Source organism: Pseudorasbora parva, chromosome 18, assembly GCF_024679245.1.
Source record: "Pseudorasbora parva isolate DD20220531a chromosome 18, ASM2467924v1, whole genome shotgun sequence".
Taxonomy (NCBI): Eukaryota; Metazoa; Chordata; class Actinopteri; order Cypriniformes; family Gobionidae; genus Pseudorasbora; species Pseudorasbora parva.
In genome coordinates this window covers 4,210,270-4,350,247 of record NC_090189.1, presented here as the reverse complement: position 1 = coordinate 4,350,247, position 139,978 = coordinate 4,210,270, and the positions used below count along the sequence as shown (strand labels likewise).

General features: G+C 41.5%; 3 protein-coding genes and 2 long non-coding RNA genes across 6 annotated transcripts; 3 read left to right on the top strand and 2 right to left on the bottom strand.

The window, feature by feature from the left end:
* Positions 1 to 11,508: 11,508 nt before the first annotated feature.
* Positions 11,509 to 12,559, bottom strand: LOC137046519 (uncharacterized). The gene is made up of 3 exons (XR_010898982.1): positions 12,386 to 12,559; positions 12,138 to 12,231; positions 11,509 to 12,005 (listed from the first exon to the last, which is right to left on the bottom strand). It is a non-coding gene; the product is annotated as an uncharacterized lncRNA (long non-coding RNA).
* Positions 12,560 to 20,609: 8,050 nt separating this feature from the next.
* Positions 20,610 to 21,663, bottom strand: LOC137046518 (uncharacterized). Its single transcript, XR_010898981.1, has 3 exons — positions 21,487 to 21,663; positions 21,239 to 21,332; positions 20,610 to 21,106 (listed from the first exon to the last, which is right to left on the bottom strand). It is a non-coding gene; the product is annotated as an uncharacterized lncRNA (long non-coding RNA).
* An 18,778-nt stretch (positions 21,664 to 40,441) lies between these two features.
* LOC137046468 (zinc finger protein 135-like) lies at positions 40,442 to 86,760 on the top strand. Of its 2 annotated transcripts, XM_067423696.1 has the most exons (8): positions 40,442 to 40,608; positions 40,733 to 40,807; positions 46,254 to 46,375; positions 46,554 to 47,253; positions 50,497 to 51,003; positions 60,398 to 60,978; positions 82,151 to 82,495; positions 82,580 to 86,760. In XM_067423696.1, exons 3-8 carry the CDS (start codon positions 46,357 to 46,359, stop codon positions 83,419 to 83,421), a joined length of 2,994 nt encoding a protein of 997 aa, XP_067279797.1. In that variant the 5' UTR covers positions 40,442 to 40,608; positions 40,733 to 40,807; positions 46,254 to 46,356; the 3' UTR covers positions 83,422 to 86,760. The 2 variants fall into 2 exon arrangements, with proteins under 2 accessions (XP_067279797.1, XP_067279798.1); XM_067423697.1 differs by lacking the exons at positions 40,442 to 40,608; positions 40,733 to 40,807; positions 46,254 to 46,375; ... (1 more) ...; positions 50,497 to 51,003; positions 60,398 to 60,978 and adding an exon at positions 68,552 to 68,691 and having other exon boundaries at positions 81,959 to 86,760.
* On the top strand, positions 68,560 to 109,898 carry LOC137046471 (zinc finger protein 850-like). The gene is made up of 4 exons (XM_067423712.1): positions 68,560 to 68,691; positions 87,324 to 87,443; positions 88,679 to 89,585; positions 108,367 to 109,898. Exons 2-4 carry the CDS (start codon positions 87,386 to 87,388, stop codon positions 109,784 to 109,786), a joined length of 2,385 nt encoding a protein of 794 aa, XP_067279813.1. The 5' UTR covers positions 68,560 to 68,691; positions 87,324 to 87,385; the 3' UTR covers positions 109,787 to 109,898.
* A 1,919-nt stretch (positions 109,899 to 111,817) lies between these two features.
* Positions 111,818 to 131,662, top strand: LOC137047045 (zinc finger protein 502-like). Its single transcript, XM_067424578.1, has 3 exons — positions 111,818 to 112,010; positions 130,133 to 130,200; positions 130,358 to 131,662. Exon 3 carries the CDS (start codon positions 130,358 to 130,360, stop codon positions 131,660 to 131,662), a length of 1,305 nt encoding a protein of 434 aa, XP_067280679.1. The 5' UTR covers positions 111,818 to 112,010; positions 130,133 to 130,200.
* The last annotated feature ends 8,316 nt before the right edge of the window (positions 131,663 to 139,978 follow it).

Sequence of the window (139,978 nt, the reverse complement as noted above, 5' to 3'; positions counted from 1 at the left end):
GTTCTGTGGACTACTGTATGGTAACCAAAGAAAGAAAAAAGACACCACAAAACAAAGACACAACAATTGTATTTATTGTTTTATTAAGAATATGGCTTATTAAGTCAAAAGAAACCACGACTGTATTCAGCATTTTAAAAGGAAAAGTATTTAATCAAATGATAAAGAAACATGTATTGTCAAGGTATTTTGAATAAATAATAAGTACAAGAACGTGACCTCCGATGAGAAGTTGACAGCGAAGACGACAGCAAAGGAGAAGAAAGGCAAAGAGGAGAAGATTTATATTGAGAAGTTTTGAGGGGGTTTCCACAGTGGATGATGTCTTTAGAATGTGAAAGGAAGAGAAGATGTCTATAGAAGACTGAGATGCAGTGAGAACCGCTGATTCCGTGGTACAGCCTCTCCGGTGTTAGATGCCTTTACAAATGCTTGTAACCAGTTTATTTTTATATGTATTTATACATTTTTGTTTTATTATTGGTATTATATGAAGTAATTAACTTGTAATAAATAAACTCAAAGATATATATAACCTAGCAACACGCCTACCAGACAGCCTATGATTTAGCTGCATAAACCATGAGGACTTTTCTGCTGCCTACACTCAAAAATGATTTGTTGACACAACTTGACTTGCTCAAGTTTAACCAACATTAGTAGATAAGTTAACTCACCGTATATGTACTTGTAGAAATAACTTGCAGTAAATTGGGAAAACGTACTGTATCGATTAATAAGCATTTCGTTTTTTTGTTAAGTCAACTTCAAAGCATATTGATTGATAAAAAAACTTTATTTTTCATGTTTTCACAACTATTAACCAAGTTTAATTGACATAAAATATGCATTTTTCCTCAACTTCTCTATGAACAGACCCATTTTAGAGCCAAATTAGTGCGAATAACTCTCCATGTCATCATCAAATATTGTACATGAAGAATTCACAATAAGTTGTGTTTAACAACTTCAAATAAAACTGTCTTCAATTCAATCAAACGTTAAATATGACAAAGAAATAGCAGCAGGACAATGTAACAAGAAATAGTCTGTTTGAAAATAATTAAAGAATACCGATATTACACGTTAAACAATGAGATCTAAAATAACAATGGTCTTAAACTTTAAATCAGTGTAACAGTGCAAGTGCTGTTAGTAGCAAGAAGGAGAAAATTGTTTCTTCCCTCAGCAACTTGCTCTTTGAAGAGTAAACTCTTGCGGTAAACTCCAATGAACAGAAGCTGTATCACTTCAAAAGTGAATTTTAATTCCTTTGGGCAGTCAGGGTTTAATGCATACATCAGGCCCATCAGGTTCAGAAAAGCATTCGGTATGTCACTCAGGTGATGCATCACCACTTCTTCCTCAATCACCAGGGCAACGTCATTGTAGAATTCTGGAAGAGGTTCCACCACATTTTCACCACATCACCACATCCTTATCACATCTTCATTGTCACTGGGCTTTGTAGAATGAAAACAAAATTGAGGTACTATTACTTAAAACCAGTTTCCCCAGACCTCTGCAAATTAAGAGATCTAATGTTCAATTTTCCCTTGTTTTGCCTTAAAGTTTCAGCTTACCTCGCATATCTTCATGAATTTAGAAGGAGTCTCTCGCATCTACCAATAATTAGATTTGTTCTTATTATTATGTGTTTATTATTTTTGTTTATCTATTGTGTTTATTTTGATCACATTTTGGTTTCTATAAATATTTGTGTTAATATATGTTTATATATATGTTTATATATATATATATATATATATATATATATATATATGTGAGAGAGTTTTGTGGTGGGGTGTAAATTTATATACTTACCTGTATACTTACCTTTATAAATAAAAAGGGGCGGGGCTTGGCCTATATGAAGGGATGAAGGGGCCCCAGAGAAAGATCTGGGTAAATTTACCTGGCTAGCAAGCGTGCAAGTGTGGTGCCGTGAGCCTTTTTCCTTTTTGTCTGTCTTCAAAGTAGTTGGAGTGTATGTTTTTATATCTATATATATATATTTTTTTTTTTTTGTTTCGTTGTATATAGCGTTGGGTCTGTTTTCACCTTTCAAGCACTGTAAAAAACTTTACATTTTTTACATCTTTGCGAGTATTGCCATTATTTTGTTTGGAGTTATATTTCTTGGGGAAACCCAGTTTAGCCTGACAACGGGCCTGCGAAGACCCGTTGTCTCACATTTGGTGTCAGAAGTGGGATGGCTACTCGCAAGTCTGCACTGAGAGGTAGAAAGCCTAGAACGGGGCTTTGCTCACAGAGCAAGGCTAGGGCCGAGTCTGATGTGGCCTGGGATACGGCTGAGTCTACGGAGGAGGAGAGAGAGCTTCCATCAGTGCGTCCCAAGTCCGAGTCACCCTGACGAATCGAGTCCCCTGCGGCGACATCTAGAGGTGAAATGTATGCTGTGATGCGTGACTTTCTGAACACACAGGAGCAGTGGGAGAACCGCTATGTGAAGGAGGTACAGAGTCTACGAGAGGCGATTCTGCAAGCAGTCCGGCCGGCAGAGGAGTTGAGTGAGGGCGGCAGTCCACGGATGGAGTTCCCTAAACCAGCCCAGCGGAGGAGTATGGCTTGTCAGAGAGACCAAGACTCATCGACTGACACCAGGTACTGCCAGCCAACACCACGAACGGAGCCAAGGCTCCCAGTCTTCCAACAAGGAGAGGACATGGAGAGCTTCCTTCACCGCTTTGAGCGGCTTGCTAGAACCTGGAGATGGCCACAAGCGCTGGAAGCCTACCTGGCTATGGATGAGGAACAAGTGGAGGTTTATACCAAGCTTAAGGAGGCACTGTTGAAAAAAGACTTACCGCCAGCGGTTCCGAGCCACGTCGACTCCAGCCGGAGAATCGCCAACGGAGACCTACAACAGACTGGAGCAATTGCTGCGGGTCCTACCCTACGAGATTCGGGTATGGGTCAAGGAACATGAGCCAGCAACTGGACTGGATGCTGTTAAACTGGCACAGCAGTAATTCAACGCTCACCAGGGTAGTCAACGTTCTCAACCCGTAAAAGGTAACTTTAAAAACACTTCTAATAGGTCTGGGGAATCAAACACCGACTTTAATGCTACTCAGGCACAAACGACTTGTGTGTTTTTACTGCCAACAACTGGGTCACAAGGCAACAGTGTGTCCAGTTCGTAAGGCAAAATTTACTGGGTTTTGTTATGTCCCAAGGGAGGAGGACAATGTGAACAATGTGCGCCAAACCCAAAATGTGCAAGTGACTGAACGGACAATATATGAATGCTTTGTTGGACACTGGCAGCTCTTTGTCATTGCTAAAAAAAATGTCATGTGTCACTTGTTCCTTTTGATCAGTTGATCAGTGTACAGTGTGTTCACGGGGATGTTAAGTAGTATCCCCAAACTGAGGTGAATGTATGTGTGCAGGACCAAACTTACATGTTAAATGTGGCAATTGTAAATGGCTTACCTGCTGACATGTTTTCAGGGAGAGACTTACCCAGTGCTCACTGAACTACTGCATTCTGTTGAACCGTGCCTACCTACCTCTAATGCTGTCAGTGTTGCTTGTCCGGTAATGACACGGGCTCAGGTTACAGCCAGTCTGCAGCCCTTGCCAGACTTACACCATAGTCTGTTGCAGGGCGGGACTAAAGGACCCAGAAAATCACATCGCCAACGACGACTGGAAAAGGGTTTAGATACAGCAGCTTCCCTCGATCCAAACTGAAGATCTGGGGAATAATGACTGGCGGGTCCCAAAGAACATTGCAGAGTTGCAAAAAGCTGATAAGACCTTGAAACCCCTGTTCACCAGGGTGTTGGAGGGGAAACAAGCTGACTTGTGTGGGGGAAAGTATGTTGTTATAAATGATATATTGTATATGCAAAACCATGAATCTACCCGTATGGTTGTCCCTACATGTTGTCGTCCCCTTGTTTTACATCTAGGTCACAGTGTTCTATCGGCAGGTCATATGGCACTCCAGAACACTATGCACGCATAAGCTCACGATTTGTCTGGCCTTCCATGTATACTGATGTACAAACTTACTGCCCCACATGCCACAAATGACAACAGACCCGTGCGGTATGCCAACGGAATAGGGCACCCTTACACCCTTTGCCTGTCATATCTGTCCCATTCTGCGCATCGCCATGGACATTGTGGAGCCACTGGAAAGGAGCAGTGCAGGTTATCAGTACATTCTGGTCATCAGTGACTACGCGACAAGGTATCCTGAGGCTTTCCCTCTTTGGTCCATCACAATGCAGAAGATCATCAATGCCCTCGTCCAGTTGTTCTCCAGGGTGGAGATACCTGAGGAGATCCTTACAGACCAAGGGACTAACTTCACATCAAGGCTGATGAAGTTGCTGCACCGGCAGTTAGGCATCACCGGCTTCAAGACAAGCCTATACCACCCACAGACTGAAGGACTGGTGGAGCGTTTTAACCAAACACTCAAAAACATGCTTGGCAAGTTCATATCGGACACTGGAAAGGACTGGGACAAATGGCTAATGTTCTTGTTGTTCGCCTACCGGGAAGTACCTCAGGCATCGACAGGCTTCTCTCCATTTGAGCACTTACATGGCTGGTGGGTACAAGGACCTCTGGATCTCCTACGGAAAGGGTGGGAGGCCGCTTCACCTGGAGACGGGGCGAAGTCTGAGAAAGGCATAGTCCAGTACGTCCTTGAAATGAGAGACCGCCTGGAGAGCTACAGGGAGAAGGCCCAAGAGAACCTCAGACAGGCACAAAAAGCACAGAAGACCTGGTACGACCAACATGCCAGGTCCCGAGAGCTGCAATCTGGACAGAAGGTACTGTTATTGATTCCCACATCGGCAAACAAGCTGTTAATGAAGTGGCAAGGCCCATACAGTGTCATCCGTAGAGTGGGACCAGTAACGTATGAAGTTCATCATCCAGACAAGGGTAAGATGATGCAGACCTACCACATCAACCTACTGAAGGAGTGGAAAGAGGCACCCAGCAAACCAGAGACTGCATTGCTGATTCGGATGGTGGAGGATAATCTGGAGGTTGAACAACCAGAGCCGAAGGTGAGAGAGCCAGCAAAAGTTGACCTCCGTCATCTGTTAGTGGACCAGCTTGGTACAACACCAGATACACCTGTTTAACCAGACACCTTCACTTCAGCGACCATACCGCGTTCCTGAGAGGCTGTTGGCACCGCTGCAAGCAGAGATTGGGACAATGCTAGATTTGGGAGTTATTGAACCCTCGAAGAGTGAGTGGAGCAGCCCCATTGTGATTGTCCTAAAGAAGGATGGTACGTTACGTATCTGCATTGACTTTCAAAAACTGAATGCCCAGGTAAAGTTTGCCTACCCCATGCCACGCATCGATGACCTGCTGGAACAGATTGGTCAAACCAGGTAGATAACATCTCTGGACCTATGTAAAGGCTACAAGGCGGCAAGTCCCTCTGGAGGAGGCATCCAGACCCTACACTGCGTTTCGGACCCCACTATACCACCATCGTGGGCGAAGGCGGAGTCCAACTACCTGGGGTACCACCTGGGAAACGGTGCGCACGGTAGAAGCCGTTTGATGTAGCCCAAGACCACAGACAAAGAAGGAGGTCCGATCCTTCTTGGGACTGGTGGGATGGTATTTGAATGGGATTTATTATAATGGTGTTTAATTTAATTAATTCATTACATTTATGTAGCGCTTTTCTAGGCACTCAAAGCGCTTTACATAGAAGGGGGAATCTCCTCAACCACCACCAATTTGCAGCATCCACTTGGATGATGCGACGGCAGCATATTGCGCCAGAACGCTCACCACACACCAGCTGATTGGTGGAGAGGAGACCGAGTGATTAAGCCAATCAGGATAGGGGGAAGATTAGGAGGCCATGATGGACAGAGGCCAGTGGGCAAATTTGGCCAGGATGCCGGGGTTACACCCCTGCTCTTTATCGAAGAACATCCTGGGATTTTTAACGACCACAGAGAGTCAGGACCTCGGTTTAACGTCTCATCCGAAGGACGGTGCTCTTTGTCAGTATAGTGTCCCCATCACTATACTGGGGCGTTAGGACCCACACAGACCACAGGGAGAGCGCCCCCTGCTGGCCTCACTAACACCTCTACCAGCAGCTACCTGGTTTTCCCAGTTGGTCTCCCATCCAGGTACTGACCAGGCTTGGCCCTGCTTAGCTTCAGTGGGAAACCAGTCTTGGGCTACAGGGTGATATGGCTGCTGGTTAAAAAGGAACATAACTTAGCTACTAAAAGACTCATTTAATGAATTATTGCCCACAGAAGTGCTTTGAAACACGTCACATTATTCAATGTAATTTCCCCTCAAACGGCTCCAGCTGTTAGCAGCTCCTCCCCTTTTTTGAAACAACCAATAGCATTTTGTTAATAATACACAGTTTGACTAGAGCCTTTCTGTTTGGTAAAGCCACTTTTCTCTAACTGTTTTATCATCATAATCTCCTCCATATTGCTTTAAAATGCAGCATTTTGTTGGTGTGTGTGTGCGCTGTTGCACTGCGTGAAACTAACGTTAAAACACACTTCATTTGCCTCAACTGAAAGCATATTTGCACTGAATCGTTTCCTATCGTATATATAGTGTGCTATGTGCCTTTCACCATGTAGAAATTAGTAAATGTGTGACCAACTGATCGATTTCAGCTGCAGCTTCAGCAGTGTAGGGGGCGGGGCTTTAGATTCTAGACTAGAGAGTATTTGATTGGACAGAAGATTTGATGAGAAGGTAAAGTCTGCGATGATGTCATCAAAAACTAATTTGTTTTAACGGAAGTGAGACTTTAGATTTTGAATGCTTATCTCCTAAATGCTAATTTTGTCATTGTTTTGGAACACACCAGTGTATTCATAACTTTAAGGCTAACATAGTAATACTAAAAGCTAAAAAAAAATTTGATTTCAGTGGGCCTTTAAAAAATAGTCCTTCAGTAACATATTTTTTCTTATAACAAAAAGAACAATATACAAAAATGTAAAAAGTAAATAAATGTTTCAAACAGATTAAAGTGCAAAAGAATTATAAAGAACAATATAATCACATTATTTAACTACTTAATGCATTAACATTAATTAATAATAAACAATAGCTACATTCGTTACAAAAGTTATTATTCTCTCTTAATGTTTGTGAATAAAAATACAACTGATCGTTGTTAGTTAGTTCAGGTACATAAAATATTATCAGATGTTAACTGTTTATTTTAATAGTGTATGATACTGTACTGTATGTTTATTTTAATACTGAAGTTCAACTAATGTGTGGTGATGAACAATAATTGTGAATGCAAAAATCTGAATGGATGTTTGAAACGTTTAAGTACTGTTCAGAAACAGAGCGTAACGCAGATGGGCACTTTCGAGTCACAGATTTGTGAAGCTTCAAAACCTTGTGAATAATTTATTTATAGTTAATAGTCACATATTGTTAAGAAACATATTATCCAGATACTTTATATTTATTAGTGTTGGATGATTTGTTAATTGCATTTAATAGATTACATTTGGTTTGTAAAATGAACATTTATACATTTCTTTTTGCTTCTCGTTTGTGTTGATTTTAGATCTGATGGAAGTGAATGAAGACAAACATTGTCAGTTTAAAAAACCTCATTGTTTTCCCAAATAAAGATGGAAACACCATTTCAGAGACTGAGAAGAGTTCCACACAGAAAAGTGCTCGACAACCTGCAGAAACAGCATCTTTCACCTGCACTCGGTGTGGAAAGAGTTTCAGATATAAATCACATCTTAACACACACATGAGGATTCACACTGGAGAAAAAACGTTTACATGCTCTCAGTGCAGTAAGAGTTTCGCTCATCAAAGCTCTCTCAAAGAGCATATGCGGAGTCACTCTGGAGTGAGATCCTTCAGCTGTGATCAGTGTGAGAAAACATTTGTTTTTGAATCAGGCTTAAGAAGACACCTTAAAGTTCATGCTGGTGTGAAGCCTCACTTTTGCTCTGTTTGTGGAAAGAATTTTTCACAATTGAATTCTTTAAAAGAGCATAAGAGTATTCATACTGGTATTAGACCTTATCTGTGCTTTGACTGTGGAAAGTCCTTCAGGTCATCCAGCCACTTAAATAAACACCAGAGAGTTTACACTGGAGAGAAACCGTACATGTGCTCACACTGTGGAAAGAGTTTCAGCTGCTCCTCTAATCTCCTGAAACATAAGAAAAAGCATCACCTGAAGTTGTCAAACTGAGAAATGTTTCATATTTACATCCATCATTTACAAGTAATTAATATAATATTCGGAAACAGCAAAAGCTGTAATTCTAACAGTGATTTCATAAATTCTTAGTGAATTTTGACAAGGGGAAACTTTCAGGAAGTTCAAAGTAATGTTTTAGAAAACTTGTGTTGCTGTGAACTGCATCAATTAATAAAGAAATGTGTTGAGTTATTCTAAGGAGTCTGTTACATTCATTGTGTATATGAGCATTTGTAAAACGATGGAAACATTCATCCGTTAAATCATCGTCATATCACTACAACTGGTGTTTTTTAGTCCAGCTGTTTAAAGCTGATGTATTGAAAATATTCCGAAAAGACTTGATTGCAATGAAATCTCTCAGAGACTTTTTTTGCAGGGAATGGGTTTATTAATGAGGATGTCATTTATTGTGCATCTTAAATGTTATGTGTAATGTACTGATTGCACATTCTGATGAATAAATGCATTTTAATTAACTTGTAATAATTGTTTTGGCTTTGTATTCAACATTGTTTTAGCTTTTTATCAGCTATTTATCAAGCTTCTCAATGTGCCATTTTAGTCCTAAGTGCTGAGAATGCATGAACTCCTACTTTCAAACGCGTGATTTCAGCAGTTTGGCACAATCTGAACTGCTGAAATCACGTGAACTTGGCGACCCGAATCATTGATCGATTCACTGATTCATTAACCGTTTGAATCTTTTTGGAGAAACATGGAAGAGAAGAGAATGCTGAATAAAGTCATAGTTTTTGATATTTTTGGACCAAAATGTTTTTTCGATGCTTCAAGAGATTCTAATCAACCAACTGATGTCACATATGGACTGCTTTGATTATGTTTTTATTAGCTTTCTGGACATGGACAGTAAAGTGGGCATAGACTGCATATGCTCTGGGACTAAAATATAAAATACCTTAAACTGTGTTCATTAATGACATAAATTTCATTTTGGGGTGAACTAACCCTTTAACTCGGCCGTCATTATGCTAAGCCCCGCCCACTAACTCTATACACGATGTGATTGGCCCGACCAGAGTTTGGTTTTTACAGCTCAGACGTGTATTGAGAGTTGCTAGACGACACTCATGGCAGATTTGCTGCCGTGATTTGCTGCCGCTAGGGTGCGTCTAGATTTCTAGGCTACTGATTTGCTGCTCAAGAAACATTTGTGTACAATTTATTTCAGGACTCTTTGTAAATAGAAAGTTTAAAACAACAGCATTTGTCTGAAATAGAAATCTATTGAAATGAATCATTTTATTCACAAAGATGCCTTATATTGATCAAAAAACACATTAAAGACATTTATAATGTTACAAAATCTTTTTATTTCAGATTAATGTTATTCTGTTGAACTTTCCGTTAATCAAAGATTGATCCCTTTGGGTTATATCTTTGATTTATCAAATAATCCTACAAAAATTCACAACTTTTTCAACATTCATAATAATAAGAAATGTTTATTGAACATACACTCACCTTTACATTTACATTTAATCATTTAGCAGACGCTTTTATCCAAAACGACTTACAAAAAAGGGGAGAGCAATAGAAGCAACGAAACAAACAAGGCCAACAACCTGTAAGAGCTGTAAGAAATCTCAATTAGTAAGCATATGACACAAGTTTTTTTTTTTTTTAAGTTTTTTTTTATAGCCATCTACAATAGCCATCTACAACAAAAACTCACGTACGTAAAATACAGAACACTGGATTTTGATAGCCATGATAACAACCCATTAGGACTAAGGCTGTTGCCCCAACTGTTGTCGTTAATGCAGATTCAGTGGCCCAATGGGTTGGTTTTGTATGGCATTCTAGCTAAACGCGCAGCAATAGCCATCTACAATAAAAACTCACGTACGCAAAATACAGTACATCGGATTATGATACCTATGATAACTATGTAACACACCCGCCTGAAGGCACAAATCCGGATGAGAGATGTAGATATGATCCAGGAGTGTGCGCTTTTTGGTCGTTGCTGTGGTGATCAGTAAGTGCTATTCTGTATTGGTCAGGTGCAATTGGAAAAGATGTGTCTTAAGATGTTTAAAAAAAAAAAAAAAATACTAATACACCTTACCATACTAATACTGTTTTTGAACTTTTGCCTTCAGAACTGGTTTAGGTTCTTGAGTGTAGGAAGAACATCGTAGGTTGCCCTAATGATAAAGCTCAGCATGTTTCCTTACATCTCCCAAATATCCTTCCAGGTGAGCTTACGTTTCTCTAGGTTTTTCCAGTTAGTCAAATGTCCCTGTTTGGACTGTGAGACTGCCTTCTCTCTGCCGGACCTCGGATACTACCAGCTTTCTCTGGGTGGATGTTGCCTTGTACCATAGGTTCCAGCGTGTCCCGAATCCAAAAGCCCCTCTTCCCTGCTGCACCTGTCCTACAATGTCTCCCTGCCTGAGAGCAGATTTTGCTTGCTGTATGGCCTCAGTCGTGGTCCACTTCTTTCCGGTAGCCAGTCTGGGAGCAGCTGCTTGTATTACACCATATTGAGACTTTGTCAAGGTCATGTCCAGTCTCACTTTGGTACATTTGTATTCATCAATGAGGCTTGAAACAGGCAGTTCTAGAGCGCTTTTCCCATACAGGCTGATATTACTGAGGCAACGCGGGAGTCCAAAACACTTCTTCATTAAATAGCTGATTAGCATTGTGTAATAACATTGTGTCACAATGTAGTTTTAAGAGTTATTTAGTCGAGAATGGTTGTTTAAATTTCAAGTATGTGGCTTAGATTTAGTTATTATTTCTCCGTACATCCCCCTACTGCCTGGGCCGTAGCACTTTCTGGGCCGTGTATACGAGTTTCATAGGTAAAAATTGCTCATGAACGCCCTCACATTTTGAAACTTTAATGTAATGATCTTGTAATTACGGCTTCAGAAGTCGGAATTATCAAATTTCCGATAGCACGTAAAGGCAGCATAAGCAGGAGCGCTGGCGCCCACTGAAGGCTCGCACTCATCTCAGGAACACGATGGCCGAGCTCAGTATTTTGACTAAATCGGAAAACCTTATAGTATGCTTCTGAACACTTTCCATACATGGCACTCGTCTCATTGTATCATTGTGTGATACTTTTGTATAAGGTTTTAGACTAGTGTAGCGGGTCTTACTAACTCAATAATGGACCAGGTGATAATGATCAGAAGACTGCTTGGTACGTACAGGGAGGCGGCGGTGATACTGAATAACAGGCAGAGACAGAAGGTAAGTTGAAATATAGGCCTTTACTTTACTGTACTAATTTTAGTGACTTTCCTTGAATATTTAAATTTTCCACATGAATCACATACCCAAAGAATAACAATAAAGAAAACAGAGAAAATACAATAGCTATAAATGTATACCCTGGGTGCACCCTCTAAATTACTATTCAGTCAACAGTAATCACAATCACAATCAATGTAATTTAACACAAATTAAATCACAATCACCGGTGATATCACATGAAACTCACAAAGAAGTCTTTCAAGTTCAACTTTGTGTCAATTGGAAGAATGATCAGCGTTTACTTTCTCCTATTGTGCTCCTGAGATGTTTCAGTCCCATAAACAAAACTATAAAGAACCAGTCTCTGAGAAGTGTTCTCTTACTTGTCTGTAGAAAAGAATAAATGGGAAATTGTCCTTTCCTCTAGATTCGTGATCCTTTCAGGGTCGAAGTGGGAGGCTCGCCATCAATTATGTAAATCCAACTTGGAAAAAAAAATGTTCACACAGAAAAAAAACCTGGCCTGATCACAGGCCAGAATGTGCATTCAATATTGTATATCAATAATGATCTACAATTAAATATAGTACACAGGAACAAATAAAATACATATATGCATAGCATTATCATAGCAAATGACATTATAATCATTTACCTGTCTGTTCACGTGTTTCTCTTTTTTTCCACAGGCACACGCAAACCAAAATGGCGTCAGCGAACGGCAGTGAACACTCATTACACCATGCGGTCTGAACATAACCACACCGTAAATTAACAATCCGAACCATACTACATCACAATACAATACCATTTTGTCTCCAATGTATAAAACAAATAAAACACTATTACATGAAATGTGTTGTCATTCGTTTTTAAGGCTAATTATAACATTAGTAAACTCACCGATTCAAAATGTAAGCTCTGAAGTGCTTGATCGACACAATCACACTGGATCATCCAATATCTCGAATTTAAACACTGATTCGTTCAGTTTAAGTAACTTTAAACAGTTTAAGATTGATATTTTTCAATTCTCATGTCAGATCGGATTTCCCTGTCACTCTGCATCTGTGTTCCAGCCTGCGCAACGAGCGATCTGTGAGCAAGGGGGGCGGAGCCAACAAATCAACGCTCCGATTGGCTGTTTCTCGTTTCTTGACTAATTCCAAATGCAAATATATTTATACATATATATTTTTATGTATTAGTCTTCTATAATTTCACAAGTATGAATAATAATAATAATGTTATGTTCAAGCAATCATATAAATAATTAATATTTATAAAATAATTATTTAACCAGGGTTACACTTTCCCCCCCTGAAATCATGCGAGTCCCTTTGCATGCTCTGAGTGGCTGATTTATCACTACATTTGGTGAAACATCAGGTAGAATGGAAAGGTCACCTGAATCTTCAACACCATTAAGGGAGCTAACAAGGGCAGTGCTTAACCCCTGGAACAAAGACTGAACAACATAAGACAGGGGGTTTCCAAGCTGAAAGTAGGAGAGTCTCTCAGGTCCCTCTCTCTGTCTACCAGAGCGTCTGGGCGGGATGTCTGAATTTTGTACCTCCTCAATTTCTGACTGTTGTTCTCTCCCTTCAACAGGAAAATCTGAGGTTTCAGCAACACTTGTCAATTCAACTGCTTCTTCTCTTTGGACAGGTAGGTTTTTTTCTGATTCAGTTTGGTCTCTGTCTGACATATTACTTGTTTCAGGGACCCCCAGGGCATCAACAGGTGAGTCGTCAACTGGAGTATCAGCAGGTAAGTATGCGTTTGAAGTGTCAACCAATGAATGTGTGATTGAATTATCAACAGGTAGGTGTTCGACTGGATTTCTTTGCACAGTATCAACATCTGGAGGTTTTTGGTTAGTCAAGTCAGCATCATGAGAAACGTCCACAGTTTCCTTTGATCTACAGATATCATGGACTGTAGAAAACCGTACTGTTTCCACAACTGGAGAAGCATCATACCTCTCATTACAATCTTCTTCCTCTGGATCAGAGAATGACTTATCATCATCAATTGGTTGAATCCCAGGGTTCTGACATGTTCTAGGTTTAGAGGTAGGTTTGGTCAAGGTAGGGCTTGAAATTTCTGATGATGGTAAGAACCCACAGGGAAGCAGAAGGTCTCTGTGGAGTGTACGGAGTGGGCCATCCTTGTTTTCTGGACGAACGGTGTAGACAGGTAAGTCGCCTGCTTGCTTTACTACTACATATACCTCGGACTCCCACTTGTCTGCTAACTTGTGCTTACCACGCAACCGAACATTCCTCACCAACACACGATCATTGACTTCCAAGGAGGAATTTGTCACACGTTTGTCAAATCTGGTTTTGTTCCTCTCTGCACTCTTTGATGCACGACGGGAGGCAAGCATATAACTCTCTTCCAGACGGGACTTTAGATGCTTTACATATTCAGAATGTGACTTTTGCGGACTGTCCTGATACGGCAACCCAAAGGCAAGGTCAACAGGCAACCGTGGCTGGCGCCCAAACATCAATTCATAGGGGGTAAACCCTGTAACTTCGTGCTTTGTGCAGTTATATGCATGAACTAATGGCTTGACAAAATCTCTCCAATGAGTTTTGTCTTTCTCTTCCAATGTGCCAAGCATATTCAACAGGGTTCTATTGAAACGTTCCACAGGATTTCCCCTAGGATGGTAAGGCGTTGTTCGAATTTTCTTGATACCTGTAATCTCACAAAGCTCTTTGATTGTGCGCGACTCAAAATCTGGGCCCTGGTCACTATGAAGGCATTCAGGAAACCCATAATGCACAATAAGATTCTCCCAAAGACACTTTGCAACTGTTCTTGCCTTTTGATTTGGGGTAGGGACTGCCACAGCATACTTAGTGAAAAAATCTGTGATCACTAAGATGTCTCTTGTGTTGCTTCGGTCCGGTTCCAATGAGAGGAAATCCATACAAACTAATTGTAAGGGTCTCGTGGCCTGAATGTTGACCAAGGGTGCAGCTTTTTGAGGTAATGACTTCCTGCGCACACATCGGCCACATGTCCTGACCTTCTGTTCCACGTCAGCAGCCATTTTTGGCCAGTAAAAACGGGCTCTAACCAGATCCAAGGTTCTCTCCATCCCCATATGTCCCATACTGTCATGTAAACTGCTCATCACAGCGGATTTTAGCTCTTCAGGGAGCACTAACTGGTAAGTAATGGAATCCTGATCTTTCCGTCTCCTGTAAAGTGTCCCATCCTTAAGCTCAAGGCGGTTCCACTCTTTTAAAAAGTAGGAAAAACCTGGAAGTTCCTTCCTTACTGTTGGTGAAGGTTTCTCTCCCAACTCCAAGTGTGAAATCACCTCTCGAATAATTGGATCGGCTCTTTGTTTGTCACCAAGGTCTTTTGAAAGGTGATGCATAACAGGGAACCAATCAGAATTGTCTTGTTCATAACAGTCAGGTACAGCGTCAGGATGTAGTGCAAGGGAACTTACAAGAGCAATGTCCGATTCAACATCAGCTGACTGCCTAACGAGGTGCTTTTCACAGATTGCCTGTACTACATCATCCGTTGTGCTGACAGAATCCTCCGCATCTGCAAGCTGATGCTGTATGAATTGTTGTATCCTTTCATGCTCTTTTTGGGACAAAGGGTTTTCTGGAAATGGCTCTTGAGGTCGCCTTGAAAGGCTATCTGCATCGACGTTCAGCTTGCCTGCTCTGTACTCCAACTTGAATGAAAAAGTGGAAAGAGCTGCAAGCCACCTATAGCTAGTAGCATCTAATCTTGCGGTGGTAAGAACATGAGTGAGAGGGTTGCTATCAGTAATGACAGTGAATGAGCTGCCATAAAGGTAATCACTAAACTTTTCAGTTACCGCCCATTTTAGGGCAAGAAATTCAAGTTTGTGAGCAGGATACCTTGATTCACTGTGTGACAGCCCTCTGCTCGCAAATGCAATTGCCCGCATCTGTCCACCCTGGTCTTGATACAGTGCTGCTCCCAGCCCTTTAGTGCTAGCATCTGTATGGAGAAAGTAGGGGAGTTTGGTGTCAGCAAAACCCAAGACAGGCGCACTAGTTAGCTTCTCGATAATGGAATGGAAAGCTTCCTCACAAAGAGGCGTCCAACGACCCCCGAAGGGCTCCTTAGGATTGTAGTACTGACCCTTGTCATCACTCTTTTTACTACTTTTCCTTAGTGGTGGATACCCTGAGGTAAGGTCATTGAGCGGTTTCACTATCCTTGAATAATCCTTAATGAACCGGCGATAGTAGCCGGAGAAGCCCAAAAATGACCTTAATTCTTTTAGATTGTTGGGACTCGGCCAGGTTTTTAAAGCTTGTATCTTTTCAGGGTCTGTCTCTACTCCATGCTCTGACACAATGGCCCTCATTTATCAAAAGTGCGTACACCAAATTTCCAGCGTACACCTTGCGTACACCCAAACCCACGGTGACTTTGAGATTTATCAATATGGACGTTGGCGTACGGCACGCTCAAATCCTACGCCAGCTCAGGAGGTGGTGTACGCACGTTTGAGTTAGTGGGAAAATGCGCAGAAAAGCAATTCCTAACGCCACAAAACGCACTGACAAGATATGCTATATGACCCACTGTTAAAAACCACAACAACATTCAGTGTTTATTTTTGTGCAAAATGAACGTCAATGTTTAATTTGTGTGACTTTACCAAAGCGTTTGATTTGTAGGCATATATTCCTCCAGTCGCGAGCCTGTGCGCTTCATCTGACGTTTCAGGCCCGGCAGCTGCGCACGGACTGGGACTAAAATAATTCAGACTGACAAAATAATAAAAATTACATTCTTCTTTTAAATAATAATAGTAATAAAATCAATAAAAACGACACTCTTCTTCTAAATAACAAGCGTCATTAAGAATAATAATCATAATAATAAGAATAAGAATCTTACAAATTGTCATGTAATTATTAATGTGAATGAATCTTACTCCACATCATATCATCATCAGTATTGTACACCCCAATAGCCTACATGTGCCGTGATACGAAATTAAATGCTAATTGTTTCAAAACGTGCTGTAAAATAATGCATTGTGATGGTAATTTATCATCCAAACAGCTTTAAACTGCTTTAAACTCCCAAATAAAACAATTTCGTTTTTTTTTTTTCACTTCCCTGGTGATGGTCTCGATGGGCGCGTCTCAATCATCTCACTAGTTCAGTAGTCAGGGCACTGATCAGGGAGTCAGCCCATTGACTTATTTCCTAATCAGTGCCCTGACTAGTGGACTAGTGAGATGATTGAGCGCGCCCGATCTCCACGTCGGAGAAGTTTCGCTTCTTTGCCGTCTTCTGTTTGTCCATGACGTAAAATGAGGGCGTGGGAGAGGCGGAGACTTGAATATATAGGGGCGTGTTATTCTAATGACGATCGTTTTCAGCCGCCGAATTTATCAAGGGCAAGTATTGCGTACACCTGGATTGCAGAGGTGCGCACAGTTTCATAAATCAGGCGGTGAGAGGAGTGTAAGCATAATCTTACGCCAACATATACACCGGTTTCTACGCAAGATTGATAAATGAGGGCCAATATGTCCTAGGTAGCGAACGGAGGTCTGAAAAAATTTACATTTCTCCAGAGAAAGTTTCAGCCCATACTCTTTAAGGCGAAATAGAACATTTAGCAGCCGTCTCTCATGCTCCTCCGGGGTGTCAGAGAATATTATCAAGTCATCCAAAAAGACCAGTACCTCTTTCAGATTAATGTCCCCCATACACTTCTCCATCAATCTTTGGAAGGTACTTGGTGCATTGGTGACACCTTGGGGCATCCGATTGAATTCCCAAAATCCCAATGGACAGACAAAGGCGGTTTTGGGTTTGTCGGACTCCTCAACTTCTATCTGGTAGTATCCTGATTTTAAATCAAGTACAGAAAACCATCTGGACCCTGTCAGAGCTGAAAATGTTTCTTCGAGATTGGGTAGTGCATACGCATCCTTAACCGTCTGGAGATTCAATTTCCTATAATCGATGCACAGCCGTATATCTCCGTTTTTCTTTTTCACCACCACTATAGGCGAGGAAAAGGGTGATTCAGATTCTCTAATGACTCCACTTGTGAGAAGGTCACGCAGATGCTTGCGGACAGCCTCAACATCTTGTGGGTGGATTGGCCGTGCTCTGTGTTTGAAAGGAGTCTCATTGTTCAGATTTATGCGATGCTTCACCTTTTGGGTGTGCCCAAAGTCTAAGTCGTGCTGACTGAAAACTTCTGGCAGTTCTCTGAATCTTTTAGTGATACGGTCCTTCCATTCTTGTGGTAAAGGGGAGTCCCCAAAATTTAAGGTGAAATCAAGCTGCTGAACAGGTGAGTACTCTTCTGAATGGGTGATTTGAGGAGGAATTACAGAGTCCACCACATGAAGCTCAGCTATGGTACACCTTGGCGGAATTACCACATCATGTTCAGTTTCATTTATAAGCACCACTGGTACATGGTAAGGTTGAGAAAGGGTAAGTAAGCAGCGTTTCACATATACCCCACCAGGCAGGGATGAGTTGGATGGATGCTCCACCACCACACACTTATCAACCCCACAGGGCACTGCTACAGAACCTTCTACAACTACAGTCTGACCTGCAGCCATAACCTCAGGTACTTTACTCTTCAGCCGCACTTGACCAAGAATACCACTTGTGTTTTGTTTCCATCTTGCTTCAAGGGTCCTCAGAACCACTCTGTAACCAAACGAAGAGGGTCGATACGTTGGGGAATCTGTATTCAAATGTTGCTTATAAAGAGTATCCAGGGTGTTTGTGCCAACTAAAATCAAAGACTGATTGTGAGGGTTTAGATCAGGGACTACTAGGGCGACAGTAGACACCTCAATGCTCACACCCATGAACTCCTCTGGAAAAGTAATGTCTACATCTATATAGCCTTCATATGGAACAGAAAGACCATTGGCTCCTTCAACTTCCAAGATGTCATTGATGGAGTTAATGGGGTACTCTGAGAGATGCTGTTCATAAAAGGACTTGGGGACTGTTGTGACTTGAGACCCAGTGTCCAATAAACAGTGACACCTTTCACCAGCTATGCTGATCTCTGCAATGCACCTAGCACCGACTAAACCCTTTGGCAGGCTAGCGGTTTGCCTCCTAGAATGTTGACATTTGTCCAAGACTCGTTTAGCAGTGGGACGGTTTGATTTCCATTCAGCCCCCATCTGTCCCACAACAAGGGCTGAGTCTAGTTTAAATCAGGCGTGGGTTTGGGGTTCTGAGAGTCCCACAGAAGCTGCTTTTCTCTTAGGAGTTTACGTTTGGTAGTAACAAGTGTGGGGTTGGGTTCGGAAGTACAAGAAGATGCAACATGGCCATCTTCGCCACAAGAAAAACAGTACCATGGCCTTGGCCTGCCTGTTGATTTCCTACCAACTGGAGTCACACTCCCAGTACCAGCATTTCCTGCCTTCTTCTTGTCTTGCTTATCTGCAGCTTCTTGGAGTGGGTGTTTATTCTGGGTCTTAGGCTTCGTCACAAGATTGGCTAACTGACTTTGGAGCTTAGCTATCTGCTTCTTGAGCTCTTGTGTTTCAGTTGCAAGTGAAGCCATTCCTGCGGTTTCTCTTTGCTCCAATTCAGCAGAAACCCACGTTCTCTGGGAATGCATCAGAGCTTTTTGCTTAGAGGACCCAAGATGCTGCTTCATTCGGTTGATTTTGGCTGTATGTTTGTCTTCTTCAGTGCGTAACATGAGCAGAAGCTGCGCAAAAGAAGGAGGACGGTTGCGCTTTTGCTCTAGCTGCAGATCAGTAATCAAATCATTATCCCAGCAGCCTCTACAAAATTGCTTGAGAAGATGCCGGTCTGCCTCTTCAGAAGTAATGCCACCTCTTTTGATAGTCATTCTCAATGCTGTCTGCAATCTATACAGGTAAGTAGATGGTTTTTCACCAGCATCCTGTAAGGTATTCATGAATCTGGCAAGGAGTTCATCCCCGTCCTCGACAATTCCAAAAGCAGAATCTAGCAACTGCAGATAAGCTGGGGATGGAGCTTCAGGGCTTAGATGTTTTATAACATCTGCTGCAGGTGGCAAAAGACTGTCCACTATTTTCCTGGACACATGCAGATCAGATAAGCCAGGGTCTTTCAGAACAAGCTCAACACTGGAGCGCCAAGTATCATAATCGACCTCATTTCCAGGTCTAGGACATTTACCAGAAAACACCCTGAGCCTTGACTGTACGGGCCCTTGGGCAGCAACTTCTCCACTCCTTACAACGTGTTCAACAATGAGTTTCTGGACTTCAGGTGGGTTGATTATCTGCTGAGAGGTAAAGAGGGGTGGCCCATTTGATTTAGTAGGCATACACTGTGGCTGTGATTCATCTACCTGACTTGGCTTAACAGGTGCTGCGCTAAAGCTCCTGTCAGGGAGTGCTTGAGATGGTAGCTCACTTGGATTTTCATCTCCAGCTGCAAGGTCAGTGGACTCTGGTGTAAGTTCTGCACTCATCTGAGACAACATCTGGCTTAACACTGCTTCAAAATTGGTTCCACTCAATTTTGCTATTTCTTTCAATCCTTCCAGGTAGGATTTTGTGACACTACTGCCCAATTGTTGCGTTAAGATGCTAGACAGTGCCCTCACATGGTAAATGATGCCTGGATCACTGGACAGCTGGTGAGTATAAGGCAGCTGGGATTCAAGAGCTTTCAAGGCTTCACCATTGTTATATTCAATTATTGTGTTCTGATAAAACTCTGAATCTTTGTCACTGATTAGAAGCGTTCTTGCAAAAGAACCATATCTTTTCAGGAGATCAATTAATTCTTCATCATGCTCGGCGTTAGTCAAGCCACTAACAATCAGAGAGTTTGGAACTTTTACGCCCTCTGCCTCAACTATATCCATTGCCCTGTTTTTTTTTTCTGAGAAGATGCAAATTTAATCGTTTACCTCACAACTGTACTCAGCAACAGCGCCACCTCCTGGCTGGCTCGCCACAACTGTAGCGGGTCTTACTAACTCAATAATGGACCAGGTGATAATGATCAGAAGACTGCTTGGTACGTACAGGGAGGCGGCGGTGATACTGAATAACAGGCAGAGACAGAAGGTAAGTTGAAATATAGGCCTTTACTTTACTGTACTAATTTTAGTGACTTTCCTTGAATATTTAAATTTTCCACATGAATCACATACCCAAAGAATAACAATAAAGAAAACAGAGAAAATACAATAGCTATAAATGTATACCCTGGGTGCACCCTCTAAATTACTATTCAGTCAACAGTAATCACAATCACAATCAATGTAATTTAACACAAATTAAATCACAATCACCGGTGATATCACATGAAACTCACAAAGAAGTCTTTCAAGTTCAACTTTGTGTCAATTGGAAGAATGATCAGCGTTTACTTTCTCCTATTGTGCTCCTGAGATGTTTCAGTCCCATAAACAAAACTATAAAGAACCAGTCTCTGAGAAGTGTTCTCTTACTTGTCTGTAGAAAAGAATAAATGGGAAATTGTCCTTTCCTCTAGATTCGTGATCCTTTCAGGGTCGAAGTGGGAGGCTCGCCATCAATTATGTAAATCCAACTTGGAAAAAAAAATGTTCACACAGAAAAAAAACCTGGCCTGATCACAGGCCAGAATGTGCATTCAATATTGTATATCAATAATGATCTACAATTAAATATAGTACACAGGAACAAATAAAATACATATATGCATAGCATTATCATAGCAAATGACATTATAATCATTTACCTGTCTGTTCACGTGTTTCTCTTTTTTTCCACAGGCACACGCAAACCAAAATGGCGTCAGCGAACGGCAGTGAACACTCATTACACCATGCGGTCTGAACATAACCACACCGTAAATTAACAATCCGAACCATACTACATCACAATACAATACCATTTTGTCTCCAATGTATAAAACAAATAAAACACTATTACATGAAATGTGTTGTCATTCGTTTTTAAGGCTAATTATAACATTAGTAAACTCACCGATTCAAAATGTAAGCTCTGAAGTGCTTGATCGACACAATCACACTGGATCATCCAATATCTCGAATTTAAACACTGATTCGTTCAGTTTAAGTAACTTTAAACAGTTTAAGATTGATATTTTTCAATTCTCATGTCAGATCGGATTTCCCTGTCACTCTGCATCTGTGTTCCAGCCTGCGCAACGAGCGATCTGTGAGCAAGGGGGGCGGAGCCAACAAATCAACGCTCCGATTGGCTGTTTCTCGTTTCTTGACTAATTCCAAATGCAAATATATTTATACATACATATTTTTATGTATTAGTCTTCTATAATTTCACAAGTATGAATAATAATAATAATGTTATGTTCAAGCAATCATATAAATAATTAATATTTATAAAATAATTATTTAACCAGGGTTACACTAGTCGCTATTCACAGCCATTATTGTAACAAGCGTGTGAAGAATTTGTGTTTTTGTGTTCGTTTCATTTTTGAGGTCCGAAAAAGATAGAAGGACATAGGACACTGGATCAACATCAGGGTGAGTAAAGATAGCTTTATTTTATTTCTTTTTTTCCTTTCAGGGAGCTTTTTCTTTTTTCTTTTCTTTGTTAAAGTCTTTACAGATAGTTTACTTGAATTGTTTATTGTATTTATCTGCAACATTATGTTGTATAATTACAGTTTTGCACAATTAATGTTCTCAAAACTACATGCAACCTTTCTTTATATCTTTTTAAAAAATAGCAAAAATAGGCACTTCACAATGAAGGTGGGACTGCATCAAGGATCGGCTCTGAGCCCCTTCTTGCTTACGGTGGTGATGGACAGGCTAACAGATGAGGTCAGACAGGAATCTCCATGGACTATGATGTTTGCGGATGACATTGTGATCTGTAGTGAGAACAGGGAGCATGTGGAGGAAAGTCTAGAGAGGTGGAGGTTTGCTGTGAAGGTTAGTCGGAGCAAGACAGAATACATGTGTGTGAATGAGAGGGAACCAAGTGGAACAGTGAGGTTCCATGGAGAAGAGGTAAAGAAGGTGCAGAATTTTAAGTACTTAGTGTCAACAGTCCAGGGCAATGGGGAGTGTGGAAAAGAGGTGAAGAAGCGTGTGCAGGCAGGTTGGAATGGGTGGAGAAAAGTGTCAGGTCTGTTGTGTGATAAAAGTGTACCAGCAAGAATGAAAGGAAAGGTTTACAGGACAGTAGTGATACCAGCAATGTTGTATAGTTTGGAGACAGTTGCACTGAGGAAAAGACAGGAGGAAGAGCTAGAGGTAGCAGAGCTGAAGATGTCGAGGTTCTCTTTGGGAGTGACGAGGATGGATAAGATCAGGAATTAGTACATAAGAGGGACAGCACATTTGAGATATTTTTGAGGGAGGGAGAGTGAATATATTGGTAAAAGGATGCTGAGGTTAGAGCTGCCAGGCAGGAGGTCAAGAGGAAGACCAAAGATGAGGTTTATGGATGTAGTGAAGGAGAACATGAAGGTTGTCGGTCTGAGAGAACAGGATACAGAGGATAGGACTAGATGGAGGCAGATAATACGCTGTGGCAACCCCTGAAGTAAACAGCCGAAAGATAAAGAAGAAGTAATGTGTGGGAGTTTTCGCCGCATTTTGTGACAGGACACACCAGGCAAGTGCAGAGGAGGGCTTTGGGGACTCGACCCCCTGTCCTTTTAGAAAATGATTCAAAAGTGCCCTTCTTAACAATCATCAATAATATTGTGACCAAAATAACAGAATTTGAATTAAAATTAATATAACAATGTGTACAAAAACTAACAAATTCTGAACATTCCTGTGTATCTGTAGCCTAGAAATCTAGACACACCCTAGCGGCAGCAAATCTAATTTGCCGCGAGTGTCGTCTAGCAACTCTCAATACATTTCTGAGCTGTAAACGCCAAACTCTGGTCGGGCCAATTACATCGTGTATAGAGTCGCATGGGGCTTAACATAATGATGGCCGAGTTGCACTTGCGTGCTTCTAGTAAACACAGAAGCTGGCGAACGGCGGTCTTTCGAATCAGGAACACGGCTCTGGAAGACTTGGAGTTAAGTTTTTCTCTGAGAAAAGAACAAAGAACGGCACTGAAGTAATTCTTAAGAAGGGAAGATGTGTTTTGAGTTTTGCCAACCGGATACGGCGAAAGTTTAATCTGTCAACGAGTTCTGCTTCACCTCCATTGCTCTGGTTGGTGGTAGCGCTATCCTATCGCGTGCAGAGGGAGTTTGAAAGACAACCGTTTATCCGCCCCTTTGGATTGAGCTGTCAATGGTGATTTTCCAGACCAAACATCTTGATGTGGGTCTGGCTTGTCAGGCTACAGGAGCTCAGATTCTATGACAAATTTTCTCTGCTATTACAGCAGTGCTGTTCATTCTGCTCCCACAGGAGCACAGTTTCTCTGGCTAATATTGTCTACTACCACTGCAGTGCTGTTCCTTTTCTCTCCGTCCGGCAAGCTTTTGGCCTCCCAGTGGACAAAGTGAGAAATCTCTTGGTCACACTCATGTTTTTCAGCACTCCATGAGAAGTGGAAAGTTTCCACGCAGAGAGAGTGCAAGTCACCACACAGCGAATCAGCAGGAAGTTCCCATGCAGAGCAAAACTGAAAAATTTCCATGAAGCAAGTAAGTGGAAACCTTCCACACAGTAAGTAAGTGGAAAGTTTCCACAGAGAAAGTAAGTGGAAAGTTTCCAGGCAGCGAGTCAGTGGAAAGTTTTTACAAAGCAAGTAAGTGGAAAGTTTCCACACTAAGTAAGTGGAAAGTTTCCACACAGCGAGTCAGTGGAAAGTTTTCATGAAGCAATTAAGTGGAAAGTTCCCATGCATTAAGAAAGTGTTTATTAAGGAAGTGTTATTTGGAGCGAGTTGTGTTTAATCAACTCTCTGTTTCTTGAACAGAACAACCTCCTGGACAACAACCAATCCAGCTTCAAAAGCAGCCACTCGACTGAAGCTGCCTTGCTCTCGGTAACTGAGGCACTGAGACTGGCAAAAGCAGCTTCCAAATCCTCAGTGCTCATCCTGCTGGAACTGTCTACTGCTTTTGACACCAAAACCACCAGACCACCAGATCCTCCTGTCAACTCTTAAAAGGGTGGGTATCTGAGGAACTGCTCTCCAGTGGTTCAGGTCTTACCTCTTAGGTTGATGGAGAGGTGAATTGTCTAAATCACATCATCTAGCTGGGATCCCCAAGGCTCAGTGCTTGGACCACTTCTCTTCACCATCTACATGCCATCATTAGGCTCTGTCATTCAGAAAGATGGCTTTTCTTATCACTGCTATGCTGATGACACTCAACTCTACTCCTCATTTCAACCAGATGATCTTACAGTCGGTGTTCCTGCCTGACAGACATTTCTGGCTGGATGAAGGCGCATCACCTTCAACTCAATCTTGCAAAGACAGAATTACTTGTTGTCTCAACCAACCCAGCACTTAATCAAAATTTCTCCATTCAGCTCGGTTCATCAACCATAACTCCATCCAAGACATCCAGGAACCTTGGAGTGGTGATTGATGACCAGTTAAACTTCACTGACCACATTACTGCAACAGCCCGGTCCTGCAGATTTGCTTTATACAACATTAGAAAGATTAGACCCTTCCTATCAGAGCAGGCTGCACAACTCCTGGTTCAAGCTCTTGTTCTCTCCAGACTGGACTATTGTAATGCTCTTCTAGCTGGCCTTCCAGCATGCACTATCAAAGCCTTGCAGCTGAGCTTTAACGAGCCGAAGAGAGTGCATGTCACGCCTCTCTTCATCAGACTGCACTGGTTGCCAATGGCCCCTAGCATCAAATTCAAGGCAATGGTGCTCGCCTACAAAGCAACCACTGGTTCTGCATCAATATACCTAGACTTGCTTGTTCAGACTTACAAACCCTCCAGAATCTTGCGTTCTGCGATTGAACAACGCCTCGTGGTTCCATCTCAAAGGGGCATGAAATCTCTCTCACGGACCTTTTCCTGGACCGTTCCCACCGGGTGGAATGACCTGCCAATCTCAATTTGTGCAGCTCAGTCTGTAGCCATTTTCAAAAAACAGCTTAAGACACATCTTTTCCAATTGCACCTGACCAAATAAAGACTAGCACTTAACTATCCAATTAAATTTTCTGTTTGTTTTCTTTAAAAAAAAAAAAATGTTTGTCTACTGTGCTCGATTAACTGGGAATTCTTGCAGCTCTTGCAGGTTGTAGCCCTTGTTTTTTTCATTGCTTCTATTACTCTGTCCCCTTTTTGTAAGTCGCTTTGGATACAAGCATCCGCTAAATTATTTATTGTAAATGTTTATTGTCTCTCTCAGGTTTCTCCTTTTCTTTTTTCTCTTTCAGGCAAACTCCCCAGCACGAGGTACCATAAACCGTTCTCAGGGGCCTTCCTGAACAAAGCCACCAGGCTCCTTCTCGGATGCCAGCCCACCAAGCTTGGCACTCCTTGGGGGGTATTTAGCAGGTGGCTGTCCTATGCTCCTTAGCTTTTTGGGTGGTATTCCGGGTTCGGGCCAAACTCAGAGCTCGAAGCCCTCCCCCTGGACAGCACGCCACATATGCATTTAAACTCACGCTCCATAAATTATATGTAAGAGCAAACTCGTGAAACATATACGCTGGAGTTTAGCGATCTCCACAGTGGATTTGGTCTGTTATATCACTGTCTTATGGCGCTTTTTCATTACACAGTACGAGCTCGCCTCGGCTGTGTGTGACATTGTCCTGTGTGTGTAGCGTGTGCGTCGTGTAGAAGATTATATCAGCAGTTTCCTGCGGCGCAGCTATGAAGACCAGGTACTCTTGTGGAGGTACTATCTGCAATGGAAACGGTGTGAAAAGCAAGCCGAAACGAGTCAAGTTGAGCTGGTGCTGGTAATTGAAAAATGCCATTAAGAAAAAACAAGCCAAACAAACACGATTTTTAAACCTTTTTCATCATTAATCAAAGCTATTATTCGAAATGTAGGCTGTCAAGAAGGAGGCCATGCAGCATATTCAGAAAGCTTGTAAAGCTAGATTTAAAATGACAATATATTATTATCAGCTATTACGGACATTGAACGTGAGATGGCTGAGACGAACGCGCGGAGAGCAAGACAGAGAGCAAGACTGATATTTATTGAACGCAGAACGAACCTCGCAAAAGACTTTTAAAAATGCCTGTTGAACTTAAAAATGCTGCGTGAGCTCAACCAATCAGCATGTTCAGCGCCCAAGTCCCGCCCTCGAAAGTTCCTGAACTTTGAAAAAGTACTACCCCGCGAGCAGGGCTGTTTGGAGGGGGAAATATTTACCTGGAACTTCATTTATACCCTGGTTCCTGCGGTCTAAACACACGAAGTACCACCCAAAGTTCCTAGTTCCTGGGTAAAGTTCCTGTGGTGGAAACGGGGCTTTAATCTTCCCAGGTGTTTGAGACATTAGTCTTTTGTGTTTATGCACTTCCTGACCATTTTGCATGACACACTCAAGGTACAGTTGTGTCTTTGTCTCTATGATAATGTGAAGGTATGGGCAATACTGTCAGAGTGATTGGATTAGCACCTATGCATTTGAATGACACTGTTTATGCTGATTAGATCAGGGCTGGGGGAATGCTGGGAATGAGATGAGTCCTGCACTGCATTTGCATTTAGATTTTCTCCACCTCTACTGTATTTAATCCCTCCCTCTTGAATGAATAAAAACTACAAAGTATTACTGTTTTTAGTCAGACTTGATGGACTGCAGCTACCGACAGCACGTGTTCTTAATCCTGCTGAAGATCCATCCAAGTCTCCTGGTCTTCGCTTCTGAGTTTCCAACAATCCAGAATGGCAGCACAGCGGAAAGGTTTGTTTGAGCTGCGGCCTCTACTGTACATGCGTCAGTTTGCATTTTTACCTCAGCCTGAGACTTATTATTTCAATTAGTAACAAAAGTAACAAAACGCATTACCTTTCTTCAGTACTGGAATCAGTTCCTTTTTAAGGGAGTCACTCAATATTATAATGCATTAGTTTTCAAAGTAACTTTTTCCAACATTGGTTATGAAATAGTATGTCCAAATAAAAATTATTCTTGATGTGCAGCTGCTCGTATGTCGTATGTAATTAAGGTGAATCCATAATTTGCAGAGTTTCATGGAGCTTTTTATTTATTATATTTTTTATTTATGCTGAATTAAGAATGAACTTTATGTCGATTTTAGACCCGATGGAAGTGAATGAAGACAAACAGCAAAAACCTCATCGTTTCACAAATGAAGATGGAAACATAGTTTCACAGACTGAAAATTATTTCACATCGAAAAGTGCTCGACAACCTGCTGAAAAAAGATCTTTAACCTGCTCTGAGTGTGGAAAGAGTTTCACAGATAAATCACACCTTAAGACACACATGAGGATTCACACTGGAGAAAAACCGTTCACCTGCTCTCAGTGCGGAAAGAGTTTCACTCAGAAAGGAAACCTAAATGATCATATGCGGGGTCACTCTGGAGAGAGATCATTCAGCTGTGATCAGTGTGAGAAAACATTTGTTTTTGAATCAGGCTTAAAAAGACACCTTAAAGTTCATACTGGTGTGAAGTCTCACGTTTGTTCTTTTTGTGGAAGAAGTTTTTTACAAATGAACTCGTTAAAAGTGCATGAGAGTATTCATACTGGTGTGAGACCTTATATGTGCTTTGACTGTGGAAAGACCTTCACTACATCAGGCCACTTAAATAAACACCAGAGAATTCACACTGGAGAGAAACCGTACAAGTGCTCACACTGTGGAAAGAGTTTCACTCAGTCTGTACACCTGAAAGATCATAAAAGAGTTCATACTGGAGAGAAACCGTACACGTGCTCACACTGTGGGAAGAGTTTTGCACGGTCAGGAAACCTGAAAGCTCATGAGAGAGTTCATACTGGAGAGAAGCCGTACAAGTGCTCACACTGTGGGAAGAGTTTCGCTCTGTCAGGAAACCTGAAAGCTCATGAGAGAATTCATACTGGAGAGAAACCGTACAAGTGCTCACACTGTGGGAAGAGTTTTGCTCTGTCAAGAAACCTGAAAGATCATGAGAGAGTTCATACTGGAGAGAAACCGTACAAGTGCTCACACTGTGGGAAGAGTTTTGCTCTGTCAAGAAACCTGAAAGCTCATGAGAGAGTTCATACTAAGTCGCATCCAGTGCTCTTCATGTAGGAAGAGTTTCAGCCAATCATCTAGTCTATGGACTCATAAGAATAAGCATTGCCTGAAGGTGTCAAAATGAGAAATATTTAATATTCGGATCCGTAGATTACAAGCAAATAATATAATATTTAGACACTGCAAAAGCTGTCGGGTAAATGTAACTATTAAGCTCACCAAAGTCTACATTGAGACATTTACACAGGGTACTGGTTTCAGAACAATAAATAAAATAAAATAATCTCTTACAGAACAATATTTTAAGTTAAAATGACAAAAGCGTTTAAATTAAGATCTACAGGTGCTGGTCATATAATTAGAGTATCATCAAAAAGTTGATTTATTTCACTAATTACATTTAAAATGTGAATCTTGTATATTATATTCATTAATTACACACAGACTGATATATTTCAAATGTGTATTTCTTTTCATTTTAATGATTATAACTGACAACTAAGAAAAATCCCAAATTAAATAGCTCAGAAAATTAGAATAAAAAAAAAAATATATATTTTTAGAAATCTTGGACAACTACTGCATTACTACTAAATTACTGCAGCAATGCGGCGTGGCATGGAGTCGATCAATCTGTGGCACTGCTCAGGTGTTATCAGAGCCCATACTGCTTTTTTTGCTGTGATAGTGGTTCTTCAGCTCTTCTGCATTTTTGGATCTGGCATATCTCATCCTTCTCTTCACAATACCCCATTGATTTTCTATAGGGTTAATGCCACCTTCACGTGGTATCAGAAATTTGATAATTCCCACTTCTGAAGTCGTAATTACGAGCTTATCGCATTCAAATTTTGAAATGAGAGGGCGTTCATATGCAATTTTTACCTAGGAAACTCGTATTTACGATAATTCCAAGAGCACGTGAAGGCAGCATAAGGTCAGGCGAGTTTGCTAGCCAATTAAGAACAGGGATACCATGGTCCTTAAACCAAGTATAGGTTGCTTTGGAACTGTGTGCAGGTGTCAAGTCCTGTTGGAAAGTGAAATTTGCATCTCCATAAAGTTGGTAATCAGCAGGAAGCATGAAGTGCTCTAAAACTTCCTGGTATATGGCTGCATTGACCTTGGACCTCAGAAAACACAGTGGACCAACACCAGCAGATGAAACCGCACCCCAAACTATCACTGACTGTGTGCCTCTCCTCTCTTCCTGCAGACTTTGGGACCCTGATTTCCAAAGGAAATGCCAAATTTACTCTCATCAGAGAACATAACTTTAGACCATCAGCAGTCCTTTTTGTCTTTAGCCCAGGCAAGACGCTTCTGACGCTGTCTGTTATTCAAGAGTGGCTTGACTCAAGGAACGCGACAGCTGAAACCCATGTCTTGTATACGTCTGTGCGTAGTGGTTCTTAAAGCACTGACTCCAGCTGCAGTACTCTTTGTGAATCTCCCCCACATTTTTGAATGGGTTTTGTTTCACAATCTTCTCCAGAGTGTGGTTAACCCTATTGCTTGTACACTTTTTTTTACCACATCTTTTCCGTCCCGTTGCCTCTCTATTAATGTGCTTGGACACAAAGCTCCGTGAACAGCCAGGATCTTTTGCAATGACCTTTTGTGTCTTGCTCTTCTTGTGCAAGGTGTCAATGTTCTTCTTTTGGACAACTGTCAAGTCAGCAGTCCTTCCATGATATTGTAGCCTACAGAACAAGACTGAGGCCCTGTCCACACGAACATGGGTATTTTCAAAACCGCAGCTTTTTCTACGCGGTTTGGCTGTTCGTCCACACGCAAACGCTGTATCCGGTTACTAAAACCGGACTTTTTTGAAAACTCCGGCCAGGGTGAAGATTTTTAGAAACTCCGGTTACAGCGTTGTCGTGTAGATGGTGAAACCGGAGATTTCATTTTTTTAAATTGAAGTGCGCGCCGTTCTCTCCTTTGTTTGACGTCAGATTTTCCACATCTCCTTTTGATTTACGTGAGTCGATTCTATGTGGTGGACTCCACTAACAGCGCTTATCACTCGTATATCCTACAGATACATGTTCAGTTATTTCATTGTATTGCAGAACAAAGGCGCCAGAATGCAACAATACAAAATAGTAAAGCAAGTGTGTGAAGCTATTACAGTCCACTTCGGCCCTGCACCTGTGTAAGTTATACAGTTACCTGTCACTGAGTCCAAAGCAAAGGAACTTGTAGGAAGTGTTTCACTTGAGCCCATGGCATCCCTCAGTCAGTGCAATGTGCATCGGTGCAGTGAATGGGACCCATATGGAAATCAGGCAGCCAATCATAGCGTAGTTTTGCGTTCTCATGTGGACAGAATTTTTTTTAAAACCATGCTTGTGTGGACGCGATTGTTTTTTAAAACGGAGGAGGAAAAACTCCGGTAATAAAAATACCTGTGTACGTGTGGACTAGGCCTGAGAGACCATTTAAACGCCTTTGTATGTGTTTTGAGTTAATTAGCTGATTAGAGTTTGGCACCAGGTGTCTTCAATAATGAACCTTTTCACAATATTCTAATTTTCTGAAATACTGGATTTGGGATTTTCTTTAGTTGTCAGTTATAATCATCAAAATTAAAAGAAATAAACATTTGAAATATATTAGTCTGTGTAATGAATGAATATAATATATAAGTTTCACTTTTTGAATGTAATCAGTTAAATAAATAAACTTTTATATGACCCAGCACCTGTACATCATTCAATTCAAAAAGTCTGTCTGTGCTTAATGGGGACATGTTTGTACCCTTTAAACCCCTGTCCCCATTAAGCCCCATTTTTAAATGACTTTGAAGTGACAACCATCAATTCATATTTAAAGTCTGTTTCTGAAGTATTTACAAAGACATTCATGTAGATGAGCTTAAAGGGAGTACATTGAGCTTTATTGAAAAAAATAAAGCACTTTTAATTTCATTCTGTTCCACTTAACCGGCATATAACCAACTTCCTAATATTGTTTTGGTCCTCCTTTTGCTGCCAATACAGCCCTGACCTGTCAAGGCATGAACTCCACTAAACCCCTGAAGATGTGCTGTGGTGTCTGGCACCTAGATGTAAGCATCCTTTATGTCCTGTAAGTTTTGAGTTGGGGCCTCCATGGATTGGATTTGTATGTTCAGGATATTCCACAGATGCTCGATTGGATTGAGATTGGGGGAATTTGGAGGCCAAGTCAACACCTCAAACTCTTTGTTGTGCTCCTTAAACCATTCCTGAACCCTTTTTATCCTTTGTGGCAGGCGCATTATGACAGAGCCACAGCCACCAGGGTATACCTTTTCCATTGTACTACTGGAAAAGACTCAAATGCCGGACCGTCTGAGGAATGATTAGTCCCTGAGAACAGAAATTACACTTTTTGGAAATGAACATCTGAACTGTCTCTTACGAAATTAACATCACCATTCGAGAAGCAAATTGCACTCCAGAATCATCCTAATCTACTATTGACCCCTCTCCCACCACTCAGTATTAAAGATGTTTGGTATCATTTGAAATATCTCAGTGTGACTTATACAAAGGTCTCATTCTCACAGAAGTAAAGCAAAAGGTAACAACAGTTTTAAGAGTTTAGAGTCTTCGGGCCAATTGGTCTTTACCTCCTGTTGTCAATACAGGTCTACTGGACTTGGAAGTAAGACTAGCATTCTACTGGAATGCTAATGTTTATTCATGTTTAGATTTGAAAGAGTTTTGTATCTTGATCTGTGTATTTAAGGAGATGGTACAGGAGGTTCAGGGTGCGATTCTGTAACCAGATTATCCTGTTGTGGCAAACAGAAGTTTGTTAGCCACTTGATTGTTGCACGTGGGACCAATTAGACTCCTACTATTTAAGGAGGAGTTGTCACGTCGGAAAAAAACAAAAAAAAAACACTGGTGACGTGTGAGCGGAAGTTAGGTTGATCCAAAGATGCGCTGTGCGCTGTCTGTGTGGGGAAGATGGGAGAAGTTGCGTGTTGTGCTACGGTGGGAGAAATGAGTCTGTTTGGGAGAGAAGTGAAGTGAAGGAAGCGAGCAGTGCCAGGAGGCGTGGCTTGTGCTTACCTAGAAGGCAGTGTCGGGGTGACCGCGAGTGCTGTGGAGAAGCGGTGACACAAACTCTCTATTCCGGCTGCCGGCAAAGGTGCGTGCCTTTGGTTAGGCTTTGACTGTTTTCCCTGGTTCATACTGCGAACTAAGCTCCTGTTTACTTGCCTGATACTCCAATCGAAGACCAACGGCACCGGGTACAAGCTCGAACACGCCCACTTTTACATATCACACACACCGTCACGCTCACACACTGCCCACATACTCATGCAAATTATTTTTCTTATTTATGTGCTGTAGCATGTGAGAACTGGAATTAAATTGCTCAAATAGATGGGTTTGCATTGACTAAGTATTTTTCCCCATCTATCTGTTGTGTGTGAACTGTGACTGAGACCAAATTCATTAATGAAAGTGAATTCACCAGAGAAATGTATTTTTTCCTAGTTCAAGTGTTTGTTGAATATTTCTTATTTTTCGTTATCAACTGTTGTTTTTTTTGTTTAGTTTTTGTTTTGTATTTTTGTGTTTTCTAGATAGAGGTGGGTTTCAGCGAAAGGTGAACTGTATACAATTGTACTGAATGTTCTCTGTTTTGCTGTGTTGATTTTTGGGGTGACTGAATATCTATTAAAATGTTTGAAAATGTATTTATTGTCAGAAGTCTAGTTCGATTCTCCCTCGCTTCAAGTCCTTCATATGTACTGGTGGGTTTTATTACATTATCCCGAGTGTATTGGTTGACAGGATTAAAGGCCTGTCTGGCGCCGAACTGCAAATAACATTAAAATAAATGTAAAGGGCCACCACCGTTACACTGTTAAGCTATACATTATGTATCCTATTTTCTTGAAGTCAAGTATGGATTTCTTGTTCTTTACTTCAGAGTATTTTGTGTTATGTATCTATCTTTGAATTATGTAATTGGCAAGATACATTTCCTGACTAGTAATAAATTATTACATTGATTTATTCTGACTTGCTCTGAAATTATTAATTTTAGTGCTTTGCGATGTATCATTTGTTAGTGTGGCATTCTATAAAGAGCTTAAAACAATTATGACAACAACTAGACTAGGCCACACCGGAAATTGGCCGATGACCAACAGGCAGTGTTGCCACAGTTACTTTGAAAAAGTAATCTGATTACTGATTACTCCTTTAAAAAGTAACTTAGTTACTTTACAGATTACTTGATTTTAAAAGTAACTAAGTTAGATTACAAGTTACTTTATTAGTTACATTCAGCAGTTGCCAACAACACCGCTGCCGCCTCAAAATAGAAATGACAACCGTTTTTGGCAACACACTTTATTGCATTTATGCCCAAGCCTGACGGCCCCGACTTTTTTACGCCCCTTTTTTAGGCTTCTCCTTCGTTTTATATTTATTTTAATAATTAAAATGAACAATGAGATGTGCTGGTGGAAACAACATGAGACCATGATAGCTTGCGCCACTGTCGAGATTATGGCTCGCGCAGGGTTAAAGAGTCCGTTTCTTCAGTGCAGCTGCTAGAGTTATGGCCTTTTTACAACTGGTTCCTTCATTCGTTTTCTCTGACCAGGTAGGCCTGTCTATCTGATTGCAAAATGACCAGGAGTAGGCCTAAATGCCTTCCGAGAGTCTTTCGAGACGTATTTAATTCCGATCACTCAAACAAACCAATTCAGAAGGTGCATTTCAGACGAAACCGGACAAATGTAAATATATCTGGTTGTTTAAACCACATGTGTAAATTTTACTCCCGGCAAATAATAAAAAAATAAATGTGTGAGAGCGTGTTATGTTGTAGTCAGATAGATATGATGGTGCTACTGCAACATCGCTGCAAATGAGTAAAGCAAGCCAACGCATATGGCCGTAAATGAAACTTTAAAATAAGTTACACAAAACACAATCATCTTCAATATAAATCAATGAGACTAAATGATCTTACCAGTGCTTAGGTCACTCTCTCTCTCATATTGCGATCTTTGAATTTGAAATGGGCTGCTGAATAAAATGCTGGAATCTTTTGCTTTGATGTGAACTCCGTTAAATGAGCATACCGCGGGAATTGAAGATCGGATTTATATTAATTTTGCTGAAGTGTAAGGTAGGCTAAAAGACAACCTGCATGTACTTTTTTTTTTTTGTTTAGATTGTGTCCCAGATAGCAGACAAACAGTGAATCAGCGTTGAATCAATGTTAATGCATCAACTAAAATATCATTGAATCAATGTTGAGATGTCAATGTTGAGAATGTTGATTTTTCATCAGGTTTGCACCCTGAAATAATGTTATTTCAACGATGAAAAATAGATCAAGATGGGCTTAAAATCAATAGTTTTACAACTAAAATTAAACCACTTATTTAAGTGAATCAATGTTGAATCAATGTTAATGCATCAATCAAAATATCATTGAATCAATATTGAAATATAACATTGATTTTTCATCAGGTTTGCACCATGAAATAATGTTATTTCAACAATGAAAAATAGATCAATCTTGCTTTATGTACAGCAGGATTCTATGCCAGTTAATTTTTCTCTTTATTTTATTCATTTTAATCAGAGACCATGTGTGGCTGCAGTCGATATGATTTTGCATTAAAAAGTCACTCAAAGTAAACACCATCCTTCAGTTTAGATGCAAATGTATTTATTGATGCCCCCACAGTTACAACAGGAAATCTCACATTGACTTAAAACTATTACATCTGAATTTATGACACAAAGGAGAAGAGCCTGGAAAAACATGACAACGTGCATCTGCAGAATGGAAGTAAATACAAATGTAAACTTGCCAATAAATACAGAAATGACACAGTACTACTGAAAGAAAGAAGGTAGAAGAAAGAATGAAATACTCCAAACTCAGGGGTTTCCACCATGAGCAATGCCCCAAAGCCTTTCAGGTTGTAATGGAGCCAGTTCTGCACCGTCCCAGCAAAGATAAACTCTGATGCCTTTTTATCAGCATTCACGGCATCTAAAACAACAAGAAGTTAGTAAATATTTGGAAATGTGATTAATTATACATTACAAATATAGCCTACTACAAAATGAAGTAAAACTTGAAATTTGATCAAAATCTTGATATCCCAGTTAAAACGGTAACATTAAATTCAGGACTATTTAATGCATTTTAGTATAGACTTTAAAGGACCTGCAGACGCACAATGAATGAAAAAGCAAAGTGAATATATCCGGTGTTTTATCTAATAATATTATTGTATTTAATAGTAAATAAATAAAGTGTGAAAATGAAATAAGTAAATTAATGACCAAATAGCTAAATTAAGAAAATAAAAGAGGAGCTGTATAGGCTACATGGTGGTTTGGAAGAGATTTTTTTTTCCATTTACAACACAAACTGGAGGCACAACTGTTTACTAAATTTCTGTAGTTTGATATAGCTGCCTACAGAACTTAAAGATCTCACTCTTTTCTTTTTTTCTTGCTGCATTAAAGATTAAACTGTAATGATGTAATTGTGATCTGCTCTCGTGATGATATCGTACAGCTGAAGCAGATCTACGAGCTGATTGTATTTCCCCTCAGCGCTAACAGGTCAATCAGTTCTAGTTCTGCTTCAGCTGTGAGATACTCTCACGAGTGGCGAACACAATTACTGACAAGCCAGAAATTCATCTAAAGCCTAGTTCACACTGCCCGATTTTTGCCCCGATTTTGAGTCGCCGACAGGTTTTGTGAAATCGCCGACAAATGCCCGAGATCACAGGCAAATCGGTGCTCGTGCACGCGAGTGACAATCACGCAGCGTGAATAATCAAAGACGGGATCAGAGAGAATCGCCGACGAGTCGCCGACGCCGGTGAGATATTTGGCATGCTAAATATCTGGACCTGTCGGCGATTCAAACTCCTGCTGTGTGAACAGCGTTCTGACTGGAAATTACATCGGCGATGACCGACAGCCAATGAAAGAGTGAGATACAGGGCAGCAGGAGGTTCAGGGAGGAGTTATAGAGCAGAATATCAGTATTTTAATAGATATATTTACAATTCTATCAAACAGAAACAAACGCCCAAACATTTGCACATCCAGCCACAGCAGCAGCACATTAAATAATTATTTATTTACCTCAAACTGTCTTTGCAGAACAAAATTCTGGCTCCCTCTGTCTCTCCAACAATTTCTTCCGCCATTATCTTTTTTCTTTTTCTCCACAAATTAGCGCACATACAATTTGAAGCAAACTTTGTGCAGTTTATCATTTTTAATAACAATTCCAAGTCTCGCGCGAGAACTCCGGTCTGACGCACGTATGATCTCGCGTTGTTTACTCGTCACATCGCACGTGTGTTTGGGAAACGTAGTTTGAGCACCGGAGAGAGAGAGAGTTGTCGGCGATTCTTCCTCTTGTTCAGTCATGCAGTGTGAACTCCTCTGTCGTCAAACCATCGTGCAGTGTGAACACAGCAGTGACTGAATAACAACCCAGATAGTCATGCAGTGTGAATAGAGCAGTGACCCGACGAGTTTGAAAATCGTGCAGTCTGAACTAGGCTTAACCTTCCGATCGCCTCTCGTTTATACACTGGACAAATATAGGATGATTCCAAATGATTCATCTGTGTGCAACGAGCAAGATACGTTTGTGGATCCGCGCTGCACATTGATGCATTGATTGACTTGTGAGTCGATCCTATATGGTCTCAATATCCAAATGAATCAAATAGGATCGACTCACAAGTCAATGAATGCATGTGCAGCACCGTTTCAAAAAAAAAAAAAAGAGTTGCACAAGTCAGAATTTGGACACAATTCATAGTGTATGCCAATCTTAAGAAAAAAAAAAGATTACAAATATGATATGGTTTGGTGAAAAACAAACTGAAACTCAATGTATTAAGATTATCCTGGCCGTTGGTTGTGTAACTTACGAGGGCGCTCATGTGACTATTATGAACAATGCAGTTCACTCTAACTCGCTCAGGAGAAGCACACAAGTTGTAAAACATAAAGATGAATAAAAACACTAAATTAAAATTGAGATGAATTTTATAATTATATTTTTGTAGGCCACTTACCTCTAAAAAACATGGTCGTTGTCCTGTGTCTTTTTCGCGATTGAAGTCTGTTCAGCTGCGCTTGCTTTGGTTGATTGGTGGATGTCTTGAAGGTGCATTACCGCCACCTGCTGGATTGGATTGTGGCGCATTCGATAGGGACACATATTCTAAACTCTTTATTAACTCTGTATTCTTTAGATAAATAATGAAATGCATGTACATTCTACATGATTTCAATAATAATAATAGGCTACATTTTTATTTATTTCAAACTGATAGACTAAATTTATGGTAGAAGTTCTTTGTTTTTTTTGTTTGTTTGTTTTTTACATTTTTTATTATAATAACATGAAAGACATAATGACAACATTACATGCCAGTAAGCAGGAAAATAATACCTTTTAAAAAGATTCATAGTTTTTACAGCTTTCTTATTGGAAGAGTCAGAAATCAAACACGCATGCAATTTTAACTTTTCCAGAAAAATTTAAAGAAAGGCTTAGAATTACAAAATTTACATTTATGTATTCTTTGTGGATCCACATACTCGTTGGTGTACTCATCGTATCCTTTGAGGATAATACATGTGCTCACATTCACACAAATGTAGCCAATTGATTTGGACTTGCCTTAACATGTTGAATAATGTGACAGATAGATTGACCGTAAGCCTCACCGGTGGAGAATTAAGCTGACCAAACATCAGCATTGATTCAATGTTTTTCTTTTCAACACTGAAAAGCATGGAATTATCAACATTGATCCAATATTATTTAGCAGTGAATTTTCAACATTGGTCCAGTATGGTGTTAGCATTGAATTTTCAACATTGATCCAATATTACTTAGCATTGAAATTTCAACCTCAACCAAAATGATGATTCTGATGGAATTTCAACATTGAATCAATGTCACCATGCTATCTGGGGTAGCCCGTTTCATTTTTTTGAGCGCCGTTGCGAGCAGTAGGAATAGGATAGCCTTTTAGCCTGCCTCAGCTCGTCAAAAATGCCTTTGTGGTGGTATAATAACTATAGCCTACTTTGTTTTTAATTTCAAAGTAGTTATATTTCGTTTCGTTTCTTTATTAAGTTCATTTAGAAAAATTTTTTAGAGCGATTTTTTTTGTTTGTTAAATTAAAGTTTAATTTTTTTATGTGACGACCCAGTGAGTTAACCGCATGTTTAATAGCCTAGTCTCTCAAACCAACTCTTGAATTGTCTTGCCTATATAAACTTTAATTTAACAAACAAAAAATTGCTCTGAACATTTTTCTAAATTAAGTTAATAAAGAAACGAAACGAAAAATAACTACTTTGACATTAAAAACAAAACTGAACTATTTTAATGGCTGCAACAATGTAAATTTTTTTTTTGAATTTTGATAAGCTGTCGGTTTTTACTAAGGAAAATGACTAAAATAGTAACTCACAGTGACTTGGATAAGTAACTTTAATCTGATTACTGGGTTGGAAATAGTAAGGCGTTAGATTACTCGTTACTGGAAAAAGTAGTCAGATTAGAGTAACGCGTTACTATGTAACGCGTTACTGGCATCACTGCCAACAGGTACACAAAGTACCACCCACAAAGTGCGCTCACACACACACACTTTCTATGTTATTATTTGGCCAAAAAAACACTTATCACCTGCTGTCAGAGGGATCAATGTCACAAACCAATGATGATCATCCTGGTGTTCTTTGGCTGTGAGAGCTGTGCAAGCTATAAGGTCTTCAGAAATAAGTTGCTCAGCGTGTCTACCATACTCTTCAGCCACAATGTGAAATACATAGGTGTCAAATTACCCCTTTCAAATATATTTAAGACTGCAACTGCCACCAGTAGCTCTTTCCTCCAGAGCATAAACCATAAATGACATCAGCACCGAGACATCGAATGACGTGTTTTATATAAGACTCATTCCTTTTTATGCCAGTTGAATGTACCATTTCGCCCTCATTAACAAAAAAAGGTTGATTGCATCACCACATTAGCACAAATCTGTGTACGGTTAGTAACGGACTAAAGTCCATATTTTGAACTGAGCGTACGGCACACCATACGGTAAACTGAGTTCAGGCTAACGCTTGGCATTATGCACGGCAAGGTCAGTCATTTATATAGCACATTTCATACACAATAGCAATTCAAAGTGCTTTACATATAAATTAATTAAAATAGTGATAACATATTCACACAGAATAAGAATACTATGTGTAAGAATTAAAGATAAAAACTAAGAGAATTAAAACAATTGTAAAGAGAATAAAAAAATAAAATGGTGATAAATAGATCCTGCATTATTTTCTAAATTCGGGTACCTCTATCTGAGATGGAAGAGATGGAGCAGGTTTGCAATGTCTCCTGGACCTTACAAGTCCTAGACGGGCTCCTGTCGGAAACATTACCGTTACCTTTGCGCTGCAGGGCTTCCTCTTTCTTGAGTCCGCTTCTTTGCACTGTCTGCTAACACAAGCAGAATGAAGCGAAGCACACTGCTCTCCTTTTCCAATCTCTTCCAGTCACACAGCCCTAACCCAAAAAAAGAATCAATAGATGCATAAGAAATAAAAAAATAAACAGTTGTAAGAGAATTAAAAATAATAAAATTATGATATATAAATTAAACAACAATAACCAAAGGTAAGAACAAAGGTAAATGTAAACAGTTTTAAAAAAGATGATTCCTACCTGCCTGTAGAGGGCGCTCTTGCGCATAGGTAGTGCTGTTGCACAACAAAAGAGAGAATATGCGCTCAGAGCTAAAATTAGAAGCATAACGGAGCACACGAGAGTAAAGTGCGGTGGAAAACAACACCATTTTTCTGAAAGAGAGTAGGAAATCCTTATTTTGGTGTTTATGGCTGTTTAGTGGGCAGCTGTTGATCGCACGGATATTGTTATTCTGTTCCTGAGTGTGAGTGCTTGTTCAATGTAACGTTAATTATTACATGTTGGTTGACTGTTCTGTTGTTGTTTACGTTGTCATATCAAGAAATAAGTGAGTAGTAATTATTTCTCTTTTGGATAAATGGCATCAGAGGGGAGAACGTAGAGACGTGAGTGTGCGTGATTTGTCAGCTGAGAAGTTTCTATGCGGTCCAACACGTCAGAAAGTGAGTGACATTTATTTTATTATTTGTTTTAAAATGATTATGTTCACTCAAAGTAAGGTGTTTAAGAGCTGTAAACTGTTTGTGACATTGATATTCATTCAACTGTGTAGAATCATAATATTTTTTCTTAAGAGGAGAATTAATATAGCATCATAAAGAATGTAAAGTGTAATGTGGAGAGTTTTAAATCCAGTTAGTTTTTGTCTAACAAGTATGTGTGGCTTATGGGAATGCATCTTTAATTATGTTTATATATTTTGTTTTTATCCAGAAAACATAGAGCCACTACCTTTGTTTATTTAGGGATATTATACACATTTTAGAAAACTTACTTTGAGTTTTGTGTACTTTTTATTATTTTTTATTTCTTTGGAATGTTACAACACATTTCATAGTTGTATAAGCTTTGTTTATGCACCTTCCCTCAAACGGAAACTGCAGACATTAACGCCGCGTTTTCCTTGTACGCTGTCAGAAATAAAGTATCCCTTTTTTAGATGTCTGGCTGTGTTTGAGTTTTCTTTATAGCCAACATATTAGCACGGCCACACATATATAAGATAAGGTGCAATTAGGGGTGGGCGATATCTCGATATTTAAAATATATCGAGATATTTATTAAACTCGATATGGATTTTGACATATCGTATATATATATCGATATATTGTTTATATTTAATTCTGAATACACCACTTTGCCTTCTCTGCTCGCTCGCCCCCCCCGCCCCCTTGCTTTTATTTCCCCCTCTCCTCGCATGTTGTCTCATTGAACATGGCGGCGTCCGCAACTAGCCCGGAGGAACTCGTCTCAAAAAAAAGGACAACTGGCTCCATTATATGGAGATAATTTGGCTTTAAGGCGTCGGATGAACAGCAGACAGATGTCTACTGCCGTGAATGCCGAAAGTGGTGCCAACCAAAGCTTCTAGCACCACGAACCTTTTCCACCATTTACAGACAAGGTACAAGCTCACTTACGAGGAGTGCACCAGACTTAGGATCCCGGCCACTGAACCCACTAGCTCTGGCAACGCTACAAACACTACACAGATAACACTGCACAAAGCTTTGCCGCGGAGTGTGGAATACGAAAGAAAGAGCGCAAGGTGGTGTAGCATCACCGAGTCCGTGGCATTTTATATAGCAGTGGACATGGCACCCATTTCCGTCGTTGAACAACGTGGCTTTATACGCATGCTAAAAACACTTGATCCTAGATACAGTTTACCTAGTCGGCATTACTTTGCAAGACAAGAACTCCCGCGACTGTACACTACGGAGAGAGAGCGGCTTGCTGGTGAAATGGAGAAGGTTATTTACTATGCCCTGACTACAGACATGTGGAGCAGCAGGACATGCGAGCCTTACATGTGCGCTCACTATATATAATATTTTGGACTGGGAGATTAAAAGCGCATGCCTTCAAACCACTTATTTCCCACAAGATCACACGGGTGAAAATATCGCAGAGGCCCTCAGAGACGTAACAAAAACCTGGATGTTAAATCCAAATGGACACAGACTACATTTGGCGATTGGTGAGTGCAATATACCTGGTCTTACATGGGCGTGTGTGTGAAATGTTTGGTTGGTTGGAAGGGGGTGTGGCAAATAATTTGGTCTTTAAAAAAAAAACATGCATTACAGAATAATTTAAAAGTACATTGTCAAAATAATAACTTTATTACAAATTAAAAAGAAACTATACATATATGGGTCAATGACGTGGCGTGTCAATTCTGACAGAAGAATTGGTCAAGATGCAGAAGCAAGGGCTGAGTATCTTGAAAAAAAGAAAGCAAGGTATTATAGTGATGATAATGGAATGATAATGTGTCAGTAACAAGCATTGTTTATGATGCATTATAATTTTACAGATTTACTGTAATATTTAGAAAATATGATTGTAAGGAAATTTGTGTGATTACAACCTGCATCTAATACTCATTATTATTGTGTGTAGCTACAAATCAAGGCCAGTTCCCAAAAAGCCTGTACAGCAGATGACCCCTTCTGCTGCAAAGAAGAAAAGGGAGCAGTGGAGGGTACACCAGAGGAATTGGAGGCAAAGATTAAAGCAGATTAATGAATTAATGAACGACACTCCAGTCTCAAAAAATGAGTCTAATCTTGAAGAACCCCAACCCAGAGAGCCAGATAACCCTCAAGAGAACGTCCAGCCACTTGCTTCGTCTACCCCAGAAAGAAATGATAACAACGTGCAAACAAAAAAAGCAAACAAAAGTTAATTAAAGAATGAAATAGTCAAACTTAAAAGGCAACTTGCTCTGTCAAACAAAAAAAAATGAGAAACTAAAAAAACGTTTGTACAGGGTTAACAAAACAAGAGTAGTGAACATCAACGAAAGTCACTGGGAGCCAAGAAGCCTGCTGCAGTAAAGAAGTTGCAGGTTACTCACTTCCTGTGTAGGGATGAAAATAGTAGACTTCTACCAGGTAAAAAAGACACAGTGACAAAAAAAAAGAGAAAGTTCAAAGAAGAGTCCTACAAAAAACAATGAAAGAGTTACATTTACAGTACAATAAAGAAACCCAAAAGGAACTCACACTGTCATACAGACAGTTTGTGCGCTTGCGCCCCTTCTACATAACGGAACCTAAAACAAGTGATCGCAACACATGCGCCTGACCACGAAAACATCCAGATGCTTGTGGAGAAACTATTTCAAAGTGGCTTTGTAAAAGTGGCAAGTATTTCAGAGTTGTTGGCATCCATCGTGTGTGATCCTCTAAGAAAGGATTGTATGTATCGTGTCTGTGTTAAGTGCTGTTATAAAGAAGTGGAAATAGCTCCTGAAGAACAGAACACTACCACCACATGGCTACAGTGGGAAAGGGTCAAGACCACCAGTGGCTATAAAGGAATTCACAAACTTTGTGTAAAAAACTGAATGTGGAACATGGCAGGACCAAAGAAATACAAAGAATACTGAATGAAAAACTTGATCTGCTTGCCAAACATCACTACAACTGGATATACCAGGTTGAGCAGTGCAGACAAGTGAAGGAAACCATCAGTGACACCGAGGTAGTGATCCACATGGATTTCTCTGAGAACTATGCTTGCAAGCTCCACACCGAGATTCAAGCTTTCCATTTTGGTGGAAATCGTAAACAGGCCACAATTCACACCAGTGTGGTCTACACATCAGATGGAAGTCAATCATACGCCACAATTTCAGACAGCCTGCGTCATGATGAAAGAGCTGTGTGGGCACACATTGAGCCAATTTTAAAGAAGTTGAAGGAGCAGAAGCCCACTCTTACAACCATCCACTTCATGAGTGACGGGCCTGTTACCCAGTTCAGGAATAATCGCAACTTCTATCTCCTGACCACACTGCCGTTTATTTTGGGGTTCAAGGAGGTGACGTGGAATTTCTCAGAGAAAGCCCATGGTAAGGGTGCACCAGATGGCGTGGGTGGCGCTGTAAAGCGCACGGCTGATCAGAGGGTGAAAATGGGAGCAGATATTCAGACACCAAAAGAGCTCTATGAAGCTTTACAGAGCACAGCCTCTTCAATCAAGTACTTTTGGGTGTCAGAAGAGAACATCCTAAGACATGATGAATCTGTACCTGAGAAGCTGCCTGTTGTGAAGGGCACAATGAAAATTCACCAGATTGTGTCTCTTAACCCAGGACGGTTTTGGCACAGAGAGCTGTCCTGCTTCTGCAGCCGAGGGAAGGGTAAAAACTGTGACTGCTTCAGTCCCAATGAAGTGGACATGAATTGCATAGATGTGTGTGAATTACCCACCAATGCTCCAGCAACAACGCCACATCTTACGATGACACCAGATATTGTTGGAAGGTTTGTGATTGTTAAATATGATGCCCAGCCATTTGTAGGCCAAGTCCTGAATCTGGTGGGGGATGATGAACTTGAAGTGAGCTGCATGCGACAGACAATGGGCAGAAACACCTTTGTGTTTGTGACATGCAAGCCATCCTATCAGAGCCTGAGCCATTAACAAACCGCTCGTCACAACTATGTATCCAAGACTGGGAGAAATTCCAAAACATGTGGTAGTGTTTTAAACACTTGTTGTGCGCGTCACAAAAAGGTCTGAAGTTCATATGGACATGTTCAAAAGTTCCAATCTTCAGTGTCACAGAACAAAAATGTCTGAAGTTCATGGAAATGTTCAAAAGTTCCAATCTTCCCTTCATCAACAGTGCTCTGAATTAATCTGATTACTTAAGTCTGTTACACAAATGGTTACGTACATGCTTACAGTTTCTAATGTTGGTAATGTTATTACCAAATCAAATGTAGGTACAAAATGTATGAAATATGTTAAGTATTAAATGTTTTATTACAAAATGTATGAAATGTTGTTGCATTTAAGTGTTGGCTGAATTAATCAATTTACATAATTTCATTCTCACACAGAGTTTGGTGGGTCTGTTAGGGAAATCTGTTGACTTTAGCACTCTTTGTTGCATAATAATGTGTGTGTGTGTGTGTGTGTGTGTGTGTGTGTGTGTGTGTGTGTGTGTGTGTGTGTTTGTGCAACATCCCTACATGCAAACCGAAGCATTAAGAACGTTGTAAGTGTACAAACAGTTTAATAAGAAGATACTTTATAAAGAGTGCATTACGCGTTCACGGAGAGGCGCCATCTTGGAAAACAGTCTCGACTCGTTGATCCACGAATGCTGTTCTAAGTGAGCTGGTCGATGGGAATTATGTTTGTGAAATGTAACAACATGGACATTTTTATTTATTTATTTTCTCTGTTGCGTTCAGTGTTTTCTTCCGGAAACAACGGACCATATGAGATTCCAAGTCACAGTTCATCACTTAGCAGAGCTCTCGTCGCTCGATGAGTCGAGACTGTTTTCCAAGATGGCGCCTGTCCGTGAACGCGTAATGCACTCTTTATAAAGTATCTTCTTATTAAACTGTTTGTACTCTTACAAAGTTCTCAATTCTTCGGTTTGCATGTAGGGACCCTCATTATGCTACTGTGTTAGTGTGAGGCTATTTTGAGCCTTGTTAGTGGTATTAACTAGCGATTTAATTTCACTACCCTGTGTCTACCCTGTGCCCCATAGACTAGTGTTATAAGCTAATCTGTTTTTAGAGATAAAACTCTTTACATTCGATTTTCATGAAAACGCATCCCAGAGAACGATCTACTCTGCAACCATCTTTTAATTACACCTAGGTTCATTTCTCACCAGAGTTGTCCTTTCATGACTTGAGTCCACATCTCTGGGCAATACTGTCATGTGATTGGATTAGCCCCTATGCATTTGAATGACACTGTTATGCTGATTAGATCAGGGCTGGGGGAATGCTGGGAACGAGCTGATTCCTGCACTGCATTTGCATGCTTTGTTTAGATTTTCTTCACCTCTACTGTATTTAATCCCTCCATCTTGAATGAATAAAAACTACAAAGTATTACTGTTTTTAGTCAGACTTGATGGACCGCAGCTACCGACAGCACGTGTTCTTAATCCTGCTGAAGATACATCCAAGTCTCCTGGTCTTCGCTTCTGAGTTTCCAACAATCCAGAATGGCAGCACAGCAGAAAGGTTTGTTTGAGCTGTGGCCTCTCCCAACACTTATGAAATAGTATGTCCAAATAAAAATAATTGTCAATGTGCAGCTGCTTGTATGTTGTATGTAATTAAGGTGAATGCATCATTTGCAGTTCCATGACAGAACTTTGTATTTGTGCTTAATTAAGAATTAACTTTATGTTGATTTTAGACCCAATGGAAGAGAATGAAGACAAAGAGCAAAAACCTCATCGTTTTAAAAATGAAGAGGGAAACACAATTTCACAGACTGGAAGTAATTTCACATCGAAAAGTGCTCGACAACCTGCAGATAAAAGATATTTAACCTGCTCTGAGTGTGGAAAGAGGTTAAAATATAAATCAGAACTTAAGATACACATGAGATTTCACACTGGAGAAAAACCGTTCACATGCTCTCAGTGCGGAAAGAGCTTCACTCGGAAAATTCATCTAAATAATCATCTGCGCAGTCACTCTGGAGTGAGATCATTCAGCTGTGATCAGTGTGAGAAAACATTTGTTTTTGAATCAAGCTTAAGAAGACATCTTAAAGTTCATACTGGTGTGAAGCCTTACGTTTGCTCTTTTTGTAGAAAGAGTTTTTCACGACAGCAGTCTTTTAAAGAGCATGAGAGTATGCATACTGGTGTTAGTCCTTATCTGTGCTTTGACTGTGGAAAGACCTTCAGTACATCCAGTCACTTAATAACACACAAGAGAGTTCACACTGGAGAGAAGCCGTACATGTGCTCACACTGTGGGAAGTGTTTCGCTCACTCAGGAAACCTGAAAGATCATGAGAGAGTTCATACTGGAGAGAAACCGTACAAGTGCTCTTCATGTGGGAAGAGTTTCTCTCATTTCTCAAATCTACAGAGACATGAGAAAAAGTATTGCCTGAAGTCGTCAAAATGAGTTATTTCATTTTCAGATCTGTAATTTATTTTGTAATTTCATTCTGACGCCTCTGTTCCGCAATGTAATAATATACCTGAGCATGTGTCTGGTGTACATGATAAAAGCAGCCCTGTTAGCACAGTTACTATCAGCAATATGTGGCCTACGTCCACCATTGCACAGAATCGTCAACCATAGGGTCGTCAACAAAGCAGTCAGCGGCGAACAATCTGACGTCAAACACAGCGGATAACGGCGCACACTCTGACATCGCAAGGCAAAAACGCTGGTTTTAAATCAGGGAAAGGGGTTCATTAATGAGGATGTCATTTATTGTGCATCTTAAATGTTATTTGTAATGTAGTGATTTCTAATTCTGATTAATAAAATGTACTTTAGTTGACATGTACTGATTGTTTTGGCTTTGTATCAACATTGCTCACACAATAGCAGTGTTTCCTGACCCTGTTCCTGGAGGCACACTAAAATTACACATTGACGACAATATTCCAATATTAACCTGATTAAGACAATACTCTGATTAAGAAAGGACCATGTAAACTGGGATTTCTACCTTAATCCGGTTAAAGTCGTAATCGAAGTAAACGCAAAGTGAATTAAGTCGTGTGGAGTATGCCTATTTTAGTTACATTATCAGAGAGCATTACAGACCACTCCACACATTTCTTACATACGGTTCCTTTAAGGCATTTCAATGACTCATAAAATGGCCCTGATATGTCACTAGACATTAAGAAATCATGTTAATTTCAAATACTTCTATCACTGACAACAGTAGTCCTGCCAGGATATTGTAATTTAAAAGTTGTTGTTGCAGCCCTCAACTGATCTTGATGTTGACATGTTGTGTTTTGGCCTGAAGCTCCGCCCTCCACCTAATCGATCAATCACAAAGTCAGTAGTGTTTCAACATCCGGGTTGTCAAGTCAACTCTAGTTACCACAGCTGGGGACTTCAGCCCCTGTCCTTTTTGAAAATGAATCAAAGGTGCCAATCTTAACAAAAAAGTAACAAAGAGCTCAAAAGTCAGAAAATTCCCATGTATCTGTTAGTCTGAAATGCTGTTGCCATGACGTGTTGCTATGGGTGCCATGTCTTGCTTGACTGCTCATTCTGACACGGCCTTGTTGTAATTATTCGGCTCATTGTAAAAGTAAAATACAATAAGTTTGTATCTGTAATTCCATATTAATTATTGTGACCAAACAGTCTGCTTATAACGGCAGTCAGGAACCTCTAGGCTCGCAAGCCATAATGGATCATTCAGTGAACGCCCGTGGCTCGACAGCAATAAAAAAACAAGCCAAACTATCACAATTTTTAAACCTTTCACAATTAATCAAAGCTATTTTTCAAAATGTAGGCTGTCAAGAAGGAGGCAAGAGAGGCAGTGTCTCCTCAAAAAAAACTGAAAGCCGGTAATTTACAAAAAATAAATCACCGCAAATATATATACAAAAATAACTTAAAAACATTAAATATCACTCGTTTTTTATAAAGTAACACTGTTCAAACTGTGACACTTGCAGGTAAAGTTACAGTGGGTTTCCTGAGCCCATTGAATTTAAACAAACCCACCAAAGTCATGCTATGATGACCCTAATCTGAATATTGTCTTATTCAGAATAAGGTCAATAATTAGATTACTGTTGTCCATGTAAACACACTCAGTTTGACTGTATTTCTTATCTGACGCTTATATCTCTAGTATTAGAGTCTCTACTAACAAGCTGATGAGTTCATTAAGAAGTGTTTGATTAGGAAGAGTTGGAAAATGTGTATGCTGTATCAGAAATCGAATACTTCCCTCCTATTGTCATAGAATCACAGCCAACACACAGGCATCTTCACCAGATCTCCACACTCCGCCCAGGAAGATCAAGTTAATCAGCCATGGGGCTAGTTGCTTAAACTTAGTCACTATGTTAAGACTGTGTCTTAAGTACTAATTTGTCCATGTAATCAGGCTTACTGTTCTAACTCAAATTGAACTGATCTACCATTTTAAAGCTCCTGTCCGTAACTTTTTTTCAGTTCAAGATATACAAAAATTATTTTATGAGAATGTACAACATGAATCCATTTTCCAAACCGTGTTTTTGTCTTACCCTGAATCATTATGGTACACTTATAATAAGTATTTAATACTGGGACTATTTCAGGCCAGACTTGTAGGTACCGCTGCGTAGGAGCACAGCCCCTGTGTGACTCGCCATAGACATAAACAGAGAGAAGTAGCTCCGGCTGTAATGTTCTTCTGCAAGACGCATGCAGCTCTGTTTATTAACCACTAGAGTGCAAAAAGTTACGGACTGCAGCTTTAATGTTACTGATTTTTAAAAGTTAGGACCAGTTTAAAGAAAAAAATTAGGTGACTTACTTTTAAGACTAGTCTAAGTGGTTTATGCAACCGGCTCCAGGTGTTTGAGACATTAGTCTTTTGTCTTTATTCACTTCCTGACCATTTTGCATGACACACTCAAGGTACAGTTGTGTCTTTGTCTCTATGATAATGTGAAGGTATGGGCAATACTGTCAGAGTGATTGGATTAGCACCTATGCATTTGAATGACACTGTTTATGCTGATTAGATCAGGGCTGGGGGAATGCTGGGAACGAGCTGATTCCTGCACTGCATTTGCATTTAGATTGTCTCCACCTCTACTGTATTTAATCCCTCCCTCTTGAATGAATAAAAACTACAAAGTATTACTGTTTTTAGTCAGACTTGATGGACTGCAGCTACCGACAGCACGTGTTCTTAATCCTGCTGAAGATACATCCAAGTCTCCTGGTCTTCGCTTCTGAGTTTCCAAAAATCCAGAATGGCAGCACAGTGGAAAGGTTTGTTTGAGCTGTGGCCTCTCCCAACACTTATGAAATAGTATGTCCAAATAAAAATAATTGTCAATGTGCAGCTGCTTGTATGTTGTATGTAATTAAGGTGAATGCATCATTTACAGTTCCATGACAGAACTTTGTATTTGTGCTTAATTAAGAATTAACTTTATGTTGATTTTAGACCCGATGGAAGAGAATGAAGACAAAGAGCAAAAACCTCATCGTTTTGAAAATGAAGATGGAAACATAATTTCACAGACTGGAAGTAATTTCACATCGAAAATTGCTCGACAACCTGCAGATAAAAGATCTTTCACCTGCTCTGAGTGTGGAAAGAGTTTCACAGATAAATCAAACCATAAGACACACATGAGGATTCACACTGGAGAGAAACCGTTCACCTGCTCTCAGTGCGGAAAGAGCTTCACTCGGAAAAGTCATCTAAATGATCATCTGCGCAGTCACTCTGGAGTGAGATCATTCAGCTGTGATCAGTGTGAGAAAACATTTGTTTTTGAAGCAGGTTTAACAAGACACCTTAAAGTTCATGCTGGCGTGAAGCCTTACGTTTGCTCTTTTTGTAGAAAGAGTTTTTCACGACTGCAGTCTTTTAAAGAGCATGAGCGTATGCATACTGGTGTTAGACCTTATCTGTGCTTTGACTGTGGAAAGACCTTCAGTACATCCAGTCACTTAATAACACACAAGAGAGTTCACACTGGAGAGAAGCCGTACAAGTGCTCACACTGTGGGAAGTGTTTCGTTCACTCAGGAAACCTGAAAGATCATGAGAGAGTTCATACTGGAGAGAAACCGTACAAGTGCTCTTCATGTGGGAAGAGTTTCACTCAGTCCTCAAATCTACAGAGACATGAGAAAAAGTATTGCCTGAAGTCGTCAAAATGAGTTATTTCATATTCAGATCCGTAATTTACAAGTAAATAATATAATATGCAGGTTTACACACACACAAAATCCCTTTTGTCTATGCTCTCTCTGCCATCACCTGTTAGTCATCACAATCAGCGCTTTGCGATGACACCTGTTCCTACTTTGCCCTGAGTGCTCAGCCTTTATCTAGTGTTTGCTCTTATAATATTTTCCCCGCAACAGTCTCAGGCCTAGTCCACACGGACACAGGTATTTTTATAACTGGTGTTTTTCCTCCTGCGTTTTAGAAAATATCCCGTCCACACATGCTCGGTTTAAAATAAATTTCTGTCTACATGACACCGCAAAAACCTGCTATCAAGCGCTGTCAAGAGCATGCCACACCAGCAGGCGGCGATATCACCCTAATCGTAAAGGCATGTTGGCCAATCAGAAGGCTAGAATTTAATTCTGACGCCTCTGTTCCGCAATGTAACAATATACCTGAGCATGTATCTGGTGTACATGATACAAGCAGTCCTGTTAGCACAGTTACTATCAGGAATATGTGGGCTACGTCCGCCATTCCACAGAATCGTCAACCATAGGGTCGTCAACAAAGCAGTCAGCGGCGAACAATCTGACGTCAAACACAGCGGATAACGGCGCACACTCTGACGTCGCAAGGCAAGAACGCCGGTTTTAAATCAGGGAAAGGGGTTCATTAATGAGGATGTCATTTATTGTGCATCTTAAATGTTATGTGTAATGTAGTGATTGCTAATTCTGATTAATAAAATGTACTTTAGTTGACATGTACTGATTGTTTTGGCTTTGTATCAACATTGCTTACACAATAGCAGTGTTTCCTTACCCTGTTCCTGGAGGCACACTAACATTACACATTGACTACGTTTACATTGACGACAATATTCCAATATTAACCTGATTAAGACAATACTCTGATTAAGAAAGGACCATGTAAACTGGGATTTCTACCTTAATCCGGTTAAAGTCGTAATCGAAGTAAACGCAAAGTGAATTAAGTCGTGTGGAGTATGCCTATTTTAGTTACATTATCAGAGAGCATTACAGACCAGTACACACATTTCTTACATACAGTTCCTTTAAGGCATTTCAATGACTCATAAAATGACCCTGATATGTCACTAGACATTAAGAAATCATGTTAATTTTTAAATACTTCTATCACTGACAACAGTAGTCTGGCCAGGATATTGTCATTTAAAAGTTGTTGTTGCAGCTCTCAACTGATCTTGATGTTGACATGTTGTGTTTTGGCCTGAAGCTCCGCCCTCCACCTAATCGATCAATCCCAAAGTCAGTAGTGTTTCAACATCCGGGTTGTCAAGTCAACTCTAGTTACCACAGCTGGGGACTTCAGCCCTGTCCTTTTTGAAAATTAATCAAAGGTGCCAATCTTAACAAAAAAGTAACAAAGAGCTCAAAAGTCAGAAAATTCCCATGTATCTGTATCTGTTAGTCTGAAATGCCGTTGCCATGGCGTGTTGCTATGGTTGCCATGTCTTGCTTGACTGCTCATTCTGACACAGCGTTTCTGCCCGCATTTTTTTTTTCTTTTCTTCAAATTATGTGATTTTTTGCAGAATCTGTTGAAATCACGATGAAGCCTCTGCGTGTTTGAGATGGCATTAATGGTATATTTAAAAGCGTATATTTTGAGGTTGAAATCGCCTTGTTTTATCTGTGTGTATTTCCATACCGGCTTTTGTTATTGCCCCTCCCTCCAAGGTTGAGTAGCTAATTATTTATGCAGCGCTCTGGCCGGCTGTAGAGATGGTCTAAGCGACAATGAAAGCGGCATAATAAGACTGAATAATACCCTAATCTACAACTGAGCAAAGATGAAGAAGTGGAAGAATGTATCAGACAGGTGTCAGACGAGTTGGACCATAAGAAATCAGAGGCTATATCGATAGTAACATTTGACAGGGATAAAGGCAGAGAAATGGCTCAAATCTGTAACCGTGGCTTCATCTTCTTTTGCGAGAGAGAAAGCGCCTCTCTTGCAACAGAACAAGCATTTCGCAAACAAAGTCGAGCACATTGATTTTCTCAGATTAACCTGTAACGAAAAATTCATCTTTCAATACTTTTAAAGGACCTTGTACGTTGTCCAAAGTTCAGAGCTCTCAGTGCATTTCGGAAGACTTTAGACAAGAAATTCGAACCTTGATCAGTTTGACCAGTTTTTGACAATCCGAATGTGGTAAACACTTTGTCAGAGCTTTAATTACTGATTTAGCAGTTATTTTTCATAACGGAATTGCTTCCGGAAATCGTTTGGCAACACACATAATTGTTAAAAGATATTACGAACCTGATTTAGTTTGTGGAAGTGGACTGACACATTCTACAAGGGCATGTTCAAATGGCTCACCTACTGCCGGAATTGGACGAAGCGAAGCTGGTGGTACAATCTGATTCGGCTTTCCTACGACTTGACACAAATGGCAAGTTTTAAAGTATCGAGACACGTCAGCCTTACAACCCTGGCCAAAAGAAGTGTTGAAGAACCCGGTTCTACATTTTATTAATTGCCAAGATGGCCAGACCAAGGATGATCATGTGCCAAACTCACAATATACTGTCGAAGTTTAAAGGGTACCACAATCTGATGGACCACATTCCAATCACCCGAATTCTCAGTACTTAATCAATCATTCCAACTACACATTAACACAGTGTTGCTCCAATAAAACTGGTGATTACGTGGCGGTGGCATTTTTAAATTCGCATGTGAATGACATTTCTCAAGTGTAGGGTCACTTTTCTGAGCCTCATTAAGGACATCACACGAAATAGGCAAGAATACACCAGGCTTTTTCATCAGCTTAGGAACATCCATGGTCTCAGAAAACGCATTGTTCTTAAAAATATCTGGAAAAACAGAATCGCCTAAATTCATTTCCTCCTCCTTAACGAGACATTTGGCCTGAGCGCATGTCGTAACTGCACTAGCAGCGAACACATTCGGAAAATTCTGTGCGAGCGCATCAGTTTGTTCATCAGCAAGTGGAATATCAGTTACATGCTCAAACAGCATGAATTTACCTCCAGCGAAACCATTCCCCATGATAAAATCAATACCTTGGCCAGGCAGGGAAGAACAGACTGCTACATTAAAACACCCAGAGACTAAATAAGATGACACCCAAAAGTGATAGAGAGGAAAAGGTACAAAACCCATTTCGGTACCCTGTACAATAATTCTGGTGTCACATGCGGACTCCGCGCAAAAAGGCACTGTGTCGGACAGTATAAAGGACTGAGACCCCCCAGTATCATGCAAAATCTTTACAGCCTTCTGATCCTCAACATGACCAGTCAATGATACAAAGCTGTCAAACACGAAAGGATGAAAACACTCGTCATGAACTATAGAAGTTGATGGCTGCGTGAGCACAGCAAATGTCTTTGTTCAATTTCAAATATCTTTGATTATTTTCAATTCTTTCACCTCATTGAAGTTCTGCTCCATTTCAGGCAACATAGGAGTGGAGACATCAGATCAATGTTTCATCAGGTGCGCCTGTTACCCCAGGATAAGCCCCTCCTGCGATTCCTCTGGTGTGACCTGTACTGCAAAGCTGCTCCAAATGTGTATGAATGGCAAGTTCTCCTCTTTGGCACGACCTCAAGCCCTTGCTGTGCCATTTACATCCTACAGAGAATCATCAAAGATGCACAGGTAGATGAGTGCCTTGACCATTCCATACACAATTGTTTCTATGTGGATAACTGCTTGCAAAGTCTTCCCACCCCCCTTCAGACCTCCTTCACAGCCTGTACAATATCCTTTCCTCTGGTGTTTTTGAAATCAGGCTATGGGTCAGTAATGATCCTCAGGTCATCTGTGACCTACCTCCTGAAGCCAGATCAGAGCAAACAGATCTCCGGTTATCACACCATCATTCTCTTGATCCCTCAGAGTCTACCCTAGGCCTCATCTGAAACTGCTTACAGACATCCTCAGATACAGGCACAGATCCATTGAACCTACCACCCCAACAATGCGCCATATTTACAGAGTTCTTACTAGCCAGTACGATCCTCTTGGCTATATCCTCTTTTAGACAACACATGCCAAAATTAGCAAATGTTTATGTTCATATAAATCACTTAGAGGTAAATTATTTGACATTCAGATTGTTTCAATAAAGTGATTTAATCTAAGAGGGTACTTTGCTAAAATTAGTAGTGAAGTGTGATTATGGTGACGATCACCCAGGCGGAGTCTGGTTTCTCGCAAGGTTTTTCCTCTCCATTCTGTCACCGGAGGGAGTTTTGATTCCTTGCCATAGTCGCCCCTGTCGCCTTTGGTTTTTGGCTTGTTTAGTTTAGTTATTCTGCCCCATTGACACTATATGAAAATTGCACTGAGCTGGAGGACAATTCTCAGAGCGGCTGTAGACACAACACTTTTTTTTTGTCTCCTGCATCCTATTCTTCCTTTATCGTGTGGGATTACAAATGTATAAATTGTTAAATCTATGTTTCAATTTAATAGTATATAAACTGAAAACGTTATGAACTTTGTGTTTTACATTTTGAGGTAAAGATTGACAACATTCTAGGAAGATCAAGTTAATCTTCCCAGGTGTTTGAGACATTAGTCTTTTGTGTTTATGCACTTCCTGACCATTTTGCATGACACACTCAAGGTACAGTTGTGTCTTTGTCTCTATGATAATGTGAAGGTATGGTCAATACTGTCAGAGTGATTGGATTAGCACCTATGCATTTGAATGACACTGTTATGCTGATTAGATCAGGGCTGGGGGAATGCTGGGAACGAGCTGATTCCTGCACTGCATTTGCATTCTTTGTTTAGATTGTCTCCACCTCTACTGTATTTAATCCCTCCCTCTTGAATGAATAAAAACTACAAAGTTTAACTGTTTTTAGTCCGACTTGGTGGACTGAAGCTACTGACAGCACGTGTTCTTAATCCTGCTGAAGATCCATCCAAATCTCCTGGTCTTCGCTTCTTATTTTCCAACAATCCAGAATGGCAGCACAGCGGAAAGGTTTGTTTGAGCTGCGGCCTCTACTGTACATGCGTCAGTTTGCATTTTTACCTCAGCCTGAGACATATTTCAATTTTGCTGTGAAAGGGTCTGTACATGTGCACAAAAATATAACTTTTTGTAAAACATCTCAGTCCAGGGGGTCCGTTCTTCGTATGTCACTAACTGGATTAGCGGGGTTTGATTGTTGACGATTTGGCGTGATCTTGAATGGTTTGGTTCTTCAACGCTCATCCTGGAGCCTATTGCACAAAACTAGGATAAGGGATTAAGCCGGAATATCTTGGTGATCCTGGCTCAATTTATCCATGATCCAGCTGCACTAAAGCTGGATGGGGGGCAGTAAACACAAACACATAAACACAGTGATTTAAAAACATTGCTTTTAATGATCATACATACATACCTACCATATAGCAATAATATCAGCATCGTCTGGTGCTTGTGCTGGTGGCTCTAACAGTAACAGTACTGTCAGATACTGCAGGGCAATAGGCAAACCAAAGTCAGACAGTCCAAATGGATCCAATATGAATGTGGTTGTGTCCCAGGTAGAGATGGAAGGACATATCTTGTATGAAGCGTGTGGCATCTTGGGAGGGACCTGTGCTTGTTTCTTTCCCCCCAGGGATCCCCTCCATCACGGGCCTGCCTTTATTTAGCTCCAAGGCTATATCCTCTGCTGGGGTGAGGTCAGCTTTTGGTGGCCCACAAACCGTGCCTTGAGTCCTTTGAAAGGCGCTATATAAATTAAAGTGATTATTATTATAAGCTCATCTATTTATTCAATTCAATTTTATTTTTATTTATATAGCGCTTTTCACAATTGTTTCATTGTTTCAAAGCAGCTTTACATTAATAAAAGCAGGAGAACACACAGAAAAATTGGTGGACAACATAAGAAGTAGAGTACAACGGCTAAGATTAAACCGTACTACTGAGCGTAGTAATGTAAGGCTTTGATAATAATTCATCAAAGCTGTAAACAGTATGCTGGAGTTACATTACAGTTTCACTCATATCTGCAGTCCATTTCAATGAAAATATTCAACTGTTTCATAATCAGAGTACAACTGTGTTTTTGGAGATGTGAATGAACTATTTGGATTGTAATTGTGATGCTTCAGTGGCGGTGAGTGTGTATTTGCCATGGTGAATCAGTGAATCAGTGACTCTGTGATCGGTGGCGGGTCTGTTTGAGTGAGCGCCTATCCAGGATTGGTTTCACCTGGCTTGATGAATCTGTGACTGCTCATCCTGGCTTGGTCTTTGTGCAACCAATTAATCCTGGACGCACTAGTTTTGGCTTCATTGAGCTCAGCTCAGTCATTTATCCTGGATGTCTTAATTCTACTTTTGTGCAACAGGCCCCTGGACTTGCTGTCATAGCAGCAGGTCCATCAGCTTAAACCTGCTCAGGAGAAACTTATTTCATGTAAACAGGATTAGATTGCATCTTGAGGTGATACTTAAAATCTGTCCCAGCCACTGCTACTTTACATTTACATTTATGCATTTAGCAGACACTTTTATCCAAAGCGACTTACAACTCAGGAGTACAGGAAGTGATCTGTCATGAAGAGGCAAAGAAACGCAAAAAGTGCTCTAAATACCAAGATTTGTATATTACTCATGGTATCAAAAACCAGAATAGGGGAAGAATAAAAAGAAAATAGAGGAGAAAGGATTTAGAAGAGATGAGTTTTTACCTGTCTTTTGAATGAAACGAGTGATTCTGTCGTGCATATGGAGGATGGAAGATCGTTCCACCAATCAGGAAAGATGAAGAAAAAATTTCTGGAGAGGGATTTCATGCCTCTCTGTGATGGTACCACAAGCCTTCACTCATTAGCAGAGCGAAGGCTTCTGGTGGGGGTGTAGACTCGTAGGAGTGAGTCGAGGTATGCGGGTGCTGAGCTTGTGGAAGATCCATAAGCAAGAGTCAGAGCTTTGAATTTGATCCGGGCAGCGAGTGGTAGCCAATGCAGAGAGATGAATAGAGGTGTGACATGAGCCATTTTGGGCTCATTGAAGACAAGATGTGCCGCAGTGTTCTGGATCAGTTGCAGCGGTTTGATTGCACAATATGGAAGTCCAGCCAGAAGCGCATTGCAACAGTCAAGTCTAGAAATGACCAGGGCTTGGACAAGAAGCTGTGTTGCATGCTCCGTAAGGAACGGTCTGATTTTCCTGATGTTGTGCAACGCAAACCTGCATGACCGAGATGTCTTTGAGATGTGGTCTTTGAAGGACAGCTGGTCATCAAAGATTACTCCAAGATTTCTGACCGACCCTGAAAGGGTAATCAAAGATGAACCTGGATGGTAAAATCATGTTGTATGGTCGGATTAGCAGGGAAGACAAGCAGCTCAGTCTTTGCTAAATTGAGCTGCAGGTGATGTTTTTTCATCCATGCCGAGATGTCCGCCAGACAGCTTGAGATTCGTGCAGCTACTGTCGGATCATTACAATGAACCCGGTAAAATATTACTACATACCTTCAAATGATGGAATTAATTCTTCATGATTCCATTCCCTTTGTTTGGTTTTCACATATTCGTCCTAAATAAAATAACCGATAAAAAAGATTTAATGACTAAATTATGTACATCCCAATTACAGTGTGGCAAGGCAAAATTGGCGGTCATGAAACTAGGCAACTGTAGTAGTCAGGTTTATAGAACTGAAAACATGTAAAACGTCTCATTGCTCTTTAATAATAATGAAATTAGGGTTGATGTCAAATATGCAAGGCTTTTATATAACAGAGTTGAAATTAGAAGGGGGAAAATGGCGGAACAGTTTGCTGGATTTGACACTTTTTTACATCAAAGCAACATTTGGCAAAATATGTATTTATGAAATAAACAACATAATTTTACTGTTTTGCATGTATTTTTCAATGCCCTTCGACGCACTTTCCAATCATTTCAGAAAGATCACAGTGCTTGCTTCCTTTACATTCTCTGAAACAAAAAATAATGTCAGTCAATAGGCATTTTATTTTCACAGAAAACTTAAGAAAAGCTCTTTTCCAAATGATACCGGGAATGGCACGAACAAAATGGCGGTCAAGCTAATGTAAAAAAAAAATTAAAAATAAAAAAGGTAAAAATTGAAAGTAGGCCAAGTATAGTAAGTAGTATGCTCATTGTAAATTAATAACATCTATTATTATTGTAATGAATGTTACATATAAACAAAAGCAGAGCGGAACATTTGTTAAGTATTAACAGTTATGTTCTGACAGAAGACCAAGCTAACGTTAGCAAAGTAACGTTAAGTTTAACTCCACCGAATCAAATCTGTAAGTTAGCTAATACAGCAAGTCTCATATAATAAAGTAAATTTAACATGTTCAGAATTTTAAAAAATGGCCTTACCTTTTCCCTTCTGAAGGCCAGAGTTGCGATGACTGTGGCACACTTTTTTCCTAGTCCAATGAGCATTGTATGAGGCGCAGCATGGGCCGTCAGCTGTCATTCGACCGTCCCCGTGAGGTAACTGTTCACGTTAATCTGAGCTGAGAGCGTAAAACTGCGTCTAGAGTAAAATCGTTAGATAAATGTTGAATATATGTTGATAACAAACTCTAGTAACAGAATATTTCAAAATAAGACAGAAGAAAACCCATAAAACTGGCAGTTAAGACATAAGGCAAAAAAACTTGAATATTTCCAAATAAGCTCTTTTCTGACTTTTCCACCTCCCACGAAAACTCAAAATACTCTTGAATAAAAACAAAAGGATAACTACTTGAAATTTGTATTTTTATTTACCGTAAACTGCATAAACGTCTTTTATTTCCATCCACCTGAAGGCGCTAAGAAAATGGCGGCTTCTCCGACTGGTGTTGTCTGTGTTGTTGCGTGACATGCATGCTCTCTTTCACGTCCGCGTTCCCAACCCAGCACGCTGGGTAACAGATTAAGAACGATTTTCAACCCAAATTGGGTTACATCAACCCAGCATCCTTACCAACAGTCTCAACCCAGCGTTTGGGTTGAAAAAGCAACCCAGCATTTTTTTTGTGTAGTATGTCCAAATAAAAATTCTTGTTGACATGCAGCTGCATTTGCAGTTTCATGACAGAGCTTTCTATTTGTGCTTAATTAAGAATTAACTTTATGTTGATTTTAGACCCGATGGAAGTGAATGAAGACAAACAGCAAAAACCTCATCGTTTCACAAATGAAGATGGAAACATAGTTTCACAGACTGAAAATTATTTCACATCAAAAAGTGCTCAACAACCTGCAGATAAAAGATCTTTAACCTGCTCTGAGTGTGGAAAGAGGTTAAAATATAAATCAGAACTTAAGATACACATGAGGATTCACACTGGAGAAAAACCGTTCACCTGCTCTCAGTGCGGAAAGAGTTTCACTAAGAAAGGACACCTAAATGTGCACATGAGGATTCACACTGGAGAAAAACCTTTCACATGCTCTCAGTGTGGAAAGAGTTTCAGTCAGAAAGGAAAGCTAAATGTGCACATGAGGATTCACACTGGAGAAAAACCTTTCACATGCTCTCAGTGTGAAAAGAGTTTCACTCAGAAAATTCATCTCAAAGAGCATCTGCGCTTTCACTCTGGAGTGAGATCATTCAGCTGTGATCAGTGTGAGAAAACATTTGTTTTTCAAGCAAACTTAAAAAGACACCTTAAAGTTCATACTGGTGTGAGACCCCACATATGTTCTTTATGTGGAAAGAGTTTTTCACTACTGCAACAATTAAAAGAGCATGAGAGTATTCATACTGGTGTGAAACCTTATCTGTGCTTTGACTGTGAGAAGAGTTTTACTTCATCCAGCAAATTAAAACGTCACCAGAGAATTCACACTGGAGAGAAACCGTACAAGTGCTCTTCATGTGGCAAGAGTTTCGCTTGTTCAGGATACCTGAAAGATCATGAGAGATTTCACACTGGAGAGAAGTATGGAAGTAAAACTGTGCCACTGGATTTTGAATTCTAATTTTTAGCACTGAATTTTTTTACATCGAATTTTTAACACTGAATTTTATTTTGCATCTAAATCAGACTTTGAATTTTAAAAGCCATCGAATTTCTAGCTCTGTTTTTTTTTTACTATGACATTTTTTCAATGTTTTAAAAAAATTCAGTGTAAAAAGAAATTCAACGTCTCAAAAAATTCAGTGTAAAAAAATTCAACGTCTCAAAAGATTCAGTGTAAAATAATTCAACGTCTCAAAAAATTCAGTGTAAAATAATTCAACATCTCAAAAAATTCAGTGTAAAAATATTCAGAGTCAACATCCGGGTAACCAAGGAGAAGCAATCGATCCCTGTATCAAATCATCCAACATCCAGCCAATCATTTACGCTCCATTGGTCATGTGATGCTGTTGCACCCCCCCCCCCTTTTTTTTTTTTTTTTTTTACTTCAACTTATTAAGTAAATATGACTTCCTTATTTCATGGGCATATTGTACATGCATTAATCGAATAATGTAGCTAGGTTTATTATCTCTGAGATCACAGATGTTGGGGGGTTCGGGGGCATGCTCCCCCGAGAAAAATTTGATTTCTATGATCTACATATGTGTATTTTAAGATGTTCTGAAGGCCAAAAAATTAGATAACAATAGCTTGAAAACCATGTCACTCGGCGCCGCTGCGGATTGAAGAACACAGTGAATCAAAGACAAAACGGGACAAAGCAGTAGCCGAAGCCTTGCGCCAGTTTCATGTTTTAAAGGTTAATCACATATTTTTTTAGGGGGGGGCTGATGCATAAGTTCATAAAAAAGGGCCTAGTGACGCCCATGGTTATGACAGTATTAGCCTACTTGATCAATTTACACTAAACAGCTATCTCTGATGTAAAAAAAAAATTATTCAAATTAACTGCTATAATGTTCTGCACCTGAAATGAGCATGGCGTGTGGTCCGTCCAGTACTAATATTCAGTGTAATGTTTTGCTCAACATTATGATAGAGGGACCAGCTTAGTAGAGAACAAGTAACCAATAAGTAGGCTATACCTGTATATTTCGCTTTCTTTTTACGATACTGAGCCCCTGATGGCTTTGACCTTTTCATGATGATGAAACTAAAGCACGCTGTAACGAGTAGAAATATAGTGTGGCCCCTTTAAGAGTTGCGAGCGCTCCCTGCAAACGAAGTCTGCATTTTGTGAATGTGCGCACTGAGTCTTGAGCTCCCATGTGTGGGGATTATTTTCTGTTTTCTGTTGCTAACAGTTATTTTGTTTTATTAAGTAATGCTGTGGATGGAAAGGGAGTTTGTGATGAGAGTTCAGCGGGGAATAAAGTGCGATCTGTTTGATGTTAATCGCCTCCGTGTTTGCATCCACTACAGTTACATTAAGTGAGCTATCCGCATTTTTCACTCGGACACAAGCGTTACAATGCCACGGATGACGACGTTCCCTGCCGCCCTCTACATGATCTCATTTCATTACAGCAGCTCCACTATCACCATGGCGACTTCACTCCAATAATCGTAACTAATCATAATGCCTTGAAATAGAAAAAGTACGAAATATTAATAATAAAATATATATGAAATAACTAAAAAATCTTGCTGGGGCGGGGGCTCATTGACGCCCCCCAGCTGTTGGCGCCCTAGGCGACCGCCTAGTTTGCCTATGACTAGAAACGGCACTGGCGGGGAAGTTCACTTCAGGTGAGCTCCAGAGCTCAGCAGCATGGCTCAGAACACACACGATGGCGCTTCAGTGAGTTTACTCATGACCAATGGAGCGTAAATGATTGGCTGGATGTTGGATGATTTGATACAGGGATCGATTGCTTCTCCTTGGTTACCCGGATGTTGACTCTGAATATTTTTACACTGAATTTTTTGAGACGTTGAATTATTTTACACTGAATTTTTTGAGACGTTGAATTATTTTACACTGAATCTTTTGAGACGTTGAATTTTTTTACACTGAATTTTTTGAGACGTTGAATTTCTTTTTACACTGAATTTTTTTAAAACATTGAAAAAATGTCATAGTCAAAAAAAAACAGAGCTAGAAATTCGATGGCTTTTAAAATTCAAAGTCTGATTTAGATGCAAAATAAAATTCAGTGTTAAAAATTCGATTTAAAAAAAATTCAGTGCTAAAAATTAGAATTCAAAATCCAGTGGCACAGTTTTACTTCCATAGAGAAGCCGTACCAGTGCTCTTCATGTGGTATAGCTGCACTGGTCTAACAAAAACAATGGCCACAATACAGATGTCTTCTCTGTTTATTTTTGTCTCACTCTCTTCTGTAGACACAGTGAAAACTACAAGAAATAAAAACATATTCAAAATATGCATTTCTCTCGTCCAGTGTCTTCCGATATTTAAATGAATGTGTCAACAAATATACAACTATTAAACATCATTAACACATCACATTGCGCACATAAAGCAATACAAAACAACAGCTCTCTTCAGGTCATATGTAATTTTCTCCATTTTAATGCTCGACCTTTCCAAATGACGCAGACCCGCAACAACTCAAACCGGGTCATGTGACACATTACGTCTCATAAATCCCACCCAAAGAACCCACAACTTCAAACATTTCAACGGGCATACATTATAAATATATTTGTTGTTGTTTTAATTAAATTAATAAACTCAAAGTGAAATGAATTTATAACAAAATAAATACCCATCTCAAAATAAATAAATACCCATCTCAACAAAAAACATGTCCTTTGACAGTTACATTCCCACCAAATTACTATAATTCCTGATAAACTTGCAAAAGTTTAAATACATTTTGTAATTTCACAAACCAAATTTCACAACCTAACAGACTGACTCACGACTCTGACTCTTAGAATCAAATCTAATATTTAAACTCAAAATACTTCAAACTCTCAACTTGTGTTGGAGTAAGGAGATTAGTTTCATTGCATCCGATTCAATTGTTTTCTACAAGTACTACTAACTTGTGAATAGGACATTCAAGAATGGATGGATTATTGAGTCGCTGACCCTCTTTCCCTAACTTTCTATTTTCTATTTAAATTGTGGCCTTTTGCACCAGTCCATCTTCATCTTCACAAACATCAAGCACTCGTCTGAGTCTACATTCATTGCGGGGAATTCCTTCTTCCTTGACATTGATGATATCCCCCTCTTGGTTTGGTGGGCGTGTTCCTTTTTCTGGTTAGAGCAGAAAATAGGCTGCACACAAAACCTGTTATTTCTGCCGCGGTCGATTCCTGGGTGATTCAACACCTAAAAGAGTCCTTTTCAGGATGTCTTTCCACCCGTGCGTTTCTGGATGTGGTCGTTCCCTGTCACCCGCTGACGGTCACAAGCGCTGTATCACGTGCCTGGGCTTAGAGCACGCTGAGGCGGCGTTTGTGGATAGCTCATGTTCTCATTGCGGGAACATGACTATCTCGGCGCTTAGGTCGAGACTCGCCTACCTTCGGGAAGGTGGAGTCCCCCTACCCATAGCTCGATTTAGGTCTATTCCTGCCCAGCAGAATAGACCTTCTTTGACGGATGGCTGGGGTGACCTGAGGATCATGGTTAGGGCAAACCCATTGAGTGAGCCTCCGCGGGACCCTAATCCCTCCCGCCGCAACTGGTGGTGCTTCCGGATGACCCTGTCGGCCCCCCAAATGCGCGGCCGACGGTGTCTTTTGAGGCACCCGCGGACGAGCAGATGTCGATCGCTGTATCGGAGGGGGAGTTTCAGTCCTCTGGGGATGAAGATTCGGCTGAACTGCCTCCCTCTAGGAGAGTGGCAACGGTCGAGTCGGACCCGGAGTTGACCGCTATGCTTTCCCGGGCTGCCGAAAAGGTCGGGCTTGAGTGGAACCCTCCACCACGTCCCGAACCTTCTAGGTTGGATGATTGGTGCCTTTCTTCCTGGAGGTGCATGAGGAGCTGACTAGGTCATGGAAAGCACCGTTTAGCGCCCACGGGCGACCTGGTGGCTCCTGAGGTATGAGGGTCTCCCGCCGGTAGAGCCGGCCGTCGCGATGCAACTGTGTCCGACGGCCACCTCTAGCTGGTGCGGGGACCCGAAGCTCCCGTCCAGGGCCTGTAGAGTCTCTTCCGGTCTGACCGCGAAGGCCTATAGGTCCTGTGGCCAGGCCGCGTCCACCCTGCATGCCATGGCGTTGCTTCAGGTGCATCAAGCACAGGCACTCATGGACATGCACGAGGGTAGACCTGGCCCAGAGCTCCTCTGAGAGCTCCGGACGGTGACGGACCTCGCCCTACGGGCAACGAAAACCGCCGCCTGTACTATTGGCCAGGCGATGTCCACTTTGGTGGTCCAGGAGCGGCATCTCTGGCTCAACCTGGCCGATATGCGTGAGACCGATAAGACCCGGTTCCTGGACTCCCCTATTTCGTCGGCTGGGTTGTTTGGCGACGCTGTTGAGAGCTTTGCCCAGCAGTTCTCGGCCACCCAGAAGCAGACGGAGGCCATCCGGCACATCCTGCCCCGGCGGTCCGCTGCTGCGGCAGCACCTCCACCTGCTCGTTGCCGAGGGCGTCCGCCCGCCGCCGCCCCCGCTCCCGCTCCACCCGGGCGTAGGCATGGAGCCGGCCTGGGAAGGACGTCCAGCCCGCTCAGGCCGCTTCCAAGCCAGGTTGCAAGCGCCGTCATAAGAGACCCTGAGACAGGCCACCCAGAGATGGAGGATGGGGCGGGGGGCTCCCTTGTGACAATTACATCTGTCCCGCCACTGGCCACGGCCAGTGGTACCCAAATCTTGACAAAAAGAGCAGTTTCCAAAATCTCTGGGTGCCAAGAGAGCGCGCTTGGCGGTGTTCGACAGTTTCATGCCTTGTCACCCTCATGCGCCTCTCCAATCGCCAGCAGGGGGCGCGCGGGACGCCCACAGGCAGCCTCCCCACTGTACCGCTGTACCCCTCAGCGTAAGCAGGTAAGTGTTGCCACGCGCACGCAGACCCCACCACGGGCCGCCTCCGCGCCGTCTGGGTCGGGTCCCTGCCCCGCTGCGGGTACGTCTGTGGTGCCGTTAGTCCCGTGGGTGCAGTCGCTGGGAGCCTGGCTAGCTCTCCCCAGCCCATCCTGGTTCATCTGCACCATCAGACTCGGCTGTGCGATTCAGTTCGCCCGGCGTCCCCCCAAGCTCAGGGGCGCCCACTTCACCTCTGTGTTGAAGAAGCACGCCCTGGTGCTTCAGGCGGGGATCGCAGTCCTACTGGCGAAGGACGCAACCGAGCCGGTCCCTCCAGCCGATATGAAGACTGGCTTTTACAGCCCGTACTTAGTTGTACCCAAGAAAAGCGGCGGGTTATGGCCGATCTTGGACCTGTGGTTCTCGAATCGGTCCCTTCACAGGCTACCGTTCAGAATGTTAACGCAGAAACGCATCCTCAGATGCATCCGTCGCCAGGATTGGTCTGCAGCGATCGGCATGAAGGACGCATACTTTCATGTCTCGATTCTCCCGCGACACAGACCGTTTCTACGCTCTGTGTTCGACGAACGAGCATATTAGTACGAGGTCCCACCCTTCGGGCTTTTGGTGCTCGAGCACATCAGCCAGTTGGGGCTTCAGGTCAACTGGGAGAAGAGCAAACCCTGCCCGATGCAGAGGTTCCCTTTTCCCGGTATGGAGCTAGATTCTGTCACCCTGACTGAGCGCATCCATTCGGTGTTGAACTGCTTGAATTCGTTCAAATGCAGGACGGCGGTCCCACTGAAACAATTTCAGAGGCTCCTGGGGCATATGGTGCCTGGAGCGGCGGTCACGCCGCTCAGGGTGCTCCATATGAGACCGCTTCAACGCTGGCTACACAGCCGAGTCCCGAGGTGGGCGTGGCACAGCGGATCCCTCTGTGTCTTAGTTACACCGAGGTGCCACCAAACCTTCAATTTCTCATGCATGTGTTATCACTATTTTAATTCTTTTCTATGTAAAGCACTTTGAATTGCCATTGGGTATGAAATCTGCTGTACAAAAATACTTGCCTTGTGTCTTTAATTCTAATGAGCTTTACTCACCCCGCCCCTCTGTTCTGTGGAGCACTTTGACATAACACAACTGTGGAGGGGAAGAATGGCGACAGGAGTCTCTGAGGACACATCTGTGCAACTGTATAAATTTGAACCCCTGTCATGACAAATCGTGTCACCCTGTGAAATCGTATCCGCTTATAGGACCCCAGAGCGATTCTATTGTTCTACTGGCTGAAAGAACTTTTAATGGGTAATCTGTTCAGAGCCTGATTACAATTATTACAAAATCACGTTTTAATTTTTGTTGTTAAAATTGTGTTAAAGTAGTCTTTAATGTCTTACAAATCATATGTTTCACATACTAGTAGTATATAACTGAAGCTATAAGTGCTTATATAAGTATATAAGATAAATACAAGCATATCTCGTATATAATCTATTTATTTTGTGCACCTGTTCTGTATTTTACAGTTTTTATTTATTCTTTATTATTTACAATATAGGTACATTACTATGTTATGATTTTGTATTGGTAGTATTACATAGTTTATCAGTTTATTTAGAACATGTTTTTGCTCCCATTATTGCAATCCGTTACATATTTCAAATAAATGTTTTTGTGTGTGTGTGTGTGTGTGTCACACGGTCGAACGGCTTGAATTGAGACAGGAGAAAACATATAAGGAGATTAAAAAAAACACTGGATAGATTTTTATCATTATAGGATGGTTGTGTACAGGCAATGCCAACACACATTTCCATACCATAATTTTGTAAAAGTGCATGTACCATCATATGGCCCCTTTAAAATCGTTTTCTCTGTAAAATCATTCTTATTTTCTCTGTTTGCAAGAGCACTATAATAAACAACAAGTCTGTGAAACTGCACAGACTCCAAACAACGCAACAGGCAATGGCTGTTACTGGGATACTTGGCTTCATTTTTCTACAGTGGAAGGAAACAAGAGACATGCTGTCCATCTTTATGTGAAAGTGACTTGAGTGATGAGTTTACCTGCTGTTGGGTTTGATGTTTAATATCCCTGGTTTTTACAATAAATATGCTGTAGTTATCTATCTATCTATCTATCTATCTATCTATCTATCTATCTATCTATCTATCTATCTATCTATCTATCTATCTATCTATCTATCTATCTATCGAGGAGGAAATAGAGTGAGATTAATAACGACAGTGAAAAGACATATTTTTAAAGCTTTTTTTGCAGTGAAAAGAGAGAAAGGTCTAAAATTTCACAGCAGTGGTAACTTGTTTTTTTGTATTTTGATGCAAAAGCAATATAATACAAAGAATGAGTGTAATAAATGTACATAGGCTACATTTAAAAAAAATAAACAAATAACTTTGCAGGATTTACGATATGAACGTTAAAACATAAAATTAAAAATAAAAACTAAAAAAATACATCGCGTCATTACAGTCTCCTATAAGACAGTCCCCTCCGCCCACTTTCTGCATGTAACTGTTGGCGCCGTTGTCCCGTCGCATGACGCTGACCAATCAGAAGCTTCTTTACCTCAGCGAGACCACGCGAACGACACAAACAAACGGTCGCAGAAAGAAACTGAGGACACAATCCTATCCCACTAACGGAGGAAAAACTCCCTGTTTCTTCCCGAGTCGCTGTGCATTTCAGCCGCACATTTAGATCCACAACACGCGTAAGTTTTTTTTTTCTACTCTCCTTTCTCTCCGGATTATTCTCCCGTCGCGCGGACCCAACGTTTTACCGTGCGAGCTAATGGCGTTAACGCTCGCTTTCTGCGGGACGAACTCGTTTGCCGTATAACTTTAAACATTACTTGAGCTTTGGAGGTCACTTGATCGGTTTCTGCCACAATTGACACTGGGATGTGTGTTTTCGTGCTGGTCACAGAATGGGCTCTGTTAGAGAAAGACAAAGACTGCAGCGACTGCTGCTGGTTGTACCACAATAACTTAAGGGCATTATTACATATCTTAATTATTGCTTTTATAAAACCGTGGCAATATCAATGAGACATAGTAGTCTCATAGTTCAGTAGTTAGTGCTACTGAAAGTTATTGTAATGTAATGTTTTAATATTGTGTGCGCCTGCCCGGGGACTGCAGATGGAAACTAGCATTAGCTAATTCTGGTACAAAACATATTTTCGTAAGATTAATGTATTTTTTACATTGTCCCTGATAAATAAACTAATTAAATAAATAAACATAAGGCCAATAAGTAGGATAGTTTAATTACTTTTGGTCATGAGCAAAACAATTGTTCTGCCAGTTAACATGGTTTGTTTTGTTAATTGTTTGTTATTATGCTGTTATCTGACTATTACCTGTAATGCAGTGTGTAATATAACTTCAGCTGTTTGTGCCTGTCAACTGGGTTCAGTGTTGCCAGATTGTGTTGACGATTTCCAGCCCAAAAGCTCACCAAAACCCACTCAGAACTTTAACTGACAAAATAATGTAATATAATTTTATAAAAGACTGTTTCCAATCAAATGAGATCCGTCTTTGAACAGCATAAGTGGCACAGAAGCTCAATCTGAAGTGAGATTTAGACACATTTACATAGTGTTTAGGTTTATTTAAGGTTTGACAAGGCAGGGTATTGCAGCACAAAACCCTAAAATGTGTCAAACATAATATGCTCAGAAACAACCATTATATACCTAGTTTAAAACAAGCTAAAATCCAAAAATCACACAATACTGACATAACATTATCTAGGGCTGGGCGATATGACGAAATATATCATCTGGACGATAGAAAATGTCTATCGTTTTATATAAGGCTCTATCGCTTACGCCACGATAAGGTGTTTACGGCGGAATTTGACATCAGGATGCACCTCACGCCACGGCATGCCCATGCACGCTGCAATACATAAACAAACATGGAGGAAGACGGTAGTAGACGCGGTTCAGACCAGGGTAAGTCTCAGAGTGGTGGCATAAGCGCTCAAAACAAACTTCAGACACAGACGCTGCAACGGGCTTTTACGCGTGGAACACACTATAGCCATATATTGAAATATTTTAATGGCAGGTGTAGGGATGGCGAAAACAAAACATTTTCTTGACCGACCACGGAGCCTCATTAGCCGGTTGAAACCGGTTAACCGAATAGTTTAAAATATGCTGCGCTATTTGAAATAACAGCCGCGAGCCGCGCTCCCGCTCTCTCTCTCTCTCACACACACACACACACACACACACACACACACACACACTGTCCTAGCGCTGCCACCTCCCTTCCACTCACGTCACTTTTTTCAAATCCCCCACAGCGCGAAACACGAGTCCCGCAAACGCGCCGCCAAAGAGCTTGTTTGTAATCTGAGGACAATGGCTCCTTAGTTTCGAAATGGTTTGGGTACAAGGTGATCGTTGAAAATAAAGGCATTTGTCTAGCGTAAAAAGCTCATTTGAAACATTGCCGCGGCTCATTTAAGAAAATGACAGCTTCGAAGAGACGCCGGTTTAGTTCGAGGTAGTGCTAACAATAATAAAGAAAGACGATCAACACCTTATGTGTTACCACTGAAATGTAGATGTAATATATTTCCAAATGTAAGCCCATCTTATGCGGAATGACGCTTCATACTGTTGTCTGCCCTGGCTCTAACCTCGAGTATTTAAGCCTGTTTACTTTTTGCAAACCTTGTGAACGCGCAAACCCAAACGCTGTGACGTTGCGCCAAATGTTTTTATTGGTTTATTAATTGTGCGTTCACACCGCCAGCGGCGAGAGCGGCAAGCTGGCCGGAAGTCATTAATTTTTAATGGGAGCCTGGCGGCGAGCTCCGGCGAGAGCGGCCCGGCGCGTCTTGGACAATTTGGGCGTCGAGGAGAGTTGAAATAAAAAAAAAGGTTCTAAATAAAATAAAAATGTAGTCCATACTACCTTTATTTGTTTTGTATATCATTTCAAACTGCATTTCCACATTGCAATTTTGTATAGACTATTCATAAACTGAAATAACAGAAAAATTGCTATAACGTTATGTATATCGTTATCGGGATATCAAATGAGCTATATCGGGATATGAAATTTTGGCCATATTGCCCAGCCCTAACATTATCATTAACCCCCCCCCCACACACACACACACACACACACACACACACACACACACACACACAAACAAAAGCAGAACTGGACTTCATACAACCAAACACCTAAAGCATTTAATGCAGCTCATGGGTACATTTTATTAATATAAGTTTTTGAATTTAGAAATATGTACAAATTAAACTTTAAAAGTTAAATATTTTAAATTAAAAGTCCATGCAAAGTATAAATATGAATATAAAACCACCAGTAGGTGGCAGCAAGTCATTCAGTCAATAGTTTAAAACACAAGATTAATTTGAATCGAATTGCTTGGAGATGCAAATCAGTTCTGGTGTGACTTTGATTTTCACAAATAGACTGTTTTTAAAACGTTGTTACTTATCAATGTTCCTGTTAATATCAACTTGTCTTTTGGATTTGTGTACAAGATCAGTATCACATGCAATCATGCCAATACTCTGAGCAATAGCAAGCCATAACTGCATGTGCCTCGCGGAAGAACATTGCAACCATATCGACTTCTCTCTGTTTGTGTCTATGGTGAGTCGCGCAGGTACTGTGCTAATCTGCAGCGGGAATACAAACAATGTATTTAAGCAGTTTAACTGAGAATCATGTGACGACACCTGTCAAAATGTCATATGGGATAGCGTTATGCATTTTCTAAATATAATGATATTAACACTTTTCAAATCAATAATACTTAATGAATATATAAAGTGATGCGGTAAGCAATATGTATAGCTCAAAAAAAGATTTGCACAACAACCTTTTCTCATTATATTGTAATTTCTTTAAACGTGACCTTACTTGTTCAAGTTCTTTACTCACATTTTAACACTGCAATGTGATTTAAAATGCAAAATGTCTGAAAATGTTTTACAGGACTTGGTATCATGTTATTATTGTTTCCTCTACTTCATGAAGTGAAATTATGCATTTCAATGGAAAAAACAGCATTAGCCTGTCTGACTTAAATTGTTACTCGGTATGACACCATATGAGTTAACGCATGAATTGTCATTTTTACAACACTTACACATAATAATGTTCATAAATAATTAATGTTTATATTATGCAATGTTTTTCCAAGGCAATTATTTAGGCTCTACTGTAAAGAAATACTGATGTGGTTTTCAGTGTGTAAACTGTTACACACAAACGTACTCGGTTACTTTCGTAACCTCGGTTCCCTGAGAGAGAGGAACGAGTATTACGTATGGGAAAAACTCCTTTTCTCGAGAATGTGAAGCAAAACTTTTAATAAAGGTATCTATGTAAAGCGCAGTGAGCTGCACGGCCATAGCCCAGCGCGAGGAGCGCTCTGATTGGCCGGGCTGCGGCAACTGCAGGAACCTATGGTGAGGCGGCTGAGAGGAACGAACCAATGGGGGGCGTTCCAGAAGCCCGCCGAAAAAGGTGCTTATATTTGCATACAGGAGGCTATATAAGACCCTAATTCGCCATAGGTGTCAGGTTTTAAGATCGACTGAAGCGATACCTGAGAAGCATAAACACGGCACGGAACGTAATACTCGTTCCTCTCTCTCAGGGAACCGAGGTTACGAAAGTAACCGAGTACGTTCCCTTTCAAGAGAGGTTCCTCGTATTACGTATGGGAACACAATGTAAAGCGCCGTGTGTGCTGACTGACCCAGTATACCCAAAGCACATGTTATAAACCCCCGAGACACCGACAGAGGCGGCTTATAAGGGGAATGAAGAACCGGAAGAGTCGGTTCGTTTGAACAGCTGATCGGACATAGTCGGATCTTATGATGAATGAATAGTGCTTAAGGACTAATGTGTACAGGCCAAAATGTAAGGCAATCTGTTTGCCAGGGTCAAGATAGAGCCTAGATGGAGAGAAGCCCTGCTTGTAGAGCTGGAACCTCCAACTTGTAGAATCTGATAAAAGTGGACGGAGAGGCCCAGCCTGCCGCCGCACAGATATCTTCCAAAGAAATGTCACACGACCAAGCCCAAGATGAGGCCATGCCTCTAGAGGAGTGGGCTTAAATGCCTGTAGGACAGGTTAGGTCCTGGACCTATATGCTAGTGGGACTGCATCCACTATCCAGTGTGAGAGACTGTTTCATGACAGCACAAACTTTAGTGCGGCCACCGAAGCAATGAAGAGCTGATCCGACTGCCTGAAGGGGGCGGAGCGCTCTAGATACAATCTCAATGCTCTGACTGGGCAGAATAGGTTTGCGTCTTATTCTCTCTGAGACGCGGGTTAAGCAGTGCAAAGACCTGCATACTGAAGGGGTTGATAGCACTTTCAGCATAAAACCATGCCTCGGTTTGAGCACAACCTTGAAGTTGCTGGACCCAAACTCAAGACAGGAAGGGCTCACGGAGAGTGCAGGTAAGCCACCCACTCGGTTAACCGAGGCCACAGCCAGCAGAAAAACGGTTTTGAGTGATATGTGCTTCAAGCTCGTGTTCTGAAGTGGTTAGGAGGGGGAACCCTTCACGGCCTCCAAAACCATGGCGAGGTCCCAAATAGGGACCGAGGTAGGGGCAAGGCGGGCTGAATCTCCTGGCCCCTTTAAGAAAACACACAATAAGATCACTTTTCCCTAGTGAATGTGCCGCGATCGGAGCGTGGCTAGCTGCTATGGCGGAGACACACACCCCGAGTATGGAGGGGGGACGACCCGCATCCATTAGCTCTTGGAGAAAGCGAGCGGTTCCGCCAGTTCGCATGAGTGTGCGTCGATGTTTCGCGTAGCACATTGGTTAGAAAACCACTGACCACTTCAAAGCAGAGCTGCCAGATAGCAGGGGCTCTAGCTTCCGAAATAGTGTTCATAACTTGTCAGAGAGGTTCCCGGATACCGTTGATGGGCCATACGTGGAGGGCCCACAGCTCGGGATTGGGATGCCAGACCTTCCCTTTCATTGGCAGAATAGGCATGGGGCTGTGTCTGACAGCTGAAACAGTATGGAGAACCATGTGCGGTTCTTCCAAAGTGGGGCTATTAAAAAGCACAGGCTGCAGCTGGATCGCGATCGGAGGGAACATATAGAGGGAGTCTGGGCCAACATGGGCCAGGGCATCCCTGCGTTTGCAGAAAAAATATTGGGCAGCGTGTGCTGTGCGAGCTGAATTGTTTGCGGGTAAAGGGACCATCCCCCTGGGGACATGGGTCCTCTGGATAACATGTCCGGACCCTGATTCAGAATACCTGGCACGTAAGCCACCCTTAGGGAGCTCAGATTGTGCTCTGCCCATAAAAGGAGATGCTTAGCCATGCACGGTTCTTATGCCGTAAGTCTTGAGTCTATGACAATGACTGTACTGATAAGCCTGCCCCTCGAAGGCGAATCTCAAGAATGGCCTGTAGTGGGGGTGGGGGGGTTATCGTAACGTGAAGTATGCGTTTTTCAGATCTATTGAGAAAACCCAATCCCCGGGGCGAATGTGCGCGAGGATTTGTTTCACCGTCAGCACCTTGAAACGAGCGTGTCATAAGTGCTTTGTTCAGATGCCTGGAAAATGGGCCTGAGACCGCCACCCATTTTCGGCATGAGGAATTAGCGACAGTAAAAACCTGACTCGCTAGCGTCGGGTGTACTGTTTTCGCCGCTCTCTCCTTTAACAGTCTCAATGCCTCAGCGAGAAGCACGTGACTGACACTGCTTCTTACAGAGGGCTCGACCACGGCTTGAATCGCGGGGTCTGCGAGCAAAACTGTAGCGAGAACCTCGTTTTATATGTTCAACACCCAATATTATATACCAGGAATGGCCTGCCAGGCCTGGGCTCGTAAAGCCAGGGGTTGAATTAGATTCGGGGGCTGGCCGCTTAGTAATAGGGGCCTGTTAGCCGGGTTGCTTGTGCTGTAACACTGCTTGTAACACTGTGGGGATAGTGTTAGTTTTGGCGGTGCAGGCTTTGCAGTGGGCGCACGCCTCACATTTATATTGTGTGTGCGAGAGTGAACTTTGTGAAAAGTGCTTGGGTGCAGGAGTGCAGACTGTAAAGTGGGCACATTTCCTACATAGAAAGCTCTTTTGTGTGTAGTGTAAACAATGTGCAGTGGCGCACAACCTACGTAGAATACCCACGGTGCAAACCAGTGAGCAAATCCACAGGGGTAAACGCACACAGCATAGTGTGCAGACGAGCGTGTTTAACACAGGCTAGTTGACTGCAATATTTCATCTCCAGTCACTTAACTTAAGGGAACTGGGAGAATGTAAGGAAGTGCGGGTGGTATGTGAGCCATTCCACAATGCCGTTATGCTCTAGTCTAGACTGAAAGCGCGCATGCAGACAAGCGTGTTTGACCACAGGCTAGTTGACTGCAATAAGGCTAGTTGACTTTATATGGTGTAATCCGGCCGCGGCGGGATTTATTTGTGATTTTGTGAGGCTGAATTAACAGTGCTTATGTAGGGGTGCACACTGTGTAGTGGACACTTTGTCTACAGTGTAAAAACCTTTCCAGCCGCCTGAATAAAGGGGACTGGAAGTGATAGAGTGAAAAAAGGGCTTAGCTTGGCAGCCATTTTCCGACGCCCTTATGCTCTGACAGTGAGCGCGTGCTATGACGTAAGCCGCGCTCTAGTCAGCAACGCGCTGTGGAAGGGGCGCGCGCTATCATGACAAGGCAGCCATTACAACTTCCTTGGCAGTAAGCGCGCGCTGCAGCGACATTGTTCTTGACATACCCAACAGCCCGAGCTCGCTCGTCTAACTTACTCTAGTATTCTCTGTCCGCAGCGCTTCAGCACGGCGGCGGTAGAATGAGCACGGCGAGAGCTTCGGCTCGAGTTTGTTTATTCACTCTAGTATTCTCTGTCCGCGGCGATATCGCGACAGGACGAGAGAATTGGAAGCGTGAGGTAAAACTCTGTCCGCGGCGCTTCTAGCACGGCGAGAGCTTCGGCTCGAGTTTGTTTATTCACTTTAGTATTCTCTGTCCGCGGCGATAGAGCGACAGGACGAGAGAATTGGAAGCGTGAGGTAAAACTCTGTCCGCGGCGCTTCTAGCACGGCGAGAGCTTCGGCTCGAGTTTGTTTATTCACTCTAGTATTCTCTGTCCGCGGCGATAGAGCGACAGGACGAGAGAATTGGAAGCGTGAGGTAAAACTCTGTCCGCGGCGCTTCTGGCACGGCGAGAGCTTCGGCTCGAGTTTGTTTATTCACTCTAGTATTCTCTGTCCGCGGCGATAGAGCGACAGGACGAGAGAATTGGAAGCGTGAGGTAAAACTCTGTCCGCGGCGCTTCTAGCACGGCGAGAGCTTCGGCTCGAGTTTGTTTATTCACTCTAGTATTCTCTGTCCGCGGCGATAGAGCGACAGGACGAGAGAATTGGAAGCGTGAGGTAAAACTCTGTCCGCGGCGCTTCTAGCACGGCGAGAGCTTCGGCTCGAGTTTGTTTATTCACTCTAGTATTCTCTGTCCGCGGCGATAGAGCGACAGGACGAGAGAATTGGAAGCGTGAGGTAAAACTCTGTCCGCGGCGCTTCTAGCACGGCGAGAGCTTCGGCTCGAGTTTGTTTATTCACTCTAGTACTCTCTGTCCGCGGCGATAGAGCGACAGGACGAGAGAATTGGAAGCGTGAGGTAAAACTCTGTCCGCGGCGCTTCTAGCACGGCGAGAGCTTCGGCTCGAGTTTGTTTATTCACTCTAGTATTCTCTGTCCGCGGCGATAGAGCGACAGGACGAGAGAATTGGAAGCGTGAGGTAAAACTCTGTCCGCGGCGCTTCTAGCACGGCGAGAGCTTCGGCTCGAGTTTGTTTATTCACTCTAGTATTCTCTGTCCGCGGCTGTAGCGCGACGGAATGAGAGAAGAGTGGGAACAACTCTGTGGCAGCGGCGGAAGAAGAGCCGCGGCGGCGGCAGAGTGAAGAGAGCTTCGGCTTGAGTGTGCTCATGTCCTCTAACATTCTCTCTTTCCGCGGCGCTATTCAGCGCGACGGGACGAGAGCAGAGGGAGAGTGAGAAGAGCTCCGTCTTTCCGCGGCGCTTAACGACGCGGCGGAACGAGAGAGTCCTCGAGTAGAACAAGCCTGTAAGCTCTAGAAGTGGCGTTGCAGCGGCAACACACACACAAACACATATAACACTCAACATAGACACAGTTTAAAGGATATATAACGCCGGATGGCGTAGCTGGAACGGCAGAGAAGGCGGAGAGGGAGTCCGTCGTCCTCAGCTGCAGGTTCCGCTGGTGCCTTTTCAACGGCGGTGCTTCTTCCGGAGACCAGCGAAGGTATCGCTGAAGGAGATAAAATCTGACACCTATGGCGAATTAGGGTCTTATATAGCCTCCTGTATGCAAATATAAGCACCTTTTTCGGCGGGCTTCTGGAACGCCCCCCATTGGTTCGTTCCTCTCAGCCGCCTCACCATAGGTTCCTGCAGTTGCCGCAGCCCGGCCAATCAGAGCGCTCCTCGCGCTGGGCTATGGCCGTGCAGCTCACTGCGCTTTACATAGATACCTTTATTAAAAGTTTTGCTTCACATTCTCGAGAAAAGGAGTTTTTCCCATACGTAATACGAGGAACCTCTCTCGAAAGGGAACTCAGTGTGGTTTCTTCCCAGACTTTTTTTCTTTCCATGTTTATGAATAACAAAACAGCACAACTTTTTAACATTAGGTTTAATTTAGTACTGAAAAGTACCTTGAACCATTTTATTGATGATCATAGTAATTATCTACATCAATATTCATAATTAATGGTTAGGTTGGGTTTAGGGCTGCCCCCAAATAGTCGACTAAACGTTAGTCGATATGAAGAGGGCTTGGTCGAATACATTTTCATTAGGTGGTTAGTCGGGGAAAAAAATCCCGTGAAAAAATTATGCAATCAGGGGCTGTGCAGTCATGCCCGTTTCACACATACTCCGTCTGCAGTGCGTGTGTGGTGCGTATTTTTTTTCCGTACCCATGTTAACGGGTTACAGCTTTCAAACTGCACGCGGATGCGGTCCTGCAGCAGTGCGACGATCGTTTTCGTACCGAGTCTATTTTGTGATGCTGTTTTTTTATAAAGCCTATTGTAAGTTTCTAATTTAAAATGTTTGTGATTTTTGGCTATAACCTATGTTTAAATGTTTTGACACTTGTGTGAGCTAAATCTAAAGTACTAGGCTATATAAATATGAATTTAATAAAATGTTGTTTAAATGAAGGCTAGTACGTTATCCTGACTTCTATGAAAGAGTAAACAAAGAGAATTGCAATTCTGACGAGCCATGTTCAGTAACAACTTTTGGATTTTAAATAAAAAATAATGAATAAATGCTGTTTGTGGTATGCAACAGCGGATCAGTTGCGGACTACAAACGCAGCATAGGCCTATGTGAAAGCACAACAGGGCGTGCGGATCCTGTACCGCTTACACAACGCAACACGCACTGCAGACGGAGTATGACATGACATTAAAGGAACGATCGGTCAACGAGACCTCGCGCCTCGCGGTATACCAAAGCGCACTTGTGGGAGAGGTGTCTGGCTGATGCTAATAATTATGTCAGGAAAAAAGTCCAGGGATCATTTTGAAAAGTCGAAGGACGACCCTAAAAAGGCTCTTTGCAAACTCTGCAGGCAAACATTTGCCTATCACGCGTCAACATCGAATATGTCTTATAATTTAAAACATGTAAGTAGTAACATTTCCTTATAGTGTTTCTGTTTGCTATCTGTTAGGCTATATAGAAAAACGAGTATTTTTATAACGGGTAGGCTATAAAAATAAATAAATACATATTTTTATTTATTCGTTTTTATAAAATGCAGAAGTTGTTTTTTAATTCTGTAAGAAAAATTAGTCTGATGTTTCCAACTTGTTGTTTCAGTTCAAGACTCATCCGTCGTCTTAATGGTAGTTTGCGGCTTTGCTCTGATATTTTTGATCTGTATTAGTGTTTTTTAAATTATTTGTTCTCCATTTTGTCTTAAATATAGTTGTTCTAAACAATTTAATCAAACACTTGTTGGCTGTTGATTTGTTTGCCGCCTTCTTTTTTTTATTCTTAGTTTTTCCGTTGTGCGATGTGCCATGTGCATTTATTAAATTGTTCGTTTTTGTTCATTTTCCTTTTGAACAATATAAAAAGTATATACATTTTCCACTGTATTTTTATACCAAACAGCGTTTTAGCTACAGTACTTGTTTTGTACTAGGCCTAAGTTATAATACGTTTATTTAATTTATTGTAAAGAACTAATTTTAGTTTATTTTATTCAAAACTGTTTTTTTTTTTTTTTTTGGGACATGTAACTGTTACAGTTAGCATTTTTGATAATAAATTATTAAAATGCACAGGCAGTCTGATTGCTGTTTTTAATGTTATTTTTAGCCTATAACGTTCGGGCCACTGATTTTTGTGTCCGTAAGCGCTGTAGGCTATACTTTAAACGCTTTACTATTCTGTTTTAAGCACTTCATTTTTATTTTGAATGCGCTAATATCATGCTTTAGCATTTTCTGTCATAAGGAAGTGTTAAACTTCAACTTGGACTATACCTTTCCTTGTATATACGCAAGTTTTTATAATAATATCATAAATTAATGATTATTCGACTAATCGCTAAAATGCAGGAGTGTTAGTCGACTAGGAATATCTTTAGTCGGGGACAGCCCTAGTTGGGTTGGGTTAAAGTAGGCGACATTCACTCATTTCACTGAACAGCATTTATTTGAACAACAAATTTACAAAAGCATGTAATTGAACAACATATTTATAAAGTACAGTCTTATTAATGGGTTGAACTTTGAATTACTAAATTTAATTAAATGAACACTACATTTTTTTTTATAGACATTGTCTAAAATAACAGTTGCAGGTCTCTCATCTCATTAAACATTCTCCAATCATGGTTTGAAGATTGAACCATAACATCATAAGATTCCGATTGGCCCAGAGAAATGTCAGTTATAAGAATTATCCAATAATGTTTTGCATGTCTAGTTTACAGAACCCCCCCCCCCCCCCCCCCCCCCAAAAAAAACCTCTTCGGTTCTACGTGATTTACGTAAATGACCCAATTGACCAAGAAAACGCCGATCAGCGACAAGATTGCAGGTCTGTTATAGGGTCATGGCACTGGCAGATCTCTCCTGCTCTGCAAAAGCAAGACAACTCTCTGTGGGTGATCTTTCCAGAGGTTTGTGCAACAACTTGGTGTATCTTCATTGTACCCCTCACAACTGGGAGCTTACTTGGTACAGATTCATCATATCTGGTCACATCCTCCTCTGGAATCCAGAAGTTATCTATTGCTGAGCTGTTCTCCTTGAGAGCCCTGTAAAGTTCCTCTGGGGTCTGGATGTCTCTACCCATATTCACCAATGCATCAGCAGTACGTTTCATGGCTCCTCCAACTCCATCAGGGGCCCCTTTCCCATGGGATTTTTCAGAGAAATTCCATGTGACTTCATCAAATCCCCAAAGGAAAGGAACTGTGCTCAGAAGATGAAAGTTATTTTTATTTCGGTACTGTCACTGGGCCATCACTTAAGAAGTGAACTTTTTTTAAACGAAAAACGTCTGGGAACTGAGGAAACAAGTTGCTCAAGTTTAGGAATAGGAATGTTGTCCCATTCTTGTCTAACAGAGGCTTCTAGTTGATCAACTGTCTTAGTTCTTCTTTGTCACATCTTCCTTTTTATGATGCGCCAAATTTTTTCTCTGGGTGAAAGATCTGGAATGCAGGCTTGCCATTTCAGTACCCGTATCTTTCTTTTACACTGCCATGATTTTGTAATTGATGCAGCATGTGGTCTGGCATTGTCATGTAGGAAAATGCAAGGTCTTCCTTGAAAGAGATAACGTCTGGATGGGAGCATATGTTGTTCTAGAACTTGGATATACCTTTCAGAATTTATGGTGCCTTTCCAGATGTGTAAGCTGCCCATGCCACACATTCATGCAACCCCATACCATCAGAGATGCAGCTTCTGAACTGAGCACTGATAACAACTTGGGTTGTCCTTGTCCTCTTTAGTCCGGATGACAGTGTCCAAGTTTTCCTATAGGAACTTCAAATTTTGATTCGTCTAGCCACAGAGCAGTTTTCCTCTTTGCCATAGTCAATTTTTTAATGACCCTTGGCCCAGAAAAAACGCCTGCGCTTCTGTTTAGATATGGCTTGTTTTTTGACCTATGGAGTTTTAGGCGGCAATGGCGAATGGCACTGTGGATTGTGTTCACCGACCATGTTTTCTGGAAGTATTCCTGAGCCCATGTTGTGATTGCATCGCATACAGGAATTATACTGTAATGGAAGTGCCGTCTAAGGGCCCAAAGATCACAGGCATCCAGTATTGTTTTCTGGTCTTGACCCCTATGCGCAGAGATTGTTCCAGATTTTCTGAATCTTTTATGATATTAGGTACTGTAGATGGTAACTTCAAACTCCTTGAAATTTTTCTCTGAGAAACTCCTTTCTGATATTGCTGCACTATTTTTCACCACAGCATTGGGGGAATTGGTGATCCTCTGCCAATCTTGACTTCTAAGAGACACTGCCACTGTGAGAGGCTCTTTTTTTATACCCATGTTGGTGCCATACCCACATATCATGTTGCCAATTGACCTAATAAGTTGCAAATTGGTCCTCCAGCTGTTCCATATATGTACATTTAACTTTTCCGGCCTCTTATTACTACCTGTCTGAACTTTTTTGGAATTTGTAGCTCTTATGAAATCCAAAATGAGCCAATATTTGGCATGACTTTTCACATTTTATATGCTATCAATATTGTATTGTGAATAAAATATAGATATTTTATAGAAGTTTGAGATTTGTAAGTTATTGCATTCTTTTTTGTCACAATTTGTACAGTGTCCCAACTTTTTTGGAATCAGGTTTTTAATTTGTATGTTAATATTTTGATTCTAGACACGATGGACTTGATAGAGGACAAACAGCATCGGCTTCACAAACCTCATCAATTTATAAAAGAAGATAGAAACATCAGTTCCCAAACTGAGAAGAATTCCACACCAGAACGATCTGGAAAACCTGGAGTCAAAGGATCTCTTACCTGCTCTGAGTGTGGAAAGAGTTTCACACATAAAACCATTAAAAGACACATGAGGATTCACACTGGAGAAAAACCTTATACATGCTCTCAGTGTGGAAGGAGTTTCATAGACGCATCAGACCTTAAGAGACACATGAGGATTCACACTGGAGAAAAACCTTATACATGCTCTCAGTGTGGAAGGAGTTTTTCTCACAAAGGACACTTGAAAAGGCACCTACAGATTCACACTGGAGAGAAGCCTCATACATGCACTCAGTGTGGAAAGCATTTCAGTCTCAAAGGAAACTTAGATGAGCACATGAGAATTCACACTGGAGAGAAACCGTTCACATGCTCTCAGTGTGGAAAGAGTTTTAGTCAGAAAAAGGTTCTCAACAATCATCTGCGCCGTCACGCTGGAGTGAAATCATTCAGCTGTGATCAGTGTGATAAAACATTTCTTTTGGCATCAGGCTTAAGTAGACACCTTGTAGTTCATGCTACTGTAAAGCCTCACTTTTGTTCTGTTTGTGGAAAGAGTTTTTCACATTTGGATGCTTTACAACTGCATGACCGTACTCATACTGGTGTGAAACCTTATATGTGCTTTGACTGTGGGAAGACCTTCACTAGATCAAACGAATTGAAATCACACCAGAGAGTTCACACTGGAGAGAAACCATACAAGTGCTCACACTGTGGAAAGAGTTTCTCTCTGGCCGGACACATGAAAATACATGAGAGAGTTCATACTGGAGAGAAGCCGTACCAGTGCTCTTCATGTGGGAAGAGTTTCACTTCATCTGACAAATTAAAGCGACACCAGAGAATTCACACTGGAGAGAAACCATACAAGTGCTCACACTGTGGAAAGAGTTTCTCTGTGTCAGAACACCTGAAAATCCATGAGAGGGTTCATACTGGAGAGAAGCCGTACCAGTGCTCTACATGTGGGAGAAGTTTCTCTATATTATCAACCCTAAAAGATCATGAGAGACTTCACACTGGAGAGAAGCCATACCAGTGCTCTTCATGTGGGAAGAGTTTTGCTCAATCAGCCGCATTGAGAGAGCATAAGAAAGTTCACACCGGAGAGAAACCATACAAGTGTTCACACTGTGGAAAGAGTTTCTCTTATTTAGGAACCATGAAAAGGCATGAGAGAGGTCATACTGGAGAGAAGCTGCACCAGTGCTCTTCATGTGGGAAACGTTTCACCCAATCATCTAGTCTACAGGTTCATAAGAAAAAACGATGTCATCTAGATGAGCAAAAGCAAACAAAAATTGAGCAAAAAAGCTCCACCTCTAAGTGTCTGAGAACAAGACTTTCTTGAATTTAAATCACTGCGAGACTCTGAAAATTCATGAGCTGTTCTGTGCTGTTTAAAGCCTAAAGAATTAGTTCACTTCAAAAGGAAAATTTACTTACATTTTACTTGCCCACCATCTCATCCGAGATGTTGATGTCTTTCTTCAGTGGAACAGAAAGTATGTTTTTTTTTTTTTTGAGGAAATCATTACAGAATTTTTCTTCATTTAATAGTTTTTAGTTGCAACCAAAATGTTGAGGGTCCAAATCAATGCAATTTCAGAGGTTCTGCATAATCCCAGATGAATAGGGTCTTATCTAGCCAAACCATCTGCCATTTTCAAACAAAAATGTATATACTTTTTTAACCTAGATTGTTCACTTTGTGCTGCTCTGCACTCGCCAATAATTGTGCAATCTCGTCGAAAACATCACTAGATGTAAGCAGATCTACCTCTCCAGTGTTTACAAAGTGCACATGCGAAGACAAGTACAAATGGCCTTTAGCAAAAAAAAAGGTAAAACAACGATGACGGACGATGTTGATGATTAAGTGTAAAAAAAAAGATTTAAAAAAAAATTAAGTGTAAAAAGGTTTAAAAAAGATGAAGTGTAAAAAAAGATGATAATAAAAAACATCACCTGCAACTCAATTTGGCAAAGACTGAGCTGTTCGTTTTCCCTGCTAATCCAACCATACAACACTATTTTACCGTCCAGCTAGGAGATTACCCCTTCAGGGTCGTTTCGAAATCTTTGAGTAATCTTTGATGTCCTTTAAAGACCACATCTCAAAGACAGCTCTGTCATGCAGGTTTGCGTTGCATAACATCAGGAAAATCAGATCGTTCCTTACAGAACATGCAACACAGCTTCTTGTCCAAGCCCTGGTAATTTCTAGACTTGACTATTGCAATGCGCTTCTGGCTGGACTTCCAACTTGTGCAATCAAACCGCTGCAAATTATCCAGAACACTGAGGCATGCCTTGTATTCAATGAGCCCAAAATGGCTCATGTCACACCTCTTTTCATCTCTTTGCATTGGCTACCAATTGCTGCCCAGATCAAATTCAAAGCTCTGACTCTTGCTTATGGATTTCCACAAGCTCAGCACCCGCATACTTCGACTCACTCCTACGAGTCTACTCCCCCACCAGAAGCCTTCGCCCAGCTAACGAGCGAAGGCTTGTGGTACTATCACAGAGAGGCATGAAATCTCTCTCCAGAACATTTTCTTTCATTGTTCCTGGTTGGTGCTCTTCCGTCCTCCATACGCACGACAGAATCACTCGCTTCATTCAAAAGACAGGTAAAAACGTATCTCTTCCGTGAGCACTTAATCTTATCATAAATAAATAAATAAATAAAAATAATTAAAAAAAAACTCTTACTCCTCTTTCTTTTTTCTTCTTCCCTTTTTCTGGTTTTTGCTACTCTTAGTAGTATACAAATCTTGGTATTTAGGGCACTTTTTGCGTTTCTTTGCCTCTTCTTGACGGATCGCTTCCTGTACTTCTGAGTTGTAAGTCGCTTTGGATAAAAGTGTCTGCTAAATGCATAAATGTAAATGTAAAAATCTAAGTGTTTTTTGGTAAAGGGTGTTCGTATTCATGGGACTTCTGTCTACATCTAGTGAGACATTTCCAACGTGATTGCACAATCACTGGTGGCCGCAGAGCAGCTTAAGATGAGCAATTTAGGATACTTTTTTTGTTTTTTTAAATGCCCGATGGTTTGGCTAGATAAGACCCTATTCCTCGCATGGGATAGGGCAGAGTCTCTAAAGCCCTTCCTTTGAAACTGCATTGATTAGGACTTCCGGCAACCGCAAGCAAGGCCGCTCTTCTTTACCTCCAACAAAACCAGCGGTTTTTGTTCAAGTTTTTATTTTTTAACCTGCAATTTAGACTAGTCTTTTTTCGTCAACGATATTGCATGTTTATATAGCATTAGTCACAATGTAGGCTACGCAGTGACTGTGATGCACTCTGAAATAAATGCATGCAAAAACATCATACTTAAGTTCTCAAAAAAAAAAAAAAAAAATGAATAGCCTTGTAAAAATTACTATCGTTTTAACTTGTTGGAAAAGGTGATGTTTGCTAGAAGGATTGAGTGAACGATCTGTAAGCAATGTATCTTCGGTTGTATTTTGTATTACAAAATAATATTAACATTTGTCATTAGACACACTGTTTAGTATTGTAGGGTACTTGGAGTTTCCAATTGTTACTGTACTAGGATCTTGCGTTATCTAGACGATGCTGTCTCTAAGAAAATTTCAATTTAATCAGAAATTGTTTGAACAGTCAATAAGTGGATAAATCACTACTTACTGCTTGCAAGAATATAGTTGTAATTGCCCCTTTCTTCAGTTTAAGACGCTGAGCGAAGCTTGCTTGAAATGGGCCGAACAAACAAACGATTTTGAATTAAATTGTTGTGGTATCCGATTATAATAAACATCAGCCATGACTGTTGACATTTTTTTTATCTGTGGGAAGGATATGAAAAGTCCTCAAGTCCCCTACACAGCCTGGAACATAACACAGAACATAACATTTGTGTCCATGAGAGCTTCCGTTTTTGCTATCCTCGAGTGTTGCTTGTTTACCTGCAGTCCTGATGTGTCAGCTCCATCAATTCCTCCTGACAATGAACATGTTCGGACATATGCAAATGTTGGGGGCGTACATATCGATGATCCCCAGCGATTGCGTCACAGGTGACGTTATGTTGAGAATCACTTATTTTTCTGTGGTGTTTTTCATGCACAAGATTTACATAACAAGTAGGAGGTAATATTGTTTGAGACTCACAGTATTTGATGTCCATGTACTGAACTCTTATTGGTTAACTATGGCAAGGTTAATTCAATGTTTCATTCTAGGGCATCTTTCCAATGTATGGGTTTGTCCATATTTGGCCAAAATTATGAGATCAGAAAAGCTAGCAGAGAAGTACATTCCAGAAGAACAACCATCTCTGCAGCACTCCTACAATCAGGCCTGAATGGGAGAGTGGCCAGACGGAAGCTGCTCCTCAGTAAAAGGCCAGCTGGAGTTTGCCAAAAGGCACCTAAAGGACTCTCAGACCACAAGAAACAAAATTCTCTTGTTCTGATTAACTAATTTTAGGTACAAATATTAAACTCTTTGGCCTGAATGATGAGCATCATGTCTGGAGAAAGTCATCACCTGGCCAACATCCATCCTGATCGAGCTTGAGAGGTCCTGCAAAGAACAGTGAGAGAAACTGCCCAAAAACAGGTGTTCTCTATCCAGTTCTTATGCTCACTTTTCCACCGATGGTGTTTTCGGCGATAGACGGGTCAGCATAGGCACCAAGATTGCTCTGCAGCACCATACACAACAAACTGTTACACTGTGTATTCTGACACCTTTCTATCAGAACCAGCATAAACTTCTTGATCAATATCCAGTAGCTCGTCTAACTGATTGGACCACAAGGCTAGCCTTTGCTCCCCACCTGCATTAATGAGCCTTGGCCGCCCATGATGACCTTGTCACCAGTTCGCCACTGTTCCTTCTTTGGAGGACTTTTAATAGATACTGACCACTGCAGACCGGATACACCCCACAAGAGCTGCAGTTTGAAGATTTTGAAAAATACTATGTACAGTATTTAGTGATACAAATAACTAGATGGGTACGTTTTCATTTATCTGAATTTTAAACTATTCATTCGTCTGTTTTGCTCACATTCACATCTTTAATTGATGTCTGTTTACGGTAATCAACCCTTAAAATTCACTTAAACTATGAATAATCAAGAGTGATTGTAAGTGTGACGATCATCTGCTAAATGAGCCACAGCGATCACAATTCACACCTTCAGTCAGTAAAGCCGCTTACAGAGCTGTTCATGAGAGTTTAAATGCTGGAAATATGCCCATCTTCCCACAGGAAAAGAAGAAGCAAACAGGAGGAATTACTCCTGAAGAAACTACTGACATACTGTTGTAAAGATGAAGTTTGAGGGAGAATCCTGCAGAATAAAAGATGAAGAGACAGAGGAACAAATAGGTTGGTGTTTTCCTTCATTCCCTTAAATGACTGGTGAGGAACATAAAAGGTTTAGTACTGCAGTCCAGAGTTAATTTATGCATGTTTTAATGTGATCCCATTCATAGAGATTATTTGATGGATGCTGAGGCTTTTTAGGTCGGTTAGAATCTGTGATCTCTGACACAACTTGTTTTCTGCCTTCTATGGCAGCGATACGTTTTGTTTTCACCAACTTGCCACCTGTGGTGTTGAAATACTATTGGGTAAATTGGCGGCTTGTGTTATCCAATGTTGGCAACTATTTTCCAAGGAAAGTAGCTAAAGCCTTTCCTTGGAAAATAGTCGCTAAATGTCGCTAGATGACGTAATGCGTCAATCAGCATATCCGTGACGTCACCACACCGTCCTTGCTTTCTGCCTGCCGAATGTTTTTTCTCCTAATCTGTGCTCTCTTGCTGTATTTAAAAATAATATAATAGCCACGTTTTCATTTCCTATACCTTTTAGACATTAGAAGGAGTATGATGTATTGAATTACAAAATGATTATATGAGAGTAAAATCTGAGTTGAGAAACTGGATGAAGTAAAGCTCTGTGATGGTAATATAAGTAATAAGCACAAGAAAAGAATGGAACTCATAACGGTTCAAACTAATTTCTTTAAAAATAAAAACAAAGGAAGCAGAAATCTTTGGCAACCCTGTGTGCTTGTGTAGCTCGCTAATTCACGTCTGTCAGCTGCTGTGTGTGTTCAGCGGCATCCGCTGCAACTCCTCAGCCATTCACTGAACAGGGTAGATGCAGAGGAGTGACAGCAGGGAGAAAACAAGACCTCGTGCTCGCAGGACAGTGCTGGCGACATTTGTAAAGTAGCTGACATTTGTCCAAAAAGTCGCTAGATTTGTCGCTAGTTGCTTTTTTGTAAAAAAAAAAGTTGCTAGAGGGGTCTGAAAAGTCGCTAAATATAGCGACAAAGTCGCTAAGTTGGCAACACTGGTGGTATCGCACAGACCAAAACAAAAACAGACATTTCCATACGGAACGCACATTTCAAAGTAGAATAACTCGCTGTAGAGTTGTTTCCTACATATCTGCAAGAATTTAATGGTATTTTTATGTTTTAGTAAAGTGAAAAACTTAGAGCATCTTTAAAAGAAAAAAAAAGAAAAAAAATTCCTAATAGTGACAAATCTTTCTTGTTGTTCCTATTTCTTCTTTTTTTAAATTTTACCATTTGTACATGTTTATTTTAGACCTGATGGAAGTGAATGAAGACAAACAGCATCAGTTTCAAAAACCTCAGCATTTCAAAGATGAAGATGGAAACGCAGTTATTCAACAAACTGAAAAGTGTTTCATGCAAAAACGAGCTGGAAAAACTGGAGTAAAAGAATCTTTTTTTACCTGCTCTCAGTGTGGAAAAAGTTTCATTAAGAAAAGAAACCTTAACAGACACATGAGGATTCACACTGGAGAGAAACCGTTCACATGCTCTCAGTGTGGAAAGAGTTTCACTCAGAAAGGTCATCTCAAAGATCATCTGCGCTATCACTCTGGAGTGAGAGCATTCAGCTGCGATCAGTGTGAGAAAACATTTTTTGTCAAGTCAAACTTAAGTAGACACCTTGCAGTTCATGTTGCTGTGAAGCCTCACTTTTGTTCTTTTTGTGGAAAGACTTTTTCAGTACAACAGAGTTTAAAAGAGCATGAGCGTATTCATACTGGTGTTAATCTTTGTGTGTGCTTAGACTGTGGGAAGACCTTCAGTAAATGTAACCAATTAAAATCACACCAGAGAGTTCACACTGGAGAGAAACCGTACAAGTGCTCACACTGTGGAAAGAGTTTCTCTAAGGCCGAATACCTGAAAATACACGAGAGAGTTCATACTGGAGAGAAGCCGTACCAGTGCTCTTCATGTGGGAAGAGTTTCACTTCATCCAACAATTTAAAACAACACCAGAGAATTCACACTGGAGAGAAACCGTATGAATGCTCTTCATGTGGGAAGAGTTTCACCCAATCATCATCCTTGAAAGAGCACAAGAAAGTTCACACTGGAGAGAAACCGTACAAGTGTTCAGACTGTGGAAAGAGTTTCTCTCTGTCAGGAAACCTGAAAACACACAAGAGAGTTCATACTGGAGAGAAGCCGTACCCGTGCTCTTCATGTGGGAAGAGTTTCACCCGATCATATCATCTAAAAACTCATGAGAAAAAACATTGCCTGAAGTGAGCAAAGTTCACATTAAACCCATGATGTACAAATAATTTGAAGTTCAGATTGTTTTAATACAGAGATTTAAAGGAAGTATATGTAAGATTGTAGCCAACTAGTACTGCAATCACTTCCAAATTAATGTAGAGCAGTGTATCCCCCTCTCCCTGACTCGAGGTTGCCAGATTGGCTGCAGGAACGTTTGTAGATCTACAGCTGTGGTTTACTAGAGCCGAGCTGGCAACCCGGATGCTGAAACACTACTGACTTCATGATTGATCGATAGGTAGAGGGCGGAGCTTCAGGCCAAAACACATGTCAACATCAACATCAGTTGAGGGCTGTAACAACTTCTTTTAAATGACAATATCCTGGCCGGACTACTGTTGTCAGTGATATATGTATTTGAAATTAACATGATTTCTTAATGTCTAGTGGCATTGAATCTGGCGACAGTTTGGTCAAGCATTGCCCTTTTCTTTTCTCAACCGCTGTAACGTGATTATAATGATATGATTGAGCTTTACTGAACTTCAAACACTTGTTTTGCATTAAAATATTTATTTTCTTTGCTTAATGTCTACTCTGGGTTCATCTTTTGCTGTCATTGCATTTTTTTTATTGCGTGATATAAAGTAGCAATTGCGAGATATAAACAAATGGCCTTTTCCTCATAAATTGACTTTATCTATGGGGTAAGAATTGTTGCATTATTCCTAACAAATAGATGGTTATACAAAAATAAATGTAAAAAGATTCACAAAAATGAAATAAATCAAATAAATAGAATGAGATCCACAAATTATGCAGGAGTTTCACAAAAGTGAACTACATTCCCAAATAAATACAATGACATTTTTGAATATAAAAAAAATATCCACACATTTTTATGCCACAAACACACAACTCTGCCTTGCATTCATTTTTGAATCGCTTCCTGTGCATTTGTTGATGGCTTCCTCTGCATTGGTGGATCTCCTCTTGCACAATTGTAAACCGCAGCACAGTGCGTGGATTTTGAAACATTTCTAGCGTCTAGGCTCACACAAATCCACAAATAGGTAGACTCCACCCACCGTCTACTTAAGCCAATCAGAAAACGGCCATATTGTGCTGAGCAATCGTAGCATGTTTAAATTCTAAGTAATGACTTTATGTAATTTCAGTTCATATCGCCATTAATGAAACTAGAAGATTAATGTAAATGTGTATATCAAAATGAAAGAGTTTTAAATTGTTCTTTCTTCATTAGGCCGGAGACACACTGCAAGCGTGGTGTGAACGTGGCGTTTCTGTTGCGTGTTATCCGCGGGGCGGCTGCCTGGCATTTTCTCTGTCTTTGCACACCAGAAGCGTGTCTGACGCGGCTCTGCTGCTGCTGCTATTAATATACAGGGAAGCCCTATACTTCATGTTAAATATAAATATATTGCCTATTGATACAGCAAAGACAACGTCCGCAGTAGACTATTGGCCATACATATCTATGGTATTGACGGCAAAATAGGCTACAGAATATTTCGTTCTGTATTGACAGGTTTAATATTTCAAAATCGATAATTATGTTGTTTTTTATTATTGCAATTAGACCTATATCTGCATTTATGTTAACCTACAGCCTTTCAAACATGAAAATGTAATTTGTTAATATGTATTCGTGTCAAAGCGGCATATAAACATCTTTTCCTATTCTATTTTGCCTGGAAACGCTTCCAACACCCTCGCGTGTCGCGTGAAAAATAGGCGTCTCTTCTATAATTGATTCTATATGGTTGTTTTCCGCACGGCTCGGACCACGCGTGTCACGCAGGCAGTATGCAAGTTCTAAACAGTTAACATAGGAGCCGAAATAAAAACGGACACGCCACGCAGCTGAGACGCTCACGACACGCTTGCAGTGTGTCCCCGGCCTTACTTTTCTCACTCTAGTAAAAGAGTTTGTACGCATGGGTCAGAGTTTGCGTGCAGGTGCGCACATTCCCCAGTTAAGTTTGTTTTTATAAATCACAACTTGTGCATCAGAAGTAGCGCACGCCTCTTTCTGGGCCTGTTTTCTGCATACGCAATGGTTATAAATGAGACCCTTGGTGTGGCTTTGATTTTCACGAAATAGACAGTGTTGTGGTTAAAACATTGTTACTTAATATCAACTTGTCTTTTGGACTCTGTTTGTGTCTATGGCGAGTCGCGCAGGTACTTTGCTAATCTCCAGCGGGAATATAAATTATTTAAAACACTTATTTGATGTGTAGCATAGTGAGTCAGGATAAGACAAAAACACGGTTTGGAAAAAATCTTCATGATATACTCGCTCATTATATACATTTAGTAATTTTTTAAACAGCATGTGTGATAAAGATTAAACTCAAGAACTCAAGCACTCTTTTGAATGTATTATTATGATGCATGCTGGTTAGAAATTTTGTCCGACTTGAGACAGCGCCGACTGCACGTGACTGTGATGTATATCAACAAAGTACCGCGAGAGCGATTCGAGAGCAGCTGGTGATGCAGCCGGTGCTGCAAACGGAGACGTGAAGTCGGACACTTTCTGCTTCCCGCGGTGACGCTTGCACTGAGTTTGCAAACTTTATCACAGCTGAAGTTAAATAAATGCAATATTTCTCAAATACACCGATGTTTCAAATGATATTTTCATCCAATACTTTATGTACTGTTTAATAAAGCGTCTATTTGGACAAGATTAATGTTCAACATATAAACATACACTATCAATGAAGTGTTGTCAACGGTTTTTATCAGTTTTAGTTTGATAAACATGATGATATAACATCGCGGCTACATGAAAAGAGGTTTTACTGTTATAAATAAATGATTTGTGAGCATTAGCATAAGGTAAGGTTTTAGAATAAACACGAAACGCACGTGTTCGCTGTCATACGGTGAATCGGCCAATCGTGGATCAGCTGTGTCGTCATCAGAGCTCTTGTATCCCGCAGTCCCCCTTGAGAATCTGCAGCGGCTGCATCAGCGGCTGCTCTCGAATCGCTCTCGCGGTACTTTGTTGACATACGTCACAGTCACGTGCCGTCGGCGCTGTCTCAAGTCGGACAACATTTCTAACCGGCATGCACTGCTTCAAGTCAGCCGCCGATCGGTCTGCGCATCGCTAGGTGAAGTCGAACAAGCCTTTTGGCGGCTGCAAGAGCCCTGATTACGACACATTGGCGAGATTCACCGCATGGATCACGTGTGTTTCGTGTTTATTCTAAAACCTTATGTTATGCTAATGCTCATAAATCATTAAAGGGGGGGTGAAATGCTGTTTCATGCATACTGAGCTTTTTACACCTTTAAAGACTTGGATTCCCATCCTAAACATAGACAAAGTTTCAAAAACTAATGTTGGACGTTTGATGGAGTATTTCTGTGTTAAAAATACTCCTTCCGGTTTCTCACAAGTTTCGGCGAGTTTTTTTCGAGTATGGGTCTACTTGACGTTAAATAGATCGGAAGGTCCTTGTATGGGCCGTATGGGCTCTTCTCCCGGTAGGGTGCGCGCGCACGTAACTAGAGGGAGAGAGAGGAAATGCACGCCGTAAACAGTCTCTCAGGTGCAGATCCAGTCGTCCGTAAACACTTATGACGCGCGGCGCTCCACTTTATTCCTATGGGTGACGTCGAGCGACTTCAACGCTTCAGCACAGCATTCTGGGAAGGCAGCGCTGCATTTGAACCGATTTGAACGCAGAAATGACGGGAAGCTTCACAACATCGCTTCAGTCGCGTCTCAAAGTGGATCTCTACAGTCACTGCTGTCACAGGACTTCACCAAATCATACCAAAGAAGCGTGTTTTTGACGGAGCGGTCCCAGCGATAAAGGTTCGGTCCTGCTTTGGAAGCAGCCGGTGAGTAAATCAACTTCAAATGTCTCTGCTATTGGCTCGTCGCATGAGTAAACATCAGTAAACGATACGATCGCGTGCTTCGTCATTCAAATGCGCTAACGGTTACTCCATTGTTGTTCTGTATAACGTTACACTATTCTGACTCTGACGTGCAAAACCGTTTTGCTTGCTACCTCTAAGGTCTAACATTAGTCACATACAATAGTCCATAAACCAAATCATGTCCTCATAAACTGCGCGTAAAGACACACAAAGGCCCCTAAATACAGTACATACCACAGAGACGGACATCCTGATGTTGCCGTTTCTCCTGTTCAATTTATTTCAGCCTCAGATTTGATTGTGGATCATTATCTGTATTAGCTGAGATAGCGATGGGTTTCTCCACGCTTGAGGACGTCACCGCTTTGTGCACATTCGTCATTCTTTAGCTCCGCCCACTCGATACGCCTCCAGGTGCTCGGTTTTTTCCGGAAAGACTCGGTACAGCCCATATTTCTTTTATAAATATGATAAAACTAAAGACTTTTCGGAGATATGAAGGATGCAATACTACTCTATAGGTACTCAAGATTGACATGAGATTGACTGAAACTGAGTGTTTCACCCCCCCCCCCTTAATTTACAACAGTAAAACGTCTTTTCATGTAGTCGTGATGTTATATTGTTATGTTTATCAAACTAAAACTGATAAAAACCGTTGACAACACTTCATTGATACTTTGTTGAACTTTAATCTTGTCCAAATAGACGCTTTATTAAGCAGTACATAAAGTATTGAATGAAAATGTCATTTGAAACATCTGTGTATTTGAGAAATATTGCATTTATTTAACTTCAGCTGTGATAAAGTTTGCAAACACAGCGCAAGAGTCACCGCGGGAAGCAGAAAGTGTCCGACTTCACGTCTCCTTTTGCAGCTCCTCCCCGCCTGCACTCGGCTACTCTCGCCGATCGCATGCATCCAGCCGCAGCCGATGTCGAATACACCTGAAGTTAAATCTGCTCCGCCCAGTTTGGCGCCGTTGTCCGAGCGTCGTCTGACGCTGACCAATCAGAAGCTTCTTTACCTCAACGAGTCCAGAGCGCCGCGAATGACGGAAACAAACGTTCGCAGAAAGAAACTGAGGACACAATCCTATCCCACTAACGAAGGAAAAACTCCCTGTCGGTTCCCGAGGCGCTGTGCATTTCAGCCGCACATTTAGACCCACAACACGCGTGAGTTTGTTTTCTATTTGACTTTCTCTCTGGATTATTCTCCCGTCGGGCGGACCCAACGTTACAACGTGCGAGCTAATGGCGTTAACGCTCGCTTTCTGCGGGACGAACTCGTTTGCCGAATAACGTTAAACATTACTTGAGATTTAGAGGTCACTTGATCGGTTTCTGCCACAATCGATACTGGGAATCTGGGATGTGTGTTTTCGTGCTGGTAACCGATTGGGTTCTGTCAGAGAAAGAAAGACTGCAGCGTCTGCTGGTTTCTACTATAATATGGGCATTATTTATTACAGATCTTTATTATTGCTTTTCTAAAACCGTTGCAATATCAATGATACATAAGGCCAATAAATAGTTTGGTTACTTTTGGTAATGAGCAAAACAATTTTTCTGCCAGTTAACATGGTTAATATTTATTAACTGTTTAACAAAGATGTGTTAATCAGTTAATATTGTTTGTTATTATGCTGTTATCCGACTATTACCTGTAATGCAGTGTGTAATATAACTTTACCTGTTTGTGCCTATGGGATCAACCGGGTTCAGTGTTGCCAGATTGGGTTGGAGAATCAGCAAATATGACCCAAATCTCCAAATTAACCAATGACTTTACTCCTCTGAAAAACACATGCGTTATTTTGCATAAGTTCATAAAAATGGCCTAGTGACCCCCATGGTTATGACAGTATTACTTGATCAATTTACACTAAACAGCTATCTCTGATGTAATGTTTTTTTTATTTAAATTAACTGCTATAATGTTCTGCACCTGAAATGAGCATGGCGTGTGGTTCGTCCAGTACTAATATTCAGTGTAATGTTTTGCTCAATGTTATGATAGAGCGACCAGCTTAGTAGAGAACAAGTAACCAATAAGTAGACTAACATACCTGTATATTTCACTTTCTTTTTTTATATTTCCTCTTTTTTCTTTTTACGATACTGAGCCCCTGATGGCTTTGACCTCTTCATGATGATAAAACTAAAGCAGTGATGACGGCGTTCCCTGCCGCCCTCTACATGATCTCATTTCATTACAGCAGCGCCACTATCACCATGGCGACTTCACTCCAATAATCGCAACTAATCATAATGCCTCGAAATAGCAAAAGTACGAAATATTAATAATAAATATATATGAAATAACTAAAAAATCTTGTTGGGGCGGAGGCTCACTGGCGCCCCCCAGCTGTTGGCGCCCTTGGCGACCGCCTAGTTTGCCTATGCCTAGAAACGGCACTGACTAGATGCGTTATCAGTCTTTAATTTAATGTGAATCGGTAGGCTACTCAATAGGACCAACGTAATTCGGTTGGTGCCCTTAAAAATACGGTGCCAACCCTAGTAAACAGTAACATTTAACTTCTTACCCACATCATGAATGACTGCCTAAAGCCTTGTTTATACTTTCGCCTGGCACCGCAGTGCAAGGCTCCGCTGACTGCGTGTGCATCTCCCCAATTGGACGAGGCATTAACTTGACGCTACTGTTTTAGACTGAAAACCAGATCATCGACTGATTTAGACGTGCAAACTGGTTGCCTGTGCGATTTACTAATATTTGTCTACTCAGGCAGATTCGGCTCAAAGTCGTGCATCTTTGGATGCAGAGGCGCGCGTTAGGGCTGTGCAATATATCATTATTATCGAAATATTGCAAATGTACATATCGCAATATGCATATCACAACGGCACGCAATATCTGAATGATTTTAATAGGTTACTTCAACATTGTGAAAAGTGTACGTTTTAGGTCTACGCATGTAGAATAGACCGGGCACATGACTGTTACTTATGTGACTTGCTTGATGTTATAAAGAGTTATTAAACGCAGTTACTTGTGAAAAACAACTCCTTGCAGTCTCATGCTGTCTGACACACACACACACACACACACACACACACACACACACACACACACACACCGAAACGTGCACACAGGCCGCATCTCTGAAAGTGTGATCTCTTCAGTTCTGTTTAGTTTCTTGTTACACACTCAAAACTGTCAACACACACAGTTCTGTCAAAATGTCTTGATGAGTATTCATGTAAACACACAGTTGGTTATACTTTAAGTTTTCTTCTTCTTCTGACTCCAGTTCAGGAGTCTTTGTTTGTCTGGATTTTCTTGATGTTCAGTTTGTAGGTTGATATAACTATATTACCAAGTCAAGCAAAGAGTTAATGGTATTTAAATATTTGCATTATATTTTTTGATTGTTTACACTGATGTTAAAATAGGGCTGGGCGATAAAACGATAACTATCACGATGTAATTTTCCTCGATAAAACGATAAGAACAGTTCGATAAATTCTCGATATAATGCTTACGCGTTATGCGTAATGCTGCGCATGCGTATTGCAGACCGGGCTCCTGGCTGCTGCACGCGCTGTTGTTTACAGTCTGTGGCTGACAGGCTTGGAGGATCGGAATGAAACGGAGAGATAAAAATGAGCAATAGTGAAGAAAAGTCAGCGCTCACAACCAGCTCGGAGGACACAGATATCGTTGACAAGTTAGTTCGCTCAACTTCAGTGGTTTGGAGATATTTTAGCGATCCCATCCGACATAAAACAGAGCGACGTGCATGGGCTGCTTATCATAGGTTCACCCTGCGGAATTTATTATCGTGCTTCTTCGAAGTTCTTCCATATAACATTAAGCCCAACACAGCAGTAAATCTATAAACTATAATCACGCACAGCAGGCTTATTACCTTGTTAGTTGTAGTGGGTGACTTGCAAGCTAACGCTACCAAACTATAATCACTAAAACATCAGACTTGTACATCACTATCATAATTGTTTGTCTTTGGTGATGTATTAATGACTCAGCATCGCCTGTATCAAAAGAGAAATAATATCATCCGATGTTTAAAATGAATAAAATAGACTAGCTCTGGAGATCTGCAAATACTGAACTTTGCTCTCTCTCCCTCATCTCCCGACCGGCCCACTGTAGGTGAGGTGTGTGTTTGTCGGCGTCGGTGAGATGGGCGTGTGTGTGTGTGAGTGAGAGAGAGAGAGCGATGCACAGTGGACCAATCCACTGTGATGCAAGAGAGGGCAAGAAGTCCTCGCTGCAGCCTGTAGCACGATGACGTACTGGATCAGATCCAACGCGTACTGGACGTCATATACGCATGCGCAGAAGAGTTTTGGGGACATTGAACGCACAAGAGTTTTGCTGGATAAATACTCAAACCGCTCGCGCAAAAATAACGATTAATAACATGCACACGCCATCAGGACACACGTTTTGCATTTTTCCATGAATGTGTAGGCTGGTATTTTAAAGTTCTTTACAGATCGTGTTGCATCGAGGATTAAAATTACAGAGACAATTACTTGACTCATTTTTCCTTCCACTCAACAGCAAGTACGATCAGAATATATAAAAATTAACTGTTTTTGCATGCATGTACAGCGAAACTAGGATAATTTAAGCATCACATTTATGAAAAGATGATTTATTAATCAATAATTTCTTAATACTAGTGTTGTCACGATACCAAAATTATGACTTCGATACGATACCATTCTTAAATATCGATATATCGATACTAAATCGATACCACAGTAAAAAAAAAAAAGATAAGATGCTTAATATGACAACAGAACTTGTTATTTTTTTACTAAAAATTCATGTGGCCAGCATGTTCCTTAGGGTTGGGCATCGTTTTGATTTGAACAATTATTGATCAATTGATCAATTACTATTTATAGCCTATTATCTCACAAATTTTTGCTATCTCACTGTATTTTTACAACGGGGTAATTGTGTTGCAATAGCTTACACACAGCACAAGAAAGCTTGATTTTGAATGGTAAATTGAATTTAAAAAGACGAGTAAACAGTAATAAAATAAGAACAAATAAACAGATATAGAAAAGCAGCATATAGACTGCTTTATTTTTTCAGGTAGGTCTAACATTCAGATAAGAAACTGAATAAAAAAATGCATAGTAATTACATTTAAAACAACATTGGATAATGTTTTTTGTAAAAAATTAAATAGCGTACAGATGAAACTATTAAAGTTACACAAGTTGATCAGTCAAGAGCAGTGTGATCGTTTGTCTTTTTGTAGTCTGAATAACAAATGACTGCGGTCCCTTTAAGACTAACGGACGCATGGATCCTGAACACTGCTCCTGTTACTGTTCTTCCTGAAGTGTTTGCGACTGTGTTTACGTTAATACTCTTCCAGATGTGCACTGATAATTCTTTGAGTGTATTTGACCAATAATAAGCTGGAAAAAGAAGCAAATGTTTGCACTTGTATCTTGTCAGAGGCGGCTTTATTACGGTAGGCCATGTGTGTGCGCTTCAGATGTGAGCATGAAATCTGCGGGGATTAGTAGAATTAATTTATGTGCAATCCCGCACGAAATTCAGACCGATCACACACTAACACTAACACACTGTCATCATGAGAAAAAAGTCCAGCAGAACGCACGTTCGCCGTGCTCAGAGGTTAACCGGGCTGAGTGAGAATATGCTGGTGTGTGTCAACTCGCTTTCGGTCGGAGAGGAGAGCGCAGCTGGTATCGATACTGTAAAAACTGAGAATCGTATAGTTTCAGATATTCCAGTATCGATACATATCGAAATATCGATATTTTTGACAACACTACTTAATAATCAGTACTACAACTACACAGTTTAGAACATCATCTATATACAATAATGATCATACATTATGACTAGCGCATACGCATTATAAATGAACTTGCCATAACGATCCACCATCCAGTACGTATTGGATCTGATCCAGCAACGTCATCACGCTACAGGCTGCAGCGAGGGGTGTCTCAGAGAGGGGGGACTCAAAATGTTTCTTAACTTAAAACGCTTTTCTTTTTTGCCTGTTTGCATTTTTAGTGTTTTACTACTTACACAATTCAATTAAGTGATGTTATTGATATACAGTGTAGAATAAAAATAAAATGCTTACCACAATTAATATTTGAATAAATAAACTTACCTCAGTTTTAATAAATTGTTCACCTGTTTGGGAAGTGTTTATCATGTTTTGACAATAAAGGATAGTTTAAAACCACAGTTAACTGTCTGTTTTCTACATATTTCACTCATGAGCAAAAATATGCCTTTAAATTTTAAAGAAATAAAAATGTTACATTTATCGTGTTATTTATCGATATCGACTGATATGGAAAATTATATCGTGATAATTTTTTTGGGCCATATCGCCCAGCCCTATGTTAAAATTATATTGTCAGATTTGTGACATAAATTTTGGCTAAAAACACTGCTGGCCGCTTTCAGAAGTTGTAGGGATGCTTTCTTTTCCTAGAAAGAATGTGAAACACTTAAATAATATAATTCTCAGTTTTTAAATAGTTTTTTTTTTAAATATAATTTAAATAGATTTTACACACATAGCAATATTGTATTGCATATCGAATATGACATTATTTAACAATATATTGCATATTGCATTTTTCTTCAATATAGCACAGCCTTAGTGCGTGCTGGGGGTTTTTAACGTCAGTTTTGCAACGCGCACCCCCCCCACCCCCCACCCCAAATATGAGCTGAGTGAATCAGAACACTGAGCTCCAATGCGCACAGGTGAAACGCTAGTGTTTATTCTGGCTGTGCATCTTTTAGTAGTAAAACGCTAAAAATGCAAACAGGCAAAAAAGAAAAGCGTTTTAAGTTAAGAAACATTTTGAGTCCCCCCTCTCTGAGACACCCCTCGCTGCAGCCTGTAGCACGATGACGTTGCTGGATCAGATCCAATACGTACTGGATGGTGGATCGTTATGGCAAGTTCATTTATAATGCGTATGCGCTAGTCATAATGTATGATCATTATTGTATATAGATGATGTTCTAAACTGTGTAGTTGTAGTACTGATTATTAAGTAGTGTTGTCAAAAATATCGATATTTCGATATGTATCGATACTGGAATATCTGAAACTATACGATTCTCAGTTTTTACAGTATCGATACCAGCTGCGCTCTCCTCTCCGACCGAAAGCGAGTTGACACACACCGGCATATTCTCACTCAGCCCGGTTAACCTCTGAGCACGGCGAAGGCGCGTTCTGCTGGACTTTTTTCTCATGATGACAGTGTGTTAGTGTTAGTGTGTGATCGGTCTGAATTTCGTGTGGGATTGCACATAAATTAATTCTACTAATCCCCGCAGATTTCGTGCTCACATCTGAAGCGCACACACACACATAGCCTACCGTAATAAAGCCGCCTCTGACAAGATACAAGTGCAAACATTTGCTTCTTTTTCCAGCTTATTATTGGTCAAATACACTCAAAGAATTATCAGTGCACATCTGGAAGAGTATTAACGTAAACACAGTCGCAAACAGTTCAGGAAGAACGAGTAACAGGAACAGTGTTCAGGATCCACGCGTCCGTTAGTCTTAAAGGGACCGCAGTCATTTGTTATTCAGACTACAAAAAGACAAACGATCAACTGCTCTTGACTGATCAACTTGAGTAACTTTAATAGTTTCATCTGTACGCTATTGAATTTTTTACAAAGAACATTATCCAATGTTGTTTTAAATGTAATTACTATGCATTTTTTTATTCAGTTTCTTATCTGAATGTTAGACCTACCTGAAAAAATAAAGCAGTCTATATGCTGCTTTTCTATATCTGTTTATTTGTTCTTATTTTATTACTGTTTACTCGTCTTTTTAAATTCAATTTACCATTCAAAATCAAGCTTTCTTGTGCTGTGTGTAAGCTATTGCAACACAATTACCCCGTTGTAAAAATACAGTGAATCAGAACACTGAGCTCCAATGCGCACAGGTGAAACGCTAGTGTTTCTTCTGGCTGTGCATCTTTTAATATCTGAGGTATCTGCCACTGCAACACATTTCTCCCTGAGACCAGTGTTTGGCGCTGCGCCTTTCCGTCTCACTGGTGAGATCTCTGATGAGATTATTGGAAGTTAGGATATTTTTGGTTTATAATGTTATACAGGGTTTTTCCTGCATAGAGAATTACAAGACGGCCGCCTCCGTCTGTCGACAAAACTCAGACAGGCAGACAATTGCTCAGATTCGGCATGTCGTGATAATTAAATAATATATTATGATTTGCTGGTACAAGGTCAGGACCAAGATATTATATTAGTATTATTTCCATCATTAAAGGTCTCGTTCTTCGCATGTTTTCGAAGCTTTTGATTATGTTTACAGTGTGCAATATAACATGAGTTCATGTTTTGCGTGTAAAAAAACACAGTATTTTTTATAAATAGACTTATCTGTACAGCGCTGTTTCCTCTGTCCTAAAAACGGCCTGATGATTTCCTTGTTCTATGAAGTCCCTCCTTCAGAAATGCGTAGCGAGTTCTGATTGGGCCAGCGCTTCCCGTGTTGTGATTGGAGAGCAGCTTAGCGCACTTTGCCCGGAAAGGTCCCGCCTCTTACCATAACGGGGAGATGCCAGCGCTGAATGCTCGCTCTTCTCCACGTGGGAGAGCAACAAGATCACGCCCCCTATTTTGCGTGTTCTTGTGGGCGGAGGGTTAGTCAACAAACGGTTCTAGTGACGTCATCACAGCAGGAAGTGCAGCGGTGTAGTCCAAACCGGCCGTTCGCTGTAGGCTTTGAAAGGGAACTTCTGTTAAATAAAATATCTCGCTTGGCCTTAAACTTTGAGCTTTATAATTTTACAGGTATTATTTATGCTCTAACAGCAACATTACACACTAACTAAAGTTTGAAAGATGGAATCGTGAAGAACGGGACCTTTAAATTAAAGTTGACGGAAACTCGTCTTCCCTCCGCTGCAGCTGTCAATCATCTCCGTTCAGCATTCAAACTGCAACACTGTCACATTCGGTTACGACAGTCAACAGGTAAAACTCTCCAAGATAATATATTCCCATTATAATACTTGTTCTGTAAATAAAGGGCTGTAAATTTGAATTTATAGCTAATACATAATGGTTTATTATGTTTCTGAACTATGTTGTACTCGCTATTGGGTGACAACACAAGGACTCATTAGCATCACACGCACAATAACTGGAATGTAAAACTGTGAAGAAACAAATGATCAGTAAACTGTTGGACAGATACATCATAGACTAGGATTTGAGCGCCCAACATCTCTCTGTGCAGTGACCTCTTCAATGTGCACTAGTGCTGCAACTCTTACTCTGTGTTGCTGTAAGCATATCATTCTGCATCATGGATGCACAGAAGGGCTTTGTGTCGCTCTGATTTGAAGCGTTTCATATGGTTTCGTGCACTGAGCGATTATTAGAAGCCTATCTTGTTCTCTCGTATCTATCATATCATTGCTGCCCCATTAAAAGCTGCACATTGTTTTCAGTATCCCCCAGAGTTAGATAAGTCCATACATACCATTCTCATCTCCGTACATCCCATAACTCAGTCTGACACACACCACTGCTAGCTTAACTTAGCACAAAGACGGGAGGTATATGGCTCCAGCTAGCCTATTGCTCTATAAGTGACTAAATAATGCCACCATTTTCCTATTTACATGTTGAGATATGTATAGTCACAGCGTGTACAAATAACAAGGTTACATGAAACACAGCCATCTTATAAGCATACACACCGTGGACTATATTCTCAGAAGGCGCAGCACTACTCTGTGAAATATCACATGCAACAAATCTGTCGCTGTCTAACATCTGCTGGAAAGTCAGGATAATGTGTTTGCCTGCACTCTCATGTCCCCAATTAACACAATCCTCAGTTGCCAGAGAGATGTAATTAAGCCCAAAGTTGTTCTGTCAGGTTGAGGTCAGGACTCCGTGGAGGCCAATGAAGTGCCTCCACACCAAACTCACTCATCCATGTCTTTATGGACTGACGCTTTGTGCACCGGTGCGCAGTCATGTTGGGACAGGAAGGTGCCATCCCCAAACTGTTCACACAAATTTGGGAGCATGAAATTGTCCAAAATGTCTTGGTATGCTGAATCATTAAGAGTTTCTTTCACTGTAACTAAGCCAAGCCCAACCCCTAAAAAAAACACACACACAACATAATCTCCCCTTCACCAAACTTTAAACTTGGCCCAATGCCGTCTCACGAAGACTGCATGAGCCGCGAGAGAAATCTGCACCACTAATAACAGCGGCAACGAGCACTAGATCGCCTTTTATTTAACAAACAAACAAAATGATACTCTTCTAGTTAACCAGAGAGGTTTTGTTTGTATTAGTTAGGTTCATCCGTGAAGCAAGATGTTTTAAAAAAGTGGTGGTGACATGTCCCACCCACAAATTACGCCTATGACGGACAGCCAGTTCAGAGTCGATCCTTTCTTTTGGGAGACAATGATTTTTTTTGTCATGCACTTTCAACATTGCAACTTTGCAGACTCAGTGTTTCCCACAGATTCGAAAGCAATTCTTATTTAAAGAAATCTAGTATTTGACCATGTCTAACATGTATTCAAATGTAAAACCTACAAATAAGTACGCAGTTATGTTCTGCAATACTTTAAGCAACTTGACTATTATTTTTTAAAGAGCCATACAGGCTCTTTGTGGGTAATGGCATTATAATTTAGAAATTATTATTTATATTTTTCCGGCCACAAAATGACTAATTGGCCTCTTTGCATTGGATTTCTCTATTTTAACCTATATCTCAGGGCTAAATACAAGAGCATAACATTACAATTCTGCATCTCTGTCACTCTCCATTTTAAAATGACACTGTAAATGAGGTTTATGTAATCAATGCTGTACTGTTTACCAAAAATTGCTGCAAATACCTGTATAGTGAAGCTGTTGTCTATTCCAGCGTTTCCTAACCTTTTTTCAGTCATGGCACCCTTTGAAATTTTTCAAAATTCTAGGGCACCCCCTCATATAAGTTACACTAGAGGTACTGTACAGATCGCTGATGGTTCGCTTTGTACCACGGTTTTAGGTTCACGTTTCGGTACAGTTCGGTATTTGCTATGTTCAGGGGAAAAAGGACTACTGTCAAATGAAAATAAGAACAAATAACTTAAATAGAAGCAGCAGCACAAATAAATACTATTGAGTAAAGATAAGAATGAAATAAACAAGGTTTTTCAGGTGGGTCTAACATTAGTTTTTAGGTAGAGAAATGGTATAAAGTAATCAAATGTAAAATAACAGCATATTTAACTGTTAAAATTAAAAAATTAATCCTTATTAAACTTACAAAAGGTATTCAATCAGGAGCAGTAAGTAATGTCTTTATCTGTTGTTTGACATTAAACAGACAGCAGTAAAGGCTACTGCCCCTTTAAAACCCAAGGGTAGTCGTCGTATTTTCTGTATAAAGTTAACTTAAAGGTGCACTATGTATTATTTTTGCAGTAAAATATCCAAAAACCACTAGGCCGGTGTTATATATTTTGTTCAGTTGTGTACCTACAATATCCCAGATGTTTCCAACTATTTGTAATTTGTGAGAAAATTGCTTTTTTAACTAAGGACCGGGACGTTTCAGTATTGCATTTGAGGGAGTCGCCTGTCAATCGCGTTATATCTGCGCTACCCTCGGTTTCGGCTTTTATTTGGCAGGAGCGCTTTACTCTTAGCAGTGTGAACAAGTGAACGCACGGAGTAACGTCATAACATTGTTTTAAACACACTTAAATGTATCTAATATGATAAACAGAGCGGCATTACCTCAAAATCATAACCGGACGAGCGGATCTGTGCACGGCGACTGTGTCCCGTCCCGTCATAATAAAAGTCCCGGTATTTGCAAGGCGGGAATTTGTTTAACAATCGCTCCAGCAGCTGTGATCAGGTCCACAACACTCGGTCTTGCTCTGCTTTAGACTACAGTAATGTTAATAACCGCATGCATGAACTTGATTTCTGCCCGAGTCCTATTTTCCACCGGCTGTGATGAGAATCTCAAGATGCTGCGCTCCCACTTTGCGTCATCAAACTGAAAGTGGACGGAAAGTTGCATAGTGCACCTTTAAGGTATATACAGAGTAGGCTATGACATTTTGACATACTTTTTTGTATGAGTTTGTATGTTCAAGCACAAGATTTGAAAGATAACTCAATATTTGCGTGCGGTGAGACGGGTGTGCGCTTTGGGACGAGTGCACAGAGACAGATCTTCTCATTCGCGTCCTCTGGCTACACAGGGGTGATGACGGTGAAAATGACTGGTCCTATTCGGATGTACGGCAGCACTCGCATGCATTGAACAAAGTTTACAAAGAGTTTTGCCCACGTTTTTCTTTTATAATCGCTGTTGTTGTAGTGTATAACTGAGGCGTCAGCACATCGACAGAAACATACATAAAACATTATTTTCAAGTTACAACCCATATTAAAGATGCGTCATCAAATGTGAGATGAACCGTGGTGTAAGTGCGTCCCGGCACCTTTTACACGGGATCCCGGTTGGGAAACACTGGTCTGTATTGTTTGACACCGCGCTGGTTTGTTTAGAACTGTTGAGAGCGCCGTGACCGCGCGCTGCCGCGTGATGAAGGCGTGTCGCAACTCTGTTATTCAACTGCTCTGGTTCTAAAAGCTATGTCACACTAAATGCGCCAAAATGCAATAAAAGATTTACGGTCGAATGCAACGCACCGAATGTGTGTGTGTGTGTGAGTGAGTGAGTGAGTGAGTGAGTAAGAGACGCGCAAAAGGCCGGAGAAAGAACTAAGGAAATGCAGCTGAACGAATATGCGCGCGTCTTTTAAATAACGTAAAAATTAATGAATGATGAATCAATATGTGGCGGCTGGCGTTGATTCTGTGGCGGTCCGCCACAAATTAGTCTACGTGTGGGAAACACTGAGACTATTTACATTAACAGACAGCTATATTCCACTCTGCATGAAAGATGATATTTGAAAAAGCTTTAAATGTTGGGAATTATTCCCACAGGAGAAGCAGCATCAAGCAGGAGGAATTACTCCAGGGGAATCTACTGACATACTATTGTAAAGCTTGAGGTAAACAGGTTGGTGTTTTCCTTCATTCTCTTAAATGACTGACCAGCAACATTACGATAAAAACTGACATAAAACAATGAATGGATATAGTATACCTGTGTGGTGTGACAGGCAGCGGGGCGAGGGACCGCGAGAGCGGGCCAGTGATTAATTTTGACGAGTGCCAGCTGCGTGGCACACCGGTCTCGTCTCGCTGCCATGTGACGGGAGCATAAAAGGAGGAGCAAGGGCTGCGGAAGACGAGAGAGGACCAGGCCTGGAGTTTATGTTTAGTTTTGTTTTACGTGTGTTTGTGTTAGTGGGCAGTCGTCCGTGAGGGGCTGCCCACGTTTTATTTTGTGTATTTGAGGGCAGTCGCCCGTGAGGGGCTGCCCGCGGTTTTACTTTCGTTTTGTTTATTTATGTTGAATTAAAGTTTGGAAACGTTCGCCGGTTCCCGCCTCCTTCCTTCCCATCTACGAACAGTATTACAGTGGTGCCAAAACCCGGGGGGAAGGAGGGACATGCTGTCGAGGAGCCCTCGCTGCTGAGGGGGATCGCGGTGCTGAGGAGGTCGGGCAGCGCGGATGAATGAGGACCGCGAGGGCTGCCCGAGGCGATGGTGCTGGAGCGAGGAAGGTGGGACAGAGACCTCGCTGCCGTGCCCCTGGGTCGAGGTGGGGTGGCTGCCGTCCGAGAGGGAACGCCTTGCCGTGAGCCGGAGCCTGCTGCCATCCGCCTGAGAGGGGAGGAGCAGGGAGCGCGGGGCTCGCTGCCGGGTCCCTCAGAAGGAGGAGTCACCGCCGGCCGCCAGGGGGCGGAGGAGGATCGAGCTGCCCACCAGGCGTCCAGTGCTATCGCACAGCACCGCGAGGAAGAGCATCTCGGCGGGCGGAGGGCCGAACGGCAGTGTGTCTGGGAACCGGACCAGAATTTTTTTTTCTCTTTCTTTCTTTTTTCCCTCTCTCCCCTCTCTCGTCCGCGGGCTCCTCGTGCTCCCGTCTACATTTCTCTCGCCTCTCTGTCCTTACCCCCAGGTGCCGCGGCCGCCGTGATCGGCCCCCCCGGGAGAGGGGAGGGAGTAGAGCGCAATCTTGGGAGTGCCCCCCGGCCTGCGAGGGGCGATGGGGGTATGTGGTGTGACAGGCAGCAGGGCGAGGGACCGCGAGAGCGGGCCGATGATTAATGTTGACGAGTGCCAGCTGCGTGGCACACCGGTTTCGTCTTGTGGCCATGTGACGGGAGCATAAAAGGAGGAGCAAGGGCTGTGGAAGACGAGAGAGGACCAGGCCTGGAGTTTATGTTTAGTTTTGTTTTACGTGTGTTTGTGTTAGTGGGCAGTCGTCCGTGAGGGGCTGCCCACGTTTTATTTTGTGTATTTATGTTGAATTAAAGTTTGGAAACGTTCGCCGGTTCCCGCCTCCTTCCTTCCCATCTACGAATAGTATTACAAACAGAAATACTAGATACTAGTAGACTTGTGTTGTAAACTAGATTTGTACTAGAACCAGATTTTGTTTTGTTTCTAATTTGTACTACTTTAATACTTTGATTCTAGATGATGGACGTGAAAGAGGACAAACGGTATTGGCTTCGAAAACCTCATCAATTCACAAATGAAGATAGAAACATCAGTTCCCAAACTGAAAAGAATTCTACACCAAAACAATCCAGAAAACCTGGAGTCAAAAGATCTCCTACCTGCTCTGAGTGTGGAAAGAGTTTTACACATAAAACACAACTTAAAAGACACATGAGGAGTCACACTGAAGAAAAACCTCATACATGCACTCAGTGTGGAAGGAGTTTCATAAATGCATCAGAACTTAAGAGACACATGAGAATTCACACTGGAGAAAAACCTTATACATGCTCTCAGTGTGGAAGGAGTTTCATAAATGCATCAGAACTTAAGAGACACATGAGAATTCACACTGGAGAAAAACCTTATACATGCTCTCAGTGTGGAACAAGTTTCACTTACAAAGGACACTTGAAAAGGCACCTACAGATTCACACTGGAGAGAAGCCTCATACATGCACTCAGTGTGGAAAGCATTTCAGTCTCAAAGGAGTCTTAGATGAGCACATGAGAATTCACACTGGAGAGAAACCGTTCACATGCTCTCAGTGTGGAAAGAGTTTTAGTCAGAAAAAGGTTCTCAACAATCATCTGCGCCGTCACGCTGGAGTGAGATCATTCAGCTGTGATCAGTGTGATAAAACATTTCTTTTGGCATCAGGCTTAAGTAGACACCTTGTAGTTCATGCTACTGTGAAGCCTCACTTTTGTTCTGTTTGTGGAAAGAGTTTTTCACATCTGGGCGCTTTACAACTGCATGACCGTACTCATACTGGTGTAAGACCTTATATGTGCTTTGACTGTGGGAAGACCTTCACTAGATCAAACGAATTGAAATCACACCAGAGAATTCACACTGGAGAGAAACCATACAAGTGCTCACACTGTGGAAAGAGTTTCTCTCTGGCCGGACACATGAAAATACATGAGAGAGTTCATACTGGAGAGAAGCCGTACCAGTGCTCTTCATGTGGGAAGAGTTTCACTTCATCTGACAAATTAAAACAACACCAGAAAATTCACACTGGAGAGAAACCATACAAGTGCTCACACTGTGGAAAGAGTTTCTCTCAGTCAGGAACACTGAAAGCTCATGAGAGAGTTCATACTGGAGAGAAGCCGTACCAGTGCTCTTCATGTGAGAAGAGTTTCTCTGTTTTATCAACCCTAAAAGATCATGAGAGACTTCACACTGGAGAGAAGCTGCACCAGTGCTCTTCGTGTGGAAAGAGTTTCGCTCAATCATCATCCTTGAGAGAACATAAGAGAGTTCACACTGGAGAGAAACCGTACAAGTGCTCACATTGTGGAAATAGTTTCTCTCAGTCAGGAACTCTGAAAGCTCATGAGAAAATTCATTCTGGAGAGAAGCCGCACCAGTGCTCTTCATGTGGGAAACGTTTCAGCCGATTATTTAGTCTACAGGTTCATAAGAAAAAACAATGTTGTCTAGATGAGCAAAAGCAAATGAAAAGTGAGCAAAAAAGAAAGTCTTGTTTTCAGATGCATCTGAGAACAAGACTTTCTTGAATTGAAATCACTGCGAGACTCTGAATGTTCCTGAGTTGTTCTGTGCTGGTAGAAGCTTAAAGGATCAGTTCTCTTCTAAATTAAAATTTCCTTTTTACTTGCTTCCATCTCATCCAAGATGTTGATGTCTTTCTTCAGTTGAAAAGTGAGTGTTTTTTTTTAAAGAAAACATTCCAGGATTTTTCAATTGCAACCAAAATGTTGAGGGTCCAAATCAATGCAGTTTCAGAGGTTCTGCATAATCCCAGATCAATAGGCTCTTATCTAGCCAAGCCATCGGCTATTTTAAAAAAATGAATTAATTTAACCTAAATGGCTCACCTTGTTCTGCTGATAGTGATTGTGCAATCTCGTTGAGAACATCACACTAGGCGTAGGCAGATCTACCGCTCCAATGTTTACAAAGTGCACAACATAACATCATGACTTTGCGTAAACATACACACCACTTTCTAAAGCCAAGTGGTGTGTTATCTACGCATTTTGAGCTATCCGCGTGTACGTCTACGCCGTGTGATTCCATGTGAATGTCTATGCCAAAACGAACCATTATGTGTGTGTGTGTGTGTGTGTGTGTGTGTGTGTGTGTGTGTGTGTGTGTGTGTCCACAATGTAAATGGATTTATAAACTTGCTAAAATCTGTTTTTTTTTTTTAAATGTAAAATTGCAGAATGTTTCTTGTGATGGATAGGTTTAGGGGTGGTGAGTGTGTGAGTGATGGGTAGGTTTAGGGGTAGGGGCAGTGTAGGGGGATAGAATGAAACTGCGTTGAAAATGCTAAAAAGCGATTATGCGTCTTGATAGCATAACAAAATTACATGAGTGGGCGTGTCATATACGCCATTTCATGAGAACAGTCTGAAGTCCACATGCGAAGACTAATACAAATAGCCATTAGCAAAAAAAAAAAAGATAATTTAATGTGTGAATGACTCTTGCAGTGTGAAATTGTATCCTAGTTCAGTCAGGTTTGGATATGAGAAGCTTATGGTTGAAAAGAGTTTACTAACATTGGTTTAATTTATTGTGTCTATGACCAGCAATGGTGTGTGTACTGTATTGATTACACATTTTAAAACTGACAAAAGGGTTTGTTAATACTGTCAAACAGTACTTTTACACTTACCCATATTTAGGGCAAATATGGACAAACCCAACCATTGGTTTAAATTCCTAATGTTTGTGTTTGTCCATATTTGACCAAAGCATGAGTTTAAACCAAACTAGCAGAGAAGGACATTGCAGAAGAACAACCATCTCTGCAGCACTCCTACAATCAGGCCTGAATGGGAGAGTGGGCAGACGGAAGCTGCTCCTCAGTAAAAGGCCAGCTGGAGTTTGCCAAAAGGCACCTGAAGGAGTCTCAGACCACAAGAAGCTAAATTCTCTGACCTGATGAACTAGTTTTAGGTACAAAGATTAAAACTATGCCCTAAATTACAAGTGTCATGTCTGGAGAAAGTCCAGCCTGATGGAGCTTGAGAGGTCCTGCAAAGAAGAATGAGACAAACTGCCCAAAAATAGGTGTTCTACATCCAGTTCTGATGCTCATGTTCCCACTGTTGTTGCTTTCGGCGGTGGACAGGGGTCAGCATAGGTACCCTGACTGCTCTGCAGTCCCATACACAAATAACTGTGATACACTGTGTATTCTGACACCTTTCTATCAGAACCAGCATAATCTTCTTGAGCAATATGAGCTCTAGTAGCTTGTCTAATTGATCAGACCACACAAACCATCCACGGGCCACATGCATCAATGAGCCTTGGCCGCCCATGATCCTGTTGCCAAGTCACCATTGAATAGATACTGGCAACTGCAGACCAGGTACACCCCACAAGAGATGTAGTTTTGGAGATTTTGGAAAAAGTACAGTATTGTGACAGAATAACTAGTTTTAGGTACATTTTCATATACCTGAATTGCAAACTATTAATTTATCTCTTTTGCACACATTCACACCTTTAATCGATGTCTGATAACAGTAATCAACCCTTAAAATTAACTTAAACATGAATAATTGAGAGATTGTAAGTGTGGATGATCACCTTCAGTCAGTGAAGCCGCTCCCACAGCCGTTCATGAGAGTATAATTCTTCCCACAGGAGAAGCAGCAAACAGGAGGAATTATTCCAGGAGAAACTATTAACACACCATTGTAAAGATGGAGTTTGAGGAAGAACCCTGCAGAATAAAAGATGAAGAGACAGAGGAACAAATAGGTTGGTGTTTTCCTTCAATCTCTTTAATGACTGAGGAGGAACATAAAAGGTATGTTATGTAGGATTGGCCTGCAGTACCAGTGCTTGAAATGAGTACTGCAGTCCAGAGTTGATTTATCTGTGTTTTAATGTGCTCTCATTCATAGAGATTATTTGATGGATGCTGAGGCTTTTTAGATTGGGTAGAATCTGTGATCTCAGACCTGGTTATTTTCTCAACCGCTGAAAGTTCAATGCAAATGGAGATACTGGCCCTCATTTATCAAAATGCGTAAACCAAATTTCCACACCTTGCGTACACCCAAACCCACGGTGACTTTGAGATTTATCAATATGGACGTTGGCGTACGGCACGCTCAAATCCTATGCCAGCTCAGGAGGTGGTGTACTCACATTTGAGTTAGTGCGAAAATGCGCAGTAAAACAATTCCTAACACCACAAAAAGCACTGACAAAGATATGCTATGTTATAACCCACTGTAAAACAACAACAACATAGTAATTATAAACTTCAGTGTTTATTTTTGTGCAACATGGACTTCAATGTTTAATTTGTGATACCAAGCATTTGATTTGTAGGCATGTATTCCTCCAGTCGCGAGCCTGTGCGCTTTACCTGACGGTTCAGGGTTAGGCCCGGCAGCTGCGCACGGACTGGGACTGAAAATAATTCAGACTGACAAGTAATAAAAAAGACATTCTTCTTCTTTTAAATAATAATAATAAAATAAATAATAACGACATTCTTCTACTAAATAACAATAAGTGTCAATAATAATCATAATAATAAGAATCTTACAAATTGTCATGCAATTATTAATATGAATGAATGGTACTCCACATCATTATCACTATCGTACACCCCAATAGCCTACATGTGCCACGAAATTAAATGTTAATTGTTTCAAAACATGTGCTGTAAAATGCATTGATAATTTCTCATCCAAACAGATATTTAAACTGCTGAAGTGCGCTTCTCAACCCCCACACTATTAACAGTACTTGTAATTTAGGTCCATTTTTTGTTTTTCTGGGTGTCTTTATTCCCACTCTTTAAACTCCCAAATAAAACAATTTCGCTTTTTTCCACTTCCCTGGTGATGGTCTTGATGGACGCGTCTCAATCATCTCAATAGTTCAGTAGTCAGGGCACTGATCAGGGAGTCAGCCCGTTGACTTATGTCCTAATCAGTGCCCTGAATAGTGGACTAGTGAGAGGATTGAGACGCGCCCGTTCTCCACGTCGGAGAAGTTTGGCTTCTTTGCCGTCTTCCTTATGTCCATGGCGTAAAATGAGGGCGTGGGGGAGGCGGAGACTTGAATACATAGGGGTGTATTATTCTAATGACGATCGTTTTCAGCCGCAGCATTTATAAAGGGCAGGTATTGCTTAAACCTGGATTGCAGAGGTGCGCACAGCTTCAAAAATCAGGTGGTGAGAGGAGTGTAAGCATAATCTTACGCCAACATATATGCCATCTCTAACATACACCTCAAACTCCATCTATACGCCCGTTTCTACGCAAGATTGATAAATGAGGGCCATTGTCTTTGAAAGTTACGGCAGTGTATTGCCTACAAAAACAGCCGGTTTTGACTACAGCGAGCTTCTTCCTGGGTTGGTGACATCATAAACCCTTGCTAGCCACCGCAGATGTGACTTCTGCCCCGTAATGGTATGGGGCGTGGCGTTTCCGGACAACCTGTGCTTTCCACTTCAGTCAATAAAAATACAGGACACTACATTTGGCCATCTAACCAATCTAAGACCATTGCGTTTTTCGGAGGGATGGGCTTCGTGGAAGCAGGACGCAAAAGAGCCATTCAAAGGACAATGGAGACAGCGGTGTGGAATAAAGGGAGAATAGAAGAAAAATACGGCGTTTAAATAAAACAAACATCAGGGCCATTTTATGATAAATTGAAACAACATGAGAAAAGAGTCTCTGTCAATGCTCGATAGAAGTTCAATACAAACAGCTTTACTTCTGAGTCCAAATTTAACCTGAAAGGGGCCAAAACAATCAATACCTGTTGAATAGAAGGCTGGGCAATACAGTCTAAGGTTAGACTGTGGACGATCTGCCATCATGGGAATTTCTGGCCCCCCTGGCCATTTCTTACATTCAAAGCAGCTGCACTGATGTCTTTTTATACTGCCTCTCTTCCTCTTATGAGCCAATATTTCAATGTCAGTTCTGCAAACACACACTCGGGTCCTGGATGTAACAGGAGGTTGTCCTAATCTTGAATCAGAAGCTTTACGAGGGGGTGAGCAGGATCCAAGACAATTGGGTGGAGCATGCTGGAGTCCAAGTGGTTACATCTGTGTGGCGTCCACCAACCCTGACTAATTTGGCTTTGTGATCATACTCTAGCACTAGAGTTAGAAGACTAGAGTGAGAGACAGGTTTACCTAACTGGAGTTGGGCTAGGGCTGGGACGGTTAACGTTTTACCGCAATACCACGTCACGTTCTAACCAAAACGTACTGATAACGTGCTTTCTCTCAGTGAGAGGTACAGACAATATCCATCCATCCATCCATCATCTTCCGCTTATCCGGGGCCGGGTCGCGGGGGCAACAGTCTAAGCAGAGACGCCCAGACTTCCTTCTCTCTGGCCACTTCCTCCAGCTCCTCCGGGGGCACCCCGAGGCGTTCCCAGGCCAGCCTGGAGACATAATCCCTCCAGCGTGTCCTGGGTCTTCCCCGGGGCCTCCTCCCGGTGGGATGTGCCCGGAACACCTCCCTGGGAAGGCGTCCAGGGGGCATCCGAAATAGATGCCCGAGCCACCTCAGCTGGCTCCTCTCGATGTGAAGGAGCAACGGCTCTACTCTGAGCTCCTCCCGAGTGACCGAGCTTCTCACCCTATCTCTAAGGGAGCGCCCAGCCACCCTGCGGAGAAAGCTCATTTCAGCCGCCTGTATCCGGGATCTTGTCCTTTCGGTCATGACCCACAGCTCATGACCATAGGTGAGAGTAGGAACGTAGATTGACCGGTAAATCGAGAGCTTTGCCTTACGGCTCAGCTCCTTCTTCACCACAACAGACCGGTACATCGCCCGCATTACTGCAGATGATGCACCGATCCGTCTGTCAATCTCCCGTTCCATCCTTCCCTCACTCGTGAACAAGACCCCAAGATACTTAAACTCCTCCACTTGAGGCAAGAACTCTCCACCAACCTGAAGTGAGCAAGCTACCCTTTTCCGACTGAGAACCATGGCCTCGGACTTGGAGGTGCTGATTCTCATCCCCGCCGCTTCACACTCGGCTGCAAACCGTCCCAATGCATGTTGAAGGTCCCGGTCTGAGGTTGCCAACACGACAACATCATCTGCAAAGAGCAGCAATGAAATCGCGTGGTCCCCAAACCGTACACTCTCCGGCCCTTGGCTGCGTCTAGAAATTCTGTCCATAAAAATTATGAACAGAACCGGTGACAAAGGGCAGCCCTGCCGGAGACCAACATGCACCGGGAACAAATTTGACCTACTGCCGGCAATGCGAACCAAGCTCCTGCTCTGGTTGTAAAGGGACCGTACTGCCCTAAGCAAGGGGCCCCGGACCCCATACTCCCAGAGCACCCCCCACAGGGTGCCACGGGGAACACAGTCGAATGCCTTCTCCAAATCCACAAAGCACATGTGGACCGGTTGGGCAAACTCCCATGAACCCTCCAGCACCCTGTGAAGGATATAGAGCTGGTCCAGCGTTCCACGACCGGGACGAAAACCACACTGCTCCTCCTGAATCCGAGGTTCCACTATCGGCCGAATTCTCCTCTCCAGTACCCTGGCATAGACTTTCCCAGGGAGGCTGAGGAGTGTGATCCCCCTGTAGTTGGAACACACTCTCCGGTCCCCCTTCTTGAAAAGAGGGACCACCACCCCGGTCTGCCAGTCCATAGGCACTGTCCCCAACCGCCACGCGATGCTGCAGAGGCGCGTCAGCCAAGACAGCCCCACAACATCCAGAGACTTAAGGTACTCAGGGCGAATCTCATCCACCCCCGGCGCCTTGCCACCGAGGAGCTTATTAACTACCTCGATGACTTCAGCCCGGGTGATGGACGAGTCCCCCTCCGAGCCCTCAGCCTCTGCTTCCTCAAAGGAAGACGTGTCGGTGGGATTGAGGAGATCCTCGAAGTATTCCTTCCACCGTTCAACAATATCCCCAGTTGAGGTCAGCAGCTGCCCATCTCCACTGTAGACAGTGTTGGTAGGGCACTGCTTCCCCCTCCTGAGGCGTCGAACGGTTTGCCAGAATCTCTTCGAGGCCAACCGATAGTCTTTCTCCATGGCCTCACCGAACTCCTCCCAGGCCCGAGTTTTTGCCTCCACAACCGCCCGGGCTGCCGTCCGCTTGGCCTGCCGGTACCTGTCCGCTGCCTCAGGAGCCCCACAAGCCAGCCAGGCCTGATAGGACTCCTTCTTCAGCTTGACGGCATTCCTTACTTCCGGTGTCCACCACCGGGTTCGGGGATTACCGCCTCGACAGGCACCGGAGACCTTACGGCCACAGCTCCGAGCGGCCGCGTCGACAATGGAGGTGGAGAACATGGTCCACTCGGACTCAATATCTCCAGACTCCCTCGGGATCTGGTCGAAGCTCTGCCGGAGGTGGGAGTTGAAGATCTCTCTGACAGGGGGTTCAGCCAAACGTTCCCAACAGACCCTCACAGTACGTTTGGGTCTGCCGAGTCTGTCCAGCTTCCTCCCCCGCCATCGGATCCAACTCACCACCAGGTAGTGATCGGTTGACAGTTCCGCCCCTCTCTTCACCCGAGTGTCCAAGACATACGGCCGGAGGTCAGATGAGACGACCACAAAGTCGATCATCGACCTTCGGCCTAGGGTGTCCTGGTGCCAAGTGCACTGATGGACACCCTTATGCTTGAACATGGTGTTCGTTATGGACAAGCCATGGTTAGCACAGAAGTCCAATAACAGAACACCGCTCGGGTTCAGATCAGGGGGGCCGTTCCTCCCAATCACGCCCCTCCAGGTGTCTCTGTCACTGCCCACATGGGCGTTGAAGTCCCCCAGTAGGACGATGGAGTCTCCAGTCGGAGCGCTTTCTAGCACCCCTCCCAGAGACCCCAAGAGGGCCGGGTACTCTGCACTGCCATTCGGCCCGTAGGCACAAATGACAGTGAGAAACCTATCCCCGACTCGAAGGCGCAGGGAAGCAACCCTCTCGCTCACCGGGGTGAACTCCAACACATGGCGACTGAGCTGGGGGGCTATAAGCAAACCCACTCCAGCCCGCCGCCTCTCACCATGGGCAACTCCAGAGTGGTAGAGAGTCCAGCCTCTCTCGAGAAGTGTGGTTCCAGAGCCTAAGCTGTGCGTGGAGGTGAGCCCGACTATTTCTAGTCGGTATCTCTCGACCTCCCGCACAAGCTCAGGCTCCTTCCCCGCCAACGAGGTGACATTCCACATCCCTAGAGCCAGTTTCCGTGTCCAGAGATCGGGTCGTCGGGGGCCTCGCCTTCGACTGTCGCCCGATCCACTATGCACCGGCCCCTTATGATACCTCCTGCAGGTGGTGAGCCCACAGGAGGGTGGCCCCACGTCGCTCTTTCGGGCTGAGCCCGGCCGGGCCCCATGGGGGAAGGCCCGGCCACCAGGCGCTCGCATACGAGCCCCAACCCCGGGCCTGGCTCCAGGGTGGGGCCCCGGCTGCGCCATGCCGGGCGACGTCTCGGCCCTTGTTTTTAATTTTTTCATAATGGGCTTGTGAACTGCTCTTAGTCTGGCCCGTCACCAAGGACCTGTTTGCCTTGGGAGGCCCTACCAGGGGCATAAAGCCCCGGACAACATAGCTCCTAGGATCATTCAGGTACTCAAACCCCTCCACCACGATAAGGTGACAGTTCAAGGAGGGGTACAGACAATAGTACAGGCAATATTCATCATGACTCTTTAGTGTTTCAGTAAAAGGAAAAATATAAGGAATAAAATATATAAATTAAATGAAAGCCACTTTAGAAAACAAGAAATATAATGCAAAATTATAACTGGAAAGAATCATAATGATATAGGAAGATAAATATTGATTAAGGCTTTGATTATGAATTTAATTAGGATATACAGTGCCTTCCGAAAGTATTCGGCCCCCTTGAACTTTGCAAACTTGCCACATTTCAGGCTTCAAACAGATATAAAACTGTAATTTTTTGTGAAGAATCAACAACAAGTGGGACACAATCATGAAGTGGAACGAATTTTATTGGATATTTCAAACTTTTTTAACAAATCAAAAACTGAAAAATTGGGCGTGCAAAATTATTCGGCCCCCTTAAGTTAATACTTTGTAGCGCCACCTTTTGCTGCGATTACAGCTGTAAGTCGCTTGGGGTATGTCTATCAGTTTTACACATCGAGAGACTGAATTTTTGGCCCATTCCTCCTTGCAGTCAACCTTCAAATGTTAATGCACTCAATACTTGGTGGGGAATCCTTTTGCAGAAGTGACTGCTTCAATGCGGCGTTGCATGGAGGCGATCAGCCTGTGGCACTGCTGAGGTGTTCTGGAGGCCCAGGATGCTTCGATAGCATCCAGAGTGTTGGGTCTCGCGTCTCTCAACTTTCTCTTCACAATATCCCACAGATTCTCTCTGGGGTTCAGGTCAGGAGAGTTGGCAGGCCAATTGAGCACAGTAATACCATGGTCAGTAAACCATTTACCAGTGGTTTTGGCACTGTGAGCAGGTGCCAGGTCGTGCTGAAAAATGAAATCTTCATCTCCATAAAGCTTTTTAGCAGATGGAAGCATGAAGTGCTCCAAAATCTCCTGATAGCGAGCTGCATTGACCTGCCCTTGATAAAACACAGCGGACCAACACCAGCAGCTGACATGGCACCCCAGACCATCACTGACTGTGGGTACTTGACACTGGACTTCAGGCATTTTGGCATTTCCTTCTCCCCAGTCTTCCTCCAGACTCTGGCACCTTGATTTCCGAATGTCATGCAAAATTTGCTTTCATCCGAAAAAAGTACTTTGGACCACTGAGCAACAGTCCAGTGCTGCTTCTCTGTAGCCCAAAAGTGGCTTGGCCTGGGGAATGCGGCACCTGTCCACAGACTTCCCACTGAGGTGACTTGATACAGCACTCTGGGAACAGCCTATTCGTTCAGAAATTTCTTTCTTTGTCTTAAGGCGGGCGTACACTGCGAATTCAGACACTCGGGAGGTCGTGAGATATTGCAGACGCTACGAGTCATTTAATTTGATCATCGCATCAAATCAGCTGGTACACGGCACGACTGTTTGCACCGCGAGCCGGCCGCGATCACACAAGTTTTTGTGTTAAACACAGACACCGGAGCTTTCAATGTTGCTGCTATAGCTTCAGATACAAAAAATAAAGAAAAAATATGTGTGCAAATGATTTGTTGAAAAGCAGAGAACAGTAGCCATTCCTTTTAAGCGAAACAACCAGAGGGAGAGAGAAGGGTGCACGTGAGAGAGAGAAAGTGTGTGTATGTGTGTGTGGTGTGTGTGTGTGTGTGTGTGTGTGTGTGTGTGTGTGTGTGTGTGTGTGTGTGTGTGTGTGTGTGTGTGTGTGAACGCTGTAGCCTATGTTTGCAGCCACTGAGCTAATAATACTCATAGATTGAGCCTATGTGAAGTGCTTGTGCATGATTTGGCAATAGGGCCTTTTTTTGGCAAGACAGCCATATGCTGGTAAAAATCGGCCCGACTCCCCGAACTTTTTAAACATGTTTAAAAATTATCGTAAGGTCAGGAGGTGCTCTTAACGTGCTCGTCTCGTCTCGTATTTCCTCTCACACGGCGCGAGCCACGACCATACGAGCATCCACGATGTCCACACGATTTCTCCCGAGAAAAAAAAAATTGTCTGTGAGTTCGTACGACAGCAAAAATCGCACCGTGTACGCCCGCCTTTACCCTCTCGCTTGAGGGTGTCAATGATGGCCTTCTGGACAGCAGTCAGGTCGGCAGTCTTACCCATGATTGCGGTTTTGAGTAATGAACCAGGCTGGGAGTTTTTAAAAGCCTCAGGAATCTTTTGCAGGTGTTTAGAGTTCATTAGTTGATTCAGATGATTAGGTTAATCGCTCGTTTAGAGAACCTTTTCATGATATGCTAATTTTTTGAGATAGGAATTTTGGGTTTTCATGAGCTGTATGCCAAAATCATCAGCATTAAAACAATAAAAGATATAATATGCCACTGAAAAAGCATACGGGTGAGGGGTTTGAATGCCGGTCGCCATGTTGCTCCTCCATCTTGAAAGTACATTAGCCAAAGAGGGACATACCCGTAAATTTAAGCTTCGCCTTTCGTGTTTTAACACTCGATGGCACCGTGTCGAATGTGAAGAGGGGGATTGCCATGTTAATCTTGGACTAAATCGGCCACCGTAGGAGTTAAAACGAAATCAGAATTGAGAGGAACAGAAACTATTATTCCCTGGATGGTCATATACCTTTTCACCGCTAGATGGGGGAAAATATCACACAGTGTAGCTTTAAAACATACATACATACATACATACATACATACACTTTCTAATATACCAGTTGGTCTTGAGGGAGATGCGTGTCCATGAAACCCTGCAGGGCCTGAGGTTTGCGATTTGGCTGTCCACACCTGTTCATGCTTTTCTCCTCCAGATTTGCTGCAAAAGCACCCACTGTACAGTGGAAAATGTACTAATTAGAAAGATAAATTGTAATCTTATGTACTATAAAGATATTTGCATTAACACTCACCTAACTGGTTGTTTTCAGTAGTAGTACCTGAAAAAAAAGATAAAAGAGTTACAAAAAGGAAATAAATAAAAAGGTAATAAATAAAATGTTACCAATGACAACTTGTCCATGCTTGTCCAATGCAGTGTGCTCAACGTCCAGACACTTCTTAAATCTTTTCTATCCTTGCTGATGTGTTAATGATGTTTCTGTGGTAGATTTTGTTTCTGATCATGAAAAACTGGGCTTCATCATGTTCAAGAAGTTGAGAAAAACTGTTCAACACTTGACTGTTGATACGGCCAGCAAGTTCAGGAACCAGCTCAATCTTCCTTAGCACATCTTTCTCATCCTTGGTATTTCCCTCATGCAGTTTATCAGAGAGCACATAATGCTCAGATGATCGTGTTCTACCCATTTACATCAGGAGCAGGGATGTGTGATGATTTTCATGCAGGACAATGCTCCATGTTTTTCTTGAAGGATGCAGACTTCTCCCTGTACCACTGCTTGAAGAAGGTGTCTTCCAGAAACTGGCAGTAGGACTGGGAGTTGAGCTTGACTCCATCCTCAACCCGAAAAGGCCTCCACAAGCTCATCTTTGATGATACCAGCCCAAACCAGTACTCCACCTCCACCTTGCTGGTGTCTGAGTCGGATTGGAGCTCTCTGCCCTTTACCAATCCTGCCACGGGCCCATCCATCTGGCCCATCAAGACTCACTCTCATTTCATCAGTCCATAAAACCTTAGAAAAATCTTGAGATATTTCTTGGCCCAGTCTTGACGTTTCAGCTTGTGTGTCTTGTTCAGTGGTGGTCGGCACTTTGCGTACGTGAGTTTTTGTTGTAGATGTCTTAAAAAAATAAAAATAAAATTGTTGTGTACTATGCTAATTAATTGAGATTTCTTACAGCTCTTACAGGTTTTTGGCCTTGTCTGTTCCGTTGCTTCTGTTACTCTCCCCTTTTTTGTAAGTCGCTTTGGATAAAAGCGTCTGCTAAATGATTAAATGTAAATGTAAATGTAAATAACTGGTGTGTGCATGTGATAAATCTTTCTGATTTAATATTTGTTATATAGGCTACTTATTAGCTTCATGGCCCTACAGTGAAATGTAATACAAAGATAATCAGAGGTTTTCACATACTGACTTTTGCTGGCAAGAGTAGTTGAAGAAAGCAGCTGGAGCCTAACCATGAAAAGGAAGGCTAAAAGTGGGGATGTTACTAGCTTTTTTGCTAAAAAAAAAAAAAATCCAAAGAAGTATACAGGAGGAAGAGCATGAGGGAAATGAAGGAGAAGGCAGTAAACTGGAGAGACCAGGAGGGTCAGAGCAGGAGAAGACAGAAGGAGACAAGGAAATAAGTGACAGAGAAGAGGAAATAAGTGAAGGAGATGAGGAAAAAGAAGAATCAGTGAGAGATGAAGAGGAGGCTCCAGATTCAGAGAGAGGGACAGAGGTAGGGAGTGATCAGGAGGAGGATGATGACAGAGAGGGAGAGAGAAGACCTTCAATTCCCACAATTCTTCTACTTTTTTATATTTTCATTTAGCTTTTTATACTGTTTTGTTTTGTTTGAACGCAGGGCTTATTACTGAATTAAACACCGTTGTAGTGTGTAAGGGCATGATTAAACAATAAGTACTGTAGTTTAAAAGTGGTTTTGTGTTTGTTTTGTTAAAGCAATTCACATATAGGGATTTCCATGTGCCGTCTACACCTGCCACCCTGCCAAGACCTCTTGCCACCCCTTTGCACCCATCCCCCATGTAAAATTTTCTAGATCCGCCACTGATCAGGAGTTTCCTTTGCCTTTATTAACCACGGAAGTCTAACTGTGACCCTCCCTTCTTTAGCACGCTGGATGTTTTCAGCAGTAGGGTTTAGTAATCTTCCCTCATGAGGAGAAAAGGGCAATGTTGGGGAAAATCGTATATTTCTATGAGTAGAAAGTCCTCTGGCAAAGTCATAAATGACTATGTTTGGAATGTGCTGCCATGACATCAAGTCCATATGGTTCCTTGGACTTTCTGCTCTTGTAGAAGATTTTAGTATTGAATTTAATGCAAAATAAGCTGTATGTAAAAACGCTTATGTTTCAACTGTGTGACTCTGTGTGGTGACTTTGAGAAACATGCTGTCAAAATGAACTACAGGAGATATATGGTCTACACAAAATACACTTGGAATGTGGTGACATGTGAGCCAGGAAACCAACTGGAAAAAACAGCTGAAGGTTGTTACCATTTTGGGAAAGCAACTATGGTATATATAAACCAAAGTATGGAAGTTGGCTCGTGCAGGAGAGACTCTGCTTTGTTGAATTGAATAAAGCCTTTCTAAAATCAAACAATCTTTGAGAGATTATTCTTGACAAGAAGAGAATTTCCAACAATTTTGGCCCCCAAGATGGGACTGGCTTAGGAGCTGATGACAACCACTGCAGACTTGATAACCTTTACACTATCTTGAGGTGAGAACGTTTTTGCTTAAGTTTGTGTTGATCACCAGGGCTCACCTGTAAGTGGTAAGACACTTTAAAAACTTCTCCAAATTTAAAGAACTAAAAAGGGAATAAGGATCTTTGATTTCAGAATAATTGCATGATCTGTGTTTACTTGTCAAAAGGGCTAAGATGGATGGCAAATAATGAATGCACACAGCGGAAGTTTACTGGTTACCTTTTCGGCTATATAAACAAATTTCTGCTTGGGGAAATTAAAAAAGAAAGTTTTACGGATTCCGTTTTTGTTAGCACACTAACATAAGTGTAATGTGAAAGACTGCATGCTAAAACAAGCGCTTGCGTTACCGGTCTGTTGAAGATCACACACTTCATCTCTGTTGAAGATCAGCAGATAAACCAAAAAGTGATGTATATGAGATTGCGTTGCTATAAAACAAAGTACTGAATGGAAAGACGAAACATTTACGTCTTTTATAAACAACAGAGGTCTGAATTGTTAGATGGGATTGTGTAAAAAGACTATGGGTACCGCCCTGTTGTAAATTTGCAGGGGTCTGCATGGATAGTTTAAAGAGTTTTTAAGTGTAATCTGTCGTGTTGAGGAAGTGTATCTGTGTGGGATCCTGTGTCTTGTCTGACTATGTCTGTGGGTAAAAAAATAGTGACCCCCTCCCTGGTCACTTGAAAACAGTGAATGAGAGAATGAACCCTATAGGAACTTAAATGTTGTGAAAATGTTGTAAAAAAGAAAGGATAATTAGAAAATATTAGTTCTGCAGTATGATATAAAAAAATAAAAATAATAATATATATTTATTTGATAAATGTAATGATTTATTTGAATAGATGTATAAATAATAAAATTGCACGTGCTTAAAGTATTTTATCTTATATATGCCTACAAAGGGTATATAACCAAGTATTGAGATTCACTTTTGTTGACCAAATACTTATTTTCTATCATAATTTTCAAATAGATTCTTTAAAAATCAGATTGTCAAAATGTGATTGTTCTGGATTTTTTCTCTCTCATTCTGTCACTCATAGTTGAAGTGTACCTATGATGACAATTACAGGCATTTCTCTTATCTTTTTAAGTGGGAGAACTTGTACAGTAGGTGGCTGACTAAATACTTTTTTGCCCAACTGTATGCTGATGTTTTTTGGATTTGTCAGATCTGATCTGCACGATAGGAGATGAAAGTTGAGTATTTCATGCGTTTATTATGCTAATGTTTAAATAGCTAGTGCTTCAGCATTTCATGAACCCTTTCTTCTCTGGTATATTTATTGCAAAAACGAGTTCAGAACATGTATTTTGAGTGTATAAGCTTTCAAATGATGCATAGTTTGTGATAGTTGATTGACTAGTTTGTATAAAATAAAAATAAATAAAAGTAGAGACAAACACTTGCAAATTTCTGATGGCTTCAATGACAGTGCCTTGTATGGTGGCCCAGTAGTGCACAACACTACGAAATTTAAAAAGCAAACATAAGTTCACAACACAAAGAAATCAAGCCACAGCAATGTTCTACCATTGTTCTATAGATTGGCTTGTCTTACAAATATATAAACACTATGATCAGTTTTAAGTGTGTAACTTAAGAGTGGTGAATCTATAGAACAATGACAAGCCCTGCGTCCCAATTCGCATACTATCCATCCTAAATAGTATTTGAAAATATAATTAGTATGTCCCAAATCGTAGTATGTTGAAAAGAGTATTCCAAAGATTCCCGGATGGTTTTCTATTTCCGGTCCGAATTCGAAGTATGGTTCGATGGGCACTCTAATGGCTGATATTGCCCACAACCCATTGCGAGTTGGACGAGGATTCGATTAGAACTACAAACGCTGATAAAAAGCGTTAAAAACTACAAACATGACGGATGTGCGAGGTCAACAAAGTTTAGATAAAGGGGTTTGAATGACCAACTATCAATATTTAACCTGACAAAAATATATTTATTCAATGTTGTCCACATTGTAACTTTTGTAATGACACGTTTGGCCATTAACTTTTAAATGCATCATTATATTTAAACTGGAAACACATGAGGAGAATCTCTGCATTAAAGACCCACACATGGCAGATCAACGAGCGGCTACATTTCTCTCCGATACGGCAGGAGATTAAACTCAATGTGGAGGATTTGAACTGTGACGAATTGGACGATGATTGACAGGGCAGATAAACGGTGACGGTTGCACGTAACTAAGCAACAGAGTCCGTTAAAGATGGCGAAGTAGTATGTCCCGAAGCTTGCATACTTTTCTGCTACACACTCAAAAGTATATACTTTTTCTTCACAAAAAGAGTACATACTTTTAGGACGTAGTCGAATTGGGACGCAGCAAAGGAAAACCTGTCAGGATCTGGGTTACTTCTGTTTCCCCTCACTCTCATACTACCACACTGTCAAACACTCTTTGACACACCCATCTCTCTCACTCTCCAGCGCACATACATACTGTCATGTCACACTCTGTCTTCACCTGTTGTTCATCACCATCAGCGCTCTCGCTGCTTTGTGCCCACACCTGTCGTGTCTTGTCTAATTACTCAGTCTACTTCTGGTGTTCGTTCTCTCTGTTCTGTGTTGGAGTATTGTGTGATTTATGTGAGTAACGCTCTCTCTTTTGTCAGCTGTACATTTTACCTGTGTCTTGTCTTGTGAAGCAGCGTTCGCCCTGTTGTCTCCCGTTGCCCGCCCTGGCGAGCCTCACCTGTGAAGTTCTCCACTCAGCAGCCATATTCTGGGGTCCCTCTCTCAGAGAGCATTTTTCTGTTTGTTGTTAGCACTTGTGGCAAAGTATCCACGGAGGAGCTGTCTTCCTGAGAGCACCTTTTTGAGTTCCAGTTCTGAGCTTTCTGTCTATTGACTCTTTTGTTGGACATTAAAGACATTGCATTATATCACCTTTGCTTTTGGATCCTTTTTGTTTGCTTGTGACAACCAACTTTACCACACTCCGAGAGCCCCCTAGGTCGGGAGCATTTCCGTTGTGTTGTGGCGTTTTCGTTGTTGTGGCTTTTTTGTTGTGTTGTGGATTTTTGTTTTGTTGTTGTGGCTTTTTTTGTGTTTTGGACTTTTCATTGTGTTATGCCATTTTTGTTGTGTTGTGGCTTGTTTCCGCTGTGTTGTGGCTTGATTGTGTTGTGTTCTGAGAGAGAGAGTGGGTGATGGGCTTTTTCCAGCTCCCCTCCTAAAAGGAGAAGTTGAAACTTTACAAAAGATCAGCATTGAGAAGACTGATTTAATGCAGGGACAGGTGAAACTTTCCCAAGGATGGAGACAATATCCTGAGATGCAAAACTGTGATAAGTCAAAAGCCAAACGGAGAAGAGGCTGAGAAACGACACCTATGCTCCAACTGGCCTTTGAGGAAAATCAGGCCGACACATGCAGAGCAACAGCCAAGCAGCTTCAAAATTCTAGAGCCTGCTTCAAATTGTGTTAGTTACTGCATTATATTAACTTAAAGGGTTACTTCAGTGATTTAGCATTAAGATTTGTATTTAAACTGGGTTCAATTCAGCATTTCATTTCTAATGTAGTAGAAATGTGAAATTATTTTTGAATTTGGTGCCTTCTAGACTGAGAAAAGACAGGATCATTCAAATACACTCCCGAGTTTCTACTGATACAATTGAAATAATTAAACGGTATAGTACAGATTATAATCAAGACTGAGTGTTTTAATAGACCTGAAGGAACTCATAATTTGGGAAAATTCAAAGGAAAATGTGCTACTATTTAGGACTTAGATAAAGCAAAAGGTTGAGATACAAAAATACCTGGGCCCTCATTTATCAACAGTGCGTAGAAAAAGTTCTATATTTCGTCGTATGACTGAAATTTAGAATGTGTCTAAGTACAAGAAAATCCGTATTTATCAAACGTGCGTACACAGTTCTTACGCACATGAGTAAGCAATCGTTGTTGATAAATCCCACATGTGCGTAAGTGCCATGCTCGTTCACGTTCACAGTCATTAGCATTCAGAAACGCCTCCAATGAACCATATATGGTGACAATATATCCCTTTAAAAATCACGAGATGTGTATATATATATATATATATATATATATGTATATATAGACAGATATATAGTCATTTTGAACACAATGCGTAATTTTATATATATATATAAATTTAGTGTCAAATAAATTTAGCACGATTATTCAAATATACTCCCAGGTTTCTACTGATACAAAGCCATATGTTAATTGCTGAAGTAACCCTTTACATGCTGTTTTATGTGTAGTATCGCTGTTCTACCACTAGATTCTCTGCGTAAGCATGCTCAGAGGTGTGCTTATATTTACACACATTTCTACGTATAAGTACAAGTTGGTAAATCCCACACTTTGCGTGAAACTGTTCTTACGCACTCACTACGCACAGAACTGTGCGTACGCACCCTTGATAAATGAGGGCCCTGGATTCTGCTCCAGGCCTCTGCAATCACACTCCAAGTCTACCTCGAGTCTGCTCATTCTCCTCGAGGCCGCTCCAGCAGTCCATGTGCCCACTCCAGGCCTCCGGGATTCTCCGCTCCGGGATTCCGCGCTCCAGGCCTCCGGGACTGTGTGCTCCAGGCCTCCAGGATTCCGCACTCCAGGCCTCCGGGACTGCGCGCTCCAGGCCTCCGGGATTCCGCACTCCAGGCCTCCGGGACTGTGTGCTCCAGGCCTCCAGGATTCCGCACTCCAGGCCTCCGGGACTACTTGCTCCAGGCCTCCGGGATTCCGCACTCCAGGCCTCCGGGACTGTGTGCTCCAGGCCTCCGGGATTCCGCGCTCCAGGCCTCCGGGATTCTGCACTCCAGGCCTCCGGGACTGCGCGCTCCAGGCCTCCGGGATTCCGCGCTCCAGGCCTCCGGGATTCCGCACTCCAGGCCTCCGGGATTCTGCGCTCCGGGATTCCGCGCTCCAGGCCTCCGGGACTACGTGCTCCAGGCCTCCGGGATTCCGCACTCCAGGCCTCCAGGATTCCGCACTCCAGGCCTCCGGGATTCTGCGCTCCAGGCCTCCGGGATTCCTTACTCCAGGCCTCCAGGATTCCGCACTCCAGGCTTCCGGGACTGCACGCTCCAGGCCTCCGGGATTCCGCGCTCCAGGCCTCCGAGACTACGCGCTCCAGGCCTCCGGGACTACGCGCTCCAGGCCTCCGGGACTACGCGCTCCAGGCCTCCGGGACTACGCGCTCCAGGCCTCCGGGACTACGCGCTGCAGGCCTCCGGGACTGCGAGCTCCAGAGACTCCTGATCTGCCAAGGCCGACTCACGGCTTCTGACCCGCCAAGGATTTGGTGTGGTGTCCAAATACTTTTGTCAATAAAGTGTACAATTCACATTACCACATTTATTAATGATTCTCAAACAACTCGTCCGATTCAGTCTCTCTAAATTCCTCATTTCCACAAGCTACTCTGATCTGATTGGTTAGATGGCTCAATTTGTTATTATTGGTCTGAAGTCAAATTCACATTGCCTGATTTTAGCCCCGATTTTGACTCGCCAACAGGTTTTATGAAAACATCGACAAATGCCAGCGATCATAGGCAAATCGGTGCTCGTGAACACAAGTAACAATCACGCAGTGTGAATGATCAAAGACGCGATCAGAGAGAATCGCAGACGCCCGTGCATGCTAAAAATCTGGACCTGTTGGCGATTCAAGCTCCTGCTGTGTGAAATATGTTTCTCACTGAAATTGTGCGTTCAGCAGCAGCACATTGCAAAATGATTTATTTACCTTCAACTCTCTTTGCAGAACACAATTCTTGCTCCCTCTGTCTCTCCAACAAGTTCCTTCGCCTTAATCTTTTTTTTCTTCTTTTTTCTCCACAAATCAGTGCACAGACAATTTGGAGCAAACTTTCTGCAGTTTATAATTTTTGATAACAATTCCAAGTCTCTCGGGAGAACTCCGGGCTGACGCACGTGATCTCGCATTGTTTACTTGTCACATCGCGTGTGTGTTTGGTTGGGAAACATAGCTTGCGCACTGGCGAGAGAGTTGTCAGCGATTGTTCCTCCTCCACAGTCATGCAGTGTGAAACTATCTGTTGCTGAGCCATTGTGCAGTATGAACACAGCAGTGACTGAATGCTACCTTAGATAGTCATGCAGTGTGAATAGAGCAGTGACCCAACAAGTTTGAAAATCGTGCAGTCTGAACTAGGCATAAGGCTTACAGCGTGTGTTGGAAAAGATTGGCCATTTCCGTAACTGCCATCGATTTTACCATGTCAAGCCGAGCGCGAGTCCAATGATGAAACATCGGGAAAAACTAGTTATTCAACCTGAATCTCCATCGCAAGGACGACTTGAGCAGGACATTTCTCAGTGACTCTACTCAGTTTGAACTACATTATAGGTGTTGCAAATATAATTCATCCCCATCAGCATTAACAATTAAAAAAAAACAAATTGGTCAGGAGCAAGTTGGTCTGAATATAGTGGGTATCTTTAATGGAAAAACATTTTGTAAATCCCATTTAGACCTCAGAGATTTGAAAAGCAATCATTAAAATGTTTTACCACCGTTGTATTGCTCTGGTAATTTTAACCACTTTGTCGAAATGTACACAATATGAACCAGCTACAGCATTTGAGAAAGGATCAAAGTAGACTTTGTTCGCAGACACCAATTGAAGACCATAGGTGGGCATTATGCAAATGCATTACTGCGTTACGTATTCAGGTCATGGAAGTGAGACTGGAATTTCTGATGACTCGTTCAAACGGTTAAGGGTCGATTATTTCTTTTGGGAGACAATAACTTTATTTGTCATGCACTTTCAACTTTGCAGACCGCTTACATTAACAGACACATACTGCATAACAGATTACATACTGCATGAAACGTGATATTTGAAAAAGCTTTAAATGCTGGGAATTATTCCCACAGGATAAGCAGCAGCAATCAGGAGGATTTACTCCAGGAGAATCTACTGACATACTATTGTAAAGCTTGAGGTAAACAGGTTAGTGTTTTCCTTCATTCCCTTTAATGACTGATGAGGGACATTAAGATTCTTGGAATACTAGATACTAGTAGACTTGGTTGAAAACTACATTTGTACTAGTTTTTGTTTTGTTTCTAATTTGTAATTCTTTAATATTTTGATTCTAGATGATGGACGTGAAAGAGGACGGACGGCACCGGCTTCAAAAACCTCATCAATTCACAAATGGAGATAGAAACATCAGTTCCCAAACTGAGAAGAATTCTACACCAAAACGATCCAGGAAACCTGGAGTCAAAAGGTCTTTTACCTGCTTTGAGTGTGGAAAGAGTTTCACACACAAAACACAACTTAAAGGACACATGAGGATTCACTCTGAAGAAAATCCTTATACATGCACTCAGTGTGGAAGGAGTTTCACTCAAAAAGGACTGTTAAATGAGCACATGAGAATTCACACTGGAGAGAAACCGTTCACATGCTCTCAGTGTGGAAAGAGTTTCAGGTGTAAAACCCTTCTGAACAGTCATCTACGCTTTCACGCTGGAGTGAAATCATTCAGCTGTGATCAGTGTGAGAAAACATTTATTGCGCCATCAGGCTTGAGTAGACACCGTTTAATTCATGCTACTGTGAAGCCTCACTTTTGTTCTTTTTGTGGAAAGAGTTTTTCAATTCGAAGCGCTTTACAACTGCATGCGCTTTCTCATACTGGTGTGAAACCTTATATGTGCTTTGTCTGTGAGAAGACCTTTTTTACATCTAACAAATTAATATCACACGAGAGAATTCACACTGGAGAGAAACCGTACAAGTGCTTACCCTGTGGAAAGAGTTTCACTTTATTCCACAATTTAAAACGACACCAGAGAGTTCACACTGGAGAGAAACCGTACAAGTGCTCACACTGTGATCAGAGTTTCTCTCAGGCAGAAACACTGAAAGTTCATGAGAGAATTCATACTGGAGAGAAGCCATACAAGTGCTCTTCATGTGGGAAGTGTTTCAAGGAATCCAACAAATTAAAACGACACCAGAGAATTCACACTGGAGAGAAACCATATAAGTGCTCTTCATGTGGGAAGAGTTTCACTTCATTTGACAGTTTAAAACGACACCAGAGAATTCACACTGGAGAGAAACCGTACAAGTGCTCACACTGTGATCAGAGTTTCTCTCAGTCAGGAAACCTGAAAGATCATGAGAGACTTCATACTGGAGAGAAGCCGTACCAGTGCTCTTCATGTGGGAAGAGTTACACTGCATCCAACAAATTAAAACGACACCAGAGAATTCACACTGGAGAAAAACCGTACAAGTGCTCACACTGTGATCAGAGTTTCTCTCATTCAGGACACCTGAAAGCTCATGAGAGAGTTCATACTGGAGAAAAGCCATACCAGTGCTCTTCATGTGGGAAAAGTTTCACCCAATTATCTAGTCTACAGTTTCATAAGAAAAAACGATGTTGACTTGGTGAGCAAAAATCCGCTAAGTGTCTAAGAACAAGACTTTTTTAAATTGAAATCATTGCGAGACTTTCAATGTTCATGAGCTGTTCTGTGCTTTTAGAAGCTTAAAGGATTAGTTCATGATGTTGATGTCTTTCTTTCTTCAGTTAAAAAGTAAGCATTTTTCTCTACATAATGGTTTTCAGTTGCAATCAAAATGTTGAGGGTCCAAATCAAATGTAAACCCCCATACTCCATGACAGTGCTTCTCTGAAATTCATGATCTTCTCACATCACTCTGTTCCATGTCAACCTGACTTGTTATTCTTGGTGATTTTAATATCCATATTGACAAACCCTCCTGTCATCTTCGCAACAGAGTTCCTGAGTTTGATTGACTGTCTTGGTCTCCTGCAACATGTGAAGGCTCCTATGCACATCAGGGGACACACCCTAGATTTGGTCATCACTGACGCGGCCCCATAAATAGCCTGGAGGTAAATGATCTGGGTGTGTCTGACCACAAGTTGGTCTCTATGGCCATTACATTTTTGGCACCTATTATTAGATCCAAGTGTCAAATATCTTTCAAACAAATTGACCCAACCTCCATCACTGTAGGCCTTCAACTAAACATCTGCCCAGTATCTGCAACAGTGGACAGACTGGTGGACCACTATAATACATCTCTGAGCAGTGTTTTTGACCTCCATGCCCCTATCAGGACACGGGAAGTCAACTTTGAACACTCTGCTCCCTGGTTCACACAGGAACTGCGGCAAATGTAAACTGAGGGCCGTATCCTGGAACGCCGCTGTAAACAGTCTGGTCTAACTGTTCACAAGCTTGCCTTTCGTGACCATCAAAAAGTCATTTTTATCTTAAGTCCTTGAAGGGTGTGCACTCTCAATTCTATTCCAACCTTATCAATAAAAATACTGGAAACTCTAAGCAGCTTTTTTCCACAGTAAACAATCTCCTGAAGCCGAAGTCATCTTCATCCACTGAAACCACAGTGGAGCGATGCAACCGCTTCATTGACTTTTTTAGATTTAAAGTTAATAACATCCGCTCTTCTATATCTGACTCTTCCTCCCTGTCTCCCCTATCATCCAACCACTCGCCCAGGAGATTGCCATCCCTTACACACTTTACTGAGGTCCAGCAGAGCCACATTGAGGAAAGTCATTCACTCCCATTGTCAGCCCAATCATCACCCAGTTTGTCAATCTCTCTCTCAAAACTGGTCACATCCCTCTTGCCCTTAAAGCTGCTGTCATCCATCCTATACTTAAGAAACAACCCTAGACCTGGAGGTCCTTGCTAATTATAGGCCAATCTCCAACCTCACCTTCCTGTCAAAGGTTCTAGAGAAGAAAGCCGCCTCTCAGCTCCACAATCATCTAAAAAATAACAACCTATTTGAGACATTTCAATCAGGCTTTCGCTCGGCCCACTGGACCGAAACAGCTCTGCTTAGGGTGACAAATTACCTTCTTATGACAGCTGATTCAGGATCTCCATCACTGCTCATTCTCCTCGACCTAACAGCGGCATTCGACACCGTGGACCATACCATCCTCCTGGACCGCCTCCACAACACATTTGGACTATCTGGAGCAGCACTGCAGTGGTTTGAGTCCTACCTTTCTGACAGGACTGAGCGTGTTATTTTGGGAGAATGCGAGTCCAGGCTGCTCCCTGTTACATGTGATGTTCCGCAGGGGTCAGTTCTCAGCCCAATCTTATTCCTCCTTTACATGCTTCGCCTCGGTCCTGTCATCAGCAAACATAGACTATCTTTTCATTGTTGTGCTGATGACACGCTACTTTATATTAAAAGTGCCCCGAGCCCCTCCAAAGCTCTGTCACGACTCACCACATGTCTTGAGAAGATTAAGGCATGGATGGGAAGTAACTTCCTCCAGCTGAACTCCAGTAAAACTGAAGCACACTGGTTGGCACCCCTCATGTCAGATTATCACTTTCAACTCCTCAGTCACTAGTTTGACCCCTAGCTGACCTTCAATGACCATATTAAACACATCTGCAAAACCTCCTTCCACCACATTTGAAACATTTCCAAAACTTCGTCCCCTTTTAACATATCCAGATGCAGAGAAACTTGGCCATGCCTTTATCTCCACCAGGCTGGACTACTGCAACAGACTCTACAGTGGGATTTCTGGCAGAAATATCCAGATGCTTCAATACATCCAGAACAGCGCTGCCAGAGTCCTTATGAGAGTCCGTAAATATGATCACAACTCCCATCCTACACTCATTGCACTGGCTTCCCATTGCATCCCGGATCGACTACAAAATACTGCTGCTCACACATAAATGCATCACCGGACATGCACCTCCATATCTACAGGAACTCATCAGTCTGAAATCCTCCACCTGCACCCTCAGATCATCAGGCCACCTGCTTCTTCAAGTCCCCACCACCAGGCTTTGTACCATGTGTGTGTGTCTGTGTGATGGGAGATCGAGTTTTCTGCTCGGCTGCACCGCGGCTTTGGAACCACAGTGAGCTGAGAGCAGTACAGAGCCTGGACCTGTTTAAAGCTGAACTCATGACTTTTCTGTTCAGAAAAGCTTTTATGGGTTGTTTGTTTGTATTATTCTATATTTGTACTTTTTATGAATTTTTGTTATTTTTCCCTTTTCCATTGTTGTACTTTGAGATTCTTTGAAATGAATAGTGCGTTATAAATCAAATCTTTTATTATTATTATTATTATTATTATTATTATTATTATTATTATTATTATTATCTAGCCAAACCATCGGCCATTTTCAACAAAAAATAAATAAATAATAATAATAATAATAAAAAATAATAATAATAAAAAAAATAATATATATATATATAAAATATACATATATATATATACATATACATATATATACATATACATACATATATATATATATATACATATATATATATATATATATATATATATATATATATATACTTTTTAACCTAAATTGCTCACCTTGTGCTGCTCTGCACTCACCAGTGATTGTGCAATCTCGTCTAAACGTCACACTAGACGTAGGCAGCAGGCTTGTGCAGAATTTCAAAATTGGCCTCCATTTAATTCATGATTTGGAATTTGAATTGAATTGACTCCGCCCCACAGGAAGTTGAATTTGAATTGGACTGACAGGAAGTGGAATTAAATTCATGACAATTCAAAGAAATTCCACAGTTACACAACAGAGAGAATGTGTTGAATCTCACATACATTCAGTGTAGGAAGGTTACATTGGAAACTGTTTCCCATTACAAATGTGGTTTGGATTACTTTATCAATGCAAAGCAATTTCCTTTTAACAGTGCACTATGTAGTATTTTTGCAGTAAAATATCCGAAAACCACTTAGCAGTGTGAACAAGTGAACGCACGGAGTAACGTCATAACATCGTTTTAAACACACTTAAATATATCTAATATGATAAACAGAGCGGCATTACCTCAAAATCATAACCGGAAGAGCGGATCAGTGCAGGCGCCCGGCGACTGTGTCCCGTCCCGTCATAATAAAAGTCCCGGTTTTCGCGAGGCGGGTATTTGTTTAACAATCGCTCCAGCAGCTTTGCTCAGGTCCATAACACTCGGTCCTGCTCTGCTTTACACTACAGTAACGTTAATAACCGCATGCATGAACGTGATTTCTGCCCGAGTCCTATTTTCCACCGGCTGTGATGAGAAGACCACATCTCCCAAGATGCTGCGCTCACACTTTGCATCATCAAACTACGCATTTGTTTTGAATAGGCGCCCTCCAGTGGATGGAAAGCTGCATAGTGCACCTTTAATATGATTAGTAACTAATTTAATTACACATTTTACCTCAGTAATGCAACGATAACATTAATTTTGTATTTCAATAACACAATTTCATTACACATATCTATACAAAAAATAATAATAAATAGTAATAATAATGTGTTCGATTTATATAGCGCACTCAAAGCATTTCCATTGAAGGGGGGAATCACCTCAACCACCACCAATGTGCAGCATCCACCTGGATGATGCGACGGCAGCCATATTGCGCCAGAACGCTCACCACACACCAGCTGATTGGTGGAGAGGAAAATAAATTAGAGTAATTGGAATTGACCTGTTTATATTTGACTTTCAGTTATGTTATTCAATTAATAGGACAAACTTGTTATTGCATTAGCATTAGCAAAGATATTGCTCATTGAACAAAACAACATTCTTCATCATCATCATAATAATAATAATAATACAGTTATTCACATCACAACCTAACCATAAGCTCTACTCTTCTGCGCAATGGTAACGTTCAAAACTTCAACATAACAAGAATTCTTTCAAATGTCAAACATATCTGATCATTATACATTAACAGATGTTAGTATTCATCCTCGCACATTTGCTTGGGGCGGGACTTCTGTCTACATCTAGTGTGACGTTTTGAACGTGATTGCTCAATCACTGGTGGCCACAGAGCAGCGCAAGATGAGCAATTTCGGGTAAAAAAAAAATGTAATTAATTTTTTTATTTTACATTTTTTAAAATGGCTGATGGTTTTGGTAGATAAGACCTTGCCTGATCGTGCAGATTCTCTGAAGCCTTTCCTTTGAAACTGCATTGATTTGGACCTTCAACATTTTGGAGAACATGATCAACATATTCAACCATTATGTGGAGAAAAATCCTGGAATGTTTTCTTCAAAGAACCTATTTTCTTTTCGACCGACATCGGACATCAACATCTTGGATGAGATGGGGGGTGAATAAAATATCAGGAAATTTTCATTTTGAAGTGAACCCATCCTTTAATGTGTGAATGACTTTTGCAGTGTATCCTAGTTCAGTCATGTTTGAATATGGGAAGCTTAAAGTTAAAAAGAGTTTACTTTGGTTTGATTTTTGACTGACAAAAGGCTTGTTTATTCAATAAAGTACTTTAGTTGACATGCAATCAAAGTGTTTCCATATTGCTCACTCTATAATTATGAATTATTGTTTTAAACAAAATCTGCTGCACAATATTCAATTTATATTAGAACAGAATAAAAGAAGATGAAATGGGTTATGAAGTCTGAATTAGGGGTGTGTGATGTCACGATTTTTGCTTGTGCATGATTAAAATGTCTCCATGTTTTCTCCATATTGAAGAACTATTGTAGTACAGCGCTTATTCTCATTCTTTAAAGGGGGGGTGAAATGCTGTTTCATGCATACTGATCTTTTTACACTGTTAAAGACTTGGAATCCCATCCTAAACATGGACAAAGTTTCAAAAGTTAAGGTGGACGTTTGATGGGAGTATTTCTTTGTCAAAAATACTACTTCCGGTTAGTCATAAGTTTCGGCAAGTTTTTTGCGATCATGCGTCCCCTTTGACGTTAATGGGGGCGGAATTTCCTTGTATGGGCCTTACGGACAATTCTACCGGAAGCGCGTGAGAGAGAGGGAGAGAGAGAGAGAGAGAGGGAGAGAGCGAAAGCAACAGGCTACGCCCATCAAAGCGGGGCTTGTAGGATGCTGGACAGGTGATGTGCACAACTAACAATGACATCAAAAAGTGCGTTTTTGGTTGCCAGACCAAGACAGTCCTGCACAGATTCCCCCAAAACCCCGCGGTAAGGCAACAGTGGATGGAATTTGCTTTTCCGGATCAGCAACTGAGTTGCGCGAATGTTTATATCTGTTTGCTGCATTTCGGTGCCGACTGTTTCATAAACAAGGCCCAGCTTGACGCCGGCTTTCCCGATCGCCTAATGCTGAATGATGGAGCAGTCCCAACGATAAAGGTCCCAACGTTAGAACCGCGGGCGGTGAGTTAGACTGCTTCAAATGTCTGTGTCTATGCTCATCAAGTAGCCCAAACATGATCACGTATAGTTACTATATATATTACTATATATAGAAATTGATCAATGGAGCATGCGATGTGTAGTGCGTGTACATTTGTTTAGCTGGCCACTATATGTGTAACTTTATGTTTGTGTATTGTAAAAGCACTCAACAATACACAAAGAGTGGGGAAATATGTTGAACTAAATAAGCGCGCTTCTTCATTCAAATGCGCTACTATTCCGTGTCTTTCTATGTAAACACTAACTTAGCCTACTGTGCAAAACCAGTCCGCTTACTGTCTACACCAGCGTTTCTCAAAGTGTGGGGCGCGCCCCACTGGTGGGGAATAGAGACATGACAAGTGGGGCACGACAAACGGGAGGAAATGTGTTAATTTTTTGTGCCCATCTCTATTAACCTTTTGAGCGGTCCCACATGGGATTTTTATTTCTATGCCCCTGAGAATACGGACACACATATGGGATTTATAATGTTTAGTGACGTGACATAACTGTCAGATTCAAACGGTGGGGCGCTTCGGCTGGCACTGAGCCAGATGCATACGCGCTCAGCTCTTGACATACGTCATGCAGTGTTTTCAACCGCATACTGTTTATTTTAGGTTGAATTGAATAGGTAACATTTTAATACACAAGTACTAGTAAAACAATACATTTAGAGTTTGTAGAATACACACTGGTGTCTATGGAAGCAGCAATAACAATCCATTCAAATATAATTGGCCGACATGTTTTATTCATATCAGATACACATAGTGTAAGCAACTATAAAGTTTGCTCGATTCTTCTCCCAGTTCACCGGTCACTTACTTATTCCAGGAGAAGCTGATGAATATACGTGGCATAAATCCGATTTACAGGACTCTGAACTGCGGTGCATTTGTTCAAACGTGGCAGCGCCCATCTCTCATTATAGATCAAAATCAAGATCATTTATAAAGGGTTTTAAATGGCAAAACACACCTACAATTGGATTATTAGATAGTTGATGACATGGTAAGAAAGTATGTCAATATTTTGAATAAAAAAGAAAAAAACGTAATAAAAGTGATACATCTGTCATTCAGCGCTATTTTGGTTGTTGTGAGTCACGTGATAAACATGACGCGTTGCCATAGAAACATTAAGATGAAACGTTCTAAAATAACGTTGCCTTAAAAAAACTCAGCTAAAATATTTTGACTGTACACATGAAAGTTTTAAATGTGATGTTAATCAAATAAATGTTAACATGCAAACTTAAAGCCTAGATAATTACCATTTTGTTGGGTGATTGGGGACAGGTGGGGCTCGTGGCCCTTCCCTACCACCAAAGTGGGGAATGGCAGAAAAAGTTTGAGAAACACTGGTCTACACAAACCACGCGTAAACACACAAACACACGTGCACAACTGCACTTCCCACATGTACACCTTCAAAGACAAAAATACGACGATATAATTCAAGTATAAATATGTAAATAACACAAGTCGCTAAGCATATTATATAGTTAGTGTATATCGTACCACATAGAGACGTCCTGCTCTAGTCGTTTTTGCTGCTGCTCCTGTTCAACTGCAGCCTCTGGGTCTGATTCCGGATCATAGATGTATGGCTGTGTCTGATTAAAAGCCATATTTTTATTTTGAATAAAGTTTTTTCCCCGCTGTTAGGGATGACACAGCTTTACAACGCACTCGACTCAACACAATAGCAGCGCGCTGCTGCACACGTCATTATTTAGCTCCGCCCACACGATACGCCCCCACCCGCTCTGCTTTTTTCGGAAAGACTCGGAACAGCGCATCTTTCTTATATAATTATTAAAAAAATAAAGACTTTTCGGAGATATGCAGGATGCAATGCTACTCTATAGGTACTCAAGATTGACATGACACTGACTGAAACTGAGTGTTTCACCCCCCCTTTAAATACACTTTAAAACCAATGTTTGGGTTTGTCCATATTTGACCCAAACATGCATTTAAAACAACCTAGCATTTTTAATAATCTATGTAAAAATTTTCAGTGAAGTGTATACGGGGTTTTTTTTTGTTGTAATTGCTCATCCAGTTTCATACATGAGTGCTACTGTTAAATACATCTACTGTAGCTGAAAAAATAATTTCCATTGTAAATTATCTTGTCTAACATGATAACTACCTTTTTATATATTGTGTTAGTCCCCCTGACCCGTCAAGGCATGGACCGTTCTAGACCCCTAAAGGTGGTATGGTATCTGGTACCAATATGTTAGTAGCAGATCCTTTAAGTCCTGTAAGTTGCGAGGTGGGACTTCATGGATCGGACTTGTTTGTTCAGCACATCCCACAGATGCTCGATTGGATTGAGATCTGAGGAATTTGGAGGCCGAGTCAACACCTCTAACTTGTGCTCCTCAAACCATTCCTGAAGCGTTTGTACTTTGTGTCAGGAGCATTATCCTGCTGGAAGAGCCACAGCCACCAGAATACCGTTTCCATCAA

Bases quoted from the DNA above. Each gene is read 5' to 3' on its own strand.
- LOC137047045 (XM_067424578.1), top strand. From the start codon at position 130,358: ATGATGGACGTGAAAGAGGACGGACGGCACCGGCTTCAAAAACCTCAT.
- LOC137046471 (XM_067423712.1), top strand. From the start codon at position 87,386: ATGAAGTTTGAGGGAGAATCCTGCAGAATAAAAGATGAAGAGACAGAG. The intron at 87,444-88,678 runs GTTGGTGTTTTC...TGTTTATTTTAG, and splicing joins AGAGACAGAGGAACAAATAG to ACCTGATGGAAGTGAATGAA. The intron at 89,586-108,366 runs GTGCTCTTCATG...TGGAGTCAAAAG, and splicing joins ACTGGAGAGAAGCCGTACCC to ATCTCCTACCTGCTCTGAGT.
- LOC137046468 (XM_067423696.1), top strand. The intron at 47,254-50,496 runs GTATTGCCTGAA...GACACACATGAG, and splicing joins CTACAGAGACATGAGAAAAA to GATTCACACTGGAGAGAAAC. The intron at 60,979-82,150 runs ATGAGAGATTTC...CCATTAAAAGAC, and splicing joins TTCAGGATACCTGAAAGATC to ACATGAGGATTCACACTGGA.